Source organism: Myotis nattereri, assembly GCF_964212035.1.
Source record: "Myotis nattereri genome assembly, chromosome: 1".
NCBI lineage: Eukaryota > Metazoa > Chordata > Mammalia > Chiroptera > Vespertilionidae > Myotis > Myotis nattereri.
This window is the reverse complement of record NC_138075.1, coordinates 139550951-139676650: the sequence shown is the minus strand read 5'-3', so window position 1 is coordinate 139676650 and position 125700 is coordinate 139550951. Positions and strand designations below refer to the sequence as shown.

At 41.8% G+C, this 125700-nt stretch overlaps 1 protein-coding gene across 1 annotated transcript; it reads left to right on the top strand.

The window, feature by feature from the left end:
• Positions 1-13966: 13966 nt before the first annotated feature.
• On the top strand, positions 13967-117037 carry PRTFDC1 (phosphoribosyl transferase domain containing 1; the record flags this gene model as incomplete). The annotated part of the gene is given in 11 exon segments (XM_081106641.1): positions 13967-14014; positions 23689-23795; positions 36017-36067; positions 36069-36129; positions 98053-98118; positions 109137-109154; positions 110576-110620; positions 110622-110656; positions 111134-111180; positions 114279-114355; positions 116990-117037. Coding segments are annotated over 11 exon segments (603 nt in total).
• Between the last annotated feature and the right edge of the window lie 8663 nt (positions 117038-125700).

Genomic DNA, 125700 nt, shown 5'->3' with positions numbered 1-125700 from the left:
CTCTATGAAGTCAGTATCCGAATACTATTGCTGACAAAACCAAGTATTACAGCCCAGCCAACATGGCTCAGTGGTTGAGCATCCACCTATAAGCCAGGGGGTCACAGTTCAATTCCTGGTCAGGGCACTCCCTCCTCAGTGTGGAGCACGCAGGAGGCAACCGATCAATGATTCTCTCTCATCACTGATGTTTCTATCCCTCTCTCCCTCTCCTTCCTCTCTGAAATCAATAAAAACATATTTTAAAAAACAAAAAACACTCATCTGCCAATTAGATCTCTTATGCTGAAGTTTTGATGGCCGTATTCACTGTAAACATTTTATCTGAAGGTTCTGTAGTCTTCCAAGTTCCACAACCCCTGCTGAATGCAAGAAATGAGACTAGGTTTCAGGTGCTCGTGTGTCTGTAAAATGTTCCATTATTTTGTATTTGATATTTTCACATATCAAGACATTAAATGCAGCAAATGTATAGGCCCATGACGTGCTGACAGCTGTGTAGCTCATTAGTGAACAAAGAAGGAGATACAACCAGTATTGTTCCAGAAGAAAACCTCAAAGGAGCAGGTTGGACAGTATCAGAACTTTCCAATAATTAGAATTTCTCAAAAATGACATGAGGTGCCCACAAAGGACCGAATACTCATAAATAAAAGATTTCTGGCTGTATGTCAGGAGGGCTGTACTAGGACTCCTGGCTGGGCTAGACGACCTCCAGCATTGCTCCTGCCCTTGCTCTAAGACTTCAGTCACAATTTCACAGAAAACCTAATTTTTTCTATTCCTAGACATCAAAGCGCTTGGAAATTTAATGAAACCATTTCAAGTAGTAAGAAACTGAAAGACAGACAAAGCTCTCGGTTGATTGTATGAAGCATGCGCACTTGGTTTTCTAAAACCCCAGGTAGGAGCTGGCAGCTCTCCAGTGCTGGGCCACGGAATCTGCCGAGCGTGCGCACAAGACTGTGGCCCCTGAGGGCCTGGGCGAGCACAAGGGCAGAAACAAGTGGAGCGGAAGGAAGGGAAAGGAGGAAAAGTAAATCATCTGTGTGACAGCGATTGTGACAGTAATGCAATCAGTGCTATAATCGCATCAGTTAGTCCTGGTTGTTCCCATTTTCACACTGAGGAACTGATTCTCAGGGTAATGAATCTCAAGATCAAGGGGCAAGGCGCAGAGGCGGGACACAGGCAGCATCTGTGTTGTGACTCCTGATTCCAGGTTTGCCCACGTTATCAGGCGGGTTCACCTGCACGGTGGCTCGCTCCGCCCAGCAGGGACGGCTCTGTATAGAAGACATCCCGAAGAAGGGACGCTTGCTTCCCAATCCTGCCTTAAACCCCATGAATTTAAAAGAGCACTGCTTTGGGCAGGCTTAGTACATTGCTCAGCCTCACCTGAGACTCGCCTTCCTTTATATGAAATGGAAATAATATTAATAAGCCTTAGAGATCTATTAATATTATAAACTCAAATTCCTATTTTGAAGGAGTAGGAGAAAATAGAAAACAAGCCAATGAGTTCATATGAAAAAGAAAGTGCAGAAACCAAATTCCGGGCTTGCTTTTGACCTAAACTTTGATATATGTTTCTCTACGTTTGAAACATAATCAATATTTTTATATGTTTGATTACGTTTCGCTATTCCAGGAAGCAGGAAAGAAAGAAAATCCACGAACTCTTCTTCACATCAGTGCCTAGCCAAGGAGGCTATAGACTTACGCTCTATGGGTCTTTTGGCTCCTGAACAAACGTTCTCCTTTATGTCTTCAAAACAGAGTAGGAAACAATTGAGGCCAGCATAAGAGCTGTTATTCTAGGAAAGTGATTCTTAACTGGGGGTGATTTTGTACCCCTCCCCCATGGGGGACATTTGGCACTTTCTGGGGATATTTTGATGACCGAACCTGGGAGTGCTACTAACTTCTAATGAATAGAAGTTAGGGATGCTGCTAAACATCCTGTGTGCACAGAACAGCCTCCACAACACGTAGCCCCAAGTGTTGGTACTGCTCAGGCTGAGAAACCCTGGTCTAAAACCACTTAAAATGCACGGGCGCTTGCAAACCACTGGCAAAAACCTTCTAAACCCCCAAACCTAGAGAATCTCAGCATGGTGTGGTGCCTAGAGATTTTCACTGAGGCACAGGGACATGTTCCTGCATTCTCCATTAATTTTCACAAGTTCATAGAATGGGCTGCGTGCAATGGGGGATGTTTCTTAGATAATTATTTCTGCCACCTTCTTTCTCTATTTTTCTCATTAATCAAAGCAAACTGACTTTGGAGAATTATTGCTTGTCTGCCATTTTATATCATTTTCATGATTTGCTTTTAAGGCCAGAGTTTTCCTTTTTATTATTTTACAAGAAGAAAATTTGGGGAAAAAAATCTTTTTAAATGTCTAATCTCCCTAAAAATAAAAACAAAAAAGCATTGGCCACCTATGCCTCAGGTTTTCTGAATTAACACAAAGAGGTTTCTGAATAACCACCAAATGACAACTTTAGTAACCAGTCTCAATATGTATCACTTTTTAAAGTCGTCTATTTTTTAAATTTTCATCCAGTTGATTAGACAACTGCACTGAACTCAGGAAGTATGCCTAAAGCAAGAACTTAGAAACACACACTAGTTTTAAGGCCTAGGAAAAAAAAAGTTGAAAATGAATGCAAAAAGGTCACGGTAACCCAAATAGCCGTACGTAAAAGGTAATATAACTTGACTATCAAGGTGAAAAGGTAATGAGTACAGAGTCCAGGTATGACATTTATAATCTCAGAGACAGTCTGTCTATATCACTTAAGTCTTGGCAAAATCCCCAGACCCACAGAGAAGCTTGAGTCACCCTCTCTCACTCCTTTATGCTCTGCAAAAGGTGACCTGGGTATAAATTCTGTGACTGACTGTGCTGGACCTGCTGAGAAATGTGAGAATAAAAAGGCAATGACATCAATCCTAAAGTCAGAAAGAAATGATTTCTTGGTTAGCACTTGGACTTACCATATAAACTAGTTTTTTCTGGTCTCTTATTCCTTCAAATGCCCTTAATTTAAAGGTGTGTTGAAATTTCTCACCTCACTTGTGGGATTGTTTGCTATTTCTGTTTGGTATGAAACAAAGAGAACCCAAATGTTATTTCTCAAGGCAAGAGACAAAGTCACATAATGACAATGTTGGCTTGAGCTTCAAGTTCAGAAGGATCATGATAGTTTTGCTGAGCTAAGAAATTATGGAGAATTTGAGGTAAAGTGAGTACTAACGAAAAAGAATTCCACTAACCACAGTAACCAAATAGCGTCTAAAATGGCCTATGGAAAGAGAATACTGCTTCACCCAAATACCCAACGCAATGCCCATTTCTGCTGCAGGGACAACTCTTCACTCCAGGGCTTTCCCCGAGCGCTCCTTAGAGAAACACTTAGAAAAATGTTGTGCTTTCTATTTGATCCATTTGAACTTGTTCCTTAGGTATAAACTTTAAATATGGAGATTTTTGATGCATTTATGTTTGATATAAGCTTATTTGAAGTATATTCATTAATTTTGAAGTAAGCTTTTGTTTTCCTTCATATTTCAAATGTCAAAAGCATTAAATCAAGCTAATTTTTTCTTCCTAGTGTAAAATTAAAAAATATGAAACAATAAATTTTTTTAAAAAGACCTCTTAATTCAGAATTCATCACTGTACTAATAGCGACCTTTCTTATAACTTACTTTTGTTTTACTTGCACACACACAGACACACATGATATAGAGAACAGGTTTTTAACATAATGAATATAATTTCATGAAAAATGATAGCTCATTTACATGAAGAAACTTGTATAAATTGTAGGCTTATTTATTTAAAACTCTCCAACTGATCTGTTTATTAATGCAGAAATTCTAACTGAATTCTGAATACTAAATTCATAAATTCTAAATTCCATTTTAAATTATTTTAATAACAGAGAAAATGTATTGGGCACTCCTAGGCACTCAGTACTCTGAATACATGATTTTACTTAAGTCCCAGAGTAACCCTAAGGAAAAGGAACTAACATTCTCTTCATTAAACAGATGTTATAAAATAAAGCAAAGAAGTTAAGAAAGCTGCCCAAGGCCAGGTGGTAGGTGGTGAAGTCTCAGTTTAAAGCCGAGTCTGCCTGACTTGGAGCCAACAGCCTGACACAGAGCACCATAAACTTTTCATTAGTCTAGGTATTACTTTATGGACTACCACAATAAAAGCACATTGTTTAAAGTAGTCTACAGTTAAGAATTAATCACAAATTCAAACTGACTTTCCTTATTAGTTCTAATTACCCAGTTTTTGACATAAGTTAACTAATACTCTTCTCCCTCAAACCTAAAAGTGTTTTTGCAATAAAATATTACCCATATTCAGTTAAAAATCCCATAAGAGTTACTACAATTTTCCAAGAACACAGACATTATTATTGTAAGCTAAATTTAGCAATACATATATATATCAAGAGTCTTAAAATATTTATACCCTCTTAGAAATTTCATTTCTGGATAATTTATCCTCCAAAATTGTTAAAATGCATATAAATGTCTTATTACAAACATATTTATTTAGATATATTTATATAATCAAAATTTGGAAGTAATAAAAATACATTGGGGAATGATTAAATAAATAATGGCATTACCATTTCAGTTGATATTTATTTAGAGTTTATTATAAATTGGAAAAACACTTGTGTTGTATGTTTATTTTACTTAGAGTATGAAGCAGAGAATCAGGGTATAGAAATATAGAACAAGCATTTAGGCACAACTATGTAAGATGAATTTTCATTAATCACAAAACTGGAAGACACCAAAATATGTTTAAAATGCCTTTAGCCCTATCTGGTTTGGCTTAGTGGGTAGAGTGTCAGCCTAGGAACCGAAGGGTCCCAGGTTCCATTCCAGTCAAGGGCACATGTCCGGGCTCCATCCCCAGTAGGGTGCGTGCAGGAGGCCGCCGATCAATGATTCTCTCTCATCATTGATGTTTCTATGTCTCTCTCCCTCTCTCTTCCTCTCTGAAATCAATAAAAATATTTTAAAAAATAAAATGCCTTTATATTTTACTTCTCTTTTTCTATATTTTCCAATTTAAAAGTCAAAAACATAAGTGGGACTACATCAAATTAAAAAGCCATGAACATCAAAAGAAACAATCAACAAAATGAAAAGGCAATCTATAGAATAAAAAATATATATATTTTCAAACAATTTATTGGATAAGGGGTTAATATCCAAAATATATAAGGAACTCATACAACTCAATAGCACAAAACAAATAACTCAATTTAAAAAAAAAATGGGCAAAGAACCTGAATAGACATTTTCCCAAAGAATACAGAGAAATGGCCAGTAGACGTATGAAAAGATGCTCAACATTACTAATCATCAGGGAAATGCAAATCAAAACCACAATGAGATATCACCTCACATATGTTAGGATGACTGGTATAAAAAGAGAGAGAGATAAATGTCAAAGGTGTGAAGAAAAGGGAATCCTTGTATATGTTGGTGGGAATGTCAATTTATACAGTCATCACAATAAAACAGTATGGAGTTTCCTCAAAACATTAAAAATAGAACTAATTCATGATCCAGCAATCGCATTTTTGGGTATATATTAAAATAAACAAAATCATATTAATAAATAAGTTTCAGTGTATAGATTTCGGATTTATTATAAAATAAACTAGAGACCCGGTGCACAGGGTGGGATCCCTCAGCCAGGCCTGCAGGGATTGGGCTAAAACTGGCTCTCCAACATCACCTGAGGGGTCCCAGATTGCAAGAGGGAAGTTCTCAGGTGACGCATCTCGGAATTGGGCTCCCTCCTCTCTGGTTCCAGGTGCATCACCCGAGAAACACAGCTGCCAAGTCACCGCAACTCAGCAGCTCCAGCCTTGAGCGTCTGGCTCCTGGTGGTCAGTGCATGTCATAGCTATCGGTCAGACAGTCGAACGGTTTGATGGTCGCTTAGACTTTTATATATATATAGAGAGAGATAAGTTCTGAGTTATTAATACTGTGTAAGCAATGACCTATAACCAAGACTACTTTGCTCAGCAATGCAGCCATTTAAAATTGAAGAAGAAATAGAGACCTTCCCAGAAAAGAAAAAGCTAAAGAATTTATTACCAACAAACCAGTATTACAAGAAATGTTAAAGGGTCTTCTTTAAGGAGAAGGAAAAAACAGAGGAACATAGTTATAAAGAATAAAATGGTGATAAATATGTACCTATCAATAATCCCTTTAAATGTCAATGGCTTAAATGCCCCAATGAAAACACATAGAGTAGCTGAATGGATAAGAAAACATGACCTACATATTTGCTATCTACAATCTTCATACCTCAGGACAAGGAAAGATACATACAGACTAGAAGTAAAGAGATGGAAAAAGATAGTTTATGTAAATTGAAATTTAAAAAAAAGCTGGGGTAGAAATACTTATATCAGACAAAATAGACTTTAAAATAAAGGCTATACTAAGAGACAAGAAATGACACTACATAATGATACAGGGAGCAAACCAACAAGACAATATGACCCTTGTAAATATTTATGCGCCCAACATAGGAGCACCTAAATATATAAAGCAAATCTTGATGGAGATAAAGGGAGAGAGCAACAGTAATGCAGTCACATTAGGGGATTTTAACAGCCCTTTGACATCAATAGATGAATAGTCTTGACAGAAAATCAACAAGGAAACCACAGCCTTAAGTGACATACTAGATCAGATAGATTTAATTAGTATCTTCAGAGCATTTCACCCCAAAGCAGCAGAATATACATTCTTTACAAGTGCTGTTAGTGGGAATGCAGATCAGTAGAGACACTATGAAATCCTCCAAAAAAAAACAAAAATAAAACTGCCATATGACATGGAGATTCCACTTCTGGGAATATATCCAAAGAAACCTGAAACACTAATTCAAAAGAATATACGCATCCCTATGTTCATTGCAGTGTTGCTTACAATAGCCAAGATCTATCTGGAAGCAGCCTCAGTGCCCCTCAGCAGATAAGTGGATAAAAAAGCTGTGGTATATTTACACAATGGAATACTACTCAGCTATACAAAAGAAGGAAATCTTACCTTTTGCAATTGCATGGATGGACCTGGAAAGTATTATGCTAAGTGAAATAAGCCAGTCATAGAAAGAAAATACCATATGATTTCACTTATATGTGAAATCTAATGAACAAAATAAAAACAGACTCAAACATAGAGAAAACAAACAGCTATCAGAGGGGTAGTAGTTGGGGCGGAGCTGGGAGGTGGATGAAAAAGGTGAAGGGATTAAGAAAAAAAAGAGCTCATAGACACAGACAACAGTATGGTGATTACCAGAGGAAAAGGGTGGTGTGGAGAGGTATAAGAGGGTAAAGTGGGGATAAATGGTGACAGAAGATTGACTTTGAGTGGTGAGCACACAATACAATATACAGATGATGTTTTAGAGAATTGTACACCTAGAAATTATATAATTTTGTTAACTAATGTCACACAAATAAATTCAATAAAATTTTGAAAAAAAAGAAATTTGCTGAGAGAGTAGATCTTAAGTGTTCTCATATACACACACACACAAAGATAACTGTGTGATACCTATGTGGGTATGTTAATTAGCACAACTGACAATTATTTCACAATGTATAACTATATCAAGTTATCATGTTATACACCTTAAATATATACAATTTTATCTGTCAGTTATACATCAATAAAGCTGAAACAAAAAATAAAAGTTATAAACTGAATTGCTAAAACTTATAAAATTTGATCCTCTGTAAGTTAGGCTTGACTTCTATGAATCCTGAAGGGACAACTAAGGTAGTGAGCGTAGTTAAGAGATCCCTAGGTAGAAAATATAAAGAACTCAGATACTTCCAGAACAAATCACAGGACTATTAATGTGGGTGCTGCAATAGATTCCCATTGACCTGTAAGTGATAGAGAGCTCCTTAAAAATAATCAGGAGCCCAGTGGGCCCATGCCATTGTATGGCTAGCTATATTACATCCCATCTTTGCTTCCTTCATGGGGATATTCTACATCAGTGGTTCTCAACCTTCCTAATGCTGCGACCCTTTAATATAGTTCCTCATGTTGTGGTGACCCCTAATTTCATTGTTACAAATTGAACATAATTAAAGCATAGTGATTGATCACAGAAACAATATGCAATTATATATGTGTTTTCCGATGGTCTTAGGCGACCCCTGTGAAAGGGTCGTTCGACCCCCAAAGGAATCGCGACCCACAGTTTGAGAACCGCTGTACATGCTGGCAGCATCCAAAAACAATTGCCTTGCCCCCTCTGGTGTGGCTCAGTTTGTTGGGGCATCGTCCCATGTAACAGAGGTCATGGGTTTAATCCCCAGTCAGAGTGCACACAGGAGGCAACCAATCGATGTCTCTCTCATATTCATGTTTCTCTTTCTCTCTCTTTTCTCTATCTCCCTTTCTCCCTCTCTAAAATCAATAAAAAAGTAAAAAATAAATGAAAATAAAAACAATTGTGTTGGAAGCAGCCTAAGTGCCCTTCAGCAAATGAATATACATTGAGAGGGACAAAGGGGAATTGGCACAATGAGATGGCTTTCATCTCTCTTGCTACTCAGAAGGCTGATTTGGTTCCTACCTGAAGAAGGAGAAAGTACAAATGGAGGTGGGTGGGGATAAGTTTCTTGTCTTCTAAGACAATACAATGTTTCCCATCAACTTGAAGAATGGCACAAATTACAAAGCCAGGGCCTTTCAGAGGTAGAATAAGGCCTTAGCCATGTCCATTAAGTTCTTATTTCATATTTTGGAAAAGACATCAATGCACAATTTGAAAATAATGTTATATTTTAAATAGTCTTTTCAAGTGTATTTTTAAGACCATTAAAATCTCTTAGTTTGAGATAACACTAAAGGTATAAATTGTAATATTTCATAATAATGCAATTTTAAAAAACCTTTGTAAACACCTCCTAAAAAGGTTTCTATGATCAAAAAGATTTGGGAAACAGTGCACGTAGCCAGTCTTCCTGAATACTGATAGTGCACATTGGCATATTAAAGGCTTCTAGAAGTTCTACAACCATGTGTGTGTGTTTAACTTACCTCGTTGTTTCTCAAACTTAGTGAATCACAACATCTTCTTCAAATATAAACAAAAGTGAATCAAAACACATTTCGAGGTGTTGTTCTTAGATTTTCGTCCTTAGTCTCTTTCCCCATGTGAGACAACTCTAGACTTCAAGACACATTTCTCCAACCTCTTTCCCAAGCTCCCCCAACCACAACTCTAAAATAAGCCAAGAGCATGGCAATAACTCGATCAGTTCCTGGGATATTGTACATCAACTCTGATCTGAAGAGAATTCATGTACCACTAATAAACAGTTCACTTCCCATTCCCATTGGTCTTTAGTCTCCCCCACAACACCAGCCAAAGTCTTTGTCAACTAAGGAGGACTCTTGCATTTTGTTGTTATTGTTGTGGGGATTTTTTGGTGGTGTTTTGTTCTTTGGGGGGCGGGGGGAGGGTTGTGTGTGTTTTTTAAGTGGACGTCTTTCCATTAGAAACTCAGCACTGGCTGAGGCTCCAATTAATTTTGCATAAGCTGCCACAGCACCATTAGATGCTAATCCGTTCATCCATAACCACAAGGTATTGTGTGAGGGTCATGTACATGACTTGTGCCTCCAGCCCTGTGGATTTATTTCGTGCTAGTTCCTGCAGCTGTGTCCCTTCAATGACTGCTTTATGGTGGCCAAGAGAGTTGAGGTTGGCTGCCAGGACTCTTAGATCTGGAGAAACACATGGACACATTATTCTTTTGCTCTGAAGCTATCCAATTCCTGTTCCGGTCAGATGGGGAGATAGTGGGAGGATATCTCTAAAGCAGCCCAGCACTTACTGTGGGTGACATTGCTCACGCCTGACATTATTGCAAAAGAACAAGCTTAAATCTACCCCATAGTGCATTCTTTGGTGGAAGGTTAATTTCTAATGAAAGTGTAGTAATACAAAATATGATTCTGAATGTAGTTCCTGGCTTTGTTTGTAAGAACTACTATGGAGCCATTGTTTTCTTTACTCTAAAACTACACATTGGATTCAATCTGCTTCACATAAGAGGCCAGGAAAGAGGGCTTACTATGCTAATTGAATATTAATGAGGCTTTTGCTTAAGTTGCTCTGTATTACAATTATTCGCAACTAGAGTTCTTCTGTATTTAGGAGGAAAAATACTTCAAGGTAGCAAGATTCTTACTTAGCCTGAACATTTGGAAGAAAGTGTCTTCTACTTTTTCTTTTGTTCTTGTAACATTTGTAAAGGGTTTTGTTCAGCACTAAAGAAAAGCAAAATATCATCATCCTTATGACTGGCCTTTGTCCACAGTGGCTCTCATCCAGCCTAACCAGTGACTCTGTGGCTAACAATCTGAGTCACTCAGTTTCATATGTGTATGTATTTCAACACAATTCTCAGGCTGAGAGGTTTCTTTTCTTTTAAATATATTTTCATGTTTCAGGACTCAGAAAGAATGAAATGCCCTTCTGTATTTGGAACCTAGTGTCAGTAAGTGACTAGCTCTGAGCAACTAAAAGCATATATTGAATTATGCCTTTAGTACTGGCTAAAGTCAATACCAAACTGTCAAAAGATTAGCATATACTTCCAGGACAAAAGTCTTTAGCCTGGGGGAAAATTCAGGTAAATATAAATATTTCTGTTTTTACCATGGTACTGGCACAAGATAACTTCAGAATTTAAAATGCTGGGAACTAACAACTAAAAAGGGGATAAAGAGAATGACAGAAAAATGCAATAATATTTACTGGTTATTAACTTTGTAAAGATGTATGTCTTTATTCTTAGAGCTTCTTCAAAGGAATATCAGAAGATGGCCGAGCTAAAATATCTTATTTTATGGAAAATTCCATTATTTTAGTAATTTTCTCATTTCACTGTATCCATTCTCTTACTAGCCTCAACTTGTCCCTGATCGGTCACCCTACACCCATCTTTAAAAGGCAATTACTGTCATTTTCTCATCAAATGACTTTACAAACATTTGGTCATACATTTTCACAGCATCCCAGATTAATAACACCTTACAGTTTTATAGCATTTTTGAAGGAATTCTCTTGCATGTAATCTCATGTTAATCACAACATCATATGCAATAAAACAGAAATGTATTGCCCCCTCTTACAGATGAGAACATTGAGGCATATTATATTGATGTAATTGGCTTAGCCTCATCGGCTAAGGTTATATATGAATTATTACTAGAAAAAATTGGAATCCTACTGGAAGTTATTCCACTAGACATGTAACAACAATTTGAGATTTAAAAAGAATTTTGCCTTGCCCGACCAGTGTGGCTCAGTGATTGAGCATCCACCTATGAACCAGGAGGTCATGGTTCAATTCCTGGGTTGCGGGCTTGATCCCCAGTAGGAAGTGTGCAGGAAGCAGCCATCAATGAATGATTCTCTCTCATCATTGATGTTTCCATCTCTCTCTCCCTCTCCCTTCCTCTCTGAAAACAATAAAAATATACATATTTTTAAAAGAATTAATCCTGAACAAATGAGTTGTTATTCTTGGGTATTGGTCCTTGAAAATATTATTTGTGACATCAAGTATTAATATTACTATAGTAATGCCACTCAAAGTATAGAAGTGTAATTAAATTATAACATGTTATCAACATATAAAAATATAATTAAATGAATTCAAATTTTAAAAACAATTTGTTCATCATTCTGTAGTATTCATAGGCATTCTTATATGGGTCTCTATAGGACATTCTTGAGTGTGCATTCCTAAGAGCCCTGTTGTCATCCAAGCAAGTTACATATTTTTCATTATGAACCTATTGGGATTTACATTAATTAATGGTCAGTCTAAGGAAAGAAAATTCATTTACCATTTCCCTTACATCTTCCACAGTGCCTGGGCTGGATGCACAGTTGCTGCTACTTGACTTCTGGAGAGCAGCTACATCTGTAACTTATTTTATATATATATATTTTTTAATCGATTTTTTACAGAGAGGAAGGGAGAAGAATAGAGAGTTAGAAACATCGATGAGAGAGAAACATAGATCAGCTGCCTCCTGGACACCTCCTACTGGGGATGTGACCGCAACCAAGGTACATGCCCTTGACTGGAATGGAACCTGCAACCTTTCAATCTGCAGACCGACGCTCTATCCACTGAGCCAAACCGGTTAGGGCCTGTAACTTATTGTGAAGCCCCACGCCCCTAATCTGGCCCAATCACTCACACCAGCATCCTACGGGCAAGTTTGATTTTGCAGGAATAAGAGGCTCTAAAGGGGTGGCTCCTAGACCACCTGAATCACACTCACCTGAGTCTCAGCAACGCAGACTCCTGAATCCCACTAGCAGGCGCAGGTAGGGTGCTGGCTGGCCGAGTCTTATGAACCCTAAAGTCTGGTCATCAGAGCAGTGCCAGCACTTCTCATTTCTGGAAGTTTTACTCACATTGACTGTACAGCTGGTTCCTGGGCTTGGTCTTTGACAATGAACATAGAAGATGGTCCTTTGCCTTTGGGAAAAGAGGTGAAAGGAAGGCTAACGTGGCCCCAAGCAAGGACCTCTGACAATTCTTAAGGAAATGTTTACCTGTGCACTAGGCAACAATGGCACCCAGTTTAATGGGCGCGGGTGGACCAGCATGGTTTCTAGTCGGAGCCATCCAAGGAGCTGCCTTCCTTCCACTGCGCAGGCCTTTAAGAGGGACAGCGTCTGAAGGACTATTTTTCCAACCTAGAGCGACATTAGCTGATTAATAACAATTTGCCCCAAACCAGGCAAAATCAGCATTCCTCTCTCTGCCCTGTGCCAGAACCTCAAGATAAACAAAACTGTCTTTTAGAGAGGGGGGAGTCAGAAAGCTGTATTCAGCCCAGGGCGGCAAAGGGCGGGGCAGGATAGCACAGGCCGGAGAATGAACACATATATAAAAGGGAGAATGAACACATATATAACGGGGAAAGCAGGGCCCTTGAGAAATGGACAAAGACCCTGAGCATCCGGTGGGGAAGGCTGGGGTTAGGGGTTGAATCCACGAAGATTCGTAAAAGGATTTCTCACCTGAGGAGAGTGATTGCTTTAAACTGCAACCTGAAACACTCAAAATCTAACAGTATGTTTTTACAAAAAATGGTAAAGCAGATAATTTGTAAAAATCTCTCCCCATTCCCCCCTGCCGCCCTTGCCAAATGATATAAAGGAGAGGTCCTATCTCAAAGTCCGCGCCTTAACGCGGTGCGGTCCTACGTAAAAGCAATCGCGTGGTTATTTCAGACCCCTAGCTTGGCGGTTCGAGGATGTAGAAAACATTTCCAGAGAGTTTCCTGCACAGCCCTACTTCGATTACGTCCTAGAACGCAGGCTCCTTGGTGTATTTATTTGGGATGAAAAGCGCATAAAAACTAGCAAGGACATTGTTAGCCCGGAGCTGGGACGGCAGACTTAGGGACAAGGAACCACTTTCTCTTCCCGTAAAAATCGAGCCGCCGGCAGCCTCAGCCTCCATCTCCCGAGTCTCAGAGGGGCGCGGACCGGGCGGGGTCCGGGGCTCGCAGACCCGCGGCGACCGCGGCGGCTGCATCCAGGGACCGCCCCGGAGGGCTGCGCTCCGCTGGAGCAAACGCTGCTCGGCGGCTGCTCCCCGCGCCCCCACGCCCTGTTCCGGGCTCCGCACCTCCGCCCCCAGACCCGTCGAGGGAGGCGATCGGGGAGGGGGTGCCGAAGCAGAGACGCTGGAGCCAGGCCAGGCCCCGGGTCTGTGCGCGCGCTCCGTTCCGCCAGCTGTCCCGTGCGGGGCGGGGCGACCCCAGCCCCACCTCCAGGGCCCACCCCGACCCCTCCCAGGTCCTTCCCTCCCTGCTTTCCCGGGGAGAAACATGGCCGCGAGCAGTGAAGCGGCGCCAGGCCACGGGCGAGGCGTAGTGGTAAAGGCAAACTCCCGATGGATTTCGGGCCGAGTCGAGCGCTCCTCTCCCCCCCTTCTTGGCGCCCTCCTCTTACACTCAAGGCTTGAAGTGCGTTCGGGTGAGCTCGGGCCACGGCTTTGTTCTTCCCTCGCGGCGGGGATCGCTTCCATCCTTAAACCCCACTCCCCACTCCCGGCAAATAGCCAGGCGCAATCTGACCAAACACTCAACATCCCGCCACCCGGTGTTCTGTGTCTCCCCTCTGGCCCCGGCCCGGAATCCGCTACTCCAGCGGTAAGCCCGAGTCGCGCCGGGTCCCCACTTCTGCCAGCCTCAGTTAATGTGTCACTTCCCCACAGACCCCCGCGGCCACCCGTGGGACCTCCCTCCTCTTGTGCTTCCTCCTGCGCTCTCCAGCCCGGCCCTCTCGCTTTGTCTTCCACAGGACACTGAGGGTTCTCCGCGGCAGCGAGGACTAAAGTAGCTCAGGTGACGTTTGAGCTTTGCAACCTGCGCGGGGACCCTCGCTGTGGGGTCTCTGCCCAAGCTCCGGGCAAGCGAGTGCCTCTCGAGCTTCAGGTACCTCGTCTGCAGAAGGGACTCAGCACGCGAGGCCTCGCGAGTGATCTGGAGAGTTTATATGTCAAATATGCGGTTCTGTGCCCCGAGAAGAGGACGTGGGATGGGGGGTTCCCAGACCAGAGCCTCTGTATCCCAGACAATCCCTCCAGGAATCAATCAGAGGGCACCCCTCTTTTCAGTGTCCTGAATCAAACCGAGTTCTGCCCTGTGGCCACTGGCGTCTGCCCGCGCCTCCCATGGAGAATGATTTCTGTAGGAGGCAGTGGTTATTACTGTCAGGTTTAGTGTAAAACGTGGTGAGGGTGGCCGGTGGAGCCAGTGTACTACATTAAGATTACTTTTTTAAGAGATTACCCTGTAATTCACAAATATCAGCTGTACTGGTTAATAATGTGGATTTTGTAATCAAAGAAAGCACGATAATTTCAAGAGAAACATCAAAAGTGCTTTATTCAAAGTAATGTCCATCGCTAGCTACACATTTCCCCATCTTTCAGGTAATTTGTGGATATTGTCCCAGTAGAACTTTTCTTGTTTTGAGGCAAACCATTCAGAGACCCAATTTTCCACTTCTTCGTATGTTTTGAAGTGCTGCTCAGAAAGTGAGTGTGCCATCAATTGGAACAAATGGTAATCTGAAGGAGTAAGTTTTGGTGAATAGGGCAGATGGGTTAATACCTCCCAGGCGAGATCGTTTATTGTGTCTTTAACTGGTTTTGAAGTTGTGATGGTGCGGTATCATGAAGCAAAATTACTTTGCCGTGTCTTCTGGCCCCTTCTAGTCGTTTTACAATCAAAGCGTGGCTCAAATTGATTAATTGTTGTCGGTAGCGATCAGTATTAACAGTTTCACCTGGTTTTAGAAGCTCATAATACACCACCTTCCTGATCCCACCAAACGCAGAGCATTGTCTTCTTTCCAAAGCGATTTGGCCTTGCAGTCGATGTTGATGGTTGACCTGGATCAACCCATGATTTTGTGCATTTGGATTCTCAAAATAAATCCACTTTTCATCGCCAGTCACAATTCGATGCAAAAAAGACTTTATTTCGTGCTGTTGAAGCAACATTTTACTGTTGACTTTTCCGTTTTCTATTTGTCTTTCATTCAGTTGATGTGGCACCCATTTCCCTTCCTTTAAAATCTTTCCCATTGCTTGTAAACGATCGGAAATTGTTTGCTGAGCAACAGTTAATCTCTCTGCAAGTTGTTTTTGAGTTTGACACGCACCTTCATCCAGTAATGCTTGTAACTGTTGGTCTTCAAACTTTTTCGGTTGACCTGAACGTTCTTTGTCTTTCACATCGAAATCATCACTTTTAAAGCGTTTAAACCAGCGGTCACAAGCATCTTCAGATGGAGCATGTTCACCATAAGCTTCCCGAAGTATACGATAACTTTCAGCAGCACTTTTCTTCAAAATAAAGTAATGAATTAAAACTTTCCGAAAATGCTCCTTTTTTGGCACGAAATTTGACATTTTTAAGCGTAAAAAGATCTATGATCTTAATACCTTCAGCAAATTTGACTTATGAAGTTTTGAAGCTTGCTGTCAATACAACAAAATAGCATACATATCAAATCGCATATATATCAACATATGTATAACTCCATCTATTGAAAAAAATCTGCATTATAAACCAGTACACCTGGTAATCTGTGATTATGAATGATTGCATGAGTGAATGGATTGGGGAAGGAAACACCTCATGCTCAAATAGAACTATTCAGGTTGAAATGTGTTGCTCGGTTCTTAATTTAACAGGAGGGCTTTGGCTCTTAAGGGAGTTGCAGCTCATTTATTTAGGCATCCACATACGTTCACTGTCCTGCTGGGTTCCAGGTGGAGTTCTAGGCTCTAGGGATACAGCAGAGAACACGATCAAGCCCTGTCTTCATGGAGCTTACATTCTACAGAAAGGACACAGGCAGGCAGTATGAAAGCAAATAAATAAAGGAGATAGTTTCAGTTAGTGCAATGAGAAGGAAAGAGGAGAACAAAGAGATGGTGGTTGGAGGAGGCTGGGGAGCACTGTTTTTGCTCAGGTGGTCAGGGAGGCCTCTTTTTCCTTGACGTTTGAGCCACCATCTGAAGTGTAAGCAAGAGGTAGCCATGGGAAGACTCTGAAGCAGAGTACTCAAGACAGCACATGCCAAGTGCTAAGAAATTATTACATCCTGAGTGTAATGGGGCGACCCACAGAGACGACCACCAGGGACTCAGATCAAAATTTAGGAGCCTTGATTAAGCTGGCCAGGGACTACAGTTACAGAACCCTGCCAAAGCAAGGGCTGAACTGCAGTGCCGACTACAGGAGTTATATTTTATTATTAAATTCTGTGCAGGCCCAGAGAAAAATGTGTCTTTCAAATTCTGGGCCCCCAATATGGAGGAAACTCTCTTTATTTATACTTTTTCCAGTCCTTTGTCCCCCAAATTTGGAATGAGACTTCCGGGCCTTCTGAGAAAGAAGGCCTGTGTGCTGGGAAGGGGCCATGAGACCATATCTCAAGGCCTGGCCTGGTGTCAGCACTGACAACTCTGTCTGGGGCATAATTTATGGCCTCTCTGGAATGGGAGTAGTCTTATTTTCCTTATTATTTAAGACAGAAGCCATACTATCAGGGTTAAAATTTCAAACAGCAGTTTTTATATAAGATGGATACTTCACTGAGAAGAAATTTTACACCGAATTTATATTTTAAAAATGTCACTCTGGCCTGGTTGGTGTGGCTCTGTGGTTGAGTGTCAATCCATGAACCAAGAGGTTGTGGGTTCAATTCCTGGTCAGGGCACATGCTCCATGGTTTTGGGCTCCATCTCCCTCTCCCTTCCTCTCTCTAAAAACAAACAAACAAACAAACAAAAAAAACACATATATAAAAATGTCACTCTGTGGAAGGAGATTTGACTTGGGGTGGCGAACACACAGTACAATATACAGATGATGTATTATAAAATTATACACCTGAAAATCTATATAATTTTATTAACCAATGCCACCCCAATAAATTCAGTGAAAATTGAATTTAAATAAAGCCACCCCAGTTGCCATGGAGAAGATGGTCAGGCCTGGGGTTGGGGTGAAGGACATGAAAATATGAAAGGGAAATAAGTTCGGTTCTGGACAGATCAAGTCTGCAGTGACTGACCGTAGGGCCTACAGGGCAGTATGCATTGTAAGCAACTTTAAATTCATATTTAGATTTCAGGAGAGTGATTGAATATATTTAGAAATCATCAGCAAGTAGAAAGAGATCTGATGCTTGGGGGTGGGTGGATAGGGATGCCCAATAAAAATGGGGAAAATTTAAAAATTACTATGACAGGTAGAAACCTGTAAGAGGCAAAGTGTCCAGGAGAAGTCAGATCAAGAGACTAAGGATGAGGAGCAACGTAGGAGAGAACAGGAAGGGCGGGAGGTGCCCAGAGAAGAGTTTGGAGGGGAGGGTGCAAAGAGGTCATTAAGAGTGTCAGAAAGCCAGAAGGATTAAGATGGAAAAGTGGCCATTGTATTTAACAATTACAAAGCCATTAATAAAAAAGCCATTCCATCAATAGAATGGTTAAATATAGCACTACTATTTAATAATAGATACTCTTAAAAGAGAACGAGGTAAATCTGTATGACTAATAGGAAAGGTAGATTGTTAAAGTCTAAAAAGCAATGATGGAATCGTGTAAACAGCCCAATCTATTTGTGTTAAAAGAAGCCCTCTCAAAAGCAAGGTAATTTTGTGGAAGATGTAGGGAGGCAGTGAGAGGGCCTGCCTTGGTTGAAAATAATCAATTATAATAGAGACAGTTCCTGCATTTATGTCCTTTTCTCCAGTAGAATTCAGGATAAGTAGATTAACCTAAATTGGCCGGAAAGGCAAACTCAGAGTCTCAAGGTGCTGCTGTTCGTGTGTGGGATTCTTGGAAACAGAGCTGAGGGGTGAGACTCCCTTCCTCTCTGATGGTGGAGGGGTAGCCCTGAGCCTGAATTGGCAGCAGCCATGGTCACTGCCCGGAGGAGAGAGTGGCTCACAAAGTGAGGGACTTCGCAGCAGAGAAGAGCAGAGATTCACTTTTTATATGTGTTTCCAAACTGTTTTTCTCCTCGGGGGGAAACCACTTGAAAAATAATGCAAGAAATAGTCTAAGCAAAAAATATATTAATGGCTTAGAAAGAAGGTTTCCAATATACTGTATCATTAAATGAGAAAAGAGATTTGGATTGAGTTCTGGGGTTTGATGTTGTATAAAATGGCTCAGTTAATGTGTCACTTCCCCAGCTTGGCCGTGTTTTGCATCTTCCAACAGAGAAAGATTGTGCTGAATAAACTTAGAGCATATTATCTGTGATACAGAAGCTATTTAAAGACTTCTTGTTTTGATATTTTAAAAAGCAGATTAATAACATAATTATCTACAGTCCACAGCAGTTTCCAATACCCCAGGTTTCGGGCTTAACTTACAATGCCATTTGTGTGCGATATCAAGGATAACAAAGTAGATCCTTTACCTCTACTCAACAATGACAACTCACTATTCTATTGGAGGTAAGTCCAGTTTGGATTATAGAATAGTTTTTGAAAAATACATTTCTCCTGCTTTTACATTTCCAGCTTTAACTAGGGTAATGAGAGTTTGGCAAGCAGGTTGGCGGCACATCTTTAAGTTAATTAAAGCATATCAGTTATAAGTAAACTATTGATGTTTCAGTACATCTAAGCAGTTAATATTTATTACATAAGTACGATAGACTAAATATGGATATGAGTTTTATCTCCATTGTCTGTCTTATTTACTCCTCACAGTAACCACATGAGGTAGGCATTGACTCTACTTTCTAGGTGAATACACTGGGACTCAGAGAGGTTAAAATGCCTAAGATCTCATTGTCTCCAGGTGTATTGTACTTGTAAGAGTATGCTCTTAACCAGCACTCCATCTGCCTCTGTGCTACGATTACAATTACAGTTTTTATCTATAGGTTGGTTTAATTTGCCATTTTCTTATTTGGGGAGGGGGCATCATTTATTAAGCACTTATTATGCATCAGGAAATGTACTAAGACCTCTAGGAACATTATCTCTTCTATGCCTTAATCCTCACAACTACCCTGTCTATAGGTTTTATGTGTCTTATTTACAGGAGAGGGAAACTGAATCTCAGAGAGAGTAGGTAATTTCTCTAACATCACAGCTTGCAAATGCTAGAGCTGAGCTCTACAACATGAAGTGGAGAATTGTCTCAGATTTAGAGAGGGCAGTAAAGGATTTGCATGATGGAAGGAATGGGTTCAGATGACCATTAGTTAATGATGCCATCACCTGGCTCTGGGAAGTAGGGTGGTTAGTGTGTGTGGTCTGGAAGGGGAGCCAGAAAGAGCTATTTACTTGGATGATCTCCCTGGTTCTGGACAGGGTTCCCATCTGTCTTGACCTTGGCCTGCTAGCGGGTCTTCTGAAAGCTGCTCATGTACAGCTGGTGGTTCAGGCTCTGCCCAGCCACGATGGTATTAATGGTTACAGCAGGTCCGAAGAGTTCTCAGGGGTGGAAGCCAGAGTTGCTCTGTGCAAATTCAATAGTGTACCCAGCCAGTTTGCTGGTAGAGGAAGAGCAATGTGATACTCTTCGAATATACAGATGACATACACCATTGATTAGGAGTCTGCCCATGGTAGATAAGAATTTTCAGAGCCTTGAACAGAAGTGCTCTTTATCACAAGGAGACAAAGTTGAGGCTGGAGTTCAGGTAGTATTGCATAATCCGTGAATGGAGACTATGTGTCATTCACTCATTTAACATTTTTGAGCAGCTGCCATATTCCAGGTCAGTGTCCTGGGCTCTGGGGATCCAACCATTAAAAAGACAAAGTCTCTACCAGAAGAAGCTAATATTCCAGTGGGAGGAGACAAGACAAAACACACACACACACACACACACACACACACACACACACACACACATCACATCCAGTAGGAATACATGCTATGAAGGACAGTAAAGCTGGGTAAGAGGCAGACAAGAATGAGTGGGTAGGAGGTGGCTGCTATTTTACTTGGGTGGTCAGGGAAGGCCTGTCTGTAGAGGTGACATCTGAATGAAGACTTGAAGTAAGTGAAGGGTAAGTCATGTGGATATCTGGGGGAAGAAAAAACATGGCAAGTGCAAGACCCTTGAGATGGAAGCATGCTTGGCACATTCAGGGATCAGCAAGGAGGACAATGCCTAAAGCAGTGAGTGAGGAAGAGCAGGCTTGAAGATAAGTCAGAGAGGAAAGCCATGGTGAGTACTCTGCATTGTACTCAGAGAAATGGGAAGCCTTTGAAAATAACCGCAGAAGATGGCTATGACATCATGTACATTTTTAAAGGAGCACTTCAGCTGCCATGTGGTGGGAGTATGCATGCCATGGTGGACACAGAGAGGTGAGTTTGGCAGCTATGGCAATAATCCCAGGAGACATATGGTGACACAGACAGAGGGGCGGTCCTGGTTACATTTTGAAGGAATCAATGATAAGATTGACTAATGGGTTGTATGAAGGGGATGTAAGAATGAAATTGACAACAATTCTGAGGTTTTTATCTGAGCAACTGGAAAAAGGAGTTGTTCTTTCCTGATAGAGAAGGATAAATTTGGGGGCACTATTACAAGTTTTGTATGGGAGCAGGTGGGGGCTGGACCATAAGTTGCCCTTCCAAAACCTGAGCAAAAGAGAATTGTTTTTAAATCTGGAGTGAAAAGGAGAATGGAAAGCGGGAGGATGTCCCAGCATTAAATGAGGCCCAAGTGGGTTCTAAAATAGCAAAACCAAACCAGGTGCTGGAAGGAACAGGAGTTTTCTCAAGGAGCCTGAAAGGGATCCTCTAGTCTAGGAGAACAGATAGCTGTGACACGTACCAGGAGTTTGAGAAAGAAGATCAGAGGACGGGAACAGGCATCAAGGCCTCCAGAAAGAAGAGGGTACTGACCCAAGCTTCCTGGGGGAGCTGAGCTTGGAATACAGAGACAGAGAAGAAAGACAGGGAGAAGATGTAGATGCAAGACAGACAGTTGAACAGAACACAGAGCTGGGAAGGAAAACAACTCGACTGAAGACCGATCTGAGGACAAGAAGGAGATAGTTTAGGGAACTGGGCTGGAAAATTAGGAAAGGTCTGCATTATGAAAGGCCTGGAAAGCTTAAAGCTGGACAGAGAAGTCTGATGGCAGTGGGTAGGAGTAATTAGAGAACCAGAACTGGCAATGCAGCCATGGTCAGTTTGAGTGCATTCAAACTGTTGTGTTGCATCCTTTCCTAAATATCTGAGAGTAAAAGTAACATCTTCACCTTCATTTTCTAGCTCACCTCTTTACTACTTTAACCATAAAACTTGCACAACCCATCCTAAGCAAGAGGAAGACTTGCTTGCAGTCTTCCCAGTACCTGAATGGGCCAGTTTCCTGGAGCAACTGTTTCCCAATAACACTGACTTTAGTTTCCACCATAGTATGTCCTGTAGAAGTCTTTGCAAGAAGGATTAGATGACTCAGAAGTTTGCGTCTACACTAATCCCCAGAGACATGTATTTTTAATAGGAAATCTTTCTCAGGCAAATGAGGCTTATACAATGCGTGGAAATGTAATCTTATCTAATAAAAGAGAAACGTGCAAATTGACCGTACCTCTGCTACACCCGCAAGCTACGCCCACCAGCCAATCAGGAGTGAGTATGCAAATGAACCCAACCAAGATGGCAGCAGCCACAGAGCTGGAGCGAACAGGAGGCTTGCGTTGCCCCTGGTGATGGAGGAAGCCAAGCTTCCTGCCTGCCCTGGCCGGTTGTGGGCTCCGCTCAAGGCTACAAAGTTTCAATTATAGAAGATAAATAAATCCCAGATACCTGCTTCCAGCCTCTGTGGCCTCCGCTCAAGGAGGGTCTGGGAGCCTGGGTTGCCCGGGGACGTGGCCAGCCAGCAAACAGCCCTCAGCCCCTCACCCAGACTGGCCACGCCCCCCAACAGCAGGGACCCTCACCCCATGGGGGCATGGCCAGCCTGCAAACCACCACAGGCCCCTCACCCAAGCCACCCCACACCCCAAGGGAACCCCCACCCTAATCCAGGACACCCTTCAGGGCAAACCAGCCGGCCCCCACCCATGCACGAGGCCTCTATCTATACTAATAAAAAGGGTAATATGCTAATTAGACTGGGAGACCTACCAGGAGACCTTTCAGACGTTCTTCTGGACAAAGCCATGGTGGCGGGGCTGAGGTAGAGGTGGTTAGAGGCCAAGAGGGGAGGGCAGTTGTGGGTGATCAGGCTGGTGGGGGGCAGGGCCATTGGGGGTAAGCAGACCAGCAGGGGGGCCAGTTGGGGGCAAGCAGGCCATCAGTGGGGGTCAGTTAGAGGTGATCAGGGGGGGTAGTTTGGAGTGAGCAGGCCAGTGGGGAGGAAAAGTGGGGGCAAGCAGGCCAGCAGGGGAGACAGTTGGGGGTGATCAGGCTGACGGCGGGGGGGGGGGGCATTTGGGGGCAAGCAGGCCAGCAGGCAGAGTGGTTAAGGGCAATCAGGCAGGCAGGCAGGCAGGTGAGCAGTTAGGAGCTAGCAGTCCCGGATTGCGAGAGGGATGTCCAACTGCTGGTTTAGGCCCAATTGCTGTAAACCAGCAGTAGGACATCCTTTTAGAAGTCCCAGATTGGAGAGGGTGCAGGCCAGGCTGAGAAATACCCCCTCCCCTGTGCACAAATGTCATGCACTGGGCCACTAGTAGTATATATAATACTATAGTAATATATGATATAGTGTATATATTAATATTACAACTATAATGTTGTAGATACACATGTTATAGTCATGGTAACATTTATAATTAAGGCATAAATTAAGGTATTTTGTACATGTACTCTGTGTTCTTCAGTACTAGGTCCTTTATCAAGTTGAATGAAACATTAGCTTGTCCCACTGAACTTTTCATAGTTACACAGAATATAATTTAATGCCATATTGATCATAGGACTACTTTCTGTTTTTGGTATTATTTTGTTTTTCAAATGACACTTTTTTGTTTATGGTTTTAAAATAAATTTCCAATGAAAAAAATGCTATAACCAAAATCATTTGATTTGCAGGTTATGAACGATTGTCCAGAGTATGACTTGAATTTATTTACATACGCACAGCACTATTATGGAGATTTGGAATATTTCTTCATACCTCATGGCATCATTGTGGACCGGTGAGTATTACTTCCTGTGTCGGGCTTGACCCTGTGCTGGGTGGACTGTCTCTTGAGTGAATCATGCAATACAATTTAAGACCCTGTTTCTGTATCTCTTTTATGCAGTGGCAGACAGCACTTTTCAGGACAGAGAATTTGAAATACAAACAATCTGTGCTTTACCTGAACAGTTTACCTGAACATTTGTTCAGAGGAAATACTACCCATACATAAAGTATTACATTATAAGTAACAGTCTCAAGATAACAATTGTCCTAGAAAAACTGATGAAAATGGAACTTGGGAAAGCATTGCGTCTCACCCAGGTACCTTTGCCTCACATTTTGTAGACTCTCCAGTTAACCAGGGAGAGTTAAGAGGTGATCTTTGCCTTCATAGGACACGCCCCTAAAGCCCTGGCTTTTCCTGAGAACTTGTATTTATTTCAGAGAAAGTAATGTATCAGAGGCTAACCAGTCTGTGCACAATTTTATTTCCCAGCCAGTGGTAACGTTTTGGGAACAGGTATGTTTGCAGCTTAAAAAGATCTGCACAGAATTCTCTCTGGAATACTATTTCTAGTTCTTTCTTATTTGTCTCCATAGAGAGCCTCTGACTCCTTCCTAGCTGACCGGTTTTCCTAAAGCCAACATTTTCTCTCTGTTCTAAGCCCCTAAGTCACCCCTGTTTGGCCTTTGGTTTCAGAGAGACCCCATACAGTCCACCAAAAATGCCAAGGTTTAAATAGAGGCCAGGCCCCTTTCACAAAGTGGCCTTAACGCCCAGACTGTTACATTTCCATGTACCTCTAATTTCTAAATTCGTAAGCCTTCACATTTATACGGAGAGCAAGCTCCGTGGGTTTTACAGTGCATTCCCAGGAATCACAGAAGTTCTTCCCAGACCCAGAAATCAGGGTGGGGAGGCACAGGGAAGTAGGAGCAAATGGAGGCTTTGGGCTCCCACTCTACCTCTCCTATAACCATAAACTTAAACTTCTGCCCCCTCCTTTTTCATGTGTTATATTCTTCTGAGTTAAAATTTAACTTTATGAAATAGGTCCTCGGCCAAAAGAAAGTTTGCAATAAACTAGGTGATCACTTCTGTCTGGAAGGAAACGTCATTCTTTCAGTCAAATTCTAAAATTTTCACTCAAATTCTAAGACTTGGATATTGTGTGTTCTCTCTCAAACTAGAACATATTATTAAAATAAGGTCTAGTTTGGGATTTCTCATACCTAATATGGCTTTCTCTGAAATACAAGTTCTGATCTTCAGAAGGAAAAAAAGGTTTTGTGATCAAATAAACTTGGGAAATTTGCATCTCCCAAATTGCTAAATCTTCCTTTTGACAATTTATATTTAAATATATGGAAATTATGGGGGGGGGGGACTTCCTCAACTTTAACAATTAAACCAACTTTTGTTGTACTGTGGGCATCTTTATAGTTGGTCACCTCTTAATAACTCTCAGAAGAATTTCTCTTAACACCAGGATGGAAACCCCATGGTATAAACAAATTCCTACTTTTCTAACCTGAATTTTATGACTTAAATTAATTGCAACCTGATCTAGTAAATGATTGAGCTCTGGCAAGGTTATCCAAAGCCAGATTCCTGTACAGGAGACTCACCCAGTGAACTTGTTAAAATGTACATTCTTAAGCTTTATGTCCAGAAATTCTGGTTCAAAGGTCTGGGTTGGGGTCCAGGATGGGGCCCAGGATTGCCCATCCAAACCTTTAAAATGAATTAATTAAGATATAATTTACATACTATAGAATTTACCCACTGTAGATAAATGATTTTATGATTTTTTAAAGCAAATTTTTAGCATTGGGCAACCATCACTAGCATCATTTTATAATATTTTTATTATTATTTTTCAATATATTTTTATTGATTTCAGAGAGGAAGGGAGAGGGAGAAAGATTGGAGCAGCAATGAGAGAGAATCATTGATTGGCTGCCTCCTGCACGCCCCCTACTGGAGATCAAACCCACAATATGGGCATGTGCCCTTGACTGGAATTGAACCCAGGAACCCTCCATCTGCAGGCCGATGCTCTATCCACTGAGCCAAACTGGCTAGGGCAATATTTCTATTATTTCAAAAAGTTTGTTTGCTCATTCTCCTCTCCTACCTTCAGCATTAGACAATCGCCTAATCGGATTTCTTTTTCTCTATGTATTTGTCTTGTCTGGGCATTTCTTATAAATTAAACTATACAATACTTAATTTTGATTCACCAGTTGATAGATATTTGGATTTCTAATTTGTTGCTGTTATGAATAATGCTTCTATGAACATTCTTTGTGTGGAAATATCTTGTCATTTCTCTTAGATGGATTCCTTGAAGTGGAATTCTGAGTTTTATGGTAAATTTGAGAAATTGCCCATTATTTTCCAATTTGGCTGTACCATTTTACATTTCTACCAGCAATGATGAGGTTTCCAGTTTCTCCACACACTTGCCAACATTTAGTATTGTCAGTTGTTTTAATTATAGCCATTCTAGTGGATATATAAGGGTATCTCATTGTGGTTTTAATTTGCGTTTTCCTAATGATTAGTGTGCTTGTTAGCTATTATATGTCTTCTTTGGAAAAATGCCTAAGTCTTTTGCCAACTTTTAACTTGGGTTGTTTGTCATCTTACTGAGTTAGTTGCAAGAGTTCCTTATATTTTCTAGATGCTAGTCCTTTATCAGATATTAGGGGCCCAGTGCACGCATTCATGCACCCTGAAAGGAACTGTGGACTACCAGGCTGCAGTGGGCACAGGGCGGGTCTTGGCCCATCCTCTGTGCCCCCACCCTGTCCTTCCCTCTGTGGCCCCTGTCTGCCGACAGCCCCGCTCTCACCACCACCACTCCCATGCGCTGACAGCGCCAGCCCACTCGCACCTGCTGACAGAGGAGAGCAATTGGAGCTGGCGCCAGCAGCGGGTGTGAGCGGGGCCAGTGTCCTCAGCGGGTGTCAGTGGCAGCTGCTGCCCTAATTGCCCCTCATGAGCAGGGGGAGATGGAGAAGACCTCAAGGGGCAGTCGGGGCTGGTGGCAGCTGCTGCTCACACCCACTGATGGCGCAGAGTGACCGGGACCAGCACCGGGCACTGGCAGTGGGTGCGAACGCTGGTGGGACAGCGGTGCACGGGAGCAAAGAATTTTCAGTAAGCACCAGAGTCTTGACCCAATGACAGCAACCAGCGCTCTGCCTTGGTCTGGCGCCCCCACTCACCTGCTCCACCATTTCGCCACAGCCAATGCCCGCCATGTTCCGTGCTCTGCCACCTGCTGCCCACCATGTTCCACATGCACCCCCTGGTGGTCAGCACACATCATAGCAACCGGTTGTTTGGTTGTTCAGTTGTTCGGTTGTTCTGCTATTCAGTCTATTTGCATATTAGTGTTTTATATATATACTAGAGGCCCGGTGCACAAAAATTTGTGCACACTGGGGAGGGGTCCCTCAGCCAGGCCTGTGCCCTCTTGCAGTCTGTGACCCCTCAGGAGATAATGACCTGCTGGCTTAGGCCTGCTCCCGGGTGGCAGAGGGCAGGCCCAATCCCTAGGTGCAGCCCCTGGTCGGGCTCAGAGCAGGGCTGATTGGGGAGTTGGGGTGCCACCCCCTGTCATGCACAGAGCAGGGCGGATCGGGGGGTTGCGATGCCACCCTCAGTCATGCTCAGGGTAGGGCTGATGGGGGGTTGGGGCACCGTCCCCTGTCACACTCAAGGCAGGGTCGATGGGGAGGTTGCGGCACCACCCCCTGTCATGCACAGAGCAGGGCCAATCAGGGGGTTGGGGCGCTGTCCCCTGTCACTCACAGAGCAGAGCCCATCAGGGGGGTTGGGGCTCCGTACTCTGTCACGCACAGAGCAGGGTCAATCAGGGGGTTGAGGAGCTCCCCCCGTCACTCACAGAGTAGGGCCGATAGGGAGTTGGGGCATTGCCCCCTGTCACACACAGAGCAGGGCTGATCAGGGGGTTGAGGCGCCGCACCCTGTCACACTCAGGGCAGGGCCGATGGGGAGGTTATGGCTTTACCCTGTCACACACAGAGCAGGGCCTGTGGGGGGTGGGGAGGTTGGGGTGCCGTACCCTGTCACACACAGAGCAGGGCCGATCAGGGGGTTGAGGCGCCGCACCCTGTCACACTCAGGGCAGGGCCGATGGGGAGGTTATGGCTTTACCCTGTCACACACAGAGCAGGGCCTGTGGGGGGTGGGGAGGTTGGGGTGTCGTACCCTGTCACACACAGAGCAGGGCCGATCAGGGGGTTGGGGCGCCGTACCCTGTCACACACAGAGCCACAGAGTGATCAAGGGGTTTGGGCGCTGCCCCCTGTCAGGCTGATCCTGGTGCCAGGAGGCCTCACTGCTCCGCTGATCCTGGTGCTGGGAGGCATATTATTACCCTTTTACTATATAGGATAGAGGCCTGGTGCATGGGTGGGGGCTGGCTGGTTTGCCCTGAAGGGTGTCCTGGATCAGGGTGGGGGTCCCCACTGGGGTGCCTGGCCAGCCTGGATGAGGGGATGATGGCTGTTTGCAGCTGGTCACACCCCCTTCAGAGTGGGGGTCCCCACTGGGATGCCTGGCCAATCTGGGTGAGGGGCTGAGGGCTGTTTTCAGGCTGGTGTGTGACTGAAGCTCCCAACCACTCCTTTTTTGCTTTTCTTTTTTATTCAGGGCCAGCTTTAGCTTTGAGGCTCCAGCTCTTAGGACTCAGCTGCTAAAAGCAGGTATCTGGTTTGTTTAGGTTCTATAATCGAAACTCAGAACAGCTCTGAGATCCCAGCTGGCTGAAAGCAGGTTTCTGGGGTTTTGTTTAGCTTCTATATTTGTAGCAATGTTTCAAACTGCAAGCTCAGAGGCCGGCGGTGGCAGGCGGGGAACGTTGGAGTCCTCCGTCACTGAAGCAAGCAAGCCTCTTGTTCGCTTCAAGCTGCCTGACTGCCGGCCCGCATCTTGGCTGGCAGTTAATTTGCATATTGCCCTGAATAGCCAATGGGAAGGGTAGCGGAGTTATGGCTAATTACCATGTTTCTCTTTTATTAGATAGGACTAGAGGCCTGGTGCACAAAAATTTGTGCACTGGCGGGGGGAGGGGCTGTCCCTCAGCCCCACTTGTGCCCTCTCGCAGTCTGGGACCCCTCGGGAGATAATGACCTGCTGGCTTAGGCCTGCTCCCGGGTGGCAGAGGGCAGGCCCAATCCCTAGGTGCAGCCCCTGGTCGGGCTCAGAGCAGGGCTGATTGGGGAGTTGGGGCGCCACCTCCTGTCATGCACAGAGCAGGGCGGATTGGGAGGTTGCGATGCTACCACCAGTCACGCTCAGGGTAGGGCCGATTGGGGGGTTGGGGCACCAGCCCCTGTCACACTCAAGGCAGGGTCGATGGGGAGGTTGCAGCACCACCCCGTCACGCACAGAGCAAGGCCGATCAGGGGTTTGGGGAGTTCCCCCATGCCATGCTCAGAGCAGGGCCAATCAGGGGGTAGGGGACCTCCCCCCGTCACACACAGAGTAGGGCCGATAGGGGAGTTGGGGCACCGCCCCCTGTCACACACAAAGCACGGCCGATAAGGAGGTTGTGGCCCTGCCCCCTGTCACACACAGAGCAGGGCCGATCAGGGGATTGGGGCGCTGCCCCCTGTCACGCTGCTCCAGGGGCCAGGAGGCCTCGCAGCTCTGCCGATCCCAGTGCTGGGAGGCCTCGCGGCTCCACTTGACACCAGGGCAGTGAGGCCTCGCTGCTCCACTAATCCCGGTGCTGGGAGGCATATTACCCTTTTACTATATAGGATAGAGGCCTGGTGCATGGGTGGGGGCTGGCTGGTTTGCCCTGAAAGGTGTCCTGGATCAGGGTGGGGGTCCCCACTGGGGTGCCTGGCCAGTCTGGGTGAGGGGCTGAGGGCTGTTTTCAGGCTGGCGGGTGAGTGAAGCTCCCAACCTCTCCTTTTTTTCTTTTTTTTTTTTAATTCTGGGACTTATTTAACTTCTATGGCTGTCACTGGAGCTGAGAGCCAGCTTGAGCTCTGAGGCTTGGCTCCTGCTCTGAGACCTCAGCTGCTGATCTGGGTTTGTTTGGCTTCTATAATTGAAACACTGTTTCAGCTCCAGGTCTGAGGCCAACAGATTTCTGGGGATTTTTAGCTTCTATAATTGCAACATTGTTTCTTAGACTGCAGCTCAGAGGCCGGCAGCGGCAGGTGGGGAACCTTGGCTTCCTCCATCACTGGAGCAAGCAAGCCTCCTGTTCGCTTCAGCTGCCTGGCTGCCGGCCGCCATCTTGGTTGGCAGTTAATTTGCATACCTTGCTGATTAGCCAATGGGAAGGGTAGCGAAGTTACGGTTAATTACCATGTTTCTCTATTTTTAGATAGGATAGAAGAAGATATGATTTGCAAGTACTTTCCCTCAGTTTGTGGCTTGTCTTTTCATTTTCTTATTGATATCTTTTGAGAAGAATGTTAGATGGAGAATTCTATAAATGTCAATTAGAACCAGTTGGTTTATGGTATTGTTCAGTTCAACTATATCCATACTTGTTTTGTGCCTGTTGGATCTGTCAGTTACTGAGAGGGGGGTTTTAAAGTCTCCAACTGCAATAGTGCTTCACCTATTTCTCCTTGCATTTCTGTCAGTGTTTTGATACTGCTGTTAGGATTGTTATGTCTACTTGGAGAATTGACCTCTCTATTATACAACTTTCCTCTTTATTCCTGATCATTTCCTTGCTCTGAAGTCTGCATTGCCTGAAATTAATATAACAACTCCAGCTTCCTTTTGATTAATGTTAGCATGGTATGTCTTTATCCTTTTGTCTGTGTCTTTATGTTTAAAGTGTGTATATTGCAGATAACATATATTAGTGCTTGGCTTTTTATCCACTCTAACAGTTTTTGCTTTTTAATTGTTGTATATAGACCACTTACATTTAAAGTGATTATTGTTATAGTTTAATATTTATCATATATGTAACTATTTTCTAATCATTGCTTGTTCTCCTTTTTTTTTTTTTTTTGGTCTTTCACTCTGTGAAATTTATGTCTCCCACCATGTTTGGTCTTTGATGATGTGCAGTTTATTTTTCTTGTTTTTAAGCCTCACTTGCTAGGGTTCACCCCTCTGTCTAAATAGCTTAGCCTTCAGCCTTAGATTAGTTAGAAATTGTACTTAAATACCTTGAGCCAGTAAGGTTTCCACTCTGCTGATGAATGTGTGTAAGGGTTGGCAAACACATTCAGATTTCTAGCCTTTTTCAAGTCTTCTTGCCTTTTACATTCCCCTGGGCTTCCTTAGGTTTCCTCCGAACATGCTTACAGGCTCTATCATCCAGGGACATGTAGGAAGCTTAGGCCCACTCTAGACTGTGCTGTACATACACATAGCTCTGGCCAGTTTGGGATATGCTAAGAGTTTATTGTGTAGCTCTCTCCTATGACTCCAATCCCCTGGAATTCTCTATCAAGTTCCAGACTGGTCTAATCAGTTAGTTGCTCAAACAGGACTGCAAATACTGAAAAATTGAGTCATTGGTCCTCCCTGTTCACATGTCAGGTAAGCTCCCTCTGTCAGTGCCTCACCCTTGTTGAACTACCTGGTTGAGCAACAGAGTTGGGGAGCTAGGAAACACAATAGGAGCATTCTTGGGCAAGAATCCATAGACTTGCTCTGTTTCTACCCAGTGTTCAATGTTTTCATGTATAAATGATTCTCAGTTTGTTATATGCCTTTGGTTGATTTCCAGAGTGAAGTAGTTGTTTTTAATAGTTTTTTACAGCTATATAGTTGCTGTTTGTGGAAAGGACATGTTGACCTCCTCATTCTATCATGCTGGAAACAAATGTCCTTTTTATAGAATATCTGGCATGCTGATGTACATTTTTTGGTTACCATATTTTGAAACTGAAACCATGGCTGACATTTTATATGTATACTAGCGGCCCGGTGCAGAAAAATTTGTGCACTCGGGGGCAAGGGGGTCCCTCAGCCCAGCCTGCACCCATTCACAGTCCAGGACCCCTTGGGGGATGTCCACCTGTCGACTTAGGCCCACTCCCTAGGGGATCAGGCCTAAGCTTGCAGTCATACATCCTTCTAACAGCCAGGGAGCTCTTGGGGATGTCCGACTTAAGGCTTAGGCCCCCAAGGGATCAGGTCTAAACCGTTAGTTGGACATTCTTAGTGCTGCCACGGAGGTGGGAGAGGCTCCTGGCACCACCACTGCGCTGGCCAGCCATGAGCCAGCTTCTGGCTGAGTGGCACTCCCCATATGGAAGTGCACTGACCACCAGGGGGCAGCTCCTGCATTGAGCATCTGCCCCCTGGTGGCCAATGCGCATCATAGCAACCAGTCATTCTGCCGTTCAGTCAATGTGCATATTAGCCTTTTATTATTATTATATAGGATGTCCCTATTTCCCCCCTTTTGCCCCCTCTCCCCAGCTCTTGCCCCCCCCCCCCACTTCTCTCTGGCCATCACCATACTGTTGTCTGTGTCCATGGGTTGTGCATATATTTTCTTTGGCTAATCCCTTCTTTAAATTCACTTCTTTAAATTTGTATTTTCAGATAAGTGCTTATAACTGCACTATTATATATTTTCTATTATATCATTTAGAATTAAGATATTTTTTAATTGAAGCCTTGTAAATTTTAGTGCAATTTAATAAATTATGCTAGAAGCAATTAGGATATTTTTCATGTAGTGCAGATACATTTCAATTAATATTTTATTAATTTTTAAATTTTTAATATTTTAATTTGAAATAATCTCATACATGTAAAAAAAACTATAAAATACTACAGCATATTATATGTATCCTTCACCTAATTTCTTAGGTGTTAATAATTTAAACATAACCATTATACAACTAACAGAATTTGGAATATATTTTTCTTACAATTTCTTTAATGTTACTTAATCCATTTACTTTGTTTTTGTTAATCTTCACCCAACGATATTTTTCCATTGAACTTTAGAGAGAGTGAAGGGAAAGGGAGAGACACATTGATTGGCTGCCTCCTGCACATGCTTTGATAGGGACTGGGGATCAAGCCAGCAACTGAGGTACATGCCCTTGACTGGAATCGAACCTGGGACCCTTCAGTCCATGGGCTAATGCTCTATCCACTGAGCAAAACAGGCTGCAGCTTAATTCATTTACTTTTAATCTATATGTGTCTTTATATTTAAAGTGGGTTTTGTTTTTAATTCACCCTCATAATCTGTCCTTTAATTGGTGCATTTATGCCACTGACTTTCAGAGTGCTTACTGATAGAGTTACTGCCATATCAGGCTGCTTCTGGGGCTTCTGGGTTCCACCCTGCCTTGTCTTTTTTTCTAAGACATTTCAATTTATTTAAAAGAAGCCAATATACAGGATATAAAGGGTATGATATTTACAACAGTACAGTAAATAGGTTGGTTTCCCGGTAGGATCAGTAGTCTTTCAGTGAGTATTAACCCCCTTTCCCCTTGATGCTCGACCCAGCTGGCCGACAAACAGCAACAGTGGGGTGGGATGGGACTGCAGGATAGAAAGTCTCCCTGAAGGGATTAAAAATCACGAAGATACTAAAATGTCCAGGAAGGGGTCTTGGGGGTGAGGGGTACCTCTGCCTCATTCCTTTGAGGGCTTGGCAGCAGGAGTGCTGAGGGATTTGCCCCAAACTAACACACGGCCCACCCTGAGCCTGTAAATCTTCCACCCATGGAATATTCCCTTCCTGAGAGAATCAGCCCTAATCCCTCAGCCAGTGCCTGGAGGAGCAGCCCGGGCACAGCCAGGACTGTGGACATTTCATGGCCTTTTCACTCCCACTCCAGCTGCCTCACAACTCTGCCTGCTCCCCTCGCCCACCTCCCCTGTCACTCCATCAGGACACCGTGCACAGGAGGGGACACTGGTTTTCCCATGCCCATTGGGAACTGGCTGTTTCTGTTTTCTGGAGTAAAAAGGTTCCTGTGGGTCGGGTAAGGTCTCTGCTTGGCAAGAAGTTCTGTAACAGAGCCACTGACCACACCCACCTCCTCTGGGCATGGAGCAGCTCCGGCCCTCAGAGCTCATCTCTCCAGCAGAACTGAAGAGAAGGCCATGTATACCCTTCTGTCCCTCACCCTTCACATGCCCAGAACCATCAGTGTCGCACTTCCTAATTCCTATCACTGTATTTCATTAGTTCCATACTGCTTTACTGATCCTGAATCTAAACAGATGGGTTCAAAAGGAGATCCTTCTATTTTTAAAGTAGCTGGGGCTTCTGGGGGCGGGCCTTGCCTTGCAGTCTGGACCCGCTGATGGGCAGTTCCCGGGCCCCAAGGCAAGACCTGCTGCTGGAGGCGGGCCTTGCCTTGCAGCCCAGACCTGCTGATTTGCAGTTCCCAGTGTGCAAGGCAAGACCGGCTGCTGAGGCTTCTGGGGGTGGTCCCCACTGGCGTGCCTGGCCAGTCTGGGTGAGGGGCTGAGGGCTGTTTTTAGGCTGCCTGCACCCCCTTTAGGGTGGGGGTCCCCACTGGGGTGCCTGGCCAGTCTGGATGAGGGGCTGAGGGCCGTTTTCAGGCTGGCGGGTGACTGAAGCTCCCAACCTCTCCTTTTTTTCTTTTATTCTGGGATTTATTTACCTTCTATGGCTGTAACTAGAGCTGAGAGCCCGCTTTAGCTCTGAGTCCGGCTCCAGCTTGAGGCCTCAGCTGCTGAAAGCAGGTTATCTGGGCTTTGTTTAGCTTCTATAATTGAAACTCTGTTACCATCACTGGCGCTCTAAGCTCTGAGCCCGTTGACGACTGAAAGCAGCTATCTGGGCTTTGTTTAGCTTCTATAATTGCAACATTGTTGCATCTGGAGCTCAGAGCTGGGCTGCCGCAGGCCGGGAACATTGGCTTCCTCCGTCACTGGAGCAAGCAAGCCTCCTTTTCGCTTCAGCTGCCTGGCTGCCGGCTGCCATCTTGGTTGGCAGTTAATTTGTATATCCTGCTGATTAGCCAATGGGAAGCGTTCGGGGGTATGGTCAATTTATATCTTTCTCTTTTATTAGTGTAGATCTGGGTGTGTATACACACACTATATAAAACATTTATAATGGGATCAAAAAAAATGACAGGTTTAAGAAGTAAAAATTGCTAGTTATAAGAACAGTCACCAGGATATAAAAGACAACATTGGGAATATAGTCAATAATATTGTAATAACTATGTATGATGTCAGATGGATACTAGACTTATGGGGGTGATCACCTTGTAAGTTATATAAATGTCTGATCACTATGTTGTATACCTGAAACTAATACAATATTGCATGTCAACTGTAATTTAAAAAAATTTTAAATTAAAATAATTTTTAAAAATAAAAAAGGGATAAAAATGTATATAATAAATAAAATATATTATGTAATTACATAATATATGTCAATCATTCATAATATACCATTTTATATATATTCAGATCATTCAGCTTGTTTTAAATCTAATTCTATTTGAGTTGCCAGTAGGTTTTAATGTTGTATGCGTGCATGAATAATGGATTTCTAGACATGAAACAATTAGAAGAAAATACAATGGAAGTTCCAAATTAGGTATTGGGTACCAACCCAAGGTTACATCATTGCATAACTCCACGAGGCGTCATTCACATTGCATTTCATGGAAATGGTGGCTACTGGAACTGTACTCTGGGGCACCTTTCACATAGGTAATGTGTTATCTTTGTGAAATATAAGGCAAATGTTATTCTTTGGATAGTTACTAAGGGTTTTTTCTTCTAGTCTCCTCTAATGTTGCAAGGTGGGTGAGTCATTCTCCATTTCCTTTCTCCATGCCATAAAGTGAGCATACTATCAGCAAATGCCATCACAGCATAAGCTTAACCACCAGCCTCTGTGGTAATAAAATAACAACATCCATGACCTTTGACTTTATAGCTTACACCTTAATCATTTTTGTGACACAGAGGAGTAACAATGTGCTATTGATGATGTAATTGTCAGAAATATGTTTTGAACACTCTCTCTTTGTCAAACTTGAACAAAGCTGCTTTATCTGCAGGCTTCTGTCTCCCAAGCTCTTCTCCACATCTTCCTGTGTAATCTAATATGTATAGTACATCATGCATTTTTCTAAAGGGAACAAAAATATTCAGAAATAGTTATGCTTTAATATATCTTTTCATTCCTTCTTTCAGAATTGAGCATCTGGCTAGGATATTATTGAATATGTAGGATGCTGTGAACTTAGGATCCTGTGTGTGCTTAAAGGAGGTTACAGGTTTTGTGCGGATCTTATAGACCATCAGTCAAAATTCAGATAGATGTCTCTATGTTGATTTCATCAGACTAAAATGTTACAGGGTAAGTTATTTGTGCTATTTTCATTATATGACCTTTCAAATGAACAACTTTATAGAGTAAAAGAATGAATAATGTTATGAAAATTAAGATTATAATTCTTTTAAATTTGCAAGATACTGCAACCTGTAATTCAAATAGTATTCTTTAGGGTGGGGTGGGACTCCTGTTATCTATTTTAACCTATATGGAAAGATGCTTCAGGAATGATTCATGTTTCTTTTATGGTTATAAAGTTGAGTGGTTACTTCCTGGTGCCCAGCTTAACAAGTGAGTGTGTTAAGAATAAGTGTTAAGAAAGTCCAGTGAATTCTGCCCTGGTTGTCACTGTTGGCCCTGGAGACTTGTGTGAGAGTGTTCAGCCCAGAGAGGAGAGTGTTCATACTTGAATGGTTGCAGTCATGGCCTTGATGTAGAGAAGGGAAGGCTGTGGGATCAGTGAGTTACTATGTACGATGAGACAAGACCAGGGGCCCCTTCACTAGTCTATGCTGGGCTCTCTTGGCCACCACTGAACAGAATTGAGGGAGATTATTCTCCAGAGATGTCATCCCCTTAGCCTTCACCTCTTCTCTCTATGACGTGACCTTTTGTGACGCTTTTCCATGCAGTGCAAGTCATTAAAACTGCCTTACTGCTGGGTGAAGAACTACTGGAGTCACAACCAGGAGAGTATTCACATTGATTAAACTAGCTTGCACATTTTAATTCACTCTTTGAATTGGTTTTCTACTGCTATATGACAAATTTGCCATGAACCTAGTGGCTTAAAGGAACATTTATCATCTTATTATTAGAAGTCTGGGCATTGGTTCTCTGCTCAGAGTCTTCCCAAAGGAAATCAAGGTGTTATTAGGGGCTTTGATCTGACCTGAGGTTTGGGGTCCTTTTCCAAGATCACTGGGTTTTGGCATAATCCAGTTCCTGTTTCCCCCTGACTCTTGGCTAGAGACCTCTTAGCTCCTAGAGGTCTTTACCTCCTCCATAAGCAGTTCACCGCACTGCAGGAGACCCTCCTTGAAAGGCTAATCTGATTAGGGCAGGTTCACTCAGGATAAACTTCCTTTTGATGAACTCAGAGTCAACTGACTAGTCCCCTAATCATGGGAGTGAATTTCTACGATATTTACAAGTCTCACCCACACTCAAGTGGAAGAGATTATACTGGGTGTGTACTGCAGGGGACCCGAATGGGGTGGGCGCACTTTAGAGTTCTGCCTACCACTCTCCTTGTCTCAGTTGCCTCAGCTATAGAGCAGCTGGAAATTATTTCTATTTCTTAAGATACTCTGTGCTTCTTTGTTCCTTGATGACTTCTCAGGCCAGGATGAAGCTGTCTTTTGCAAGCACCTTAACCCTAATTTATTAGTGTCATTTTTTTTGAAAACCTTTTCTCTCTTTGGGTTCCCTCCATCCTGATTTAAGTAGTTGTGCTTCCGTCTTATATATTTTTTTTTCTCATTTACTTGGCTCTGACCTTTATTATATATTTTTCCAAGCAAACAGCTTTCTAAAAATCTTTTTAAAAATTAAAGTCAGGCTTATTGAGGTATAATTTGCATGCAAGAAAAGTCATCTCTTTTAGCTTATAGTTCTGAGTTTTGTTTTTTAAATTCTTTATTGTTGAAAGTATCACATATGTCTCTTTTCCCCCATCGACATCTCCTACTTTGACAATAGCATGGGGTCATGTAAATTACCACAATCAAGATGTAGAATAGTTTCTCACCACACAAAAAAATATACCCTTGTGTTCTTTGAAGTCAAACCTTTCCCTAACTCCCAGGCCCTGGCAACCACTGATGTTTTCTGTCTCTAGAGTTTTGCTCTTTCCAGAATGTCATATAATGTAATTATATGCTATGTAGCCTTAGAAAATCTAAATCTTGCAGAAGTCATTTGAGATTCATTCATAGTTACGTGTACCAGTAGTTCATTTCTTCTTATTGTCAAAAGGGATTTCATTATACAGATACTAGAGGCCCAGTGCACGAAAATCGTGCATTCAGAGTGGTGGGGGGAGGGGGAGTTCCTCAGCCCGGCCTGCGCATGCTCACAGTCCGGGAGCCCTCAGGGGATGTCCAACTGATGGGGAGCGGGCCTAAGCCATCAGTTGGACATCTTTAGCGCTGCTGCGGAGGAGAGAGAGGCTCCCACCACTGCTGCTGTGCTCGCCAGCTGTGAGCCCGCCTTCTGGTTGAGCAGTGCTCCCCTTGTGGGAGCACACTGATCACCAGGGGGCAGTTCCTGCATTGAGCCCCCTCGTGGTCAGTGAGTGTCATAGCGACCGGTCGTTCTGCTGTTCAGTCGATTTGCATATTAGCCTTTTATTATATAGGATACCATAGCTTTTAAATCCAGTCATCAGCTAAAGGATATTTAGTTTATTTTCTTTTCAGGATCATTATGAATAAAGCAGCTATAAATATTCACACACAGGTTTTTGTGTGCACTTATGTCTTAGATTCTCTTGAGATTGCTGGGTCATGCAGTTAGTGTATAAAGAAATTGCCAAACACTTTACAGAGATTGAATAATTTTGTATTCCCACCTGCATTTATATGAGATTTCCGGTTCTTCCACATTTTCAGCAGTACTTAGTACAGCCAGTTTTTCTTTATTTTTTCTTTATTTTCTTTTATCTTACCCATTCCAATATGTGATGGTTCCTCATATGACTTCACATGGTGATTTGGATGACCTCATACAATTTGTGGTGATTTATATAACCTCATCCTATTTGCCTATTTGATATTCATATAGCTCCTTTAATAAAGTGTTTATTCAAATATCTTGCTCATTTTAAAATTTGGGTTTCTTTCTTATTGTTGAATTTTGAGAGTTCTTTATATATATTTTTGCTTCAGATCCTTTATTAGATAAAGGAATATACTTTTTAATTTTTTCAATAATTTTTCCAAGGAAGTGGATGGCTTTTTAATTTTTCTAACAGGGCTTTTTATTCAAAGATCATATTTTAAACTTTTTTATATACTCCAGTTCTCAGTTATCAATTTTTTTTCTTGTGGATCATGCTTTTTGTACCTAAGTAACTTTTGCCTAATTCAAGGTCACAAATTATTCTCTGTTGTATTTGAGAAGCTTCATACTCTTAGATTTAAAACTATTGTATGGTTCATATTGTGTTAATTAGTATGATACAGGTCAAGGTTCTTATTTATTTTTTTACAAGTGAATACCCAGTTATTCCAGAATCATTTGACAATCAATTGACTGTATATGTGTAAGTCTATTTCTGAACAATCTATCCAGTTCTGTTCATATATGTGCTTATCCTAGATTACTGTAGCTGTATAATATGTCTGAAAATAAGGTAGCATATGTCCTCCCAACCTTGTTCTTTTTCATAACTCTTTTAGTTATTCTGCTTCTTTGCCTTTCCATATAAAATTTCAAGTCATGTTGTTCATTTCTACAAAATAATCTGTTATTTGGATCTATAGATTAATTTGAAGAGAATTAAAATCTTAACACTATTTAGTTTTCCAATCCATGGACAGGGTATATTTTCCAACTTATTTAAGTCTTATTTAATATCAGTTGTTTTCTAGTTTTTCAGACTCAGATCTCAGACATATTTTTAAGCTTACAACTAAATATCTAATGTTTTTGCTCCTATTATATTTGGTAAGGTTGTTTTGAATTTTGATTTCCCAGTGTTTATCACTGGTACATTAAAAATACTATTTATTTTTCATATTAAAAATTGACTTTTCAAAACTCTTATTAGTTCTAATAGGTTATTTTTATATATTCTTTTGAATTTTCTATAAAGACAATCATGTCTCTTCTCTGAATAGAGATGATTTTATTTTTCCTTTCCATTTTTTTTAAATTTTTTTTATTGAACTTTTTGGGATAACATTGGTTAATAAGATTATATAAGTTTCAGGTATACAATTCTACAATACACTATCTATATATTGTATTGTGTTCACCATACAAAGTCAAGTCACCTCTGCCACCATTCATCCCCACTTTATCCTCTTCTACCTCCCTCTATCCCCTCTTCCTTCTGGCAATCACTATACTATTGTCTGTGTCCATGAGTCTTTCTTTTTTTCTTTTCTCAATCCCTTCACCCTTCTCACTCAGCCCCTACCAGGGGTGGGCAAACTTTTTGACTCGAGGGCCACAATGGGTTCTTAAACTGGACCGGAAGGCCGGAACAAAAGCATGTATGGAGTGTTTGTGTGAACTAATATAAATTCAAAGTAAACATCATTACATAAAAGGGTACGGTCTTTTTTTTCAATAGTTTTATTCATTTCAAATGGGCTGGATCCGGCCCGCGGGCCATAGTTTGCCCACGGCTGTGGCCTAACCCCTCTGACAGCCGTCATTCTGTTCTCTGTATCCATGAGTCTATCTCCTTCACTTTGTTACTTTATTTTGTTCATTAGATTCCACATATAAGTGAAACCATATGGTGCTTGTCTTTCTCTGACTGGCTTATCACTTAGTATAATACTCTCCAGGTCCATCCATGCTGTCACAAAAGGTAAGATTTCCTTCTTTTTTACGTCTGGTAGTATTCCATTGTATAAATGTACCACAACTTTTTTATTCACTCATCTAATAATGGGCATTTGGGCTGCTTCCAAATCTTGGCTATTGTAAATAACACTGCAATGAACATAAGGGCACATATATCTTTCTAATCAGTGTTTTCAGTTTCTTCAGATATATTCCCAGAAGTGGAATTTCTGGGTATTAAAACAGATCCATTTTTAACTTTTTGAGGTAACTCCATACTGCTTTCCACAGTGGCCGCACCAATTTGCATTCACACCAACAGTGCACTAGGGTTCCCTTTTCTCTGCATCCTCGAAAACACTGTTTTGTTGATTTATTGATGATAGTCATTCTGACAGGTGTGAGATGATAGCTCTTTGTGGTTTTAATTTGCATTTCCCTGATTAGTGATGTTTTGTACCATATTGTTTTGATTACCATGGCTTTGTAGTATAGTTTGACATCAGGTAGCATGAGTCCTCCAACTTTGTTCTTCTTTCTCAAGATTGCTGTGTCTATTCAGGGCCTTTTGTGGTTCCATATAAATTTTTGGAGTATTTGTTTAAGTTCTCTGAAATACACCATTGGTATCTTGATAGTACTTGGGTTGAATCTATAGATTGCTTTGGGTAGTATGGACATTTTAATTATGTTAATTCTTTCTATCCATAAACATGGTATATGCTTCCATTTATTTATATCTTTTTCAATTTCTTTCTTCAGTGTCTTATAATTTTCCAAGCACAGATCTTTTGCATCCTTGGTTAAATTTATTTCTAGGTATTTTTGAACCAATTTTAAATGGGATTGCATTCTTAGTTTTCTTTTCTGATAGTTTATTATTGTTGCATAAAAATGCAACTGATTTCTGGATATTTAGTTTGTATCCTACTACTTTACTGAATTCATTTATCACCTCTCATAGTTTTTTGTGGAGTCTTTAGGATACTCTATATACAGTATCATATCATTTGCAAATAATGACATTTTTACGTCTTCATTTCCAATTTGAATGCCTTTTATATATTCTTGTCTGATTGCTGTGGCTAGAACTTCCAGTACTATGTTGAATAAGAAGGGTGAAAGCGTCATACATCCCTGTCTTATTCTCAGTCTTAAGGGGAAGATTGCTTTTAGTTTTCCCCATTGAGTGTGATGTTGGCTGTGAGTTTGTCATATATGGCCTTTATTATGTTGAGGTATGTGCCCTCTATTCCCACTATGCTGAGAGTTTTTATCATAAATGGGTGCTAGATTTTATCAAATGCTTTTTCTGCATCTATTAATATGTTCATGTGGTTTTATCCTTCATTTTGTGTATGTGGTTTATCACATGTATTGATTTTAAGATGTTGTACCAACCTTGCATTCCTAGAATAAATCCCACTTGGTCATGGTGATGATCTTTTTAATGTATTGCTGGATGTGGTTTGCTAATATTTTGTTAATAATTTTAGCATCTATGTTCATCAGGGATATTGACCTATAATTTTCTTTCTTTGCCATGTCTTTATCTGGTTTTGTAATTAGGATAATGCTAGCCTCATAAAATGAGCTTGGGAGTCTTCCCTCCTCTTGAATTTTTGGAATAGTTTGAGAAGGGTAGGTATTAGTTCTTCTTTGAATGTTTGGTAAAATTTGCCTGTGAAGCCATCAGGTCCAGGACTTTTGTTAGTTGGAGTTTTGGGGGTGTTTTGTTTTTGTTTTTTTGTTTTTTTGTTACTGCTTCAATTTCTCTAGTTGTAATCCATCTAATCAGATTCTCTGATTTTTCCTGATTCTGTTTTGGAAGATTGTCTATTTGTATATTTCTAGGAATTGATCCATTTCTTCAGATTGTCCAATTCCGTGGCATATATTTGTTCATAATATTTTTTTACAATCCTTTGTATTTCTTTGGTGTCAGTTATTACTTCTTTTTCATTTCTAATTTTATATAGTTGGGTCTTCTCTTTTTTTTTGATAAAGGTTTCTTGGTTAAAGGTTTGTCAATCTGGTTTATCATTTCAAAGAACTAGCTCTTGGTTTCATTGGTCTTTTGTATTGTTTATTTTATACTTTATTTCATTTATTTCTGCTCTGATCTTTATTATTTTCTTTCTTATACTCACTTTGGGCTTTGTTTGTTGTTCTTTTCCAAGTTCTTTTAAGTGTAAACTTAGATTGTTTATTTGATATTTTTCTTGGTTTTTGAGGCAGTCATGTTACGACTGCTTTAACTGTGCCCACAAATGTTGAGGTTGTTGTGTTCTCATTTTCGTTTCTTTCAAGGTATCTTTTGATTTCTTCCTAAATCTCATTATTAATCCATTCATCCTTTAGTAACAGGTTATTTAGCTTCCATGTCTTTGTGTGTTTTTTAGGGTTTTTTCTTCTGATTGATTTTTGCTTTCATACCATTATGGGCAGAGAAGATGCTTGATATGATTTCAATCTTCTTACATTTATTGAGAGGTTTTGTGTCTTAACATGTGGTCTATACCAGAAACTGTTCCACGCGCACTTGAAAAGAATGTATATTATGCTGTTTTGGAGTGAAGTACTGTGAAGATATCAATTAAATCCATCTGATCTAGTGTGTCATTTAAGGCCAACATTTCCTTGTTGACTTTCTGTCCATTGTTTGTCAATAGTGTGTTAAAATACCCTACTATGGTTGTGTTACTTTCAATCTCTCCCTTTATGTCATCAAGATTTGCTTTACATATTTAGGTGCTCCTATGTTGGTGCATAAATATTCACAAGGGTTATATTCTCTTCTTGGATTTTTTCTATGTCATTATGTAGGGTTCTTCTTTGTCTCTTACTATAGCCTTTGTTTTAAAGTCTATTTTGTCAGATATAAGTATTGCTAACCTAGCAATAAGACCCAATACGTACTGTCTACAAGAGACCCAATTCAGAATGAAAGATACATACAGACTAAAAGTAAAGGGATGGAAAAAGATCTTTCATGAAAATAAATATCACCAAATAAGGGGAATAGGATTATGTCATTTTTTTCTGAGGGTGTTTGGTGCTCCTGCATATCTTCAAACCTATTCATAGGGAGCAGACATCTCAGCTGAAACAATGGCCACTAAATTTTCTTTTTCTTCCTTCAGAAATTTCTGGGAGAACCAAGATGGCGGCATAGGTTAACGCCGGAGATTGCTGCCTGGAACAACCAATTCAAGGGTACACCTAAAAGACGGAACGAACATCATCCAGAACCACAGGAAGGCTGGCTGAGTGGAAATTCTACAACTAGGAGGAAAGAGAATATTATACCCAGACTCAGAGGAGGCGCAGTGCTGAAGTAAAATACTCAAGTGCGGAGTGCATGTGCGGAGCAGGCTGGCGGCGGAGGGTGCGGTTGTTGTTTTCAATCGGGAGGGAGTTTCAGACTTTGAGCTCCAGATCCGGGAGAGTCTCTAGGGACCCAGACTCAAACGGGAGAAGCGGGACTGTCTGGCTTCGGTCTGAACTCGAAGGCAGCTTTCTCTCCAAGGTTTGCAGCGGTTGCTGGGACTCTGTGAGGCAGAGCCCCTAGGGATGGAACTGAGAGCAGCCATAACTGCTCTGTTTGATCCCATGTGACCCGCCCCGCCCCCCTGCATAGAGCCATTTGCCGGATAGCCTCAGGCAAAGGCTAGATTAGCACCTCCCCAGAGGACAGAAGTTTTCCCACTGCAGACACAGCTGACTCTCACAGCCAGTTGGCCTGGAGGTCAAATCCCCCCAGTATTAACTACGATAATCAAGGCTTAACTACAACAAGACTGCGCACAAAGACCACTAAGGGGTGCACCAAGAAAGCATAAAAAAAAAATGCGGAGACAAAGAAACAGGAAAAAATTGTCAATGGAAGATATAGAGTTCAGAACCACACTTTTAAGGTCTCTCAAGAACTGTCTAGAAGCTGCCGATAAACTTAATGAGATCTACAAGAAATCTAATGAGACCCTCGATGTTATGATAAAGAACCAACTAGAAATTAAGCATACACTGACTGAAATAAAGAATACTATACAGACTCCCAACAGCAGACCAGAGAAGCACAAGAATCAAGTCAAAGATTTGAAATGCGAAGAAGCAAAAAACACCCAACCAGAAAAGCAAAATGAAAAAATAATCCTAAAATACGAAGATAGTGTAAGGAGCCTCTGGGACAGCTTCAAGCATACCAACATCAGAATTATAGGGGTGCCAGAAGATGAAAGAGACCAAGATATTGAAAACCTATTTGAAGAAATAATGACAGAAAACTTCCCCCACCTGATGAAAGAAATAGACTTACAGGTCCAGGAAGTGCAGAGAACCCCAAACAAAAGGAATCCAAAGAGGACCACACCAAGACACATCATCATTAAAATGCCAAGAGCAAAAGACAAAGAGAAAATCCTAAAAGCAGCAAGAGAAAGAAACTCAGTTACCTACAAGGGAATACCCATACAACTGTCAGCTGATTTCTCAACAGAAACTTTGCAGGCCAGAAGGGAATGGCAAGAAATATTCAAAGTGATGAATACCAAGAACCTACAACCAAGATTACTTTATCCAGCAAAGCTATCATTCAGAACTGAAGGTCAGATAAAGAGCTTCACAGATAAGGAAAAGCTAAAGGAGTTCATCACCACCAAACCAGTATTATATGAAATGCTGAAAGGTATCCTTTAAGAAGAGGAAGAAGAAGAAAAAGGTAAAGATACAAATTATGAACAACAAACATGCATCTATCAACAAGTGAATCTAAGAATCAAGTGAACAAATAATCTGGTGATCATAATAGAATCAGGGTCATAGAAAGGGAATGGACTGACTATTCTTGGTGGGGAAAGGGGTGTGGGAGATGCGGGAAGAGACTGGACAAAAATCATGCACCTATGGATGAGGACAGTGGGTGGGGAGTGAGGGCGGAGGATGGGGCAGAAACTGGGAGGAGGGGAGTTATGGGGGGGAAAAAGAGGAACAAATGTAATAATCTGAACAATAAAGATTTAATTTAAAAAAAAAAGAAATTTCTGAAGGGCAATCAGGACTCTGGGTAGTGTTATGGGTTCTGGTCAAAAGCATTGGGTGGTTTTATTCTCTCCTACCCTTCTGCTCTATGATTCTTTCTAAATTCCTTTTTTTAAAAATATATTTTATTGATTTTTCACAGAGAGGAAGGGAGAGAGATAGAGAGTTAGAAACATCGATGAGAAAGGAACATCGGTCAGCTGCCTCCTGCACACCTCCTACTGGGGATGTGCCTGCAACCAAGGTACATGCCCTTGGCCGGAATCAAACCTGGGACCTTTCAGTCCACAGGCCGACACTCTATCCACTGAGCCAAACCGGTTAGGCCTAAATTTCTTTTTTGAGGGGAAAAGAAAGATGAAAGTTTAGTTTACTCAAAGGCAGTTTCTCTTGTTGCAGCCATCAGCAATACAAGCTCTTTCCCCAGAAGTTTCTCATTGTTTGATGCCCTTCACCGTTTACTAAAGGACCTTACTGAGGGATGGATGGCTCCAAACATCTCAGGGCTTTAGGTAATTTGACTTGTCTTTTTGTTAAATTTTCCATAAGACATGACATGAATTTGCATGAATGATAACAATCTAGGCAAAGATTATTTGGAAATTAGCATTAGGCTAAATCACTGGAGAACGTGGCCTACTTGCTCCTGTTCCTTAGTGAAATGAGGGCACTGGCAACCCGAGTTCCTTAACTTTTCAAGTTTTCATCCCTTGCCCTTTTTTCCTTCTGTCTTTCCACTAATGTTTATGCAGCACTTGCTAGATGGATTTAGTATCTCACATAATCCTGACTGCAAGCCCTGCAAGGTAGCGCTCATCTCTTCTTCTATTGATGGAGCGAAGGAGACTCAGAGGGGGCGATTGGCTCACCTAGTGTCACACCGCAGTACGGAGCAGAGGTGGCGTCAGAGCCCCGACCCATCAGGCTCTCAAGCTCGTGCTCTTCGCAGCATATCAGTATTTCCCACAGGATTTTCTAAGGCTTCTCCACAAAACTTTACTGTTTCATAAGATAGTAATACGTTTGTAAATGAAAGATTTAATATTCAAAGCAAAGTTCAACTCCAGAGCCCAAGACCGGGGCCACTAACGCATCCTGTTCTCTAGAGGTGTGTGGATGTGTGGAGATGTAGTAGGCTAAAAGGATGAGAATTTCACCAAACAAATCGGCATCTTTTTTTCCTGAGCTTCATTTTGATATTTACTGAACTCAGTTAAGCCAGCTCCCATAATTTCTGGAAGAATGGCAATATCTGCCAATAGACAATTAACTGCTCATTTTTCTGAAATGTTTTATATGTTGTATTAGTAAACTGTGAAGAATTACCTTCCAAGAAGATAAATCACAGATATTGGCAGTAGGTATTCCTGTAAGTTATGCAAAACCAGGACTTTCTCTTCGTCTTTCTCCCCTACACCATGGAAGTTTTCTAAACGTGTGAATCCTGACGACACTTGCTGCCCCTTGGGATTCACTTCAAGCTTCCCCTCTTAGGAAGACAAACCCAGCAGAATTGCACAGGGACCTTGAGAGCCAAGCTCTTCACCAACTCCTGAGGGTCTAAAAACCTGAATCAAAAAGAAATAGGTATTCAGCTGCCCTTTGAGCTCTCCACTTTAGTGTGTTTTGAGAAAGCTCTATCAGGGAAGGGGTGGGAGGCCTTTTGGAATATCTATTCTACGGGGCTTTGGAGCAGGAGAGCTAAGAGAGTTTGAGAAGTTGGTGGGGAGTAGGTGCCAGCACGTGACTTCTCAGCCAACTTTTTGTATGTGGATGTATTATTTGAGAACTTCCCCCCCTCCTTTATTTCCTTTTAAATGTCACCATGAATGAAAGGTTTATTATATACAATGCAATGTGGGGATAGAGTGCAATTCAGGGGGGCAGTCCTCAGATTTCTTTGTTTCCTACCAATTTTGCTGTGAGCAAAGTAAAGACTTCATCGAATTTCGAGGCTTTAAAGACTGAAGAGGAATTTTATTTTAAGCAGGCTGCAATGGCCTTAGATCCCTCCCCCCTGCTGTTTGGACATGCACTGCTTTGTATTAATTAATACTTCCTGCGTGTTGGCAGCACCGAGAGAACGCTTCTGGAAATAAAATACAATCCAAAATGTGGCTGCAGTAGACTGAGACTTGCCATGCTGGGAATTGGGCCCCTAGGGAAGCTGGCATCTTCATTAAAGAGGCTCACTAGAGCTAAGGGCTGGCCACAAACCTAATCCCTGGAGGGAAGAGAACAGCTAACACACTTTCTCTCATTCCCACAATTCAGAACAAAGGGTCCAAGTCAGTCCTCGATGATCTGTGCTCGTGAGGAATGGGGACAGGATAGATAAGCCAGACCCAGCATCCTTAGTTTCCGTGAGTAGTTTTCACTTTGCCCTATGACAGGCCTCTCACTGAACTACTTCCATGTGGTAAAGAGCCCCATTTACTTTTTAAGAGAGGAAGTCCACCGTTAGCAGAATACCAGCTTGGGCATGGGATGAGGAAAAGGACTCCGATTTAAATCTTTGGAGAGGGAAGGTGGAAAAGAGAGGTCCCCTGTTCTTTGGGGTGCTGGATGGGTGCAAGGCAAGTGTATATTTGTTTTATGTATATAAAATATCTATGCATTTTATTAATGTACATTTTTGTACTCACATTTCATTGTCTATAAAGATGCTTATTGAAGGGTTTGTCTTTCTTTATGAAAAGCAAACACTGAGAAGACAAGAGAATAAGGCAAATGTAATTATTAAATTATAGAGGCAATCAGATTTTCAAAGGCCACTTGGAGATAGAGCTGTGCTTAACTCGGGGATTGCCACGAGCTAGGCGTGAGTGTGGGGTCAGGAACATGGCCCAGCCTGGAGAGGGGCATACTGAGGAATGTACTCCGTGGCAGGTGTAATAGCTACTGGAGAGATGGGATGAAACACCACAGCCTTTAGAGTTCCCAAAACTAGGCTGGTAGGATCAGCGAGCTTGTGTCCTATCATGGTTCAACTGCGAATAAAATATAATATTCACTGAGTGCTTATGTATTACGGCCAACTATTATCTCCTATGCTCTATATGTATTAACGCATTATACCTTCCCCAGACTCCTATGGAGTTGGTGCCACTAATACCCCTTTCACAGGTGAGGACATAAAGGCCGGAGAGGTTAGTTGGAGCCCAAGAACATATGGCTGGGAAGTGGAGGGCAGTCACACTCCCAAACTAAAGCTTTTACTGTAACCACAACACCACAGCTGCCTGTTGGAGCGATGGGTGAGAAAATGGACCTCGGTGCCTAGGAGGTGGACAAGCAGGAGAAGGGAGCTCCCCAATTTTTTAGGAGTGCTGGGTGAGTTTCCAGGGAGGGGCGTGGGCATAGAAGACAGGACAAGGCGTAAACCCAGCACACACAAAGGGCTGTGGATCTTGAAAACAAGGAAGAATGCCAAAGCCAACAGGAGAGGCAAATACAGCCATGAGGCGTTAGGCTCCATTGCCTGCCCAACACACAGTTCCGAGTTCCAGTCCCATCTAATGTTGGGTTTGTTCTGAGGGATTCACTGAGATTGAGCTAGTAGATGAGGTGGGGGCCGAGGTCAAGTGACTTTGCTAGAAGGCTGAAGAACCTGGAACCAGGCAGGACCTGCCCACCAGAAAGTGTGTGTAGAGGATTCCATCCTGATTCCATCAAATGCCTCAGGGTTTCAGTTGTACCTCATGTCCCTGCTTGCCCCATTTATCCCTCCCGTGTGCGCTCCGGACCCCTGGCACTGAAGCATGTTGCCTATATATAGGAAGAATGCTCTTGGTCATTTTTCTTTTCTTGTACCTGTCCTTTTCCAAAAAGGGATACAATGTGGTGTTTTATTGATTGTGTCCATATAATTTCTAATTTTCAGCACAAAAATAATTGCAGGCAGCAAAAATCCTTGCCCTTACTTCATGTTAGGCTATTTTTAATCAACATTTTGTAACTGATAGAGAATATAAAACCTAGCATCAGGGCCATAAAACACATGGACTTTATATGCTAAGAAATTACCAGGAAATCATTTGGATTTGGAGAGAAAAAATAGTAGGATGTAATAAAATGACTTGGGGAAAGTATTTGTGGGAAATTAATCTTTTAAAAAATCTTTTATGATGGTCATTGTGCTATAATACAGTTCAAATTTAATGTTTTTATTCTTATTTTATAGTATGGGTTATTTTATGGCATGAGTTTTCCATTATTAAATGTAATATTCCAGTGAACAATTTAGGTAATGTCAATATATATTAAAATGTTTGAGACTCATAACTTTCAAGGACAAGGATTATTTAACTTTCTGTTTATTAATTTGGTATTCATTTGGAGGAAATTTTGAAAATCTTTCTCTTTTTTTTTGTTTGCCTAGTGTTATTTTCCCCTCAAGAACAGAAATGGAATCCAAACAGACATTGAAAAATTCGAGAATAGTACCATGAAAACAGGATGACTCTTGGTGAGAAAAAGGACACAATAATACATAAAGGGCCCCAAAGCTCACACCACAAGAGAAATGACTGGGCAGAAACGCCTCAGGAAAAGGCTGGGCCGTCACAGTAGACCTGTAGCCTGATGAGTCAGCAATGCCTTTGCAAAACATGTTCATCTAATACAGGCCTGGGAAGCACTGGTAGGCGCGTGACATGGAGAAGCCCGGAATTACGTTTTCCTCTCTCCGAAGTCCCTGCTGAAGGTACTGACATAACTTTGGTGGCCTACTAACCTCTGCATGTTGTTTTCATTGCAGACACTCTTCAAATGAGGAGAGGCACTGAATTGGAAGGGACACACAGAAGCTGCTCCAGCTAGAATTCTGGGATGGGAGCACTTCTGACGTCCCTCGGGGCCTGTGTTTAAGAGAGCTAAGAGGTGAAATGTATTATGTTATCTCTCCTCCTCCTATTAAAATAATTTTTAAGATAGCAATAGGTTTTTCCCTTACTCTGCTGCTTTCTGAGCTGAAGTCACTCAAGAAAATACTAGTTATGCCTCTATTGATCAGTTCTTTAAATTACTTTTAACTCTTGTTGAATTGTAGAAAGGGAAATACTTAACTATGAAAGAAACATATCCTAACTTTGTTGCTTTATTTAAAGCAAAATCCACTCACTTTTAATGCAAATCAATTTGGACCAGCAATCAGGGATAAAATTTTAGATGTTTTTAGGTAGTGTTTTTGTAAGAACTAGAATTGTTAGTAATGATAGATGAATGAGTATATCTTCATTTGAAAACCATTATGTAATTCAGTTTGTTTCTTTTATTGGATAAATTTAAACACATTTCAAATTGATTGATGATTTTTCTTCCAGCCCCATTGTTAGGTTAATATCTACATATAGAACACACATACTAGAATAAATTATGCCTAATATTGCTTGCACACATTCTTAAATTAAGATTTCTCTTCACTATAATAGTACTATGCATGGTATTTTTAGTCACATTAGATTTATTCATATAATATAACTAGGGGCCCAGTGCACGAAATTCGTACACTGTGGGGGGGGGGCGGTTCCTCAGCCCAGCCTGCCCCCTCTCACATACTGGGAGCCCTCAGGGGATGCCCTACTGATGGCTAAGGCCCACTCCCTTCTCCCCTTGGAGAGCAGGCCTAAGCTGCAGTCTGGCCTCCCTTTGTGGGAGGCAACTGGGCTGATCAGGGGAAGGCACCAGCCCCATCACCACACTGCTGCAGCCACTGCCAGTCACTGCAGCCACCAAGATTTTTTCATCAACACGGACTCCAGTCCCTTCACCATGAAAAAATGACAACTTTCTTTAGGCATTTTCAAGATGTCTCTTTCATAGGATATGATATTTCTTTATTATTTTTTTATCCTACCTGAGGATATGTTTCCATTGATTTTTAGAGAATGTGGAAGAGAAAGGGAAAGACAGAGAGAAACATCAAAGTGAGAAGAACACTTTGATTGGTTGCCTCCTGCATGAGCCCGGACCTGGGCCCCGGCCAGGGAGGAGCCTGCAACCGAGGTACATGCCCTTGGTCAGAATTGAACCCAGACCCTGCGGTCGGCAGGCCGAGGCATTATCCACTGAGCCAAACCGGCTAGGGCAGGATATGACATTTCTTAGCCCTCCAGCAGTGAACCTCGTTTTTTTCGCCAGGAGTGAGGTGAAAAACCCTAGATCACCTTTTTGGATTGTTATTACCCAAGTTGCTAAGAATATTACCAGTGGCATACAGGGAGCTTAGCCAATGAGCGGTCAGAAAAGGTGTTTCCTCTGTAGCTCACACCGCCCAGGCCTGACGCCTTGGCCAGAGGCATTGACCCTCATCACCCTCCAATCGCGGAATCAGCCCCTTGCCCAGGCCTGACACCTCTGGCCCAGGCATCAGGCCTGGGCAGGGGACCCCCATCTCCCTCCGATCACTGGCTCTGCCCACTGCCCAGGCCTGACGCCTCTGGCCGAGGCTTTAGGCTTGGGCAGGCCCCCCCGCCCCCACCGCCACAGCTCCGATGGCCGGCTCTGCCCCTGCCCAGGAGCCCCCTGGCTCAGGCCCTTCCTACACTGCTCAGGGCCCACACAGGGCCTACCTCAGAGTGACCTGGGTGCCAATGATGTTTCCGGGACCCAGGCTGCTGGGCGCCTATGTATGCAAATTAACCGCCATCTTTGTTGGGTTAATTTACATACTCATCCAATTGGCTGGTGAGTGTAGGAGAGTGACACCTATTTACATGTTTCTCTTTTATTAGTGTAGATTCCAGAATTTTAAAGGTTATATACATTCAAATTGTCAGTGACCTTACTGATTTTGAAAGCTGATTCATCATTTTACAAAAGAAAACAGGAAACCCCAGAAAAATAAGTTCCTTTCCCAAGTGAACTATTGCAATAGGGGTCTTTTTCTGAGAGGCATTGTGGAGACACTGTCAGTCTTCATGCTGCTGACCTAGGCTGCCTCGTTTTGCATCTCAGCCCCAGTATCAACCTGTTCTGTATCTTGGAATAGCTCTTTAAAATCTCTATGGCTCACTTTTCTTATAGATAAAATGGGGGTTATTATAGTTACCTAACTCATCAGGTTGTGGTTGGCATTAGTATATGCAAAACACTTACAAAAGCATTTTTACACAGTAATTGATGAATGAATACTATTATTCATTCATATTATAAATCATATCTTCTACACTAATAAAAGAGAAACATGCAAATTGGTGTCACTCTGCTACACTCACCAGCCAATTGGATGCATATGCAAATTAACCCAACAAAGATGGCGGTTAATTTGCATACATAGGCACCCAGCGACCTGGGTCCCCAGAACATCATCGGCACCCAGGTCACTCTGAGGTAGGCCCCGTGTGGGCCCTGAGCAGTGTAGGAAGGGCCTGAGCCAGGGGGCTCCTGGGCACGGGCAGAGACAGCCATCGGAGCTTCGGGGGGTGGGGGGGACCCTGCCCAAGCCTAAAGCCTCAGCCAGCGGCATTAGGCATGGGCGGGAGATGGAGCCAGTGATGGGGGGAGTTGGGGGTCCCCTGCCCAGGCCCAATGCCTGGGCCAGAAGCGTCAGACCTGGGTGAGGGATGGAGATGGCGATCGGAGGGTGATGGGGATTAATGCCTCTGGCCAAGGCGTCAGGCCTGGGCGGTGTGAGCTACAGAGGAAACACCTTTTCTGACCGCTCATTGGCTAAGCTCCCTGTATGCCAGTGGTAATATTCTTAGTAACTTGGGTAATAAGAATCCAAAAAGGTGATCTAGAGTTTTCACCACACTCCTGGTGAAAAAAATGAGGTCCGCTGCTGGAAGGCTAAGAAATATAATATCCTGCCCTAGCCGGTTTGGCTCAGTGGATAATGCCTCAGCCTGCCGACCGCAGGGTCTGGGTTCAATTCTGACCAAGGGCATGTACCTCAGTTGCAGGCTCCTCCATGGCCAGGGCCCAAGTCTGGGCTCATGCAGGAGGCAACCAATCTAAGTGTTCCTCTCACTTTGATGTTTCTCTCTGTCTTTCCCTTTCTCTTCCACATTCTCTAAAAATCAATGGAAACATATCCTCAGGTAGGATTAAAAAAAAATAATAATAAAGAAATGTCATATCCTATGAAAGAGACATCTTGAAAATGCCTAAAGAAAGTTGTCATTTTTTCATGGTGAAGGGACTGGAGTCCGTGTTGATGAAAAAACCTTGTTGGCTGTGGTGACGGGCAGTGGCTGCAGCAGTGGGGTGATGGGGCTGGTGCCTTCCCCTGATCAGCCCGGTCACCTCCCACAAAGCAAGGCCAGACTGCAGCTTAGGCCCGCTCCCCAAGGGGAGCAGGGAGCGGGCCTAAGCCATCAATAGGGCATCCTCTGAGGGCTCCCAGTATGTGAGAGGGGGCAGGCTGGGCTGAGGGACCCCCCCGCAGTGCACGAATTCCATGCACTGGGCCCCTAGTATCTATATAAAAATGACAGATTAATCACACATATTTGACTTTCATTCTCCACTAAAATGACACTTCATATATAAAGATTAAAACTCAAATGACAAACTGAACAGGAGAGGAAATAACAGTGCCAGAGGCATGGAGGTTAGTAGGATCCAAGTGCCTGCAGTCAGGACTCCAAGAGCAAGTGAAACAGGGCCTTGAGAGACTCAGTACTCCAGAGCAGTCACAAAGACCTCCACATAGTATTGCCTTTGGGAATGCCCCACTGAAAAGGACATCACTCCCAGGGATACCTCTAGCAAATCCATCTGTAATCACTCTCTGCCCTCAGTGGACACATAATTTGTTCCAATCAGCTTTTTGTCTTTTAAATAAAAAAGGACAACCAAGAAAGACAGTCTCTCACCTGGATGAGATAGACCACACAAAACAGAACAAAATAAAAACAAAAACCATATAAAGTGAACTCCAAGAAAATAGAAATAAAGCAGGGAGCAGAAAACTTCAAAATATTTTTTTAAATAATATTAAACATAAGAGACAAAATAAGAGTAAGACTCTATAACAAAAAGAAATGAGTAAGAGGAGAAGGAAATTTCTTGGATGTCAAAAATATGTGTACTGTATCAGATGCTCTTGCCTGCTTATTTAATAACTAGATGCCCGGTGCACAAAATTTGTGCACTGGAGGGTGCAGGGGGCAAATCCCTCAGCCCGGCCTGCGCACTCTCGCAGTCTGGGACCCCTCGCTCCTTACCGCCTGGATCACTGCTTTTTAGCGCTCCTGCCACCACCACTGCGCTTGCCAGCTTCTGGTTAAGCAGTGCTCCCCCTGTGGGAGTGTCTGCCCTCTGGTGGTCAGTGTGCATCATAGTGACTGGTCATTCTGGTCATTCTGCCATAATGGTCACTTAGACTTTTATCATATAGATCATCTCTACTCCTGACCATAGCTTTTCTGCCTCCCATTGCTGAGGCTGCTGATGCCAACAACTCAATTTCCCAGCCTCCCTTGTACTTAAGATCTGGGCATTTGACACCGTACAGGGAAGCCCACTGTGCTATCTTCCCAAAAAGAATGGGAAGAAATCTCTCTTGTTATAGCAAGATGCTGTTTTGTTGTAAAATCACCTGTGGAACTGTGGCAATTTGGGGACCATGGGAAGGCAAGTATGAGGACTCAGCTAATTACTGAGGGTGGCAGAGAGGAAAAGGGATAGAGCCTGGTCCTCGCTGGCACCACTGAGCTCAGGAGCTTACTCTGATCTATGGGGCAATGAGGAGATGTGAATATATAGCAGTCAGACCATAAAGAAAGGTCTAAAGTTTAGGTGGAGGAGACATGAAGACTTGTCAGGAAATAGGAGATGATGATATTGGGGGTTTTCTGAGCACAAAATCGCCATTGTGCAGTCATTCAAAGAGTTATACTATGGGTCAGGCTCTGATCCAGGTGCTAGTGAGACAGCAGTGAACAAAACAAATTCCTTGCCATTCTGGAGCTTACATTTTAGATAACACAGACAGAAAATTGAAAATAAAACAAAAACAAGAAATATGAAATGTGTCAAATAGTGAAAAGTACTGTAGAGAAAAATAAAGTTGGGTCTAAGAGATAAGGTAGGCTAAAGGGGTTGTAGGTACAGTGGTCAGGGAAGATGGTCTCTAACTGGGAGTTGTTTGAAGCAGAGATTTGAAAGTGACAGGGGGTTGGGATGGGAGGGGGGGGGGGAACCATGGAGACAAGGGAAGTGAGTTCCAGGCAGAGGAAACAGTAAGTACAGTGGTCTTTAAGTGAGAATGTGCTTGGTACACCTGAAGATAAGCAAAGCAGGCCAGAGAAGAGTAAATGAGGGGAGATTAACAGCAGATATAGTCAGAGAAGTAATAAGAAATGGAACCATGTTAAACCTGGAAGACAATTGTGTGGACTTTTACTTTGAAGAAGTGGGAAGACTTTGTTGGGCTTTGTACAGAGTGACACGATCTTACTAAAGTTTTAAAAAACAAGTCTGTCTGTTGTGTTGAGAATGGAATGAACAGGGTAAAGGTTGCAGGAGGGACATTTGGAAGGTCATTGCTATAATCACAGTAGGAGATAATAGCTTGAGCCAGGACGGTTACAGAGCAGGTGGTGAGAAGTATTTGGATTCTGTATGTGTATTAGAGCAAAGCCAGAACCATTAGCCAGGTTTGCTAATAGATTTGATGTCAAGAATGACTCCAAGGCTTTGAGCCTGAGCAAAAAGGTAGGAACTGAGTTGCCATTTACTAAAATGAGGAAGAGTGCGAAAAGAGGAGGTTTGGAAGGGGAAACCAGAGTGTATATTTAACTCTGTAAGAAACTTTATAAGTTTGGTTTTGCAGTATCTTTCCTCTTGAACATCCAAGATGAGCAGGCGGTTGCATAGACTAATCTGGAATTCAGGGAGAGGTTGAGGATGAGATATTATAGCAGGTCCTCAAATAACATCACTTTGTTATAATGTTAATGAGATTTTAAAAAAGAAGGAGAAGAAGAACCTATTTCTGGCCAGAGCCACTGTCTGTGTGAAGTTTCCAAGTTCTCTCCATGTCTGTGTGGGTTTTCTTTGGGTTCTCAGTTTCCTCCCACATCCCAGAGATGTGCAGTTAGGTGAATAAATTATCCCGGTCTGAGTGAGTGTGGGTGTGTGTGAGTGTGCCCTGTGATGGAAGAGTGTCCTGTCCAGAGTTAGGGCAGCACCCTGAGCTGCCAGGATAGATTCTGGCCACCTGTGAATAAGAGGTGAATAAGAGGGAATGAGGATAAGAGGATTAGAAAATAATTAGCTGACTTGTTTTTATTAATCTTTCTTAACTGTATGTAGAGCTCACATTTATTTCAATGTTTAATATTAAAAGCTTTTGGGGGTTTTATTTAGAAGTTTGGTGATGATTTTTGTTACAAAAATAATGCCATGGGAATTTAACTCTTGCTTATATCAATTACTCTATGATAAAACTGGTGTACATAATTTTGCTTAAAATTGCCATTTCCAAGAACCTATCAAGGATGTTAAGTGATAGAAAGTGGAGTACAACATTGAAAATGACTCCTTGCTGGGAATGCAGACTGGTGCAGCCAGTATTGAGTTACCTCAAAAAATTAAAAATTGAACTGCCTTATGACCCAACAATTCCACTTCAGGGAATTTATCTGAAAAAACCCAAAACACTAATTCAAAAGAATATATGCTGCCCTACATCCATTGCAGCATTATTTACAACTAGAAGCCCGGTGCATGAAATTTGTGCATGTGGGGGTGTCCCTCAGCCCAGCCTGCACCCTCTCCAATCTGGGACTGCTGGCTCCTAATCACTCACCTGCCTGCCTGCCTGATTGCCCCTAACTGCTTCTGCCTGCCAGCCTGATCACCCCCTAACCGCTCCCCTGCCGGCCTGATTGATGCCTAACTGCTCCCCTGCAGTCCCTATCACCCCCAACTGCCCTCCCCTGCAGGCCTGGTCACCCCCAACTGCCCTTCTCTGCCAGCCATCTTGTGACGACGTGGGGATGGCCATCTTGTGATGATGTGAGAGTGGCCATCTTGTGATGACATGAGGGCATGAGGGTCAATTTGCATATTAACTCTTTATTTTATAAGACAGCCAAGATTTGGAAACAGCCCAAGTGCCCATCAGTAGATGAGTGCTACATTTTCACAAAGGAATACTACTCAGCCATAAAAAAAGGAAGGAAATCTTACCTTTTGCGACAGCATGGGTGGACCTGGAGAATATTATGCTAAGTGAAATAAACCAGGCAGAGAAAGACAAATACCATATGATTTTACTTATATCTGGAATCTAAACTAGCAAAACAAAATAGAAACATACTCATAGCTGTCAGAGGAGTGAGAGTAGAGGTACTGGGTGAAAAAGGTGAAGGGATTAAGCAAAATAAATAAAAAAATAACACCTAAGAGACAAATAACAATATGGTCATTACCAGAGAGAAATGGGAGTGGGAGGAGGCGGGAGAGGGTAAAGGAGAGATAAATGATGATGGAAAGAGACATGACTTGGGGTAGTGAACACACAATACAATATACACCATGTATTATAGAATTGTACACCTGAAACCTATATAATTTTATTAACCAATGAAGCCCCAATGACTTCAATAAAGAAAATGACTCCTTGCCCAGGAGGTGTGTTCAATTCTAACAGTGCCTCTAGGAGTATGGCAGCCAAATGCGGGAAGGGTCATTAAAAAGAAAATGAGAAGCTCTGGTTTTACCATTTCAGTTGAATGGGTATGTTCTTTGCAGCTGGCATTTATTTGGAAGCATGATAAAGGAAGCTCTGTGATCCATTTCCCTGTCCAAGTTTTAGAGGTCTTTGAAAAGGCAACATAATGAAAAAGAATTTGGAAGCCATAAGCACAAACTTTAGAATGAAAATACATCAGGTACAAATTCCAACATTATATACTAACTAGAGGCCTGATGCATGAAATTCGTGCAAGGGGCTTGGCCCTCGCAGACCCGGCTTCATCGGGAAGGCCGTCCGGAAGGAAGTCCAGAAGGTTGTTTGGCTGTCGGGTCTAATTAGCATATTAGGCTTTTATTACTATAGATTTTGATACCAAGTAAATGAACCATTTTGAATCTTAATGTTTTCCTCTGTAAAATAAGGCTAAGCATGCCTATCTCATGAGAAGATTTTATGAGTCATAAATTAGATGACATATGGAAGGCCCTTAGTATAGAACTATGTAAATAGGTGGTCTATAAATACAACTACTACTATTATCATTATTATTAGATCCTTGTTAGGCCTGAGGTAAAGGCCACTCACTGTGATGTGGCAAAGATGAACTATTTCTTGACAAGAACAAAATTCTTTGAAAGGCATTTATTATGGCCTCGACCTTATAAGAAGCAGAGCAGAGCTCAAGGCCATTTTTCTCGATATGTTCCAAAACAAATTGCACTGACTTCTCTTCAACTCTGCTCTTAAACCAGATCGTAGCATGTGTAAGGTTAAGATAATACCACCCCCCTCAGATGCTGAGTGCAGAGAAGAGAACACCTTGCTGCCTAAGAATGCTGCCAGGACAAGAAGTTCACCTTGGTGAGGCGCTGCATGGCCCTCAGCTCACCTCATCCTGTGTTTTTGTTCCAACCCTTATGTATTTTTACTTTAGAACACTATGCATACAAGAGCGTTGGTTTTGTTCTCACTGGCTCACAAAATAGAAAGCAGATAGCAAATGCCTAAGGAATAATTTTTGGAAAGCACACCATGACTTTCTTTTTATTTTCACAGTAACTTAGACCACTATTTCCATTGGAATATTTCTAATGGAAATAGTCACATTCTTCACACTTGAATATTTGGAAATTTGGCAACTATGTCCTAAAACAATGTTTACTTGTAGCTATTATTAACTTTATTTTCTTATTTGAATATATAATTTTGAGTCCTGGGTCTGTGATTAATGTTTTCTAGCTGACCTGACTGAAACTTAAGGCATGAAACACTTTAGCCAAGAGATTCATAGGCCAGTGTTAGTTTTGGATTTCATTATGTATTATACTTTGTGGTCATTCAATTTATCAACATGAAAAAAAAATCCAACAAAATGGATATTCCCATAAGTCAAGTAATTGCCCCAGAGGGAAAATAAAATTGTATTAGTTCCCAAATTCAAAAAACCTCCTGACCCTATTTAAAAATAACCATGGAAATACTCTTTCTCCACATGTGACTCAAAGGTTGGTTTGTGCATCTCAAATACACGGTTGCTATGTTTCCTGATCTTCACTTATCTGCATTCTAGTTCCTGTATTGGAGGTAAGTAGATTTTGAAAACTGCTTTATAAACATTGCCCTTGTGGCCTTACCCTTATTAGCATCTAACTATAATCTGAATGGAAACACATCCTAAGAGGGGCATTGAAAATCATTTAGGGTCACTTCTGCCAGAAATAGTTTTTAAACCCTCAAAGTAGATGTATTAGCCTGTCTTGAATCTAACCTCTCTTTGTTATGAAGATTGTACCAATTTTACTTAACCAATTCTCTGGGCATAAAGAATTGTAAGTTTGGGCCTGAAATATGTTAACGTATTTGGAGACATGAGAATAAGCATGTCAATGATACCACCCAACAGGGAACTTTATTACAATTAAAAACTGCATTATGAATCGTCTCATAAACCTAACATGTGCACATGGTTTTCTTAAAGGGCCAAGCTAAAAGGAACAGAAGGATTGGCAATTCCCTGGTAGCATTACATCCCCATCTCTTTGCCAATCTACTTTTGAACCAATAAAAGGAAGCCAACCATAGTGTTACCCTTTTTCACCTTAGAGTTTTACCTGGTGGCTCTGCCATGGAAGCTGAGCAACCCTAGAAAAGTTAGTGTTTTCTCCATAAAGTGGCTGAAATTGAATAGCAAATGGTATTAGAACTCCTAGATGCCAAACTTGAAATGTTTATATTTGATTTAGCAAAAAATATTTTATTTTACTGCATAATCTGAATATAGAAGTGGCATTTTCTCTGTTTTTACTATAAATGTCTATAGCTTTTTCTTTAGTAAAAGGAAGCCTTTCAAAGATTTTGAGTAGAAAAGTGACATGATCTGATTTATGGTTTAAGAGGATCACTCAGGATGCTGTGTTTGGAACAGAATGAAGGGGCAAGGGCAGAACCATGGAGACCAGTTCAGAGGTCACTGCAGTAACTCTGGTGAGAGGTGATGGAGCACTGTGGCAGTTGTGGAAGTGTTGAGGAGTGTCAGATTCTGAGTACATTTTAAGGTAGAATCAGGAGGAAAATGTGAATGGAAACAGAATGAGAGTTGGGTCTTAGATACCAATTCAAAGAAAATCTTTGTAAAACACATATGCTAAAGATTTTATATTTAGGCATAAGGAATTCTTATAACCCATTAATAAGTTACTCATAATAACTCAAACTAGAAACAATCCAGATGTCTATGAAATGATGAAGGGATAATCAAACTGGGATACACCCATGAGAATACTACTCAGCAATAAAAAGGAATAAATTACTTGTAAGCAATAATATAACAACATGGATGAATTTCAAATGCATTATGCTAAGTAAGAGCCAAGCTTGAAAAAGTACATACTATATAATTCCACATAACTGAAATTCGAGAAAAGAACAAAGCTATCATAACAGAAAACAGATCAATGTTTGTTAGAGGCTGTAGGCAGAGGGGAAGGTGATAGAAGTATTCTATATCATGATTGTAGAGATGGACACATGACTGTATATATTTGTCAAAATTTATTGAATTATCAATTCAAAATATCAATAATAATAAAAGTGTAAAATGCTAATTAGACTGGATGTCCTTCCGGACGACCTTCTGGATGAAGCTGTGATGGTGGGGACCAAGGCAGAGGAGGTCGCCGCGGTGGTGGGGGCCAAGCCCCTTACATGAATTTTGTGCATCAGGCCTCTAGTGTATATATAAATTAAACTCAAAAGAGCTGAGTATTTGAAAAGTAGTGTTAAATATTACTGCTTTATTTTTTTGAGGTTAGAACATATTAATCATTTGAGATTTGATAAATAAGTGCACAGCTATACAGCGCATAAGAAATCTTGGGGGGAAAAAAACACTTAACCCTCCAGGCAGATCTTTTCAGCTATAAACTGGAGACCATAGTTCTTTATTTAGTAATTTTTAATATCTGAAAAGTCAGATCTAATAACTATTTTGGTAAATTGTATTGAATCTTAATTGTCTCAAGTTCAGTTTTTATTTCATGGAAGCCCATGGTGATTCATTTTGTAAAGTATTCTTTTACAGTGAAATAAATGGGATTGAATTATTTTGTAGACTTGTATTCTTGAATACAGTTTTTTTTTAAGCTGGATGGTCAATAATTACATATTCCTGAGGGGAGAAAAATGGTTGTTCTCATATTGACAACCAGGAATTCTAGGTTTTTATTTAATTCACATCTACCAAACATTGGTTATGATATTTACTGTGATCATTCATTGTATTTTTATGTACATTACCTTAATCTTCCAAGCCTTTGTAATAGGTATTATTATATACAGAATGAGATAAAAATCTTTGAGTTGTTGAATGACTTCCTCATCGTCCTCCAGCTTGTACTGGTAAAACCAGAATTAAATCTTAGGTATCCTGGCTTTATGCTCTTTCCTCAACCAAAGCTGTCTTATTCCCCTGGTAAGTTGTGAAGATAATAGTTGTCCTTAGTTTGCTGAAACCCCAGCTCTACCACTGTTCAGCTCATTGGACAAATGTGTGCATTTTATTGGAGTATGTCCACATGGAAACCCAGCATGTTAATAAGGTCTGGCCGTGGGCACTAGGGAAGGCCCTTGCACTGCTAAGTTAGCCCCCAATCCAATTTCACAGAGGTACTAAGGGCTGCATAGACTTTCAGTAGGAGACAAGATGAAAGAGGATAGCATTTTTTAATAATGAAGGTACAATACAGAATGAAAGTATTTGAAATCAAAATTTAGTGTCCGATATAACCTATTAGTTTTTCACTATTATGAAAAAAATGGTATTTTTTCCTCTGCAAAGTTATAAACATTAAGAATAAATACATGTAATATTTTAAAATCCATCCATTCCATTGATACTTGCAGACAGTTCTGCTAGACTCTGTGAATTCAGGAAAACATAAGCCATACACAATCCCTGTCTGTAAGGGCCTGTAGCTGAGTCAGGGAAACATATGTGCAAACAAATGAATGCTGAACAGTGAAATAATGGGTAATGGATATTTTTATAATAAAAAGACAGCTTGCATCCCAAGTACTTATTAAAGGTTCTGCAATAGTGTGTTCTAATCTTTAAGGTAGATATTCTTATCTCCATTTTAAAAATGAGATGAACCAGGTCGATGTGGCTCAGTTGTTGACCTATGAACCAAGAGGTCACAGTTCAATTTCTGGTCAGGGCACATGCCCAGGTTGGGGGCTCAATTCCCAGTAAAGGGAGTGCAAGAGGCAACTGATCAATGATTCTCTCTCATCATTGTTTCTATCTCTCTCTCCCTCTCCTTCCCTCTCTGAAATCAATCTATATATATAAAAGTGTAATATGCAAATTGACCAGACGGCAAAATGACTGGTTGGCTATGACATGCACTGACCACCAGGGGACAGACACTCAACGCAGGAGCTGCCCTAAGCCCGCAGGCCCCGATCGCCCAATCAGGGCCTGCCAGACAGGCTCCAATTACCCAATGGGGAACAGGGAACCAGGGGTGGGTGGCAGCGGCTGTGTACAGTGCTGGGGTCCAGATCGCCCCGCTGGTCTCCCCACCACACAGAGGGCAACTGGTGGCTGCGGTGGGGGACGGAGCTGGCAAGCGGGCGGAACGGCCACCTCTCTGTCCCTCACCCCGCCAACAGGCTCTGATCGCCCAAAGAGGAACCAGGAACTGGGGGTGGGTGGCGGTGTACACCACCCCTTGCCACACACACAGAAGGCGACTGGTGGGGGGGTTGGGGGGGGGGGTGCGGGGCCAGCTGCTGGCAGCTGGGGAAGGTCAGCTTTGATTGCAGGCCAGGCCTAGGGACTCTACCCATGCATGAATTTCATGGGCCAGGCCTCTAGTATATATATATTTTTTAATGAGATGACCAAGGCTCAGGAAGGTTAGATGCCCTATTTAAGGTTAAAACAGGGGACCTCTCTCCTGTAAACTCATCCAAACCAGCAATCTTCTGTTTTTCGCAAAGTAGCTGGAATCGAAGGGGCTGTTAGGAAGACACATTCACTCCAAGTGCTCATCCTCACCTCCACACTCACCTCTGTTACCAGAACCAGAGTGGAAAGAGATGCAATGAGGTACACAGCAGCACATGGAAAGTTCTAGCGTTCAACCCCTCTCCAGCCTCTTCAAGCCCTGGCTATTCCAGCAGTCCTGAGGGGAAACCCAGATGCTGTATCACTTGATTGCATATTTCTTTCTGCCTGAGATTGTGAAAAATAGCAAAATGCTAGTATGTAATGAAACATTGTTTAGATGTTTAAAATATTGCCTTGAAATACACTGTGGTGGTCTTCCAGCTCTTTATTCAATAAACAGTAGAAGGCAAATTCAAGTAAATGCATTTCAACAAAAATGTATTCAGGGTCTACTGCACCACAGTGGTGGGGATATAGCCCTCCATGCTCTGGGCCTCTGAGGACGCTATTGTGGATGGAGCAAGTCAGTGAAACTTCATTCTAAAAGGCCCTATTCAACATTCACTTTCAATGTCTTGGATCCAATCCTAGAAAGCAGTGTTGCCCTCTAGTAAAATTTTCCCACATTTAGTGTTCAAAACACTTGGTTGCTAGAAAACCCTATTAAGAAATTTTACTGAAAATCAAACTCTTAGGGCAAAGGTCATGACATTTTGTTGCCTGTTTCCAAAATGAAATAGTCTTTTATTCTGTGCTCTCTACTTATCTGGGTTAGAATACTTTACTTTGAAATGTATTTGGTTGTAGTCTTAAAATGAAAAGGGACAGAAAGAAAACAGTCATTCCAAAGATTTATTTTTATTGTTAGACATTACATTTGAAAAAAACCTAACTTCTTTCATGATGTTGGTGAAGCTGCCTCAGATTTTCAGAACTCAAGTGAAATGATGTAATAACTCCAAAAATGGCCATGTTGCTCTTTTCATAGCAATGATTGTTTTCTTTGAAGAATTTGCCTTGAAAGGACTAAGTCAAATGCTTTGATCCCGTGGAAATTCTAACTCATACAACTTTCTCTCAGTCTCCATTTCCTGGGTAACTTTCCATTTTTATACTTATCTACACTATTCTATTTTCTGTAATGTGTTCATGTGACATTTTTATTCAGGAAAGTAAGACATAGGCTGCTTTTTATCGTAGGTGGATATAACTATAACATAACATATTCCAAAGAAATCCATCTAAGGACAGATAAATGAGCAGCAAAGCCTGGAAGAGTGCCAAGATCTCCTAAAATATTGTCCATTTCTCTGCTCCTTTGGCCCCATGCCTTTCAGAACTAGAGCCTGCGATGCTCAAATAGGAGCAGGCGACTAGTAGCTCTCCAGGGCACTAAGGAAAACTTACATGTGAGCTTCATAGTCCAGTTGCTCCCATGAAATGAGGTCTTGTAGCAATCTCACTTTTATTTCCTTGATAAATAAAAATGTCCCAGTTCACTGGTTTCTTAGCAGAAATGCCAAGGATATCAGATAACAAAAGACAGTCTTTTGTGTTCCTTCTGTGTGGTCTATATTCTGTCCAATAACCCGGTAGATATGATTTTCTTTGTTCCACATGTTCATTCATTTATAAAAGTCGTTTTCATCTGGAGTGTGTGTGTGTGTGTGTGTGTGTGTGTGTGTGTGTGTGTTATGTATTTAAATTACAACATATGTTGTGATTCTTATATTTCTTCATATTCCATATAGCAGGATCCTCATAAGATGGGTGGCCCAGGCTTTTTGTGACTTCAGAGAGGACCTGGCAGTCACAGTGCAATCAGTACTGTAAGGAGGCATATATACAAAGTGTGGGAGCAGAAAGGGGGTCAGGGAGGCTTCCTCAGCTGAGTCATGAAGGTGAAGTATGGCTCTCCATGGATACAGAGGAGATGGAGAGTTTGAGGCTGAGAACACAGCATTTACAGCTGCAAGGAACAGGAGGAAACCTGATTTGGGATGGATGGACAGCCATGTGCCTGGGATGTGATAGGACATAGATCTGCAGAGAAGAGCCTGGTGTGCCTCTGAGGAGCGTGCCCTAACACTGGGTCAGGAGGATGGGAAACCATGGAAAAACTGTAAGCAGGGAATTGATATAATCAGCTGTGTCATCGGAAGTCATTCTGAGGGTGGCACAGACCATTGTAGGCAGAGGAGACTAGGAATGGGGAGGCCAGTTAGGAGTCTATTATAATAATCCAGGCATGACATGAAGAGAGTCTTGAACTAAGGCAAAGATGGAGGGGAAGTTTCAGATACAACAGGCCTAGCTTGAATCTTTATGGAAATACTTTGAAGCCAGTGGGCAAATAATAGAATCTTTATGAGCTTCGGGTTTCTTATCTATAAAGTGGATATAATAACTCTTACTTTGAAGAATTATAATCAAAATGATTTGAGATAATGACAACCACCAGTGAGCCCTCCCTCCCTCCACTCTTCATGCCAATCATACTGGACTCCTCGCATTTCCTTAAATACACCTGTGCATTCACACTCAAGGCCACTGCGCCCACTGCTCCCCCAGCTGGGATGCTTGCACCCTCATTCCTTCAGATTCTTTGTAAGGGTAATCTTATCAGAGATGTTATTTCTAATCACCTTATCTAAAATAGCATTCCCCATCTATTGTCCCCCTTATCCTGCTTTATTGTCTTGATAGAATTTATCAATTTATTTATGTATGTATTCCCTGTCTCTCTTCACTAAAATATAAGGTCCATAAGAGTAGATACTTTGTCTTGCTCACTACAGCATCCCCAGAACCTACAAGAGTGTCTAGCACATAGTAGTTGTGATATTGTGATTTATAAGAAAAAGATATATTTATATTGTTTTTGTCCCGTATCTGGCACAGGGCTCCTAAAACCTTCGTAGTTTCCTGGAGGGTGTCTCTTGTTAATGAGGGTCTTTTGGAAAGCACCTAAGGATGAGGACTGGCTATCAGTGGAGCCTACCATATAATGATTGTTAGAACTTTCGGTCTCCTTCCACTCCCCCCACCCCAGATTTCCTGGAATGGGAAAGGCACTGGAGATTGAGTTCAATCACCAACATCCAATAATTCAATCACCCATGCCTATGTAATGAAGCTACCATAAAAACCCAAAGAACAGGTTTCCAGAACTTCCAAGTGGTGAACCAGAATGTATCCACGTCCCACCTGGCTTGGCCCAAAACTCCCATGGTGTTGTGTTCAGGACCTCATCGTATGCATCACTTCATCTTGTAACTGAACAAGTAGGCTCGGCTGCCTGCAGCAATCAAAGCCAAACTTGTGAGACAGGTGCTTCTGTAAAAGGAAAGAGTTTTTATTCAGGTGACATGACCTGGGAGAATGGTGCACCCCCGTCTCAAAACCCATCTTCTCTTCCTGCTCAAGCTGAAGTTCTCACAGGAATAGGGAGGGGAAGGCTTTTATTTTTCTATCCTGTTATCTTGCTAGCTTTTGGCATGCTCAGGCCCTATCCACTCATCTTTCTAGCCTTTGGCTCGCTCTGAATAAAAACCTCCCCATGCACCATTTAGGCTGATGGGGGAGACTCCCTGGTGCCCTCTGACTATCTATAGCAGTGATGGGGAACCTTTTGAGCTCGGCGTGTCAGCATTTTGAAAAACCCTAATTTAACTCTGGTGCCGTGTCACATATAGAAATTTTTTGATATTTGCAACCATAGTAAAACAAAGATTTATATTTTTGATATTTATTTTATATATTTAAATGCCATTTAACAACGAAAAATCAACCAAAAAAATGAGTTCGTGTGTCACCTCTGATACGCGTGTCATAGGTTCGCCATCACTGATCTATAGAGTCAGGGTCAGCAGGACCCGCCGTCAGGAAGCCTGGAGATGCTGCATCCCTCAGCCCACCTCCCGTCGCTGGACACCGCATACCCCTGCCCCCACACATCCAGGGAAGCTGGTTGGCGTCCACAGGACACCCCTTGATCCTGGTGTGTCTGCATCCTCTGCACAGCCCCCGTGTAGTCTGCCCCTCCAACTGACTGTCTACACTGCAATCTGGCTATTGATTCATATCCTTCACTATACTTTATAATAAACCAGTAGTCTAGTGAGTAAACTGGTTTCCTGAGTTCCGTGAGCTGCTCTGGCAAATTTAATCAAATCCATAGAAGGAGTAGTGGGAACCTCTGATTTTTAGCTAGAAGCACAACCTGAACTTTTGATTGGCATCTGAAGTAAGGACAGTCTTGTGGAACTGAGCCTTTAATCTGTGGAATTTGATGCTATCTCTAGGCAGCTAGTGTCAGAGTTGAGTTGAATTGTGGGACACCCTGCTGGTGTCAGAGAATTGTGTGGTGTGGGGAAACAACCCACACATGGGAATTGGTGTCAGAATATTAGTGTAGTACATTATATTTTGTAATGGATGACTAATGAATGTAAAGTGCCAGATACCTGCATTCTTCCTTTCTCTTTCTTTCTTTCTTTCTTTCTTTCTTTCTTTCTTTCTTTCTTTCTTTCTTTTTCTTTCTTTCTTCCTTCCTTCCTTCCTATCTTTCTTTTTCTTTCTTTTGTCCTTTCTTTCTTTCCTCCATCCCATCCATCAATTCATATAGGCATCTTTTGTATCTATCCATCTATCTATCTATCCATGCATCTATCTATTCATTTTCATCCATCCATTTGATCAAAGCAGCCATAGGAGTAGTGATAATACTACTAGGATTGAGAATAGTAATTCATTGAATATTTACTATTCATTAAGTTATTTACATGGTCTTGCTCATTTATTTTTCATAATATTATGAAATAGGTAATCAATAACTACTAATTCCTCTAGGTGATTAAGTTAATAGGTAACTGATTGAATATAGTTGATAAAAGGAAGAGAAGAGACTTTAGGTCTCTGATGGATAATATGTCATTACTAAGATACAGAAAGAAGAAACCACTCAGCAGGAAAGATGACAGGGACTTTTGTACACACTGACTTTGAAGGGCCCATGGGACACCCTTGTGGGGATTTCCAGTAGGCCGTTAGGAAGATGAACCTTGACACTGAAAGATATCTCAGCAAGAGGTAAAAATAAAGCAGGGTGTTGTTAGCATACAGGTAGGAATCGTACTATGAAAGAGATGGCCTAGAGAATATGAACTTGGGTTGAAAGTGGATGTTAAGGTCTTGAATAACATCTACATAAGAAGTGGGCTGAGGAAGAGGAGTCCACACTAGAAAGGATCAGTAGTGTAGGCAAAGACCAAAGGTATGGTTCTGGTGTTGTTAGAAGTCCCTCGAAGTTTAGATATATTTTTAGGGTTTTTAGAAGAAAAGGCTCTAGAACAGTAGTTCTCAACCTTGGCTGCACATTAGAATCACCTGGGAATCTTTTTAAAATCCTGATTTCTGGGCCTCATCCTCTGGAAATTCTGTTTCTTTGTTATGGGGTGGGGCCACACGGCAGCAGCAGGCAAGCAAGCTTCCAAGGACAGGGGTGTAAAGCACCTCCTGCCAACCCAGAACCTCTTGGGCGGGGCCACAACATTAGTAACAAAGAAACAGAATTTCCAGAGGATGAGGCCCAGAAATCAGGATTTTGAAAAGATTCCCAGGTGATTCTAATGTGCAGCCAAGGTTGAGAACCACTGCTCTAGAATACTAAGTCAGGGAGAGGGGATCCAAGAAGAGGCATAGAACATGACTAGAGCCATGGGCCTGCATTGTTCCAAGCCTGCCATGCAGCTGACTGGCATGACGTGCCTTCACAGTTACCGGCATGCCCACCTCGAAGTCTTGCAGAAGCCCTTTGGTACCGCTCACTGTTGATGTAGAGTCATGCTTGGTTGTACAGACTTCTCTGTGGAGAGATATCACAGTGAAGATAAATAATAGTGTGACCTGTTTTCAAAGGTGTATAATTCAAACATTCTACTTTTTGTCAGCTTCATAAAGGATAAGGGGAATCTCAGATTTGCAAATGTAGAAAAAGGAACATTTCAGATGAAAGAGCATCTCAGGGGTACACGTTTGCAGTCAAGGTACAGAGGAAACCCACTTTGTCCCCATCGGATACATTTCTTTGAAGTGAGGTACCTCTATTAAATTTCAGAACTTTCCATTTAGTAAATCAAAAGAAAGATCGAACTTTTCAATTACAGTATAGAAAGACTAGAACAAGGCCAAGAAGAAATAAAATGGTACATTTTTCTCAGCGACCTCTTTGAAGATGGCCCTTAGAAAAGAATGATATACTGAGGAAGAGAGGAAGCATAGTGTGGAAAGAATATCAACCAGGAAACCATATGCTATTCTGTCTGCCAAAACCAGCCACGTAACTTTCTAGGGTTTAGTGCGCCCCTTTGTAACATGAAAGAGGGGACTCCTTTTTTATCGATATTATGAATGATTACATTAAAATATAAGCCTCTTGAGAATTGAAATTGTGTTTATTAATTGCTTCCTGTTATTTGTACCTTTTAAAAACTTTTTGTTGAAGTGTAACTACATACAGAAAAGTGCTCAAATTGTACGTGCACAGTTCAATGAATTTTTACCAAGTGAATATGAATATAGTGTGTAATCATTACCAGTTAACAACAAATGGAACATTACCAACTCTTTGCTTTATCAGTTTTCAACTTATAGGGGATGCTCAATAAATAACAGTTCACTTAGACTACTAAGATGATCCAATCATCTCTTCTCACAACACTCTCTATACCTTGTTATTCAATTCATAGTGGAGAATTTATGCTGAATAATCTTTTATAATCTATTATCTTTTATAGGAAATCAGCAGATATTTGTTTTTTTATTTTTTCTGTTACTACTTATCCCCTTTTTGGCCTCACCCACCTTCCCCTCCCCCCAACTCCCTGCAATCACCGCACTGTTATAGCAGATATTTGTCGAAAGAATACATGAATGACTACCTAAGTCAACTATTATGGCTGAATACCAAGACAATGAGGAAGGAAGAACTCTAACTAATGTTGCTAGACTACATTTTACTGACTTTTGCTCACAATGTCTATTTCCTAGTACCAGGCCTCTATGTGGTGAGAGAAGCTCCCTAAGTTTGAGTGTCACTCTCTCTGGTCCAAAGTGTAAAGAAAAATGTAAAAGTCAACTTGCCCTGAGGCTCTAGGAAGAGTCTCCTTTCTTAAGAGCGGTAGTTTGCTCAAGATTAGATTCATGAGTTCTACATTCCAGTCCTGGTTCTGATGTGACTGCTTGGATTGCAAGGTCATAGACATAAGCTGACTGGATCTGTCATCTGTGAAAGGACAGAACTGGACAGTTGCCAGAACTCATTCCTGCTCCAACATTCCAACAACACACACTTTTTCACAGTTACTGGCTATCTCTAAGGATGTAGTCTGTGGCCATAGAGCTGATGAAAATAAACTGGGCCCTGTCCCCAGCTTTATGAGTTGGCCAATCAACCCAACCAAAACAGAGATTAAAGCCTATCTAGAATGTGAATTGTTGCTTTGCAGAAGAGAAATTTAAACATTAAGAAAAAAAAAAATTCCTGAGCAATCATATTGCTCTGCCATCCAGTAAAATGGACGGTTTCCATGAGTAATCCATCTATTACTCCAAGCCATCACTTTCTTCTTTCACCATCCTTTGGTGTGGCAGAGTTTTTTCACTGACAAAAACAACTCCGATTGTGCAGTCTCGCCTACCTAACAACCATCCACCCACTCCATGTATAACCGATATTGGAATTGCAGTGATATTCCTTGGAAAGAATCCAGGCTTTGGCCCCTGTGGATGGACGCCTGGGACAAGTCACCACACATTTAGACCATCTCTGTTGGGGGAGTTGGATATTTATAGAAGAGAAATTCACTGCAAATGCAGAGTGATTCTCTGCTGCCGGGGCTGACCAGCGGACCCTGAACAGCGGATGAATGATACTCTGACACATGTTTCTGTGAAGGAGAAGCTAAGAGACTACTTGGCTATAGTCACCAACGATAAAGATTTTAGTAAAACACCCGGGGCTCAGACTTGTTTGGAAAATTCAAGGCAGGGTCCACCACCTCCGGCAAGGTCCCCCGAGGCCTCCGACCTTTCGGAGAATCCTCCTTACAGACTTCCCAACCAACTCCCGCGCTTCCCCACACTATGCAGCAATCAGACCTTGTAGAGGTGACTAGTGCGACAATATGAGAAATATTAGAAATGTTCTGCTTCTGCCTTTTAAACAACATATTTTAGTGTGTATTAGTGAAGTTAGGCCATGGCAGTCGTTTCTCTTAAAGAGCAACTTTCCATCTATAACTTCTGTTGTTATCTTACAATTACAAATGGGCATGCTCTCACCTGGTTTCCCTTACTCTTCTAGTTGCTGACATTATGCCAAAAAAGAAACACTCAGGTTCTTTCCCACACCGTTGTAGGTTCCTTTTTTCTTACTGTCTTGATGTTACCCTGTTCAGGCATTCAAGAAACAGGAGCCTGACAATTGAGAGATCTTATTTTATTTTTTTATTAAATTAAAGTTGTTGGGGTGACAAATTGAGGGATTTTGTGGCATTATGATCAACTACACATGCATAAAGGAACCAAGATAGAATTTTCTATTCAATTTGTGTTGATGTCTAGGGTATAAGATTCTGAAGCACTTAGAAAACTGAACACATTTCCAATGCTAACATATGATTTCCAGGTTATAAGTCCTTTGTACTTTCATAATTTGAGGTTCAAACTTCAGACCAGAAATTTTGAATACCCATTAGTGACAGGTGTCCATGAAATAATTTCCCTTTTATAGGGGCACACATAGGAAGTAGGGTCCTTCCTTTTTTAAAATAGTCTTTATGCATAGATTTTAGTTATGTAAAATATTTATCCCAAGTCTTCATAAAAGGCACTCACCCTAGTTATTGTTTTTTAATTCTAAAAATAAATATGATGTGTATATTATCAGGCAGCTAAATGCCTTGATATAAGTTTTAATATTTGACTAATTAAAAATAAATAAATATGTATAAAATTTAGTAAATAAAATCCAGACTCACTGGGCTTAAGTAATGTTATATAGATTTGCTAACTTGATTTGTAGGAGAAACAATAGATTTTTTTAAATCCAATGAATGGATTTGATAAGAGTATTTATAAGAATACAGAGATATGTGTCCTAAAGTGGATATTTTTCTTCACCAGGTTACTCTATCACAAATTGGTTAGCATATTCTTCTCTCTCTGTCTCCTCTCAGGATTCTAGAAGGGTCTGTGGTATTGGCTTTCTGTTAATTGAAAAGGGTAAGAGAGCAACTTCTCTGGAGCTGCAGAAGCTGATGTGGAAAATTCTTTTGCAAAAATACCGAGTTACTGAGGTCACGTGACAAGTCAACCATGGAGCCATGGTTCAGAGTTTCTGGCTTCTGGGTTTCCACCCCTTTTTAAACTTAGGCATGAAATGGTGTGAGAACTACCCACCCAGGGCTTGAGGGGGCTGTGGGCCAACACCACTGCCATGTTCTGTTTCTTACGTCTCCTCAATATTGACTTAGGCTGTCAAAAGAATTTATATTGGAAAGAAACTCTGAAGAGGCAAATATTTAAATTCTCTCAACTCCGTAGTATGAGACATGATATAAAATGAATTGTATGATTTTCAAAAGAGAGAATAGGTTGTATCAGTACATTGGCTGTAGATGGGCAGTAAGCATCTCTAGTAGATGATAATCCATGCTATTCATGTCTGTACGATAAAGAAAATCCATAAAGGCAATGTTGTTTAATTCAGAATACTTCCTGCAACATTGCTAGCTATTCTCTGATGAAATTAGAGCATGTCATTGTGATAACATATTTTCAATGACTATCACTTGTCATAATCATCTGTCTCTATTGTCTTGAGATCAGGGGTTTTTTAAGACTCGTATTTCTTTCTCTCTCTCTCTCTCTCTCTCTCTCTCTCTCTCTCTCTCTCTCATGTATGGTTCAAATATGGCATCTCTAATGATAGCATGATGGAGTTCACTTTCAGTTTAGTTAGAAATCAATATGTTTTAGAAATGCTCTGCTAGATTTCTGCAAAATGGATAAATTGTTGTTTCTTATATCCAGTTCTTACCCACTGAGTTTTGTGGAGGACATGAAGTCTTTTTTTTAGTGGTGGCAGCTCATCTGCCTGATCCCACTCAGACAATGTGGCTGGAGAGTCATGCGCAGTTCCAACAGTGTAACCCCTGTCCAGTGCCCTTTACTCCAGAGAGCTTCCCAGCCACAGTGCTGCAGAGGAATCCCTTTTCTTGAAATAAAGTAAGACAACGTTACTCTTTCACCTCACAAAAAGACTAGGTCCAACTATTGTGGAAAGAAAGCACTGAAATTGTGGGAGACAAATTGAAGTGGCTCCCCTGGTCCCAGCAATTGCCCAGTGGCCCTGACTGTGTCAGTCCATCCACTCCACTCCTTCATCCAGCCCCCCGCTCTCTCAGGGGGTCCAAGCTGCCCCCTCAGTTACAGCAGTTGATCTAAAGGTAGGTATCTGACATAGGGAGGCTAATCTTTAGACCTCAGGTATACCTGGCTGCAGTCATTGGCCCAGGGCGTACACATATGATCCATGGCAGACCAATCTAGTTTCCCTTGGAAGCTTCCACACTGGAATTTTCAGGAAAAAATCTTCTCCTATTGGGTTGTGAGATTGTTAGGAATGAGCCTACAGATGAATTGAGAACAGAGAAAAGAGAGAGTCCTGAGGCCATCTGAGTCCCTCTATCCCACTGCCCCTCAAAATGCCTGTGCCTCACCTTCCTAAGCGTGGTTGTTCAACTCTTTCTTCCTAGCAATCATTTTTCTGTTTAAAATCCCTCAAATGAGATCCTATCACTTGCACTCGAGAAAGTCCTGAGTTGAGCACACATCGAAAAAAGTACTTTACAATATCACTTTTAGTGGCTAGTAGCATCCTGTTATTTACAAGTTTTTTTCAAACAATCCTCTATTATTGGACATTTAAATTGCTTAAAGTCTTCCTGTATCATAAATAATATTGTGGCAAACACCCTTATTCATAAAATGATGTCCATATCTCTGAATATTTCATTACACTTGCTCCTAAAACCGTGTGCACTTTGAAAGCTTCTGATACGTTATCGCCAGATTTCCATGTCACGCAGTTATATTTAAATGTGTATTTCCAGCAGCAGCAGCTCAGGAAAATGTCTGGGTTTTTCTCATTGTCACCAACCTCAGGATATGATACTCAGTTTCGTTCATATGTTTCTCAATTTCACAGGCAAAAAGTGCTGCCTCATTGTGTTTTTGTAGTTTGCACTTCTTGGGAAAACAAGTCATTCTTATAAAGAAGCCGTGGATGGCCATCGCGCTTTAGCGTCATGTTCATGGAGCTCTTATCACCCACCGCCCCGACTGCTGACCGACTCCCTATCGAAGTGCTCACAGTTTCCTGCCTTCGCAGGGTTTTGTCAAAACATCACGTTGCCTCATTTTCAGCCAAAATACCAGCAACCTTCTTCATTCGGGGAGGGGAGGAAGATAAATCATCAAGTAAACATCCCAAGAGATGGTGGGAGGCAGCAGGAACATATTGCTTTATTTTGTTTCCTTTCGTTAAGTTTAGACTTAGTGACTGAAGGGAATGGGAAAGTCCTTTACCTGCTGGGAGACTGACTCTAAGGGGGCTACCCCGCCCCCCCCCCCCCTCAGGTTGCTGTTGATTTTTTTTTTTAATGCACTCAAGCAGTTTGTCTTTTCATATGGAGTTTGGAATGACCTTGACTTGTCTTTTCATATGGAGTTTGGAATGACCTTGAATTTCGCAGCGGCGCTTTTCAGGCCTCTTCCACGTCATCCTTTCCCAAAGCATTTGCAATGCTTGACCGCCCAGCGCTCCTCACAACAGACTGAATGACACACTGTCCGTCTTTCCTCTGTAGTGGTTCCAAACAGGGTGCATTTGCTCTCATCTTTTCCTCCCCTTCCATTAGGACAGACTCAGACTAGCATTACATTGTCAGAATTTGAATGTAGTGAACCCTGGGGTTCTCATCAAGGGGCTCCGGTGAACGCAGGCCATGTCTCGTAATTAAAGGCTTGAAGAAGCAACCTTCAGAGCACAGACTCTTGACTTCTGTTGTCCGGGCGGAAAGCCCTCTGTGCACATGTGGTGTGAGTGTGAGTGTGATGTGGCCAAAGAGTTCGCTGATGCCCGAGATTTTTCACTGTCAGTTCAGGAAAAGAAAGAAGGGGAGGCACGATTTTCGTTTTATTTTTAGATTAGGTATGTGTTGGCCTGGTTTTCAGTGGTCTGAAAATAATGATGTGCAAATTTTTTAATGTAGTAGGGTCTACATTAATATGTCATTATTATTGATGTAATAAGCTTAAAATTGCATTGATTTTCACTTTTAACTAGTATAATGTATAATACTTTTTGCCAGCCTCAACTCTAACCCTCCTGAGTTTTAAGATTTTTTTTTCACTTGTATTCCAGTACTATATCTTTCCCCTTAGCTCACTTCAGCCCCGTCCCCCACCACACCCACACACACCATGTACTTGGAAAACTACAAGTTTAGAAATTTCCAGAAGAAGAGAAAAACCTGCATGGATATAGAAATAGAATGGTTTGGAATTTAACCTTGGTACAAGTCACAACTTCCCCAGACCTAGTTTTCACGTTCATGGCAGGAGAGGGGTTGAATGTTCTCCATGGTGGCGCTCAGTTTTATAACCAGCAGATAAGACACAGGCAGCACGCAGTGTTGTAACTAGAATATAAAACACAGGTAAACTCTTCTGTTAGCTCAGACCCGTCTGAGGCACCAGGCTCCCAGGTCTTTCTTTCACAAACTACTTCCCTTCTCTTCATGGATTTTATCCTGATTCCCTCTAGCTCCTCCCTGACTAATGGGACCAGATGGTAGTGTTAATAACTGACATTTCCTGATGCCAGTTCTGAGCCAGAGTATATATATATGTGTGAGGTTCAAAAGGGTGGACTAATTTGCTGTGAGGCACGAGTTCAGAAGTGGTGGCGCCTAGATTTGAACCCATTTTGTCAAGCTCCAAAGCTATAATCTTAACCACTGTGCTATGCTGCTTCCCAGTAGGCTTGTGGTTTTCAAAGGTTTTAAGTGATATCTTCCATAAAACCTCAAAAGCGGAGCTGCTCTGGGCAGGGCAGGGAGGGAGCCCCAGAGTCGCCACTTTGCCTCATCTACAAGCCAGGTCGGCCCACGGTGCTTTCACACAGCCCCGAGCTAATGCAGTCACCCCCAGGGTCAGACACGACCGTGAAGGAGCAAAACCCACTTCGCCTCCTCTCCAGAGTCTCTGGATGAGTATCAGCTGGTCACTGTCCGCAGAGCCAGAGGCCCAAGAGCATGACTCACAGCTTAAGCTGCAGTTCCAACAGCCAAAGTGCCAGCAGAGCTGCCCTGTTTTAACACTTCCTTTGAGGGCCACAGGGACGTTATCGGGAGAGAAGCAGTTTCTGCACTCCCTCTGTCCTGACCCACATCGCATTTCCAATAGACATAATAAGGTAGGAGCCTGAGGGCCTCATTTTTGAGCACCACCACCACTACCATTGCCAAGTCGATTACTATTCATTTGTATCATTTTCCTGAAGTTCAACGTGATGGTCGAGAGAGGAGTTTGCTATGGGCAGATCTGGCTTTCCATTCTGACCCTGCAGAATCCTGAGTGGGCTTAGACCGTCTATTTAATTAAGATTCTATTTTTTCATCTAGAAAATAAGATCAGTAAAAACCCAGCACAGTATCTATCATAGCAAAAGTTAGCTGTTAATGTTAATATTGTAAGTTAACCAGACATATTCTTCTAGTTATAAGAAAATGATAAGAATCGGTGTTTTCAAAAACCTTATTAATATATACGATTACCTGATGATTAAGAGATGGAGCCATGAAACTTTTTGCTTTGTTTTGTTTTAGTTTCCTTCTGAATTTCATTTGATTTTTTTTAACGATCACCACAATATGTCTAGTTAACATCCATCACCACACAAGGTTACAAATGTTTTTCTTCTTATGAGAACTTCTAAGATCTACTCTCTTAGCATTATGCAATGCACAGCATGGTGACTATAGTTAATAATAATACTGTATTTGAAAGTTGCATTTTAAGTGAGCTTCTTTCTCAGATATGTAACATCATGCAATATAGGATGTGCTCCATTTTCCTGTCAATCAGATGTGTTTTGCAATGACAGATGTTAGGTGATCAGGGTTTGGATGGATTTATTATCTATGACAGCTAAGTCCCAGGGTTTTAAGAGAATGTGGAAACTCCTTCTCACCCCTCTCAGCCAAATGAAATCCAGAGTTATGAAACTCAAGTATTCTATTTGGCCGGTTTGAGAATCATTAATGCATCCTGAATGTGTAGCCATGTCTGCCAGTGGTAGCAAAATGTGCTTTTAGGTCTTTAATGCTCCAGAGATAACCAATGCTGTAATAGAATCTGAAATGTCAGTTTTCTAGTGAAGAATATTACTTTTCATTGCCACTTGCCTCCTGAAATATCTCAGTCCCTTCACACTGGTGAATCACTGTGTTTGTAGTACCCACAATTTGTTATTGAATTTCAGTTGTTGAGTTAGGTGTGCTCAAAAGGCGTGTTAGCTCAGAGTCATGGCTGCATCACCTAATTGGCCCCAGTAGCATTTATCATAAGTTAAATGGGAGAAGAGGTTTTATTTTGACTGTAGGAGTAAAAATAATAGTGCATAACTGATCTGAGCAGATGAGAATCAGGGGCGAACATGCAGAAGAAACAGATGGTGATGAGTAAAGAGAAACAGGCTGGAAGTTTTTCATAAGAAGCAACTTAATCAGAACACTGGCGATTTGAATTCAATTAAAAGGCCCATCTGAAAGAGGTTTCACTTGTTCACCTCTATGGTAGAAATGGGGTTCAAGATTCTGAGCAAGTTTTGAGAACTTTTAACTACAGTAAAGTATAAATTGCTATAATCAAACATGTGTATTGATTTTTAAAAAAAAACAAAACAGATTTAAAAAAACAACATTTTCAAATACTTTAATCTGGTGGGAAATACTCCTGAAAAATGGCAAGTCAGCAAGCAGCATGAGGCTTTTCTATTTTCTAGGGTCAGCACCCTCTTCCGAGCCCGCCTGCTCGGCACCTGGTGATGGGCATGTGGGTAGGTTCCAGTTTGGGGGCTATTACAAATAAAGCCGATGTGAATGTCCATAACAGACCTTTATAATAGCATATACTGTCTTCTCTCTTGGGTAAATACCTAGGAGTGAATGGCCGGACTATATGCGTATTTAACTTCCTAAGAAACTGTCCAACTGTTTTCTGAAGTGACTTTTTTTTTATATCCCCACCTGCGGTGTGTGAATTCCAGTGTCTCGCTGTGCTGTTAATTTGTACCTCCCTAATGGTTAGAGTGCTTGCTCCACAGTCGTTTGTCTTCTTTACAGATATGTCTATTTAAGTAGTTTGCCAGTTTTTGCTTTAGACCTTTTACCCCTCCCAGCATCTTACAGATTCTATTACAAGCAGTTCAGTCCCCTAATATCCGGGCTCCACTGTAGTCGAATGAACCAGAGAGGGAACAGTGTTCATATCACACTCTGTCTTCTCTCTTTCCTGCTACCTCTGATTTAATCAAACTTCTTCTCCAGCCCACCCACCCTCACCCCTTACAAAGCAAAGGCCTTCATGCTCATCAGCCAAAGACAACAAATATTTGACAAGGGCAGAGAGAGAGAAGAGTAGGTATTTTAAACATTAGCAATATCTAGTGGCAAAAACAGACAGCCTGCGTGCCCTGTTCCATAGCTGCTGGCCCTTGTTAGGCAGGTCATGTGGGCACTCTGACATGCGGAGCACAGAGGTTGTCGGGTCTGGAGCCTCAATTGGATGTCTCATTGAGGAGTTGTTCTCAGATCCACTAACGAGAGTGAAAGCCACCCTGCCTGGGCGATTTGTCATTCCTCGTTGGCAGTCTAGAATAAGTACACTACAGTAGCCTCTAACATCGAACCCTACATTTCCCACACTTAAGAAAGTACAACCACCCTAAGTCAGACACAGCTGTAGATGACTTCCGTCTCCCACTCCTCCTCCAGGCTTCCGCCAACACAGTGGTTCAGCAGAGTCTCATTTCCTTTGGTGTCCTGGACCTTCCTTTTCACTGTATTTATAAAACATTTATTAGAGAATAATTTATTCCTCAGGCACATTAATGGAGTCCAGATTCTGTTTGTACAATATGGACAGACAGATGTGCAGGGCTTTGTGTTACTTTGCAATGAGCAATGCTGTTTACACAGAATTTTCCTGAGACCACCCAACTCCGTTCACATGTAGTCTTCAGCGACTTCCAAGCCCTGGCCTCCAGAGGAAAAGAAAAAATTTAATAACTCAGAGCCCCACCCAGTTTTGAAGACATGACTTAATACTGAAGGAATTTGCAAGCATGCACTGCCAATCAACATGCCTACATCAGATAAACCATCTTTTCTTATTCTTTAAAATAGAAGGTGGCTCTAGAAGCAGTCTACTCTGTGGCCTCCTTATATATTACTCATGTTTATTAGATCCCTCAAGAAGGTTGAGCAGAGATTAAATCTAAAAAATAATAATAGTAGATGAAACATTTGATATTGGCCCTCCTCAAGTCTTCTGCTTTCTGTATATTTCACATAAGTTGCCTTCCCCCTAGCTTTGTATTATTTCTAAAGACATTGCTGATACTTTTTTTGCACATAAAAGTTTGCTACATTTTTCATAGTATTTGCACATATTGGCAGTTTGTTTTCTCTTCACATGAACTTTGAAAAGCAAGTAAGGCAATTAGTAGTATCACCATTCTCCAGATAAGTCAATTACAAATCAGGCAAGTTTGCCAAGGTGTCTCAGTGAGTAATTGGTTAAAGCAATTATTATGGCTGATCATAATCATTTCTTTTTTTCTTGTATGATCACGTTTAATCAAAAACTGTTACCTATTTTTAAATTTGGTTGTTTTGAATAACATAGGCATACCACTATAGATGTATAACAAATATGTTATGTTGTCACTTTGGTTTACCAAGATGTAAGGATACAGCAGTGCCTGTTATTTCTAAGCCTTATTTGAATTTTAGTCAGTGATTTGCATAGAAAATGTGAGTCAGGAAATAATATTCTAGATTTCTTTTGTAAATACTGATCGATTTTAGTTATATCAATGACTTGCAGTTACTCATATAACCAAAATAAAGTGAAGCAGGGCTTGATAGAGCGGAAAAATCATTTCAATAAAACTTAAGACACCTGGTGTTCTGCTTGGCTGTCATTGATTCACTCCCATGTCTTCTCCCTTCTCATATATAGATAATAAAAGGGGAAAATTAAATTCAATAAATATTTATCAAGGGCCTACTGTGGGTGAAGCATTTTACATATAACGTTTAATTTAAACCTCACAACAATTCTAACAGGAGGGTGTTGTTGTCCCCATTTTAGAGATGAGGTGACCATTATCAGGGAATGTACAGAAGGAGCAAAGCAGGGTCTGAGCTCCTTTCCTTAACACACCATGTTCCTTTCTGCATACAAGGCCCAGCTCAGTGCTGGGGAACCTATAAAGATGTATGACATAAAGTCCCTATCCTCAAGGTGATTTCAAAATAGTATGTGAACAGATTCAGAGATAATGAGTGAGGAATAGTCAGTGGAATAAGGAAGAAGCAGGTGGCGCATAAGCTGGCATAAACACAAAGGAAGTGCATCGGCCGAAGAAATCCGTTCTGGCTGACTGTGGTGGTGGAGTGAGCATCGGGCGACAATTTATAATGAAAGCCAACCTTCATTTGTATATCTAAAGAAGATTATAATTTTGAGAGGCAGAGATGTGGCAGAAAGCATTCTTGGAAGCAAGAACATTGTAAGATACAAAGGTGATAAAATGCAGGGTGTGCCCTGGACTTAGCCAACAAGCTGGCATGAGTGGAACGTAGACCCTGGCGACTCTGCATGTGGCCTATGGGACCTGCCCCATCGCCATCGCCTGGGAACTTGTCGGAAATGCAGACTCTCAGGCCCCACCCAAGACAGGATCGCAGTCTGCATGGTGAAGAGGGAATACAGTAGCAAGTCACACAGAAAGGTAGGTTTTGATCAGACCCGAGAGAAAAGCTGTTGAACATATGGGTAGGTGGAAGCTTGGGAGCAAGACAGAAGGTTAATCTCTGCTCAGCATTCAGCTCCATCATTTTCCAACCTAGAGGCCTTGAGCAAAGTTACTTAACACGTTAAGCGCCATATCAGTCACCGGTGATTGACACTATACTTTCCGTCCGGAAGACAAATCAGGCTGGGCGCTTAACGTGTTAACAAAGTTACTTAAATGGGAGTGATAACAGTACTGTTACCTCATAGGATTTTTTAATGGACTTTATTTTTTAGAGAAGCTTTAGGTTCACAGCTAAATTGTGTGTTGCCCCCCCCCCCTCACCCCCAGCCACCACCGCCCTATCAGCATCCTGCACCAGAGTGGTGCATGTGTTACAACTGATGAACCTACATTGACTCATCATTATCACCCAAAGTCCACAGTTTACCTTCAGGTTCGCTCTTGGTGTACATTCCATGCACCGGGCCTCTAGTATAGGGCAAATGTATAATGCTCTGTATCCATCATTGCATTCTCATAGAGTATTTTAATGCTCTAAAGATCATCTGTGCTCCACTTATTTATCCTTTCCTCCCCCAATCCCTAGCAACCACTGATCTTTTTGCTGTCTCTATAGTTTTGCCTTTTCCAGAATGTCATATAGTTGAGATCATATAGTAGTCAGCCTTTTCAGATTGAATTCTTCCACTTAGTAGTATGCATTTAAGGTTCCTTCATGTCCTTGCATGGCCTCGTAGCTCATTTCTTTTTAGCACTGACTAATATTCTGTTGTCTGAATGTATCACAGTTTATTTATCCATTTACCTACTGAAGGACGTCTTGGTTTCTTCCAAGTTCTGGCAGTTATGAATGAAACTGCTATAAATATCCATGTGCAAGTTTTTGTATGGACATGAGTTTTTAGTTCCTGGGGGAAATGCCAAGGAGCATGATTTCTAGATCAGACCTTATAAAATATTGTTAGGATTCATGTAACTAATGTCCTCAGCATCGTATCTGGCACTTGGTGAATGGTTCTTAAAGTCAGGCTTGCCCCTAATATTTAAGGGGCTCAGGGCAAGAGCACAAATGCAGATCCACATACCATAGGACTAAAGAGTTAACTTTAAAGTTTAAATATTTAACTTTAAAACTTTTCAGTTTTAGCCCTGGCTGATGTGGCTCAGTTTGTTGAGTGTCAGCCCGTGCACCAAAAGACCACTGGTTCTATTCTTAGTCAGGGCACATGCCCATATTGCAGGCTCCATCCCCTGTAGAGGACATGCAAGAGGCAGCCTGTCAATGTTCTGCTCTCACATAGATGTTTCTCTCTCTTCTTCCCTCATTTCCTCTCTCTTTCAAAATCAATAAAAATATTAAACACACACACACATAAAACAAAACAACAACAACAAAAAAAACACAATTTGCAGCTTTGTCCATGATCAGCTCACATTTCTACCCAGATCACCTGAGCTGGAGACTGAAGGGGCTGTGCTCATCCCTGCAGCCTGAAAACCTGAGCAGAGCATGTGTCTGCTGGGCAGGGCAGAGAATATGCTGGGCCCCGAACCAGCTCCTGGGTGGTGACAGAGACTGCCTGAACCCTGCATGGGACCGGCCCAGTTAAACTCTTCAGGGATCTGGGACAGCTAGGTTCTTCTCCTTGCATACCTTTCCAACTCAGATGCTTCCTTCCAACTCAAACTGTACCTTCTGAGCAGAGAGGCAGAAGGGAACACAGTTATCTGGGCAGTCTGGTCTCTTATTCACCTGCCTGGATGATTTACGGTGGCCAACTTGAAAAATCTCAGCCACTCTTTAGTATCCCAAGGTAACTGGTTTTCTCCACCACCACTCTCCCCACCACAAGTTAGCCCTGTAATGGACAGGGGGCAGGGGGCAAGGGCCAGGTCAGCATATATGTGCTTATTGTCTAATTCCCATTATCTCAAAGTGTTGTAGAACTTTCCAGAAAACTTCCTTATAAAACCAGCAAGAAAAAAGCAAATGTCTCTGTGCTTCAGTATTTGTGATATTCAGGGCCTTTCATGCCTAGCTGTCAGATTGGTCCTGCCCATTGTGATGACAAAATTGGACTTTATTTTCAGAACATGGGCATCCCCCAAAATATTTTGAGCTGAAAAGTGACATCAGATAACAGAACTTTTTGGATCCAGTGGGAATGAAGATAGATCTAGTTTAATGCCAAAAGGCAGTGGGTGTTCTAGAGGTTTCCCCAGCGTGGGATCTGCCACCAGTTCCCTCCCTCAGCCCTTCCTGGACACCCTCCCATCCCCCAGCAATCTTAAGAAAGGTTCAGGAAAGCTGGTTTAAGGTATCGTTACTGTTGAACAATTTTTATTTGGTTATTTTTTTAAGTTATGAGTTTTTCCTGCTTTTTTTTAAGGGGAAAAAACATGTGGAAAAAATAGACTTTCAAGAAAAAGTCATCACTGATAAAGTGGTGGTGATACACATTTTAAAACACAGATTGTACTGAGGTCTCCTGGGCCATTCAGATGTGTCAAGAGGCCCAGCTTGTTTGTCCTTCTGATCCATAATTTAAAAACATAATTTAAACCAAAACAAGTCCATACCAATATTCAAAACAGAAGGATATCCTGCTTCAAGGTGGCAGACAGAGTTCATGTAATCCAAAGTCACTGAATCTGATTTCAAACTGAGTTTCCTCTTTCCTGGGGTCTGTTATAGCTAAATCAAAGTAAAGGTCTCTTTTATTCCCCCCCCCCATCCCTTTTTCTTTTTTTTTCTTTTTTCTTCTTTCTTTTCTCTCTCTCGTGTGTGTGTGTGTGTGTGTGTGTGTGTGTGTGTGGCCATGCATTATTCCTTCTAGCCTGTAGCTTCTTCATATGATTGTGGTCCCTTTTTCTCACCCACATCCCTTTATCTTTCATAAGAAAAGTGCCTTTCTCTGTTGGGTGGAGATTACTCTTAGCTAACCCATACCCCTCTTAGAGACTGGGTGGAGTAGAATACCAATCACAACAGAGTAATAAATCATTATCAATAAACAGAAAGCCACATTGTGTTAAATAAAGTCACTTCATGTTTGTAAAATTAGACACACCAAATTCAGGAGGTGCAAAATATATCTGTACTTTTAAGTGAGCTGGATTGTACATGCCAACATATATACTCTTTCCTGGTTAAAATGCTTTGAAAATATCCTTTACTAATCATTAAATGAATTACTGATATTAAAACATCTTAATGCAATTTTTCATGTTTTTAGTGTTCAGAATTCACATGGCTTCTTGCACTTAAGTGTTAAAAATATTGAGGAGGCTGTTTGGGAACTGAGATAATAAAATAATAATCATGAGAATAAGAAAAATATAGTTTGGGTGGGTATCACTCAGACATCACAAAGGAAGGTCGGTATATTTTTAGTCTTCCCATCTTCTGTGTCACTCAAGTTAGCTTCACTTATGTCCCCCCACTTGAGTCTCACAGACATGTTTCATATGTGTTAGTGTGTAATTTTTTTTCTCTGTCTGCCATTGGGCAGTAAGCTTCTGAGCAGCCGAACTTAAAACTAGGAAAACTAAGTGTTGCCTGAGAACACTTCATGCCTAAAGTGGGTAGGAGAAGAGGTATTAAAACTATAGCCAACAGCCTGAGCTGGTTTGGCTCAGTGGATAGAGCATTGGGCCTCGGACTGAAGGGTCCCGTGTTTGATTCCTGTCAAGGGCACATACCTAGGTTGTAGGCTCAATCCCTGGCTCTGGTTGGGGTATATGTGGGAGGCAACCAATCAATGTGTCTCTCACATCACTGTTTTTCTCTCTGTCTCTCCCCCCTCCCTTCCACTCTCTTTAAAAATCAATGAAAATATATATATATCGCATGTCCTCAGGTGCTTAAATATCTGACATCTCAGCAAACACTGGATGCCACAATAAGAATGAAAATAAGGCTGCTATGCTAAAAGACTTTCATTTCATTGGCAATTGCTACAGTCTCAGAAAATTTCAGTTAGACATGGCCTATTGACATGCAGATATGCATAGAATGTTACTGGGGTGCAGATGAAGTCCCAGAAACTCCAGAAAAGCTTCCTAAAAGAGATGATGCCTGAACTTAAAACCAGACAATCAATGGGTCCAGGCTGCCAGTCTCTACTTGAGCCAATTAAAAGCAGAGACAGGGTTGAATCATGTATGAGTGTTTAGTCCAATAATGCCAGCAGTACGGGAGAGCAGCAGGTCATCCATGAAAATCTGCTCTGTACCGCTCCCCATAAGCCATATGGGGTAAAAAGACAAGGATTACATGGGGAAGTAGGCAAAAGGAATAAGAATGGGTATGCAAAATAAAAATGAGTATGCAGGCATGGGGATGTAGGCAAAAGGAATAAAAATAAGTATAATGGTTACAGGTTAAAGGCAATGCAGGCTGAGAGTTTGCAAAGGGTGAGCGCCAAAGTTGTTAATCTTTCCATGATAATAGGAAGTTCTCGGATGAGAATCGATCACATTCCCACGTCCCAGGGCATACAATTCCCAGCCAGATCAGAATATGCTTTCTTTAATCAGAACAAAACAATCATGGTTAACAGAACATGATTAATAGTTCTTATTACTATATCTAGTCTCTACTATTCCATTTCTGCCCCTAACAAACTTAGTCTTGAAGAAAGAGTAAGAATAATCTTGTGAAGAAAGATAGAGAGTTGCAATATTATGCAAATTATGCCCATCAAATGGTCCACTTTAAAGCTTTAGACACCACAGCATGGGAACTGGGGAACCCCCAAAAGCACACAAACAAGGTCATTTTTACCAAGGCCCTCACCACAATACAGAGTGGCAATGGCAGGATATGAGTCCTCCTTCAATACACGCCTCATGGGTTGCAATCAGCCTCAGTCAACCCAACCACAGAGCACATGGCATATATGTATTCGTGATGTGCTGAGTGAACTGAACCAAGAGTACATCACAGCCAATGTTAGAAAACTCAGGTAGATGTGCAAGTTTCTTAAGACTAGAGAGGTAGATGGTGAGAACACAGGACCTACTTTATGTTCTGTTTATTATTACACTAGTGACCCGGTGCCCAAAATTCATGCACAGGGGGTGAGGGGGTGTCCCTCAGCCCGGCCTGCACTGTCTCCAATCTGGGACCCCTTGGGGGATGTCGACTGCTGGTTGTCAGACATCCCTCTCGCAATCCGGGACTGCTGGCTCCTAACTGCTCACCTGCCTGCCCAATTGCCCCTAACCACTCTGCCTGCTGGCCTACTCGCCCACAACTGCCCACCCCACACCGGCCTGATTGTCCTCAACTGCCCTCCCCTGCCAGCCTCATGGCCCCCAACTGTCCTCCCCCGCCAGCCTCATGACGCCCAACTGCCCTCCCCTGTCAGCCTCATGGCCCCCAACTGCCCTCCCTGGCTAGTCTCCCGGTCTAATTAGCATATTACCCTTTTATTAGTATAGATGCCAGGCACTTTCCTAAGTGCATAGTCCTCCCAATAATCCTATAAGTTGGAACTATTAATATACTCTCTTTATAGATAAGGAAAATGAAGCACTGAGAGGTGAAATGACTTCCTCATTGTCCTACAACCAATAGAAGGTGGAGCTGTGACTGGAACCCAGGTCTGAGTGCAGGGGACACCAGCTGCCTGTTTACTTTGTCTCAATGGTCTCCTTTTTCACAACTCACTCCACATAGATTGTTCGGATGAATTTCTAAACAAATACAATCTCAGAAGCAAATGGATAATTAAGTGAACAAGAAACCCAAAAGAAAGTCATTTCAAAGGAAGAAAACATTAACACGGTAGTTTTCAAACTTGTTTTGCTCCCACCATGTTGCTTTTGACCAAACCAATATAACAGAAACAAGCGGAGCTGGTCTGTTTGGAGCACAAAAGCCAGAGCATTGTGGCATGAGCTACCACCAGCTCTGACTGCACTGTGCCCTCCACTGCGGCCCAGGCAGCTTAAAGGACTAAGGGACTCAGTTAAGAGTCATATCCTACATCAACCGCTGGTTGAAAAGAAACCTGGGGATACTAGAATCAATTCACCTGTCTTCATTATCTGACTTGGTATTAAAGTTAGAGTTAAAAATTTTTTTTCACCAGTTTGCAACATTATAATTGGAAGCTCTGCAATTTGATCATTAAACTTTCTTATAATAAACTGTTTTGGATACTGTTTTGCACTCCTATCCATTTTATATAGTCTAGATAACCTTGTTAATCACAGGAGAATAGCTGAGAGGAAGGATTAGGCTGAAAAGGTGCGGGGGTGGCGGCAAAGTTGAGCATCTGTGGAGGATGAGAATATTGAGAAAGCTTCTGCATGTACAGATTTTAAAGAAAGTCAGCTCTGACTTTGGAAATGAATAGCTGAGAGAGTGGTTCTTTTGTTTATTTTCTTGCCTTTTCCCTTTCTGGTTCCTCAAAAGGACAGGAATTCAAGATATTTATTCTTCCTCAGATATGTTTTTGCTAAACATTATCTAAGCAGTCCAAATCCTCTGCATGAGGTATTGTTACCAGAGAATTAAACTCCCCTGTCACTCATGAGAGTAAGGTTCTTGGGGTACCGCTGAAATAAGAATTTTCAGAAGCCCTCACGGGAGAATGAGATGTGAAAAAAGGCTTTATTTGCATGAAGTTAGTTACATTCCTCGGGTTCCAAAGTCCCATGCCCTTGGAACCAGTCCGGAGAAAGGTAAAGCTACAGCAGGGCCAAAAGCAAGGCCAGTGTCCAAAGCTTCTGTTCCATGTTGCAGCCAGGTGTAGTTCAGCATCCAGGCTGATTAAAGTTCACGAGTCATCGTGGGAGTTCCATGTGGCGCAGCCCCCTGCAATGGGAGTCCCAGAGGGCCCAGCACATGTGAGAAAGTAGAGAGAGTAGAAACCAAGATAGCTCACTTCTTTGTCTAGAAGTTGAAATATTCAGGTTTCAAAACTGTAGCAGCCATGCCCATCCTGGCCACTGATTTGTTCCCAGGTAGGACTGATGGGCAAACACCTTCCCACAACACTCAGACCTCACTGAGCATGTGCATGAACTGCCTTTGTTCAGTCTCTTCCCCCACTGATCAGTGGGGAACAGCCTTGGAGAGTGTTAAGTGCAGTTTTTTTGGCAAAGCTATATATATGGCATGCCTATATTATCTAGTCTCCCCTTTCCTCCTTTCCTGTTAAATAATAACCAAGTTATTACAACAGTGTCAATATCACCACGTCTGCTGGGCTGTTTGGTGTGTCTTGTTTGTTTGTTTGTTTGTTTGTTTGTTTGTTTTGTACCTGGAAATCAGGTCACCTAAGCTCATATAGTTTCCAAAATATTTCTTCAAAGGATACCTAGACTCAATGTCAGAGGTTTCCTTTACTACTTAAATAAATCCACACCTCTACCCACACTTCTACCAAGATGTTGATTTCTCCTAGCCATTTCAACTTATTTATTTACTTCATTACCACAACCAGGACCCACTTTTATGTGTTACTCTCCAAGATGTGCTATGTGCTTCTTTCTTCTAGGAATTTTGGGGATATGGGTTTCACCAGAGGAACATGGAGACAAGCAATTCTAAGATTGAACTGGATTCTTCCACTTACTAGCCAACACCACTTTGGACAAGTTACTTAAACTCTAGTTGCCTCAAATTCCTCATCTGTAAGTTATGTACTAAATAATACCTATTCTGAGCTCTACTGAACCTTAGCAAAAGAGACAAATCCATTCAAATGCAAACTCTTTTAGGCCATAGAAAAAAAGATAAAGAGGAAGGTCCAAGATGGTAGAGTAGGTGGAAGCTGCACTCACCTCCTCTCATGACCACATCAAAATTAAAAGAAAATTATAGAACAATCAGCCTGGAAACCATCTGAAGAGTGGCTGAACAGAAGTTCTATAACTAAGCATATAAAGAAGAAGCCACACTGAGACTTGTAGGAGAAGCAGAGATGTGAAATAGGCAATGGTTGAGAATCCAGAGAGATATCTCAGCTGCAAAGGTCCCCCTGGAAAAATGAGAGTTCTCAGCCCAACACGATCCCCAACCCAGAGTGCTGAGAAAAGGAGCTAACGTAACATCTGGCTGTGGAAATCAGTGGGGATTCTATTTACCCCCAGGGAGACAGAGGTTGCTGGAAACCCAGATGTCCTCCTAAAGAACCAACACACAACTCTCACTCACAGACACTCACCCTGGGATCCACATCAGCTCTGTGGTGGAGGGGTGCCAGAGCCATAGAAGAAGAGATTAAGTTGTGTGGTTCTAGGCAAGGGCTGGAAGGACAGCCTCCAATGTCCCTTTATCGAGTCCTCCGACCACACAGCCCATGGGAACCATCTTTCCTGGGTTAGGCACTCCCTCAACAGGCAGTAGCCTAACACTGGCTCCGCCCTGAGGTCCCACGATGCATGGCTGGACACGATGCATGGCTGGAGATGGGGCTGTTGTCTCACTCTGCCTATAGGTGTCACCCATTCCTGTGTGGAGCCCTTCCCCCACACGACATTAGCATGGTGAGTTACACTAGTTTCATCCTGACAATGCCCTGAGGTCCTGCCCTTACCGGCTCACACACAGCCAGAGGCTCTGTCTGTGGTGGCTACTAGCCTCGGCCTGTGTTGCATTCCTTCTTTAAAAAACCTCCAGGAATTCTGGTCAAGCTCTGGAGTTCCAGAAACACAGGGAGAAACTGAGTTGTCTGGCTTCAGGGCAAGGGGCATCTTCCAACAGGGCCAGCTTTCCTAAGTTAAGCCTTCATTACACACCGCCAAATCTGAATCTGCCGTAGTACGGTGACTCTACTAGCTCCACCATGGTGACTCCCTGAGGCCCCACCCCCACTGCAATGGTCCAGGTGGGTGGTAGCTGGCCTTGATGTACCCTGAGACTTTTTCTGAGTGATCTCAGATCCAGCAGAGCTTCCAAGTTTGAAACAGTACTAACCTGGTAAACACCACCAACCACCCCTACACACATACCAGGTAACTCCCTGAGAACCTGCCACATGTCACTCATGACTACTGAGGCTCTTACAGTGGTTGAGCCTAAATGGCAGGTGGCAGCAGACCCCAGGTGCTTTGGGCCTTTTAATGACTTTCCCCAGGACCAGTACTTGTGGGAGATGGTCCAGTTGGCAGCTTGTTGGCAGATGGCCTCCCACATGCACCTAGTTTCAGTAGAGGCAGCTACAATCCATGGATCTCTTTGCACCTTCTAACAGGTAGCCCAGGGCTGGTCACTGGCAGGGTTTGACATTGGCCTGCACTGGAGTCCCTCCCAAGAGGCCCCAGAACCAACACAACTGCATGCTGGCTTGGGACTACAACAGAGCACCACCCAATTAGTTCCACAAATGGCACAACAAAGAGAGGTCTCAGCAAGCATCAGACCCTGATGGCAAATTCCACGTAATGGGGTCAGCACTTTCAGATCAGCACATGCACTGTGGTTATGTCCAATCCTGATAGACAGCCAGCCTGAGGGTCAACCCACAGATGTGCCAACAGCATTCAAGACTCAGTGATAACAGGAGGGCACACATAAACCACACAAGGGATATTCCTATAGCACCCAGCTAAGGTGATCGAGAAGATTGCATGACTGTACCCACAGGACACTACATCAGGCCACCCTACCAAGACTTGGAGACATAGCAGGTCTACCTAATATACAGAAACAAACACAGAGAGGCAGCCAAAATGAGGAGACAAAAAACCATGCCCCCAATAAAAGAACATGAGAAATCTCCAGAAAAAGAACTAAATAGAATGGAGTCAAGCAATCTACCTGATACAGAGTTGAAACAATGGTTATAAGGATCCTCAAGGAACTTAGTGACAACTTCAACAGCATAACAAAGGACATAGAAAACAAAGAACTAGTCAGAAATGAATAACACACTAGAAGGATTCAACAGCATATTAAATGAAGCAGAGGATCAATTCAACAATTTGGTAGCAAAAAAATATCTAATTGGAACAACAGAAAGAAAAAACAATTCTTTAAAAATGAGGATAATTTAAGGGACCTCTGGGACAACATCAAACATAACAATAGTCATATCATAGGACTACCAAAAGGAGAAGAAAGAGAGCAAGGGATTGAGAACTTATTTGAAGAAATAATGGCAAAACTTTCCTAACCTGGTGAAGAAAAAAGACACAAAAATGCAAGGAGCGCAGAGAGTCCCAAACAAGATGAATTCAAAGTAGCTCACACTATGACACATCATAATTAAAATGGCAAAAATTAATGACAAAGAGAGAATCTTAAAAGCAGCAAGAGAAAGACAATTAGTTACCTACAAGGGAGTTTTCATACACTATCAGCTGATATCTCAACAAAACTTTGCAGGCCAGATGGAGTGGCAAGAAATATTCAAAGTGATGAAAAGCAAGGACCTAGAACCAAGACTGCTCTACTCAGCAAAGCTATTGTTTTAATATGAAGGAGCGATAAAGAGCTTCCCAAGCAAGAAAATGCTAAACGAGTTCATCACCACTAACCCAGTATTACAAGCAATGTTGAAGGGACTTTTTTAAGAAGAAGAAGGGGGGGAAAGGAACATATATATGAACAATAAAATGGCAATAATATCTACCAATAATCATTTTAAGTATAAATGGATTAAATGCTGTAATCAAAAGACAAAGGATAGCTGAATGGATTAGAAAATAAGGTTGTCTACAAGAGACTCACTTCAGATCAAAAGACACACATAAACATAAAGTAAAGGCATAGAAAATGATATTTCACACAAATGGGAACCAACAAAAAAGCTGGGGTAGCAATACTTATATCATACAAACTAGACTAAAACAATGGCTATAATGAGACAAAGAAGGACATTACATAATGATAAAGGGCCCAATCCAACAAGAGAATATAATCCTTGTAAATATTTATATACCTAACATAGAAGCACCTAAAAATATAAAGGAAATATTGATGGACATTAAAGAGAGATTGACAGTAATACAGTCATAGTAAGGGACTTTAACACTCCCATTGACACCACTGGGTAGATCTTCCAGAGAGAAAATCAATAAGGAAACAGTGCCTGAAATAACACATTAGACTAGATGGATTTAAATAATATTTTTAGAGCATTTCACCCCAAAGCAGCAGAATATACATTCTTTTCTAGTGCATATGGAACACTTTCCAGGATAGATCACATATTAGACCACAAAACAAGTCTCAATAAATTTAAGGACATTGAAGTTATATCAAGCATCTTCTCTGACCATAGTGGTATGAAATTAGAAATCAATTGCAAGAAAAAAACTGAAAATCACACAAACTCATGGAGGCTAAATAACATGTTACTAAACAATGAATGGGTTAGCAATGAGATCAAGGAAGAAATCAAAAGATACCTTGAGACAAACGAAAGTGAAAACACAACAACCCAAAATCTGTGAGACAACCGGAAACAGTCTTAGGAGGGTCCCTTGTAGACAACATATATTTGGGTCTTATTTTCTTGTCAAGAAACAAGGAAAATCCCAAATAAACAATCTAATCTTACACATAAAGAAACTAGAAAAAGAATAGTAAACAAAGCCCAAAATGAGTAGAGGTAAGAAAATAATAAAGATCAGAGTGGAAATAAATGAAACAGAGTCTAAAACACACACACACACACACACACACACACACACACAATACAAGAGATCAATAAAACCAAGAGCTGGTTTGTACAGAAAAAGAAACCACCAACAAAATCAAAAGACAACCTATTTGCCAATTATACATTCAACAGCAGGTTAATATCCAAAATTTATAAAGAACTCATTCAACTAATCACCCTAAAAATAAACAACCCAATTAAAAACTGGGTAGAGGACCTGAATAGACACTTCTTAAAAGATGATATACAAATGGCCAATAGGCCTATGAAAAGATGCTTAATATCATTAATCATCAGAGAAATGGAAATGAAAACGACAATGAGATGTCACTTCACATCTGTCAGAATGGCTATCATCAATAAATCAACAAATAATAAGTGTTGGCAAGGATGTGGAAAAAGGGGAACCCCCATACACTATTGGTGGTAATGCATGTGTGTGCAGCCACTATAGAAAACAGAATGGTAGGTTCCCCAAAAAAATAAAAATGGAACTGCCTTATGACCTAGCAATTCTAATTCTGGCTATATATCTGAAAAACCCCAAAACACTAATTCCAAAGAATATATTCACCCCTATGTTCATTGCAGCATTATTTGCAATAACCAAAATATGGAATCAACCCAAGAACCCTTCAACAGACCAGTAGATAGAAAAAGTAGTGGTACATATATACAATGGAATATTACTTAACCATAAAAGGGATGAAATCTTACCGTTTGTGGCAGCATGGATAGTATTAAGCTAAGTGAAATAGACAGAGAAAGACAAGTACCATATGATTTTACTTATATGTAGAACCTAAAGAACAAAATAAATGAACAAACAAAATAGAAACAGACTCATAGTTTTGGATAACAGACTGGTAGTTACCAGAGTGGAGGGGGTTTTGGATACTGGGTAAAATGTTGAAGGAATTAAGAAGTACAGATTGGTCCCAGCCAGTGTGGCTCAGTGGTTGAGCATCAACCTATGAACCAGGAGGTCATGGTTCAATTCCTGGTCAGGGCACATGCCCGGGGTTGCAAGCTCAATTCCCAGTGAGGGACATGTAGGAAGCAACTGATCAATGATTCTTTATCATCATTGATTTTTTATCTCTCTTTCTCTCTCCCTTCCTCTTTGAAATCAATAAAAACTTTTTAATAAAATAAAAATTGTCACAAGGATAGGGAATATAGTCAGCATAGGGAATATAGTCAATAATATTGTAATAACTATGTATGGTGCCAGGTGTTTATGTGAATTATCAGGGGGATCACTTTGTAAATTTATACAAACCTAGAGGCCTGGTGCATGAATTCATGCATGGGTGGGGTCCCTCAGCCTGGCAGTGATCTGGGCCAATCGGGCCGTCTCACCCAGTCCTAATTGGGGCCAATCGGGCCAGCCGGCCAAGGGGAGGGACCTCAGGAGGTTGCCTGGCCACGGAAGGTTGGTTGTGGGAACACACTGATCACCAGCGGGCAGCTCCTACATTAAGCATCTGCCCCCTGGTGGTCAATGTGCATCATAGCGACCGGCCGATGGATTGTTCAGTTGACCAGTGGTAAAGGCTGCTTAGGCTTTTATATATATAGATATATAGATATATAGATAATATTGAATGTCTATTGTAATTGAAAAATAAAAATTTAAAAAAATAAATAAATAAAGAACCACCCACTTCATTATATGAGGCCAACATCATTTTGCTTTAAAACTGTAGGCCAAATAAAATATTATCAAATCAAAACCAATGACATTTCAAACCAATAGGGAAAAAAATAAACAATTTAATAAATGGTATTCAGACAATTGACTATACACATACTTGGAAGATATAAGTTCCAGATGAATTAAGGATAAATCTAATATTTAAAACATGTTATAGAAGGTGAAGAGGTTAGCCAAAGAGCATATATACATAGCCCATGGACATAGATCATAGTGTGGTGATGGCCAGAGGGAGGGGGACAGAGGCTGGGTGGAGGTGGGTAAAGGGAGAGAAAAAGGAAGACACCTGTAATACTATCAACAATAAATAAATAAAAATAAACACGTTATAAACTTGCACGTAAGACCTTCTGAAATAAGACTTGCTTAGCACCACACCCTACTGTGTGACTTAGAACACATTATTTAGCTTTCTGAGGTATTGTGTTGTTGTTGTTTTTAATCAATAGAATAGAGATGATAATAGAAGTATTGTGAAATACACTCTGATCTGCCAAAGTATAAATCTCATTTGTTACATTAAACTTTGTGGTTTAATGGTTGTATCCAGTTCTGTATACCTCAGTCCTCTGGAGGTACTGAAATTTTATTTTTCCTGCTGCTATTAAGAACATATATGAGCCTGGATGGTGTGGCTCAATTGGTTGAGCATCGTCCTATACACCAGGAAGTCACTGGTTCAATTCCCAGTCAGAACACATGCCCAGGTTGCAGGCTCAATCCCCAGTAAGGAGTGTGCAAGAGGCAGCTGGTCAATGTTCCACTCTCACATCGATATTTCTCTTCCTCTCCTTTGCTCTCTCTGAAATCAATAAAAACATTTTTTTAAAGAACATATTTGAGTCCAGCTGGTGTGGCTTAGTGGTTGAGTATTGACCTATGAACCAGGAAGTCAAGGTTCAATTCCCAGTCAGGGTACGTGCAGGATTATGGGCTCGTCCCTAGTATGGGGCATGCAGGAGGCAGCCAATCAATGATTCTCTCTCATCATTGATGTTTCTATCGCTCTTTCCCTCTCTCTTCCTCTTGGAATATATATATATATATATATATATATATATATATAGAGAGAGAGAGAGAGAGAGAGAGAGAGAGAGAGAGAGAACATATTTGAGTCTAATTTGCAGAAATTCTTCTTCTGTTAACTCCTATATCTCAGCACCTCTAGAAATGACAAAATTTTCTCCTTCAACATTTTTGACAAGTTTTTAACCTATTGACATGATTTCTTGCTGATATATGATTATATATGTCTGTACAAAAACAGCAAGAGATCCAGGAATTCTGGATGATCTTTTGATTTTTCTCCTTTTAAGATTTATTCCCACAAGAAGAAAATAATTATTTTTAATAACTTAATGGGTCACTTTCAAGAACTCTCTCCACTCCTTTATCAAGCAGATGTAAAAACATGTTAAAGTCATTTATTTTTCCTCTTGAACAAAAAGATAAGAAGACAAATCCTGTTTCATTGGTAAAACTATTATACTATTTATTTGCCTGTGTGTTTTTTCTTTTCCCCTTCCCTGATGACCAATTCTATGATAAAGTAACTCTATGTCTAGATCGAGACTCAGTTTCAGGTGACAGAATCCAATTCAAACCAACCCAAGGAAATTCCTAAGGGAATAAATTGGTTTGGGTTGGTGGAAAGTCCAGGGCTGGGTATATCTTCAGGCGTAGCTGGTTTGCATGGCTAAGGCCTAGCTCCACCTGATCCACATGGAATAATTCCCCTCAGAAGGAGGCGGAGCTGTCTCAGCAGAAAAAGAGAAGAAAGCACTGAACTGGCAAAGGCAATACCTGTCCACAGCAGTAATGGAAGCTGTGTCCTGGTTCCACACAATGTGCACATGGTGCCTACACTGTCGCCTGCTCCCTCAGGTCACTGTTTGCACAGGGGTTGCAACATTACAGCAGTCTTGATGGGTCATGAAGCCTGGAGGGTATTTGCTTCAGTTCCTTGACTGTGTCTCGGTAATGAAGTTAGAAAACAACTTGCCTGCACTCAGTTTGCTGTTTTGCACCCATGTTCTCTGTTGTGATATTCATTAACAATCCATATTTTGGGGTGTGTGTGTGTGTGTGTGTGTCGCTTAATTAGGAGAGATGATGTCCCATACAGAAGCCTCGCGAAAGCAAATGCTCATAACCTCATGAGATTTGAGTGAAGTCTTCTACAAAGGTTCTGAGTCTCATTTTCCTAGAAGAGCAGAGAGTTCCTGAGGCTTTCTCATCCATGCCTGAAGGCCTAAGTGCGGTGGTTCCTGATCCTTGGCCTGTCAGCATTGCCCTGGACATCTGCTGAGGGAGAGGACCCGCGCTGCAGGGAGTGGAGGAGGCCTGGAATCGCGTTGGGAACCACAGCCTCATTGTTCTGCGCTGCAGACATGTTGGCACAGTTGACAAACGCTTGGCCCACTCCTGGGACCCCCGGGGCTCTCTCCACCCCAGGAGTGTGACTGTCTTCTCCCATTCCTTCTGCCTCCGGAGAGGTTGAGACAGCTTCCAATTTTTTGTTCCAAAATTAGGTTTGTTTGTCCTCTCTGCACTCCTTCCATTCCCTCTCTCCACAGTCTCTCCCCCAGTCGTTAGAATGCTTTGTCTCAAGCACAGGAGCAGCGAGGGGCTATTGGTAACCATAGGCAACCAAGAACCTGTAGTGGCTATTTGTGCTATCTTTGTGAGGCGCAATCTAGCCACTAGCTGGGTAGACAGAAAAATGTGCCCTACAGGTTTCCTTGTACAGTAAAATATCGGCTTCTCTGTCTTTAGAACGACCAGTTCATGGGCGAGATGCAGATGATTGGAGGCTATGGCCTTTCAATACTGGCAGGAAAGGTTTGCTCATGTAACCCTGCTCAGTTCGCACTGATGCCTGACGTTGTGGGGAAATCGGTGACCTTCATTTCAGGTCAGCACTTGCAGTACATTTCAGACACTCTCCAGGGTTTGCTAATTCATGCAAATGGATGTGTGAACTCTTGTAATGATTTCTCCTTTATAAAACACTCCTTTATAATGCTTCCAGGACGTGATGCAGACCAAATCTTTCGTCTGCGAGCTTTCTTCCCATCTTATTTCAGACAGCCTCGTATTGCAAAACCCCTTGGCACTCCTTGTTCTTTCTTGTCTGTTCACCCTTTCAGGTGCCTCCTGAAAAGGAGGCTTTTCCCTCTACTTGTCTGCTTTATGTCCCTCGTCTATGCCTCAGCACCCAGGCACTCCAGTAAGACATTTCATACACAGGTTTGTTGAAATGTACAAAATCGGGGGAGAGAATAAAAAAGACTTTTGTGACAGCACGTTTTTCAGCCCTTTGCCCTTCCCCCTTATTAAAAAGATTTAACCCGTTAGATCATGGGGAACACGCCTTCCATTTTAACATGGGATTCCAAAACTTGCCAAGGCTTAGCAATCCAGTGGGGAAAAACGTTTGGATTCTGACATAAATGCATGCATCCGGAGAAAGAGTGTTTCATAAAGCAGTTGCTCTTTGCATCAATGTGACCTGAAGTGAAGGTTTTGCTGTAAATGAAAGCAACACAGATTTTGTTTTTGCTCAGCTCTCCCTTCTGATATACCTTGTACCCATTATCTCTGAACTGCTCCAGCTTTCTAAGTAAAATGGCTCAGTCTGTTACACAAGCTTAATCTCTCCTATTTGCGGTTGTTATTGTTATGCAATGGCCGAATGGTGAAAAGGAATACCAGTCCCATTTAATCACAAGATGAATAAATAACACTCAGGACACTCCAACACCATAAGGACTCATTACAAAACAGCTACTTCCCTGACTCTGAAGGCAAACTGTGGCACCCAAGTGTTAAATTACTATCTAGTAGTAAATTATGTCCCATAGAAATGGGAATTAACTTGATGTTAACACAGCACTAGGCCACCATTTGATGTTACTACTTCAGTGTATAGAATAACATGCTAGGAAGCTAAAATACACAAAGCAATTTCTCAAAATTCATAACTTTTAATACCCCTGGAGTGGTCTTTAAATGATGTCATTCTATTTTTTTTATCTTTTAACTTACCTTTATTTTATTTTTATGAAATGTATAATTTTATCGCTATTTGAAAGTTTGCATGTGTCAGTCCATGGTAGCTGGTAACCTGAAAGAATCATTTGACAGGCTAGCAAAGGTTGAAGCCGACTCCTGTCCTTACTGCTGGCTGGTTTTCCATCTCTCCTACCTCTACTTCCATGACCCATAATGTATCAATGTATGATGTGTAAGTCTATAGTAATATGTTTAACTTAATGTGTGTGGTAAGATCACCCAACTTAAATAGTACATTTTTATCAAATGGGGAAGTAAACATCAGAGATAAAGCTAGGTTGCAGCCTGTAATACTGTGGAAATACGTCATCAGTATTCCTGAAAGTCAAAAGCTGGCAAGTGATAGTGAGCACAGCCCAATATTAAACTACATCTGTTTTATATAGTTTTTGTATGCAAATAGTCGTTCAATATGAAGCGTTGTTTTCATTTAGGAAAAGATGAGGCAAACAATTTAAGTCATTATACCAAGCTAACATTATTACTGTACTTTTTTTCCCCTAAGATCTGATAGATATGTTTACAAATAGCAACTGAATTCTAAGTTAATGCACATTTTAAAAATTGACATATAACATTATATTAGTTTCAGATGTACAACATAATGATTCAATATTTGTATATATTGCAAAATAATCACCATAATTCTGGGTAACATCTAATTAACATAAGACAATTTAGTACTTTGTTGTGTGACATTGCCTTATAGATTTATTACACAAGTTTATTATGTACCTTGTGCTTTTATCATAGGGTCTGTCAAAGTTGCAACTCTAAGAACCCCAAATGAATGCCTCCATGACAAAAATTGCACATAGAATTATGGTCCTTCTGTCCTTCTGAAATCATGTTCTATTTTCTTTTAGAGTAATTTGCCTCTTGGATAAGCACTGGGTAGTCCCTTCCATTAAGAGATAGAAAAGAGGTTGAGGAAAGGGTACTTCCTTCCTGGGGGTAGAGTAAGCGGAAGGGGTGATAGCGCTGTGCCTCAGTATCCCCTCCCGTAATTACTACACGGACCATCCCCATGAGAAAGTAGAGACCATGGAAGTTGAGGTAGGAGAGATGGAAAACCAGCCAGCAGTAAGAATGACAGGAGCCGGCTTCAATTTTTACTATTCTGACAATTCATTCTTTTAGGTTTCCAGGTACCACTTTGCAGTATCTTTACACTCTCCATGTGTGCATAGACGTACAACATATGCCAAGTAAAATCCCTTGGCCTTAGAATACAAATGGTTTAATATTTCTAAGATGAATCAACATCGATTAGCCAGGTTCTCAGATGTCACGACAACGTAAGGTTGAGATCCCGCAGTTCCAGGTGCTTAGGCTTGCATCAGAAGGGAATGCTGAACACGCCAGCGGAGACCACACTCTGTGCCTTCACGTATACCTCGAATCTGCCCACTTCTCTCCATCTCCCTGGTAATCACCCAAGTCTAGACCCTTGCTACTCAAAGTGTGGTCTAAGGCAGGGTTCAGCAAACTTTTCTGATAAGGGCCAGATAGTAAGTATTTCAGGTTTATGGGACATAGAGTCTCTGTGGCAACTGCTTACCCCTGCAGTCATAGCATGAAAGCAGCCATAGATAACATGGAAACAAGTGGCTATCTATATATATAAAGAGCCAGGGGCCATCGCAACCGAACAGATGACCGAACAGGCTGAGTGGGGCAACAAGGCCAGCAGGAGGATTAGTGAGGGACAACCAAACAACTGAACAGCAGGCTGTGTGGAGCAACCACGTCGTCAGGGGGGAAGTGAGGAGTGACCAGGCCAACAAGGAGGGCAGTTGAGGCTGTGAGGAGTGACCAAGCCAGCGGGGGGGGGGGGGGGGGGCGCAGTTGGGGGTGACCAGGCCAGCAGGGGCGGTAGTGAGGGGTGACCAGGCTGGTAGGTGGCAGTTGGGGGTGACCAGGCTGGCGGGGGGTGGGGGGCAGTTGGGGGCAACCATGCTGGGGGGGGCAGTTAGGGGTGACCAGGCCAGCGGGGGAGGGGGGCAGTTGGGGGCAACCAGGTTTGGGGGGGGCAGTTTAGGGCAACCAGGCCAGCAGGCAGAGGCAGTTAGAGGTGATCAGGCTGGCAGGGGGCCAGTAGGGGCAATCAGCCAGGCAGGCAGGTGAGTAGTTAGGAGCCAGTGGTCCCGGATTGTGAGACAGATGTCTGACTGCCTCAGAATCGGGCCTAAACAGGCAGTCAGGCATCCTCCGAGGGATCCCGGATTGGAGAGGGTTCAGGCTGGGCTGAGGGGAACCCCCCACCCCCACCCCGCCTCGTGCACAAATTTCATGCATTGGGTCTCTAGTATTTCAATAAAATTTTATTTACAAAAATAGGCAGCAAGCCACATTTAGCCAATGGGCAATAGTTTGCTAACTTTTGATCTAGGGCAAGAATGTCAAACTTGCAGCCCAGACAATATAACAGTATGTAAGAAACATTTTAATAAAAATTTTGTCACTTAATTTTAACAATATCCTGTTATACATAATTATTAATAATGATCTACAATGTTCTCTAATGACTGGTTACTATAATCACATTGCATTCATTTCCCTTTAGCATCTTACCAGCGCACCATTTCTCTCCACTAACACTAGCAACGAATATTTTAGCAGCTGATTGCCACGTCATTAATCTTAGACTGACTTATTTGGTGTGCGCAACAGGAAATATTTCGCTTTCGGAGAACAAGAAAAATAGGTTTATTTGCGTTATGCTTATTAATTTGTGCAGTTTATTCAGTGTCTAGTAAGTTAATGTTCAAGAAAAAATATTAATTTTTATTAAAATATTCTATTATTTTATGTTAACAATTACTCATTTATTTCAGTTCTTTGCATTCAGCATGTCTCTATGGAAATAAACCTATGTTTCTATGAAAATTGAAGCTTTTGGGGTTTTTTTGCGGCCCACATAAACTCAAACCTTGTTTATTTGGCCCGTGTAAGCCTTTGAGTTTGACATGCTTGATCTAGGGACCAGCAAGGTCAGTACCACCTGGAAGCTTATTAGAAATGTAGTATCTCAGATCCCCACATCTTCTGAATTAAGTTCATTCTAACAAGAGCCTTAGATGATTCCTTTGGACATTAAGGTTGGAGAAGCACTGGTCTCCCGGGGTGAGGCCACCACCACCCCTCCTCTGGGTTGCTTTGCTGGACTGACTGGTCTCCTTGAACTTCTACCTTTAGTTAACTTTGCCACCCTTTACCATTCTCCACAAAGCAGCCAAAGGGGTCTTCTTAAAATGCAAATTGGTTCACTTCTCTTGCCTACCAAAAACCTTTCAGCAAACTCTCAACTAGGGTTATCAGACTTAACAAAAACAACGAAAAACAGGATACCAAGTTAAGTTGGAATTTCAAATAAACAATGAAATACGTTTTAATATACATATGTCCCTTGTAATATTTAGAACATACTTACACTAAAAAGTTAGTTGTTATTTATCTGAAATTCAAATTTGACTGGGTGTTCTGTATTTTACCTAGTAGCCCATGCCCAGTGCTTGAGGTTATAGTCTGAACTCCTTCTTACAGCTTGTAAAACCTGCATGATCTGGCCTTGTCTCCTTACCAGTATCATCAGACACCACCTTAACCTCCTCACAATGCTCTAACCATACTGGCGAAGCTCCTTCCTGCCAAGATCTTGGACAAGTTGTGGCCTCCACCTGGAATCCATTCTCCTCCTATCCTGCAGGCCTCAGCCTAAAGTCTCCTGTGTAAGGGAGGCCTTCCCTGACTCTGTCTAAATGAGCACATGCTTTCCACACAAGACTCTTTCCTTGAGATTAAAGAAGGAATGATTTCTTGGGACTGTAATTATCTTAGTGAAAGGAGGATGAGGGATTCCTTGGAACCTGAAGGTCTGGGAATAATAACACAGGAGAGGAAGAATAGCATTGAATGAGGGCAGGAAATAGGAGAGCAGAGGACAGGCCTGGGCCAGTGTGAGTGAAGGAAATTAGTCAGAACTGTAGAAATAATAATTTTAAAAAACTGAGTGTGTAAATTGGATTTGGCCTGTAGACTACATTGAATTTCTCAATGAAGAGTTTGAATTGCTCAGAAAAGCAAAGAGGACCCACAAAAGTTGTTGAGCAGAGGTGACATCATGAAGCTGTGTTTTGGAGAAATGAACCTGGCAGGAGGGTAGACTTGACAGAAGGAAGGGAGAGAGGCCAGCCTGGAGGTGGTGTTGGTGAAGCAAACCTGAGTGTGTAAATGAACTACTTGAGCAAGGTAGGATAGGAGTGGAAGAGAAGGAGAAGCGACAGAGTTACATGGTTAAATGAAGGCAGGAGGGTTAGAAAGGAGTTTTTCAAATTTGTTTATGAAAGAACTTTCAAAAACATGGGGAAACAGCTTACCTGTGTAATTTCCCATATTATGAGTTAGAAGCACTAACAGCCCCGTAACTGTCCTGTGTAACTCTTAATCCCTCTAAAGACGTGAGAGTTAACATATTTAGAAAAGGGAGACTCTAGACAGCCCCCACTCACATCTCTTCCTCCCTTCCTTCCTTCCTCCCTCCCTCCCTCCCTCCCTCCCTCCCTCCCTCCTTTCTTTCTTTCTTTCTTTCTTTCTTTCTTTCTTTCTTTCTTTCTTTCTTTCCTTTTTTTTAAGCAAAGAGAGAGACATTCACAAGGGAGGCTGGCTGAGTCATGATTCAAAATAGGTCATGGCTGTTGAATAAGGGAGCCCGCAATGATGGAGTTAAATGGCCTCTTCACTCACAATGTTAAAAGCATTTTACTCAGTGAATTTAAGCTGTCTGTGCTCCGTGTTCTCTGGCTGATTTTTTTCAAAGTTGATTTAATCCCGGCACTTCATAAAATGTGTGTAAAGCAAGATTTTATTTGTGTTCAAGAGAAATCTCTGAAAGAGCGGAATAAAACCAAATGCATGGAGACAAGCTCAAATCTGGCAAGGGGAAAACACAGACGCACAGGTTCAGGGCAAGATCCAGGAGATGTGCCCCACCCCCCGCCCCTAAGTAAGTTTCTAATCAAATGCCAGAATGAAACATTGAAACCTGCCAAAATGTCCTACTTGGCTGCCTTCACTCTTGAAATCATTCCTTTTTATTGCATCTCACTAGGCAGAGAACAATAATGGAAATGCCTACCAACTGATGTTTCTGGCAATTTTGTGAATTATCACATAAAATGAAATGCTGAACTACATTCCTTTCTCCCTGGGGTTTATCTTCACACTCCTATTCATGGTTGGCATCCCCGCTGCTTGGTGTGACCGCAGTCCCAAAACGGAGCTGCTGAAGATTAGACTGTGATATGCTAATCATTTTGCATTTTTAAAAGACTAAATAACGTGTTTAAGAAAACCATTTAGGTTTGTATAATTCTTTCCTTCTTCTTTTCCTTTTCTTCACTAAGCGCGATGTGATTAGCTTCGATTAGGATCATACAATAAGCAGGGAAAGAACACACTTGAGAGATCCCCCATAGGATTTTGCTGGTGGCCCTCAGGCTGCAGATTGTACTGGCTTTCTGGGAGGAAGTGAGCTAGGTGCGATGAGATGACTAAGACAGAAACTGGCGAACATCTCAGGTTCAGTGATCAGAGTTATCAGATTGCAAATGTTTAGGAGGCATAATGTGTTCTGATGAAATTTCCAAGGCTGCTCACTTAAAAAAAAAAAAAGGAATTTAGCAGATTTTTTAGTGCCAAATTAAAAACAGTAAATATTAAGTATAACTTAATTAAGGAGGACTTGTACATCATTAAGGAAAAACTGGAGGGGGTGTATCAAAAGTATAGCAAACTAGAGAAAGTAAAAGAAATTACTTTTCACGTAACACATGGCCCACATGGTCAGAATTGTTGATCTGTTCCACAGGCATTTCTTGAGCAGCTATTATATACCTGTCTCCGTGTTATATGTAGGTAGTATAAAGATGAGTTAGTCTTCATCCTTTATCTTGTAAAGTTAATCTTGGTACATGAAAATGTAAAGAGATTAGTTCTTTTAGATACTGGTAAAAATGCTTCCAAATTAGGATAGTTGCTTTCTTTCTCCTCTTGGGCTACTTTTTATTTTGAAACCAGAGAACCTATGGATCTGGGCTGCCAGTCACTACTTGAGCCAATTAAGCAGAGACAGGGTTGAATCATATATGAACATTTATTCCCATAATGCCGGCAGTATGGGAGAGCAGCAGGTCACCCACGAAAATCTGCTCTGCACCCCACCCCCCATAAGCCAGCTGCTTATATGGGATACAGACAAAGATTACGTGGGGAAGTGGGCAAAAGGAATAAGAATGGGCATAATGGTTACAGATTATAGGCAATGTGGGCAATGTGGGCTGGGGGTTTTGCAAAGGGCAGGGGGCATTGGGGACTCCATTGCTGCCTTTCCACAAGATTGGATGTTAATCTTTCTATGAAGATAGGCAGCTCCCAGATGAGGAGGATGGGCTGCATTTCCAGGTGAGCTCCCAGGTCCCGTGTATAATCCCCAGCCAGGTTTCAATGTGCTTCCTTTAATCTGAACAAAACAATCATGGTTAATAGAGCATGATTAATATTTCTTATTAGTATTTCTTATAACTAATAGCTAGTCCCCAATATTCTAATTCTACCCCTAACAGTTTCACATGAGGAGTCAAGCTTCCAAAAGCATGAAAGGCATTGCTTTGATTAGAGGTGAACTTTTCACGTAACACATGGCCCACTGAAAAATCCAGACGGTGGCATATATTACTAATGAAGAATTTGAAAACATAGTACAATGTTCTGTAAATGAAAGTAAATATATATGTAATTAGAGGCCCGGTGCATGAAATTCGTGCACTGGGGGAGGGGGTGTCCCTCAGCCCAGCCTGCACCCTCTCCAATCTGGGACCCCTTTCACAATCCCTTTCACAATCCGGGGCTGCTGGCTCCCAACCACTCGCCTGCCTGCCTGCCTGATTGCCCCTAACCCCTTCGGCCTGCCAGCCTGACCACCCCCTAACCACTCCCCTGCCAGCCTGATCGACGCCTGACTTCTCCCCTGCTGGCCCTGTCACCCCCAATGGCCCTCCCCTGCAGGCCCAATTGCCCCTAACTGCCCTCCCCTGCTGGCCTGATCGCCCACAACTGCCCTCCCCAGCCAGCCATCTTGTAGCAGCCATTTTGTGATGGCATGGGGGCAGGCATCTTGTGTGAGGTCATGACAGTCAATTTGCATATTACCTCTTTATAGACAGGATACTGTTCTGTATAACTCATTAACTAACTCTAGATATCTGCATAGTTTCCTTTTAAAAGAAGCCAGTGTGTCCATACCAGCATTCCCCGCCCATCATTCATACACCCACTAAATGATTATACTTTCTAATACTGTACAGTACTGTACATAACAGAAAGGTCTTGGTATTGTTACAGATTTTACCAACCCATTCATTAGTCCTCCAGAATCCTCTGAGAAATATAGTTAAACCATAACTAACCAATGTTTTCCTCACAGTAATTCTTCCAAGAAAGGAAAGCTTGCTTTAAAAAATAATGGAGGGTTATTTCAGGATACGACACTGGAAGATGATAGAAAAAACAATTATGAATTCTAAGAAAAAAGTAAACAGCTCTAAGAGGAAATATAATTACAGTACACTACTTGACTCTTTTTTGGGGAAAATGTAAGCAGCACAAAAAGATAGAGTCATAACAAAGTAACTGCATTAGGGGATGGAGAAAGGAAGTGAGTTAGTGTGAAAGAACTAAATTCTCATCTATTGTACAATACAGCAAATAGATGATATCAAAAATTATTAAATTGAGAAACAGAAGTTCAGAAAAAGAGAGCTATTTTAAAATAAAAGAGAATTACCAATCCAGTGCGTGATCTTAGATTGACAAACCAACTACAAAGGCTATTTTAAAGGCAACTGGGGAAATTTAAATATGTACTAACTTTAATATGATAATAGAAATTGTCATTTTTCTTAGATGTGATAATATTGAGCTATGCATAATAAAGAATATCATGATAACTTTAGTATATTTTAAATACATAAACATTTTTAAATACTTTAAAAAGGCACACATCAACATTTTAAAAACAGACTTTTCTATTTGATTTTGAACATCACCTTGATTTCAAAATGTGTTTAAGTAATTTTGACAATGTATCTCTGGATTAATACACAGCCACCACTATATCCTATAGTTGAAGCTAATTTTTTCTAAGATGACTCTTGCTTTGCAAGATTCTGAAATTTCACAAAACAGATTTAATTACTTTCAGTGCACTTTACTTAATTAGGCAAGAATTCAGACAAACAGATTTTAGAAAGGTTTTTCATTATCAGATAAAAACTAAAAGAGACTGTGAACTAGGAAATTAAATTAACCAAATATTATCCAAGTATTCCAATTGGTTAATAGGCATGGTTGTTAAGTCTTGTTCAAACTAAAAATTCACATCCTAACTAACTGTTATGGGTTGATGGTTAAGAGCAGAGCAAATGTGTGGCAAATACCAAGTGGATTCCTATGTCAGTAAGATTCTCAGGGTAGAGAGGACACTGGGAATGTGACCTACTTTAAAAATCAACAAAATAATCTTATATTTTAGTGATAAAATTATGATTTTTAACATGTGTTTAATGAATAAAATACCATACCTGAGAGAAAAACACTTCTAGAAAGAATTTCACCTAAAAATGCATTTGACACACAAAGTAATATGGTGCAAATTTAACAGAGTTTTTAGTTGGTTGGTTAACATTTGTATCACTTAAATCCCTTTTGCAGTTCTATAAGGAAGATATCTAAGGTGTAAGGCTTGATCCAATTTTTAAACTATTATATAAATAACTGGGATAAATGAAAGATCATTTAAAGAAAGAAACCAATACACTAAGGAAATATCCACACCACTTACTTAATTGGAATGGCATAATAATACAGTGGGACGGTGTTGACATGTAACTACTAATCCACTTAATTGGTTGATTTTAACTCATCAATAAGTATAATTAATTATTATCCCTTCATTCAACAAATAATTATTTAGCATCTATATGCAGGTTTGTGTGCTGGAGACTGAGAATACAGTAACAAACAAGATAAATTTGATTCCCACCCTCATGGACTTGGAAAGACAGGTCAAAAAAGAAATTTAAATGAAATATAACCAGTGTTCTCAGGGGAGAAGTCAATGAGTGGCTTGAAAGCACATAGCAAGGAACCTAATCATGTCACTGAAAATATAAACCAGGCACCCGACAGCCCTCTCTGTAACCAACCCCTTTCCTCAGGGTTGAAAATTCGAGAGTAAGTGCAGAATCCCAATGATGTTGGTGGCTATGCAGGAAATAGGCTGTCCCAGCTGAACACATGATCCCTCTGCAGAGCACTGTCTCCATTAGCAATGCAGTTTATGCTGGCTTTGTTTTCCTGGAAAATGCATAATAAGCTTTGTATCCCAAAGAATGCTGGGTGGGGCACTTGCCAGACTTATGAAGGTGGAATGACTATGGGTAGCTCTTCAGACAAGTGACAGGGTGGAAGATAAGCCTGCTCCTAACCTGAATATAGATATTAATAAGTATTGCAGCACCCAGTAATTCCAGAGAGACTATTAAAATGAATCTGGAACACCTAGATTATCTCCAAGCATTTGGGTTAGATGACTAGGGGAGGACCAAATAAGTAAATTGGAAAATTCCAACCATAAGCAAAATGTGTGCTGATCTTGTGAGCCAGATTTTCATTAGATTTGAGAATAACTGGTGTATTGTTGTTTGTTTGTTTGTTTGTTTTTTCAGAATGTCCTCATTGTTGAGGTAAGCTGACTTTATACCCATATTTGGAAGTTGAAAGGATGAACGGTGAGTTTTAAAATGTAGAGTTTGTTATCAAGTTGCCCAAGGACTTACTGAGTTCCCCTGTGTGCATGGCTCTCCAAATTTATTGAGTAGGAGCCAACTAGAATCAGGGACTTGAAATAACGCATTTAAAAGGCTTATATATTTAATTCCTCACATGTCTAATTGGTCATTATACCCATTTGTGAATCAGACATTTTTGCAGAAGAGAAAACTAACCCACAAAGCCAAATTTACTTCATACTTAAGCCGAGGTTAGGACCCTCTTCACTCTTACCTCGGTGTTCTTGCTAAGGACTTTGAGTAATTCTACCTTTGCATCAAATCATAAATATAATCAATTTTAAAATGGCAGTCCAAAGGAAAGCTATGAATTAATTTAATTGGTTCTGTTTAAAAAAGAAGGAAGAGGGGGAGGAAGAAAAGAAAGAGTGGAGGGGAGAGAGAGAGAAAGAAAGAGATAAAGGGAAGGAAGAAAAGAAAAGAAAAAAAGAGAGAAAACACCGGCCTTGGGGCAGCAGTGGACTGCAAATGTTCCTGTTTCCTTCAAGAGCACACCTGTCTTATCAGCTGGCAGAAATTCAGGGGGGGAGGGGGGAGGTCGGGGGGAGGGGGGGGCGCTGTCTTCAAGCTTTTGTTACTCAATTGCCTGGGTGTGCCATATGTATCTGCAGTTCTGGCTCAGACATAACCCATAAAGTAGACCCTCTAGCCAAATGAATTGCCCAACTCTGGCTAAATTCAGACCTCTTGTTTTAATCATCAGTTCCTGACAGCTGATTTCTGTCCCGAGGACAATAAATTGCTGCTGCCCATTCTACTCTAATTGAGCAGCAGCTCATCAGCGGAGATGAGCCTCAGCTCACTGCAGGCTCACACCCTCAGAATTCAAGGGCCGTCACCAGCTGCCGTCCAGACACATCTCACTTCCTAGCCATGGAGTCCCCTATTGAGTGGGGAGGGCAAGGGGGAGGTGTTTATCCATTCAGTGTATTCAGATGTACATCCCCGGTCCATGAAAATTCATGCGTCCTGTATTGTGTCACATAACCTCAGGGCCAAATCGTAGTCCTTGAAAGTGTGTGAGTGAGTCCAAATGTACTCAGGGAGAGCCCCACATGCTCTCCAAAGGCTGAATTTAGCCTTTCATCCCAGCTCAGAGTTTGAGGAAATACTCACCAATGTATTTCCCCAACCCACCTTCCAGAAAGAAGCACCAGTCCAAAAAAATAGAACCAATTCTGCCTCCTACTTTGACTCCAATTTGATCGCAATTCTAATAGGGATGCATTATTAATAAGGAATATAATTATCTGCCTGAATGAAAAATCTACTACACTGCCCAAGTGCATTCGGTTGAATTTGTTCTCTTTGCAAAGGATGTTGTTGGAACAGGGACCATGAAAGCGCTGCTCGGCAGCACAGGAAAAACACAAGCCCAACATGATTCAGGTGGCCAGGTGAGGAGGACGCACATCATTGTTTCTGTCTTTCCAAAGGAGCCCAAGAGGGATGCTGGTACGGGATGCTGTTTTCAGAGAGTGCAGTCTGTTCCAAACCAGTGACCTTCTGCCCTGGGGTGCTACAGTTTGGCCACACTATACACACAGCCCTTTGAACTGCGGGCCTGAGAAAGAGGAAAGGGAAGAGCACATGCTTCGCTGTGGCTGAGCCCCTCTTGACTGTGCCTCGAGCTGTTTCCAGGAGCAGCTGGCTGGGCCCCAGGGCCAGGGCCCCCTCCCTTCCTTTATTGAGAGTCACTGAGCTGGTGCCGCACTAGCAGAAGCATGAGTTGGAGGGCTGGGAGGATGCCCCATGTGTTCAAGGGGAAAAAAATACGTATTTTAAATACTACATATTTTAATGATATTCCATTTTATTTGCAATTCACAGAGATTTTATTTGGATCACTGAAGCTTTTTTTTTTTTAATGATAGTTTGTTGGTGAAGAGGACACCTAGAAATCATGGCTTTAGACCTGGCTGTAGGTGTTTTGGGGTTTTGTTTGTTAATGGGTTGCCTCATGGCGGTAGTTTGTGTGTAAGAAATTCCTATTTGTCGGCGTTCTGTCTGAAGTGGAAGCTGCATAGGTTTGAAAGACCCGCAAATTCCCAGCCTTGCTAGCGAAACTAGAACTCTTTGCAACAAGGGGCTTACATTTCCTGCCTTGCTCCGCTCACAGGAACTCAGTTGTGTGCATGGATATTTTGATATCTAGGTTTTCCAGAGAACCTTATCTCCAAGAGCTCAGAGAATCGGTTTCAGGTGGAGGAGGGAGACTCGGCCTCTCTGGACTGACACAGATGCGCAGGATTCCTGCCGTGGCCGCCATCCCCACATGGGACATGGAGAGGCCAGGGTAACGGTTCAGAGGCATTCTCATACCAGGCAATGCAGTGCTGACATGCAGCGAGCCTGAATTTTAGCACACGAAGGGGAAATCCAAATCATCTCCCCACCACTCCGAACAAAAGTTCAGTAACACAAAGAATTAAGTGAACAGCATAGGGAATATAGTCAATAACATTGTAACTAGAGCTATTGTGCTGATCATTTTGCAATGGATAAAAACATCAACCCATGCCTGGCCGCAGTGGCTCAGTGGTTGAGTGTCTACCTATGAACCAGGAGGTCGCGGTTCAATTCCCAGTCAAGGGCACAGGCCCAGGTTGTGGGCTCGATCCCCATGGTGGGGTCCGCAGGAGGCAGCCAATCAATGATTCTCTCTCATCATTGATGTTTCTATCCCTCCCTTCCTCTCTGAAATCAATTTAAAAAATATATTTTTAAAAAACATTAAACTGCTGTGTTGTACACCTCAAACTAAGGTCATATTGTATGTCATCTGTAATTCAATAAAAAATAAAATATAACTTCACAGAAACAAAACAATAACAAAGAATTAGCAGAGCAAATATCTATAGATACTATCTTCACACTTGCCTTCAGACGTGTGTTCTGGGGGACTTTTCTCATCTAGGGCAGGAGGATAAACAAGCAGCTTGATTATTTATTATTCTAACACTGGAGGTGATTTTTTTTTCACTTGCATAGGCAGACTTCAGCTTGATTTTTATAACTTACATTTGCTCTCAAGCCTCTGGGATAATTTGGCCACGGTTCTCATTAGCAAGCTGAACAAACATTGCAGCAAGAGAAGCATGCTATGGATGGGTAATGTGCCAGTGCTATTTAGCCAGTGACTCTTTATTCAAAAACACAAGTTTCATTCCTATGTGGGATGTATTAAATCTAGACAATGTCAGTTCTGGGCAGATAGACCCTGTAGTGTGTTCCTGTCCAGTTATTGGTTTGGGGAATATAATCTGGATGTAGTTAAAGTTGGACACGGTTAGTAAACGGAAATCTTCCAAGGAAATAATGTAAGACACTGTTCAGAAAAAGTTTTAACTGAAAGGCATTCACTTCAGACATTCTGTTAATTTTTGTGTCACTTATAGCAACAACATTAATAAAGTTTAACACATTTAATCCTCTAAGGTAGATGCTAAAGTTATGCCCACATTACAGACGAGGAAATTGAACATAACAAGGTTAAATAGCTGGCCAAGGTCACATCATTGTAACTGTAGAGCCAGTGTTGAACCCAGGCAGTCTGGTTTTAATCACTGCTCTTACGCTTGCAATCTACCTGTAACATCTGCCATTGCAGACCTAAGAGTAGGACTTGCACCCATTTACCCAGCTAGAGATAGGTCACGCTGGCTCCCATCCTACTCAACCAAGTAAGTCTCCCTCTTATTCCATGACACTCTGAAGGTTGGGCTTTCTCAACTGGCTTTTCCCAGTCTGAGTTGCCATGCCTGTTCTCGGGTTTGCATTGCTCACTGTGAAATCACTATTATTGCTACAATCAGGGTTTCCTAACGTTCTTTTAGCTAGCTCAGAATCCCTGTTTCTTCCTTCTTTCTGGATTTCTGAATCTTTGTACTTTTTGTTCCTTTCTCCTAATCGACTCTTTCTTCTGTGTCCAATGACATCTTTTCTTCTGCTCGTCCATCCCCTCTGATTATTTTTCTCAAGAACCTACAGTTTGGACGATCAAATAGTGACACATAATGTACTAGTAGTCCCCCAGAAAGTAAGTTCCTCTCCTCTAGCATGTTCTGTGAGCAGGAACCAGTTGGTTTCTCCATGTGGAAGCATCTTTGGTCGCAGGAATCAAAGTGGTGGTGGGCAGTACCATGGAGGTAACCCGCAGGGCTCTAAGTCCATTGGCTGCATCAAGGTATAGTTTCATAAAAGCAGGCAAGTGTATCGCTCACCTGCAATACTGTGACAAACACAGACTCCAAAACATTGGACCATAAGCACATTTATTCTGTCTCAAAGCCTCCAATATAGGAGAGGTATGGTCTTTTCCTTAAGGATCCTTTGCAATAAAAATCATCTTCCTTTCAATAAATTCTTTTTTGCTTAACCTGAGTACCTTCTACTGCATTTAAATCCATTCACTCTCCTTCTGCCCTTAATAGAGATGAAGAGCGAATCGTTGTCATCTGCATTGTGAACTCCAAGCATTCTCTTCCTCAAGATGAACAATTCCACTTCCTTCATATTGTCTCCCAGGTTTTGCTTCCCAGCTCTGTATCCTGCCGGGGACACTGAGCAGTGTGAGGATCACCTCTTAGTTGCAACAGCCTGCACACCTACTCACGTACTGCAGTATCGTAATACCTCCTGCGTGAACTGCACTTCATGCTTTTCAGAGTGTTTGCATTGGCATTATGCCATTAGATACTGCTTTGGAACAACACGCCTACATCACTAACTCATGCATACTTCTTACTATCTACTGGGCTGCCTGAGCCCTTTCTCAGATCCGGATACCAGGAGCACAGTCATTCTTTATTGTATGTTGGCTTCTTTGTCTTGTCTTCCTGAGTTCTCACTCGGGTCCAGGTCCCTGCTGGGCTCGTCCTATGCATTGCTTATCACGTTTTTCACTTACTTCTGCCTCAATGAAAAGTCCTCACCATTGAAGTGTCAACACTAACATATGGTGGCTTTATGCTTGTTATCTAAATTTTGATTTTTTTTTTCTTCTCTCTCTCTGCTCAGATGCTAGATTTGAGATTCCAAACTTATTTGTGGTGGGTTACGCCTTAGATTACAATGAATACCTCAGAGATCTGAATGTACATGTTGCATGCATATCCCTACCCCCATTTCACAAGGACTTAACAGTTTTATCAATTTAGCTAATTATTAAAATAATAATAATGGTGGCTGCCATTTATTGAATAACTTCTATGTCAGGAATATTCTGGGCACTTTGCATGCATAATCTCAATTCACTCCCCCCACTACCCTGCAAGGGAGGAAGTAGGGTGATAGAAGCAATTATGATTATCTCTTTTTAATTTCTATTTTTATTTTTTATGAGCTCTATTTTATACTAAAGAAATAAGGAAGCCAAAAGCAGAACTATGGCTTGGTATTGATTTTTCTCCAAGTCATTGACTATGCCTACTTACCCACAGTAATGCTATATAATAAAAGCCTAATATGCTAAGTGTCCGACTATTCGTTTGACCTTTCGACCAGTCACTATGACGCGCACTGACCACCAGGGGGCAGACACTCCAACCGGTAGGTTAGCTTGCTGCTGGGGTCCAGTCGATCAGGACTGTGCTAGATGGGCTGGCCACTCCCTGGAGCCCTCCCGTGGTCCCTCCTCATCCCTAATCATGCACCGGTAAGGTTCTTCGGCCTGGCCTGCACCCTCTCACAATCCAGGACCCCTTGGTGATGTTGGAGAGCCAGTTTCAGCCCAATCCCTACAGGCCAGGCCGAGGGACCCCACTGGTGCACGAATCCTTGCACTGGACCCCTAGTGGTAAATATTCTATAACCTATTTTGTGTCGGAGCTTGAAATCTAGCAGGTACCAATTTGAGTGGCATGCAGCTAGCTTATAGCTATTCCCAATTTGGGGGCAATAGTTGTATTGGTGGCAGGAACAGCACCAGGGGTTGTTTATTGGTGGGGTCCCACTAGACCTGGGTTCAGCAACATCTGTACTTGAGTTGTGGCTAAGGAAGAATTTAGAGCCAAGACTCAAACTATAAGAGAACACTTATTTGGAAAATCACAGAGGTATAAGAAGTAACGTGTAGGAGAAAGGGGCTTAGGAAACAAATTAGGTAAAAGAAAGGCCCTTGGAGCTTAGAAGTGAGGAAAGTCAAGGTGACACACTGCGGGGGTTTAGGGAAGTGGAGGGAAAACTGCGGTGTGCTCCCATGAGGGAGAGTGTGATGGGTTTTCTGTCCTAAGGGTCTTAAAGGTGGAGATTTTAGGGGAAGTCCCAGGGGAAGATCTTAATAGACGATTCACAGATATTCACAGCAGCTTTTCAGATGTGTCTTTCAGTGCTGAGGTCTCCACTGATTGACTGGCTGGCACAGGAGGTCATTAGTCAAGGCAGCTGGCCCTGAGGTTAGCTTGTCTGGTTTTGCTGCTTTTCTGGGCCTGGAGCTGAAGCACAACTGAGGCCTAGGTGTTATCTAGGGAGTAGAGGTCAGGGGTCCGAACGGCGGGAACAGCGATCTGCCGGGAGAGGAAAGGTCACCCTGGGGACAAGGTCCTATGCTACAGCTGTCCTTTGCTAGGCACCCGGGACTTTGCACCCTGGTGACCTCTGTACCATAGTTTTCCCATATAGACATCGACCCCTGGCTGTGTGGCCCTGACCATACTGAACGATAGAGACATATTACCCAAAACAGGCCAATCAATCTCTCTCTCTCTCTCTCTCTCTCTCTCTCTCTCTCTCTCTCTCCCCCCCCCCCCCCCTTTCTCAATAGAAATTTAACCAAAATCACAGAGACCAGGGAGTTTGAGGCTTAACCAGTGGACTGAGGTCTGGAGCTACCTCTGTTCCTGTCTTTCATTTCCTTCATTGCTCAGCACTTTCTTTGCTTCTGTGAACTACTCAGTGTCTTACCAATAAATCTCCCTATTTTGCTTATATTAGCCTGACTCCATTTCTGTTGCTTGCAACCAAAATATTCCTGACACATTTCTTACTATCCAAAGGGTCAAATAAGAGTACATATTATTTTTATTATGGCTGTTTCTCCATTCACCCTGTAATTTTACCCATAGGAGACTTCTATCTCCATCACAGCTAACCCTACTGCTCCCTAAGCATTTCTGGTTGTTACAGACTTAGGGAGCCAAATTTAGAAAAAGGCTCAAAACTAAAACAATAAAGCATTTTTGTCAAGCATTCGAATGGATTTCTTTAGATGTTACACACACACACACACACACACAAATACACAAATATCCTATATAAAAGCCTAATATGCAAATTGACCAAAAAGCAAAACAACTGGTAGAACAACCAGTTGCTATGACTCACACTGACCACCAGGGGGCAGATGTTCAATGCAGGAGCTGCCCCTAGCCCACAGGCCCCAGGTCAGCCAAGGTGAGTGCCAGCAAGGGGGGGTGGGGGAGGGGCAGATCTCCCCACAGAGGAAGGCGGTGGCAGTGGGGGGCAGGGCTGGCGAGCAGCCAGTGCCAGGCAAGCCAAGGTGGGTGCCAGTGGGGGCCGCCCGATCACCCCACCTGTCACCCCACAGATCAGCCCTGATCACCGGCCAGGCCTAGGGACCCTACCCATGCACGAATTTCCTGCATCAGGCTTCTAGAATTTAAATAAACAGTAACCAATACAGGATGATGGTCTTTATTATTACATAACATTGTCAGCGCCTCATATTTTGTTAAGAAACTGATGCATTATTAAATTCTTTATTGTTTCAGCACATACGTGTGATCAATGAACACGGGAAAGAAAAGTATCGAGTCTAAAGAAGTAAATTCTCTCCCGATAACATCATACTTACACTACATTCAGGAAGCCACTGTGTGAAGTTTGTCTCCCCAGGCGTCCTCACTCAGCAGGGTAAAAAAGAAAAAAATGTTTTAATGACAGAGCTTTCTTTTCTGAGATTATAACATAAAGAGCATCAAACGTTCTTAAGGAAAAGAAAGCAATGTTTTCATTTGACTCGTTCCAAATTAAACACTCTGCCTTATGACTCATGAGTTCTACCTACCTTCACACTCCTGAGCTGCACCTTCTTTTGTTTTCATTCACACAGTCATTATGCTCAAATACTTTACCCACACCTAGTTACTCAAATATTTCTTACTTAACTTTTTATTTTTTTTTTTTTTTTTTTTTTTTTTATTAAATCTTTATTGTTCAGATTATTACATTTGTTCCTCTTTTTTCCCCCCCATAACTCCCCTCCTCCCAGTTCCCGCCCCACCCTCCGCCCTCACTCCCCACCCACTGTCCTCATCCATAGGTGCACGATTTTTGTCCAGTCTCTTCCCGCATCTCCCACACCCCTTTCCCCCCCAAGAATAGTCAGTCCATTCCCTTTCTATGTCCCTGATTCTATTATAATCAACAGTTCATTCTGTTCATCGGATTATTTATTCACTTGATTCTTAGATTCACTTGTTGATAGATGCATATTTGTTGTTCATAATTTGTATCTTTACCTTTTTCTTCCTCTTCCTCTTCTTAAAGGATACCTTTCAGCATTTCATATAATCCTGGTTTGGTGGTGATGAACTCCTTTAGCTTTTCCTTATCTGTGAAGCTCTTTATCTTACCTTCAATTCTGAATGATAGCTTTGCTGGATAAAGTAATCTTGGTTGTAGGTTCTTGGTGTTCATCACTTTGAATATTTCTTGCCACTCCCTTCTGGCCTGCAAAGTTTCTGTTGAGAAATCAGCTGACAGTCGTATGGGTATTCCCTTGTAGGTAACTGAGTTTCTTTCTCTTGCTGTTTTTAAGATTCTCTCTTTGTCTTTTGCTCTTGGCATTTTAATTATGATGTGTCTTGGTGTGGTCCTCTTTGGATTCCTTTTGTTTGGGGTTCTCCGCGCTTCTTGGACCTGTAAGTCCATTTCTTTCACCAGGTGAGGGAAGTTTTCTGTCATTATTTCTTCAAATAGGTTTTCAATATCTTGCTCTCTCTCATCTTCTGGCACCCCTATAATTCTGATGTTGGTACGCTTGAAGCTGTCCCAGAGGCTCCTTACACTATCCTCGCATTTTTGGATTCTTTTTTCATTTTGCTTTTCCGGTTGGGTGTTTTTTGCTTCCTCGCATTTCAAATCATTGACTTGATTCTTGCGCTCCTCTGTTCTGCTGCCGGGAGTCTGTATAATATTCTTTATTTCAGTCAGTGTATGCTTAATTTCTAGTTGGTTCCCCAATATAACATCGAGGGTCTCATTAGTTTTCTTGTAGATCTCATTAAGTTTATCGGCGGCTTCTAAACAGTTCTTGAGAGACCTTAAAAGTGTGGTTCTGAACTCTAGATCTTCCATTGACAATTTTGTCCTGTTTCTTTGTCTCTGCATTTTGTTATGCTTCCTTGGTGCACCCCCTAGTGGCCTTTGTGTGCAGTCTTGTAGCTAATTCCAGGGAGGGTTTGCCCTCCAGGCCAAGTGGCTATGAGAATCAGCTGTGTCAGCAGTGAGAGAACTTCTGTCCTCTAGGGAGGTGCTAATCTGGCGTTTGCCTGAGGCTATCCGGCAAATGCCTCTGTGCAGGGCTTGGGCGGGGCTGGTCGCACAGGATCAACAGGGTGGGCCAGAGAGAGCAGTTATGGCCGCTCTCAGTCCTGTCCCCAGGGGCTCTGCCTCTCTGAGTCCCAGCACCCGCTGCAAAGCTCGGAGGGAAAGCTGCACTCGCTCTGACCAAAGCCAGGCAGTCCCGCTTCTCCCGTTTGAGTCTGGGTCCCTAAAGACTCGCCCGGATCTGGAGCTCAGAGTCTGCGACTCCCTCCGGATTGAAAACGCCAACCGCACCCTCCGCCGCCAGCCCGCTCCGCGCGCGCACTCCGCACCTCAGAATTTGACTTCAGCACTGCGCCTCCTCTGAGTGTCCGTGTGCGTTTCTCTTTACTCCTAGTTGTAGGACTTCCACTCAGCCAGCGTTCCAGTGGTTCTGGGTGATGTCCCTCTGTCTTTTAGTTTCACTTTTGAAGTAGTTGTTCAAAGCAGCAAACTCCGGCGTTAACCTATGCCGCCATCTTGGTTCTCCCTTACTTAACTTTTTAAAAAATATACTCTATTTCTTTGTACTATTTTGCAGTCCTAAGAACCTGGAAGTCTTTTTAGTTAAGCTCTGAGCCCATGTACTGGAAATGCAGCTAGATTCCCATACTAAAAAAAAAAAAAAAAAAAAAAAAGGATAGAAAGGACAATTTAATATAAATTTCTGTTTGCACTTTCCTGACAGGCTGTTATTATCTGCTTTGACAAAGCCTTTCTGAGCCACAGCATACAATGAATGTTAATGATGTTATGAAATGAGCCTGGCTCAGTGCTCTTGATTGGAGCTTCCGGCATGTGATAACGGTATGTCATGGATGCATGGACGTACTCAACTGTGCTTAATACTCTGAATTTTAATTAGAAAAAATACAATGGCAGCAAGGCCCCGGTTTCTAAGTGGCATCCTTTTATTCATGTGGGACATGAGCAAATGGCAGAATCTGGAGGAGGAGCAAGTGTTTTCAATGCTCAAAACTAAGCAAGAATAAATTTTTCCTCTTACTTGCACCAAAGGAAAAAAACATTATTATGTGTTATCCTAAACAGGAGCACAGAGGTTGAATTATTATTTTAAGTGTCCTTTTAAGACTGATCACACAATCCAAGGCATTATAGAAAAAAATATATTTAAGAAAGTTTTTTCTGAATAATATTTTTCCATTTTCCCTTGTTTTTATGAGATGTTTTCTAATTTATAGGGATTTTAATTGAAAATAAACTTGAGTGCCCATAGAGCTGTTTTTTCCTCACTTCCTAAAAGGAGCAAATGCAAAGTAAACAACTAAGCAGCCTTTGTTTGGTTCTGAACTGTCTGTGGCATATTGTAACCAGGTTCTAGCTTCCTTTAAATTCATAAAGAATAAGAACCCATGTTATGTTTCATAACTGCTTACTGTTTTACTTCCACCTTCATATCTTTATATACTTTCAGCTATTAAAATGTGTGAGCTGGTAGCTTAAATATACTACTTCATATATCTTCCCTGTGGCTTTTTTTTTAACCTGGAAAAAATCCAATACAGTATATGCACCAGTATAAACAAACGATTAAGCCAGTCTTGATCTGCTGCTTTTTTCCTCCTTAAGTTTGTTTGTAAGAACAAGGAATTTTAGTTGTAGAAGATTTTCCTGCATATTTTTGTTCCAGCCAGAAAAGAAAATAAACCACACCCAGATATCCTCAGGGGGAAACCAGTAAAGGGAATTCCTTCTAGCTTTGTTCCATAGAAGAAATAGGATCTGAATTATCGATGGATAATTCTGTATAGCTGGCCTATTTCTTGATGTATCGAAATTAATGTTTAAACACAATTTTTTTATTATATTACATTTATATCAGGATACCTAAAATAATCCATATTTGATTTTAAATATAAAATTATCCATAAAGTAAAATGTATTAAAATATTTTCTTTAAAATGTTGAATTTTAGTAACCATCAATATCATTTTGGGGGCTTTATGTTTATTCACATTAAAAAGAAAAATACATTTCACAAGATTTTAAGGACTTGCACTAGTTAAAGCTGAAGAAGAAAAATTAAATACACAAGAAGTTTAATCATTCTTGCAATGTTTTTCTACCAGATAATATTTTGACAATGATACCCAAAAATGTCATCTTGGGAAAAATAGTATTTCCTTTTCTCTTGCAAAACTGTAATCTATTTAATACCACTGAGTTTATTCAACCTAGACTAAAAATGTAACAGCTCCCTACTTGATTAATAACCAATACATTTATTAGTGTTCCAAAACGGATGAACAGGGGAGAAAGGTGTGTGGTATGTTTTATTGGGAAAATTTGGATTTAGTTACAATAATTCGTAATATTTTTACTGCAGTCATAAAGTAACATAATTAGTAATACTTTGGAATCTTCCAAACAAATAAGAGCCCCTCATCATAAATTGGACCTTTCATTCTAGACTGGACTGTATCACATATTGAACCATGTACCTACCCCCAAAGTGAACTGCAAACACAGTTGACTCTTGAGCAATACAGGTTAGAGCTGCTTGGGTCCACTTACATGAAGATTGTTTTCCATAACGATGCCTTCTGAGACTGAAAACAGCCCCGCGGAGCACAAACAGGCATTTACAGCCTCCCCTAAGGTGAACTTGTGTTTTCCCAGTGGAGGGGGAAGGTAACCTATCGCACTCTGGAGAGCTGGTGTCATGCAAATATTTTGTCACTTTTGTAATAGAGGTAGGATGTTCTAGGAAATCAAAACCCTGCACCACACTCTTCGCCCAGATGTCTGGCATATTTGGACAAAAATAGTATTTGGGAGTTTTACTTACTTTGCTATCATGGTGTTACTTGGGATCCCCCGATGCCATTTGAGGACTAGGGGGCAGGTGGGGGGACAGACTAGTTTCAGGAAGGGAGACAGGGAATCGTGAAGGGGAGATTTGCTCATTGATGCTGGGAGCCGTGCGGAAAGGAAAGAGAGGGCTTCACTGTTCCTTGGCCCAGCCACATCCTATGCTTGATCCTGCAGCCTGTGAAGAGCAGTAGACAAGGACACCAGCTGAAGAGCTGTTTGCCTGGGAGCCTTAGTGCCACAAGGTGGGGCAGACCGGTCCTTCTCTATGTCTCGGTGAGCTCATGGCACAGCTTTGGTGCAGGGAGGAGTGGGGAAAGGGCTCCACTTTAGGATGACAAGGATTCTGGGTTGGAAGGGGTGTCCACATCCATGGTGCTTCACAAGACGCACCCTCCAGAGGTTTCATGGGCCGGAGGGAGGCATCCACAAGGAGCCCACCGCAGCCCATGAGAGGAATGTTGATGGACAGGCGTGAGAAAGCTCTGCGCATCCAAGAATCACAGCTACTGCCTTGGTTGCCGGCCTGTGCTGCTGGTGCTTTGCACGGGACACCTGGCTGCAGGGAGCGAGCAGGGGCTGAGACCCAGCCCGCACTCCCCTTGCCAAGCCAGGTGCCATGGACCCTGGCTGAGGACTGCCTCGCCCTCCCCTTTCCCCCTAAGAAGCATCTTTTTCTAAAAGGGGTATCTTTTTCTAGTCTGCTCAGAAAAAAGAGAGAAAAAAATGTGGTTTTTTTGCAGTTTCTTGGCCAGGAAGGAGGGGCTTTTTGTGCTAAAGTGGCTTTGGTCAGAAATAGGTAGGGGAGAGCATGAAGGCAGGGTGTGTGCTGAAGTCCTGCATTTTCCAAGGTTGTGGGGGGGGGAGCGGGGGGGGGGGGCGGTGGCGGAATAGGCCTGAGCTAATGTTACTACAACCTCATTTGTTTCCAGAGCCTAGTGGGTGTCTATCAGTGAAGAAGTTGTGAGTACAGAGGGCAAATGTAGACGACTCATTTAAAAGACTGGCTGTAAAAAAGAAGAGACACAGAACCATGGCTAGAGGGATTTTAAAGATGCAAGAGATTTGTGCATCTTTATTTGCTATAAGAACAAAAAAACAAACATGGGGGGAATCTATAGAGAGTGTGTATTTGTTATTGATTGATGTGTCATAAATCACTTCAAAACTGAGTAAGCATGTATTTATTATTTCTTGTGGTTTGCAACAGCCAGGAAGCAGTCAGGGCAGTGGGATGGTTTGTTTCTGCTCCGTGATGTCTGTTGCTTCAGCTGGAAGACTCAAAGGCTGTGAAGCTGAACTATCCAATGTGGCAGCCATTAGCCAGATGTAATTTTTAAATTTAAATCATCTAAAGTTAAATACAATAAAAAATGTACTCCTTCATTCATACGTGCTACACTATAATTGCTCAATGGACTCCTGTGTGGTAAGTTGCTACATTGGACAGCACAGGCAGGAAATTCCCATGATCACACAAAGTCCCGCGGGTATCTGCTCCGAAGGCTTGCCTAGGGGTTGATGTTGGTTGTTAGCTGGAATCATAATTGAGGCTGTCCGCGGGAATTTTTACCTGTGTTCTCCCGTGTTTGGGCTTCCTCACAACATGGCAGCTTGGTTCCAAAAGCAAGTGCAGAGAGAGACAGAGACAGAGAGAAGCAGGTGAAAGCCATATTACTTTTATTTGTTATTTTTATTGATTTCAGAGAGGAAGGGAGAGGGAGAGAGAGATAGAAACATCAATGATGATAGAGAATCATTGATTGGCTGCCTCCTGCACACACCACACTGGGGATCCAGCTGGAAACCCAGGCATGTGCCCTGAGCAGGAATCGAACTGTGACCTCCTGGTTCATAGATCAATGCTCAACCACTGAGCGGGGCCCATATTGTCTTTTTCTATGACGGTCTCACTTCCATCAAATTCTGTCAGTCAAGGTGGTTACTAAGATTTGTCCGAGTTCAAGGGGAGGGCACGTAGACTGGCACCACTCAGTGGGAGAACAGCCGCAGCGTAGCGTAAGGAGGTAAGTGGAGTGAGATACACACTGCTGTGGCATCTCCAGGACACTGAAGAGGAAATCTGCAACAGAGCGGTTGTGAGCCCTGCGTATTTTCTGCTAATAAGATTAGCGAAGGAGTTGGGTGAAGGTATAATTGGCATATGACATTTATTCATTTCAGATGAACAACATGCTGATTAAGTATTTGTGTACCCTGGGAAATGACCACCACAGTGGGTATGGTTACCATCTGTCACCATACAAAGTTACAAATTTACTTTTTCTTGTGATGAGAACTTTTAAGGTTTACTCTCTTCAGCACCTTTCAAACATGCAATACAGTATTGTTACCTGTATCACCATGCTGGCCATTACATCTCCAGGACTTGTTTATTTGGTAACAGGCCGTTTGTACCTCTTGACTCTCTTCACCCATTTCACCCCCATCCAATCCCCCTCTGGCAACAATGTTCTCTATCAATTTTATTTTGTTTTGTTTGTTCTTTTTTCTTTTCTTTTTAGATTCCACATATAACTGAAAGCATACAGTATTTGTCTTCCTCTGTCTGACTTATCTACTTAGCATAATACCCTCTTGTCACAAATGGTAAGATTTTATTCTTTTTATGGCTGACTAGTATTCCATTATGTACCACATCTTTTTTTATCCATTCATCCATCAATGGGTACTGAGGTTGTTTTCATATCTTGACCATTGTAAATAATGTGGCAATGAACATAGGGGTGAAAATACCTTTTTAAATTAGTGTTTTAATTTTCTTCAGATAAAAACCCAGAAGTGGGATTGGTAGTTCTATTTTTAGTTTTTTGAGGAAGCCTCCATACTGTTTTGACTAATGTAGTTTTCTAATCACACACTATATTTAACCACTGTTCACTTAAATGGCATCTATTTTCAATATCATTCAAATGGCATTGTTTTCAATATCATTATGGTTTAAATGGTCTTTTAAATACATAAATTTAAATTTCCATTTGATACAGAATCTACGTTTTCTCATTTTTAACATTGTTTATTACACATACCACCACATGCTTTAATCAAGAGAGCTGTTAAACTTTGCTTAACGGTGGCTGCACCCTATGACTCATCAGCTTTTTATTTTTTCTATTTTAAATTCAGTTCAACAACATCTGGTAGCTTATATAAGGAGAGAGGATGTGCTTTACAATCAGTGATTTTTCTGGACAACATGTTTCTGCAATTGGCAGACTTCCATTTTCCTCTGAGTTACTCTCTTCATGGAGTCTAACACAGGCGTCTTCATTTTTTCCTATATATTAACATTTGCTGGAATTTGGTCTAATCTTATACAATAAATTTTATAATGATGGGTTTCTAAATCTCTTTTATTAATATGTCCTAAAAAGGGAAAACCAGAAATAATTATGAATTAATTAGAATAAAGCAAAAATAGCAGTTGTATACACTTCACATACAGAGCGGCATTTCTTTTAGGGAATTTTCATTATGAAATCTTTTTAGTGTCTTTGACAGCCATTAAAAAGAAGATAAGTATCAGATGTTGCAAAATGTATCTCTAGATACACTATTTTTTTCTACCCAGATGTTTTTCACATCCTTTCTGACTCACAGTCCTTACTACTCACAGACAGAGACAAACGATGCATGATACTCACCCTACTAAAGGTTCTTGAAATATGTCCCTGGGTTTTTAAATATTCCTGCTTTAGTCTGGTCTTTTTTTAATCTTGGAAATGGGAGTGGGGAAAATATGCTTGTTGTCTGCAACAGGAATTACATTCACTTAAATAAGGTCCCTTTGCAGTTTTCAGCGATTGTTTCTTCAGGCAGAAGAGGAACGACATTAGCTCCGTTATTTACTCTCCATCTGTTTGCGTTTGCATTTCGCTGGAGGAAAAAAATACTCCCGGAGTTTAAAAATGCACTGTGAGCAAACTGGGCAGACAACAAGGTAATAATCGACTCCAGATACTTAAGAGTATCAAATGACTTTTAGAAAAAAGATGTTGACATCCAATATAGATGAATATTGATTATAAATAAGGTGCTGTTC